Raw genomic sequence first — 144,179 nt, 5'->3', positions numbered from 1 at the left:
ACTGCTGCGTCCCTCTGCAAGACTCTCACAATATGGACTTTTCAGAGCCCGTCACATCTCTCTTCTGACCCATTTTGCCAAAGGAAAGGAAGTTGCCTAATAATTGCGCACCCCTTATATAGGGTGTTGATGTCATTACACCGCACCCCTCCTCATTACAGAGATGCACATCACCGGATTTACTGCATTGGTAGTTGGCTCTCAGCCTATACAGCCTGGAGTAGGACGACATGTATAACAAGTATCATGTGATCAATATACTCATCTGCCTAATAATTCTGCACACGGTGTATAAAGAAGGAGCGGATCGTCAGTGACAGAACGTTCCATCACTTCTTAATCTTTGTTTCGCTCTCGTTTCTCATGATTACCTTCGCCTGTCACTGTGATCTGAATCACATCAGTCTTTATTATTAGTTTTCTCTTCTTTTATATCGATTTATGATTTATTTCTTTGCTCATCTTTATTTGTGCGTCTCATTATTGCTCATGATGGCGGCAGCAAGAGGAAGATGAATTTCCAAAATTTCCAAATATAAAGTTTCTGTAACAATGAAACTTTTAAAACTTAGGAAAACAAACACCTTTCCACGTCTCTTATAGTTCGGATAATGACTGTTCTCTTCTGGTCGTTACACTCTCAGGCATGAAGAGGTGACATGTTATTGGGCTGCAGAGGCCAGGACTGGACATAACAGGGAGAGGTGACTTTACAATGAGTAATAATGGACAGAGGACCTGTGGGCGACCTTATATTACTACTTACCAATCACAGCCGTCTCCTTCCTTTATAAGATTCTGGAACTTGCTACTCAGCGCCGATTATAGCCTCAGCGTAGCTCCAGCGATTCTGGTCTTTGTGGTGATCCAGTTCGCGGTGATCTATAGTTGCTATTTTGCGCAGTGTGGATGTTCCCCTGTTGTGTGGTTATTTCCTTCTCTTTTCTTTATTCCCTGGTGCACATATGGTCTTTCCTCTGTGTTTTGAGTGCTGTGTGCACATTTTTTGGTCACCCTTGTCTATGTTGTTTCTGTGGGGCTTTGTTACTGTGTTTGTGGCCCACCCCTAGGGTGAAGGAGCAGGGAGTAAGATAAGGGCTCGGACAGGAGTCAGGGGGCTCAGACCTGGCTACCATCAAGCCTACCTCTGAGATAAGGGACAGCGCAGGGTCTCAGGTCTGAGGGTCAGCCTAGGGGCCCCTGCTCTGTCATTTCATACCTCATGTCAATTTGTGACTTACTGCAGTGAGTCTTGTACACGGAGTCATTTTCCTTTGCCCCCAGAGCTAATGTAACTGCTGATCGGACATTGTGTTCTCTCAGTATAAATCTTGCTGGTCTTCAGTTTAGATGAAATGTTTGGCCAATTTGCCAAGGACAACAGGTGACGGGTAATTCTGTTCTCTCAATCTGTCTTTGTTCCTTCCGTGCTCCAGGTCTCGCTCAGGCGACTCTGAAAAGGAGCAGATCTTGTTTGTGCCAATAGTGCAGCTTAGAGCCGGGGCGGAAGAGGGTGTCCTCTAAAAATCCGACCACAGATACCTTCCCGGACAGAGGAGAGACGCAGCATGGAGAAGCTCCTGCTGGCTTTGGTGGTGGCCACCATGGTCCATGCCAGACCGACAGCTCCCACCATTCCGGAAGCCAATCCCTTGGAGCTGGTAATGGAGGCCATCGAAGTCTACAATGGAGAATCCCATTCAGACGCCATGTTTAGGCTTTACAAGGATGAGTATCACTATGAAGAGGTGAGTAGATCCCACAGGATCCGGCCAGGGATCGGCTACAGATTTCATTCTACGGCATCACGTTATGTCCTTTCATCATCTGCCTATAACACAATGAAGCAGAAATCGGAGACGACCGTCATAAGAAACATGAGATCCCTCACTCACAGCTTCTCCTGGGGATTTCCTGGGTGAAGGCTTTCTAAGAATGGTGAAAGCTGTGTAACAGTTTCCAAAGATAAAGTCACAGTGTGTCATAGTTACATCGTTACATCGTTACATCGTTACATCGTTACATCGTTACATCGTTACATAGGTTGAAAAAAGACCTAGGTCCATCTAGCTCAATTCAGGGATTCCCTGGAAATGTGCTTAAAGGAATCCCAAAATCTTCAGTGTTTGTAAGATGAGCAGGTCTATGTTTTGTTAAAGTAGGACCCTCTTTCCTCTCAGGTAGATGTAGTGGATCGGCCGATTCTCAGTGTGACGCTTCAACAAACTAAGACAGACACGTCTGTAATTTGCTAAAATCACAAAAAAAACCCCATATATTTGTAAGAGAACATATTCTAACAAACATGTTATTGAAATAGCAGATGTTGTTTTTGTGAAAAGTTCTAGATAGAACATCAATTACATCATATTTATATAAGACAATATGGCTTCTCTAACAGTTTCCTATGTGTTCTGTATGTACAATACCTCTGCTTGCTGTCATTTAATGCCTCAATGACATTTTATATATACAGTGGAACCTTGGATTAAGAGTAACTTGGTTTGAGAGTGTTTGTAAGACAAGTAAAGCTTTTTAAAAATTTGTAACTTGGTTTACGAGCAATGATTTGCAATAAGAGCAAATCCTCACCGTGTACATTTCCGGTTCTGTCCTGTTATTGTACTCTGACCTGCTCTGGAGGTAATTTTCTGTACATATGCACTGTATACAGTATACCATTGCACAGTACAGTATATACTATACAGTATTTCTATCAATTTGTATTTTTGGATATAGTATTGTACTCTGTCGGCTAACCACTGCAGCACATTGCTTATACTGTATCTCTCGCACACCAACAATTCTATTGGAAGCTAAAGTGCAGTTTAATTTGTTTTATTTTTTTTTACTGTACAGTATTTTGTATTAGTGACTGTAATAATTTTATATGAATACAGGACATTATTTTGTATTACTGTAATAAGTTTGTATAAATACTGTAAATATTTTTGGGCTGTGGAATGAATTGTCTGCGTTTCAATTATTTACTATGGGAAAATTCGCTTTGATATAAGAATAACTTGGCTTAAGAGCGCACTCCCAGAACCAATTGTGTTCCACTGTATATATATATAATAATAATAATAATAATTTTATTCATTTATATAGCGCTATTAATTCCACAGCGCTTTACATACATTGGCAATACTGTCCCCATTGGGGCTCACAATCTAGAGTCCCTATCTGTATGTCTTTGGAGTGTGGGAGGAAACCAGAGAACCCGGAGGAAACCCACGCAAACACGGGGAGAACATACAAACTCCTTGCAGATAGTGTCCTTGGTGGGATTTGAACTCAGGACCCCAGCGCTGCAAGACTGCAGTGCTAACCACTGAGCCACCGTGCCGCATATATATATGGCAGACGTGGCCATTATATGGTTGGAGCCAGCTCAGTGCAGATGCCGGCTGTATCATACCGGCTGCCTGACTGCTGCACCACCTCTTAGATGCCGATGTCAATCTTCAGCGTCACTTTCACAACAGACTGAAATAGAGGAGTTTTGCTGATCACAGGTTTAACTAATAAAAAATGTAATGAAAAAAGTTTATATCCTCTTATACTGTATATATCTATATATATATATATATGTTTATTTATATATATATATATATATATATATATATATATATATATATATACACACACACACACACAGTATATATATATATATATTTTTTTTTTTATTATTCTTTTTTTTTACACAGTAAATAAATTTCCATATTTGATATCATCACGTCCATAACTGACCAAACAAGTAAAATCTAATATATATTCCATGCAGTGACCATGAAAAACTAACAATCATAGTAGCAGAATTGCTGTTTTTGTTGATGTTTTCCCAGAAGATCGGATGTATCTAATGGAGTCAATCAAATCTGCGTCTCGTCCTGTAAGAATCGCGTCCTCAGATAATTCTGTCAACTGAAAAGTAAAAAGCGTCACCTCCCGGAATATAGGGACATAAAACACTTTAGTGATTTTTAGTTACCGTTTTGTTGCCGTTTTTCCTGTTTTTTAGCGCATTAAATAGTAAAGTGAATGGTGCCATCAAAAACGACAACTCGTCCCACTAATCACAAGAAAAGGACATAATATTATTATTGGGGGAAACAAAAAACGAGTGCAAGCAGCGGGAGCCGATACAGGAGACATGTTGGAAAGATGTTTTTACGTTTCAATATACAAACTTTAAACTCGTGAATGGGACCCGTCACTTCCAATAACAATGTTATTTTATTATCTGCTAAAAATGGCGCCGTCCTCCTGAATCCAATCTTTTTCTTTTTGTTTTGCCTCCTTTCCAGCCCTGAGTTATTATCGCTTTATATTAATCTAGCCTTTTAGCCAATACGCATGGTCCTAAAGAACACACCCATTAAGAATTATTGATGACTACGCCCACTTGGCTAACAATACTAGATTTACATACAAGGAAGCAGAAAACAGAAAAGAGCCTGTCCCGGGGAGTTTTGCACAAACTTTTCCAACTGTAATTGCGGCGTCGGTCTCTGTTCAGATTGCAGATTCTTATACTTTACCAATAGTTTCTCTGGTGTCTAGGACTCGGGCATCGACCTGCTGTGTGTTGATTCATAAGCAGGCTATCAAGAGTTAATCTCTGCTGGTCTGCTTGCTCCTTTAATCACATGTTGTGGGGAGATCTATCACATCTGCTCCCCTCCTGTTTATGCTGAAGAAATCTTTCCACCCATGTCAGCTATAGTTTATTCTATATTGGTCTGTGAGGTGTGGTGTCCCAGACTCTCTGGTGAAAGTTGTGCCAATAGCTTGGTGTGTTTGTGGGCTTTACCCCTGTTGTTTTGTTGCTTCCTTCCTGCTCTTGTTTTCCTCCTAATCTCTTATTGTCTTTACCGCTGTGTGACAGAGTTTGGGTTTTCCCTTGTCTGCTTTAATCTGTGGTTTCATCACACTCCTGTCCTGTCCCTCCCTGGGGAGAGGGAATCAGATCAGGACTGGTCAGAAGCAGGGCCAGGAAGGAGACTCAGGCCTCTCCACCATCAGGAGTATCCCTGAGATTAGAATTAGTATAGGGTCCCTTAGCTTGAGACTCAGCTTAGGAGCCCCGGTTCCTCAGTATCCCATAGGAGCCAGAACAAAAAGAAAACATTAATGGATTCAGGAGAAACGCTGCATTTACACCAAGTAATAATATGCAGATTTATATCAACTTTAAATATAATATTATAATAGTGATGATACGGTGTCAGATGTTATTCAATTCTCTCACTTCTCATTTCAGGGCCCCGTGGGTCAAAAACAAGCAAATTTCACCATTAAAGAAACTGTTTGTCAAAAATCAAAAAATGAAACCCGTGAAATCTGCGAATTTAACCCCAAAGGGGTAAGACCCGGGGAATATTATACGCGGCGTCTATCCTTGTGTTAGTCTCATTTTATCCAAAATCATTGGGGGAAAAAAAACACTTTGCAAATATTATAAAAAAAATATTAATAATATTCCTGTATTTTATTCTTTGGTTATTTACAGCTGGAGAAGAGCTGTACGGCGCTACAGCGTGCGCAGGAGACATTTACGGTCATCTGCTCCACAGTCACCGAGGGGGTGAGTCCAGGAGATGTCTGATATTGATTTGTGAGGAAATGTTTCTTTTCTTGCTAAGTATGAGTTTGAAATCCTCATTCCTTGTCCTGGAAGAATACATTATACTAAGCCCCGCCCTCATCCGCTAGATGTCCCCGCCCCTGAGTAAAGAGGGCGGAAAAAGATATATGCAAATGACCCTACTGCAAACAGAGAGGAGGAATCCTTAAAGGGCCGGTACAACTTTATCCCTTTTGTGGCAGTGATTTTCCATTTTTTTTGCTTTTTTCCTCCACCTTCTTCCCGGAGCCACAACGTTCTTATTTTTGCATTCTCGTCTTATTTTTGTGTGACAAGTTGTAGTTTTTAATGACACCAGTCACCAGTCACACTGGCAAAAAATGTACAAAAAAACCTGGAAGGTGTAAAAATGGTGAAAACAAAGACGTTTCTGACATTGTTTTTTGGGATTTGTTGTTACATTGTTTATTGTTGTGTAAACAAGTTCTGAGATCGTAGGAAATAAAGCTTTTTAATATTTTAGTAGCTAAAAACAATCAGCAGCCCCTCCCCCTTATTCCAGATTTTAGCTGGCTTTTCTACATTTCTTATTTACTGTTTGTTTTTTGCTTTTGTTTCTTTTTGTAAAAAGACAAAGAAAACTCCTGAAAACCGAGAAGATGCCGCCGGCGTCCAGCCCGAGGATGAAGCCTCCTATGAGGACCAGGTCATAATCATGGATGACAATGAGAAGATATTGGTAAAAAAGGAAGATAAAGAGGAGAGAAGAGACGAGGATGCCGGCCTGGAATCAGCAGCAGAAAATGCCGATGAGAAATATCTCGTACCAAGATCCAGAAAGAAGACGCCGCACGCGGGACAGAGCCTAGGGAGGCTGGCGTGTCTGGAATGTTTCTTTGATATTTTCACATGAAAATAAATTGCCCAAATCTCAACCCAAATCAGTCACATTGTTATTAATGCATTAAGGTCAGGGGAAACGCGGGAAAACCCAAGAGGAGCCATAGTAGAAAGGAGACCAGGTGGCATCACAGAAAGGGGACCGGGGGGCATCATAGAAAGGGGACCGGGGGATAATCATAGAAAGGAGACCAGGGAGTAATCATAGAAAGGGGACCGGGAGGTAATCATAGAAAGGAGACCGGGGGTAATCACAGAAAAGGGACCGGGAGGTAATCCTAGAAAGGGGACCGGGGGGCATCATAGAAAGGGGACCAGGGGGCATCATAGAAAGGGGACCGGGGGGCATCATAGAAAGGAGACCGGGGAGTAATCATAGAAAGGGGACCGGGAGGTAATCCTAGAAAGGAGACCGGGGAGTAATCATAGAAAGGGGACCGGGAGGTAATCCTAGAAAGGAGACCGGGGAGTAATCATAGAAAGGGGACCGAGAGGTAATCCTAGAAAGGAGACCGGGGAGTAATCATAGAAAGGGGACCGAGAGGTAATCCTAGAAAGGTGAATGGGAGCATCATAGAAAGGTGACCAAGGGCAATCATAGAAAGGAGACTGGGGGTAATCATAGAAAGGGGACTGGGGGTAATCATAGAAAGGGGACCGGGGGGTAATCATAGAAAGGGGACCAGGAGCATCATAGAATGGAGACCGGGGGGTAATCATAGAAAGGGGACCGGAGGGTAATCATAGAAAGGGGACCTGAGGTAATCATAGAATGTGAGGACTCAGCTTCTGACCACTGTGTGGGGGGTGAACTGTTCTTAACTAGGCCAGAAATATGATTCCTTTGTTTGTTAAAGGCAACCTGTCACCAGGTTTTTCCCCTATAGACTGTGGCCACCACCAGTGAGACCTTATATACAGCATTCTAGAATACTGTATATAAGAGCACAGGCCGCTCTGTGTAACGTAAAAAACACCTTTATTATGCTCACCTAAGGGGTGAAAAAATCCTGGTGACAGATTCTTTAAATCAAGAGAAGCCATTGTCTCATGTCAGACTGATTAGAGTCCTATTGTCTGTAAATGTGGATTGTCTGTACTTGAGAATTGCTTTAGATAAATCACGTCTGAAGCCACCACTAGGGGACACTCCCTGTTTACAGAGATACATGATGAGATTTTGTCTGCAGCCACCACTAGGGGGAGCCCCCTGTATACAGAGATACATGATAAGATCCTGTCTGCAGTCACCACTAGGGGGAGCTCCCTGTATACAGAGATACATGATAAGATCCTGTCTGCAGCCACCACTAGGGGGCACTCCCTGTATACAGAGATACATGATGAGATTTTGTCTGCAGCCACCACTAGGGGGAGCCCCCTGTATACAGAGATACATGATAAGATCCTGTCTGCAGTCACCACTAGGGGGAGCTCCCTGTATACAGAGATACATGATAAGATCCTGTCTGCAGCCACCACTAGGGGGAGCTCCCTGTATACAGAGATACATGATAAGATCCTGTCTGCAGCCACCACTAGGGGGAGCTCCCTGTATACAGAGATACATGATAAGATCCTGTCTGCAGCCACCACTAGGGGGAGCCCCCTGTATACAGAGATACATGATAAGATCCTGTCTGCAGTCACCACTAGGGGGCACTCCCTGTATACAGAGATACATGATGAGATTTTGTCTGCAGCCACCACTAGGGGGAGCTCCCTGTATACAGAGATAAATGATAAGATCCTGTCTGCAGCCACCACTAGAGGGAGCTCCCTGTATACAGAGATACATGATAAGATCCTGTCTGCAGTCACCACTAGGGGGAGCTCCCTGTATACAGAGATACATGATAAGATCCTGTCTGCAGCCACCACTAGGAGGAGCTCCCTGTATACAGAGATACATGATAAGATCCTGTCTGCAGCCACCACTAGGGGGAGCTCCCTGTATACAGAGATACATGATAAGATCCTGTCTGCAGCCACCACTAGAGGGAGCTCCCTGTATACAGAGATACATGATAAGATCCTGTCTGCAGTCACCACTAGGGGGAGCTCCCTGTATACAGAGATACATGATAAGATCCTGTCTGCAGCCACCACTAGGGGGAGCTCCCTGTATACAGAGATACATGATAAGATCCTGTCTGCAGCCACCACTAGGGGGAGCTCCCTGTATACAGAGATACATGATAAGATCCTGTCTGCAGCCACCACTAGTGGGAGCTCCCTGTATACAGAGATACATGATAAGATCCTGTCTGCAGCCACCACTAGGGGGAGCTCCCTGTATACAGAGATACATGATAACATCCTGTCTGCAGTCACCACTAGGGGGAGCTCCCTGTATACAGAGATACATGATAAGATCCTGTCTGCAGTCACCACTAGGAGGAGCTCCCTGTATACAGAGATACATGATAAGATCCTGTCTGTAGCCACCACTAGGGGGAGCTCCCTGTATACAGAGATACATGATAAGATCCTGTCTGCAGTCACCACTAGGGGGAGCTCCCTGTATACAGAGATACATGATGAGATCCTGTCTGCAGTCACCACTAGGGGGAGCTCCCTGTATACAGAGATACATGATAAGATCCTGTCTGCAGTCACCACTAGGGGGAGCTCCCTGTATACAGAGATACATGATAAGATCCTGTCTGTAGCCACCACTAGGGGGAGCTCCCTGTATACAGAGATACATGATAAGATCCTGTCTGCAGTCACCACTAGGGGGAGCTCCCTGTATACAGAGATACATGATGAGATCCTGTCTGCAGCCACCACTAGGGGGAGCTCCCTGTATACAGAGATACATGATAAGATCCTGTCTGCAGTCACCACTAGGAGGAGCTCCCTGTATACAGAGATACATGATAACATCCTGACTGCAGTCACCACTAGGGGGAGCTCCCTGTATACAGAGATACATGATAACATCCTGTCTGCAGTCACCACTAGGGGGAGCTCCCTGTATACAGAGATACATGATAACATCCTATCTACAGCCACCACTAGGGGGAGCTCCCTGTATACAGAGACACATGATAAGATCCTGTCTGTAGTCACCAGTGGGGGGAGCTCCCTGTATACAGAGACACATGATAAGATCCTGTCTGTAGTCACCAGTGGGGGGATTATGATGGATCCTTTTATGTTTTGGGGGTTTCTGATGATATAAGAATAGTGATGAGCGAGCATGCTTGTAACTACTCGGTACTCGCACGAGTATCGCTGTACTCGGGCTGCTCGGCGGGGACCGAGTAATCTCGCGATACTCGTGCTGTACTCGTGGTCTTCATTTCTGCATGTTGGCGCTCTTTTGAGAGCCAGCCCTCATGCAGGGATTGGCTGGCAGACCACTGCAATGCCACAGCCCTGTTAGTTGTGGAATTGCAGTGATTGGCCGGCCTGCACAGCGTGACCGAGCCTTTATATAGGCCGGCGCGCTGTGCTCTGCTCACAGCTATTCTGACAGTGAGTGTAGGGAGAGTGTCGCTGATTCAGGGAAAGCTTTGCGGCCCTTTATAGCTTTTTCAGTTGCAGGGCTGCAAACAGTGTGACCAGAAGTCCTTCTCAGGACTATTCTAGTTGTATACAGGCAGGCAGGGTATAGCCAGGTCGGAGTACAGTAGCAGAGTCCTTCTCATGACTATTGTTGCTATATACAGGCAGGGTATAGCCAGGCCGGAATACAGGCTAGTGACCAGAAGAGTCCATGTCAGGACTATTGTACCAGTATACAGGCAGGCAGGCAGGCAGGCAGGGTATATATAGCCATTCCTAGTGGTGACCGTATACCAGCCTTCATCATATCTGGGGCTGGTGTACACAGTCTAAAACAGTCCAGATAGTGTCTGACTTGTCTGTAATTGTCGCTCCCCAAAAAAACCTGTTAGGTTCTTATTGCGTCCGTGCTTGGTTTTTAAAACCGCACGTGTGTGCCTGTTGGTGGCAGCGTACAGGTGCACTTGTGTGCAATTTCCACAAACTTTGATATAACGCACAAGTAGTGAATATACACGTCAGCACATCATTGCAAAATGCGCAAGGGCATTGGCAAGGAACAAGGAAGTGGACGTGATGGTGGTGCAGGCAGAGGCCGAGGTCGTGGGCAAGCTCTAATTTCGCCACAACAAAGGGCCACATCTAGTCGCTCGCACGTCCTGTCCCAAATTCTTGGGGACCGCAGCAGTACACCGCTCTTGAACCAAGACCAGTGTCAACAGGTTGTTAGTTGGATAGCGGATAATGCTTCCAGTCAGATTGGCACCACCACAAACACTCTGTCTTCCACACGGTCAAGTGTCAGTAGCCGTGATACTGCACCGCACATTTCTGAACCTGATCCTCCTTCCTACCACCAGGCTGAGTACACGTCCTCCTCGGACATTAATGATCCCACACTTGGACACTCGGAAGAGCTGTTCACGTTTCCATTCACACATTCTGGCCTCTCGCCAGCTCATGTTGAAGTGGGTCATGAGGAGATCGTATGTACAGATGGCCAAATATTTGAGCAGCCACGTTCTCACGAAGTTGGCAACGTGTCTCAACAAGTGGTGGACGATGATGAGACACAATTGTCAGGAAGTCAGGAGGAGGAGCAGGGTGCGGAAGAGGAAGACGACGTGGTGGATGATCCAGTAACTGACCCAACCTGGCAGGAGGATATGCAGAGCGAGGACAGCAGTGCACAGGGGGAGGGAGGCGTAGCATCACAACAGGCAGTAAGAAGCAGGGTGGTGGCCCCAGGCAGAAGTCAGGCAACCGTTCCCCGGAACAATACGACGACACAAGGTGCCTGTACAAATGTTAGGTCTTCCCGAGTCTGGCAGTTTTTTAAGTTGGATCCAGATGATTCTAAAAAGGCCATTTGCAACACCTGCCGTGCCAGCATCAGCAGGGGTACCAAAACTAGCAGCCTGACCACCACCAGCATGATCAGGCACATGTCAGCCAAGCACCCGACTTTGTGGGAAGTACAACAGAGTCGAGGAGCAGTGCTTGCTGATGTCACTGCTACGTCTTCGCTGGTTGTGCATGCGAGCCAATCCCCTGTCCATGCTGCCTGCGAACAAGCCTCCTCCGGCCCTGCACCTGCAGTTGCCCACTCAGAAAGAACACCATCATCAAGCACGTCCTTGTCCCAGCGCAGCGTTCAGTTATCCATTCAGCAAACCTTTGAACGCAGGCGCAAATACACTGCCAACACCCCACATGCCACAGTTCTAAATGCTAACATTTCGCGACTGCTTGCGCTGGAAATGTTGCCTTTTAGGCTGGTGGAGACAGAAGCATTCCGTGACCTGATGGCGGCAGCTGTCCCACGTTACTCGGTCCCCAGCCGCCACTATTTCTCCCGGTGTGCCGTCCCCGCGTTGCATAACCACGTGTCACAAAACATCACACGTGCCCTGAACAACGCTGTTTCACCCAAGGTCCACCTAACCACAGACACTTGGACAAGTGCTTGTGGGCAAGGCCGCTACATCTCGTTGACGGCACACTGGGTTAATATTGTGGAACCTGGGACCCAGTCTGAGCGAGGGACGGAACACGTCCTTCCCACACCAAGGTTTGCAGGCCCTACCTCAGTCAGTGTTTCACCCACACTCTACAGCTCCGGAATGTCATGCTCTTCAGCCTCCTCCTCCTCCTGCGCATCCTCATCCACTTTACCCTACACACCAGTCACAAGCTGGAAGCACTGCAGCACTGCCTCGGCGAAGCGGCAACAGGCTGTGCTGAAGCTAATCTGCATAGGTGACAAACCCCACAATGCAGAAGAGCTGTGGACAGCTCTGAAACAGCAGGCAGATCACTGGCTCACACCTCTGAACCTAAAGCCAGGAAAGGTCGTGTGTGACAATGGCCGGAACCTGGTGGCGGCTTTGAGGCGAGGCCAGCTGACACATGTTCCATGCGTGGCCCATGTGCTCAACCTCGTGGTTCAGCGGTTTATAAAGTCATACCCAGAGCTGTCTGATCTGCTGGTAAAAGTTCGCCGCCTGTCTGCACATTTTCGAAAGTCACCTACTGCTTCAGCCGGCCTTGCCGGCTTTCAGCGCCGTTTGCATCTTCCGGCTCACAGACTGGTGTGTGATGTCCCCACGCATTGGAATTCAACTCTGCACATGTTGGTCAGGATATGTGAGCAGAAGAGGGCAGTTGTTGAGTACCTGCATCACCTAAGCCGTCGGGAAATGGGTCAAACTCCACACATAACACCTGAGGAGTGGAGATGGATGTCAGACCTATGTACCATCCTCCAAAACTTTGAGGACTCCACCAAGATGGTGAGCGGCGATGACGCCATTATTAGCGTCACCATACCGCTACTCTGCCTTCTAAAACGGTCTCTGCTGAAAAACAACCATGATGCATTGCAGGCGGAGCGCGATGAGTTGCAGCAAGAAACAGTAGTGGGTGTGGGTGATAACACACAGCCCAGCCTCGTCTCATCACAACGTGCAGTGGAGGACTATGACGAGGAGGAGGATGAAGACATGGAGCAACTCTCTGGCCAAATTGAGGATATGACATGCACACCAGTCATATCCTCGGTTCAGCGTGGCTGGCCAGAGGACAGGGTAGATGATGAGGAGGAGGAGGAGGAGGACAGCATGTTCAGTCATCTTGTTGGTCAGGCTACTGAAGTCCTGGCTGTTAAGAGTCTGGCGCACATGGCTGACTTTATGGTAAGCTGCCTGTCTCGTGACCCTCGCGTTAAGAACATCTTGGCCGACAATCATTACTGGTTGGTAACACTGTTAGACCCACGCTACAAGGAGAACTTTTTGTCTCTTATTCCCGAGGCGGAGAGGTCAGGAAAAATGCAGCAGTTCCAGAAGGCCATAGTCACGGAAGTAGGCAAAGCATTCCCCTCACAAAACGCTAGTGGCATAGGTCAGGAATCAGTGGACAACCGAGGCGTACAGCCGAGAGGGGCACAAGTCCAATCCGCCAGAGGTAGGGGAACAGTCTTTAAGATGTGGGACAGTTTTCTCAGCCCCTCACGTACCACAGCCCCTGAGGTGCGGGGTAGTGCCACAAGAAATCCTAAGTTTGCCCAGATGCTCAAGGAGTACCTTGCAGATCGAACAACTGTACTCCGACATTCCTCTGTGCCTTACAATTATTGGGTATCCAAGCTGGACACGTGGCATGAATTGGCTCTCTACGCCTTGGAAGTCCTGGCCTGCCCTGCCGCTAGCGTTTTGTCACAGCGTGTTTTTAGTGCCGCAGGTGGAATCATTACAGATAAACGCACCCGCCTGTCAACTGAAAATGCTGACAGGCTGACTCTGATCAAGATGAACAAGGGTTGGATTGGGCCAGACTTCACCACACCACCAGCAAATGAGAGCGGAATTTAAAGTTTGCCATGTACCTCCACTCACCCATGGGTACACACTTCTGGACTTTGGATAATCGCTGGACTGCTCCTCCTTCTCCTCATGCGCCACCATGATGATGACCGTTACAAATTGCAATACTTAGGCCTTTGTTTCAGGTATACCCCCAGTGGTAAATTTTTTCGCCCATTCTTTGCAGAATGGACATTACAACGACAGGAGACCCGCTCCTTTGCAATGGGAACAATGTTTTGAGGCCCTCATGCACGTCTCTACCCAGGGACAACGTGGAGCCTCCCAATTTTTGGCTGCCCTGCCTAAGGGCTATACTATAATACACCCACTTCCTTCCAATGGGCACTTCAGGTTTACAGGCCCTCATGCACGTCTCTATGCAGGGGCATTGGTGAACCTCACAATTTTGGACTGCCCTGGCAAAGGAAAATACTACAAAGACTCACTTCCTCAAAATGGGCACATTAGACTCAAGAGGCCTTCATGTACGTCTCTTCTCAGGGACATCGGAGTGCCACACAATGTTTTCACGTAAAATCTTTCATGTATTAATCTCAAAAAGTAACATACACCAGCTCTATCTCACTATTGCGTATGTGCCCTTAACATTTCTGCCATGAAAAATCATTTTGGGGTCATTTTGGAAGGTTTTCTGGTGAGTCCGTAAAAATGGCGTAAAACTCGGACAAAATTGTTCACAGCTGTGACTTTTGAGTGATAAATGCTTCAAGGGGTCTTCCCCATGCTGTTGCCATGTCATTTGAGCACTCTTCTGAGACTTTTGTGACATTTTTAGGGTTTCTCCATGCTGCCGGGAGGTCATTTCACAAAAATACTCGGGTCTCCCATAGGATAACATTGGGCTCGTTGCTCGGGCCGAGTACACGAGTATCTTGGGAGGCTCGGCCCGAGCCTCGAGCACCCGAGCTTTTTAGTACTCGCTCATCACTATATAAGAACCTTTTTTTCTAGAAGTCCTTGGTTTAGTCATTGACGTGGTACATAGAAGTCTGATTATTGTTTTTATCTTGGGGTGCAGTTGTCGCCTCTTGTATGTGCCCGGTGTAGTGGGTGACATTAGCTGCAGCTAAGAATGTAAAGAATGTATCATCTTCTTGGCCAATAATAAGAAGGAAACTATAAGCATAGCGTCACTCACTGATCGTTCATCTGTCACATATTCTCGCAACTCCCATAACCACTTCTGATCTGACAGTGGGGAGATGAGGATGGTATATTTTATATAGATGGACATTTGGTAGCTACAGAGAGCAGTGTTTGGTCACCCGGTCACCCAGCTGCATCCTCCCTGCCGGCTTCTCCCCACTCTTTGTTTCCTATTTGTCTGTCCTATATACATATATATAATTGTAAATGATGTATTATATTTCTTTTTACTTAATTGTTATTAATATTTGAGGCTAAAAATCATTTTTACATTTGGATTTCATTAGAAGATTTGCACCATTTGACTCTTTGTTTCAAAACACATTGGTGATTTAATAATGAGTCAACTGAGAATCCTTCAGCGAGTTTCTTCTGAGGCCGGTGTCACACTTCCGTATGACTCGCACGAGGGCAGTATGAGAAAATCTCGCATTGGCCTCGAGCCAATGTTAATCAATGAGGCAGCTCCGATCTGCGTTTTTTTTCTCAGCTGAAATCAGATCGAGGAAAAAACTGCAGCATTGTGCGACTCCAAGAGTATCTCCCGCAAGAGTCTCCAATACAAGTCTATGGGTGCGAGAAAAAAATGGATGTCACACGGACGGCACACGGACTGCACACGGACCATCCTAGTGATGTCAGTTTTTATGGATACGATTCTATCATGTAGCAACACTGTAAATGAGTAATAGCTGCTGAGAAAAAAACGGACAGCACGCTGACCGCACACTGACAGTATAGTACACTGACCGCACGCTGACAGCAGTCTGACCGCACGCTGACCGCACACTGACACCACACTAACTGCACACTGACAGTACACTGACCGCACGCTGACCGAACGCTGACACCACACTAACTGCACACTGACAGTACACTGACCGCACGCTGACCGAACGCTGACACCACACTAACTGCACACTGACAGTACACTGACCGCACGCTGACAGCAGTCTGACCGCACGCTGACACCACGCTAACTGCACACTGACAGTACACTGACCGCACGCTGACAGCAGTCTGACCGCACGCTGACACCACGCTAACTGCATGCTGACCGCACACTGACCGCACGCTGACCGCATGATGACCGCACGCTGACACCACACTAACTGCACGCTGACTGCACACTGAGAGCACACTGACTGCACACTGACATCACACTGACCGCACACTGACAGTACACTGACCGCACGCTGACAGCAGTCTGACCGCACGCTGACCGCACACTGACCGAACGCTGACACCACACTAACTGCACGCTGACAGCACACTGACAGTACACTGACCGCACGCTGACAGCAGTCTGACCTCACGCTGACACCACGCTAACTGCATGCTGACAGCACACTGACCACACGCTGACCGCATGATGACCGCACGCTGACACCACACTAACTGCACACTGACCGCACGCTGACACCACACTGACTACACGCTGACCACACGCTGACAGCACACTGACAGCACACTGACAGCACACTGACTGCACACTGACCGCACGCTGACCGCACGCTGACACCACACTAACTGCACGCTGACCACACGCTGACAGCACACTGAGAGCACACTGACTGCACACTGACAGCACACTGACCACACACTGACTGCATACTGACCACACACTGACAGCACACTGATGACTAGTGAGAAAAATTCGTCCGACTCTCGCAAACGAGAATGGGACTGTTTTTTCATAGGTTCTTGTGAGTCCGGCCTAACTTGCGGGGTGCAGCTTTTATCAGTGTTTTTCAGCTCTCCGCGTCACTCTGTCCCCACAAAGCTCAGCTTTCATGTGCTCTGTAGAAGCTGAGAAAAGACAGATCAGAGGTAAAAACCCCCTGCCCTGAGGAGCTCACTGACCGCTCCTCATGGGGGCTGTGGTTTGTCCTGCTGCACCGGTGTGAGATCAGATTACCAAGGAGGATTAACTCTTTCTGTGACAACCTGGCTTTGCCAGGGCATCACAGACGCATGGCACAAAAATGCACCTGAGGCTATGTGCACATGTAGCAGATTTGCTGCTTTTTTCCTGATTTTTTTCTTGCAGATTTTAATCAATACTGCAAGGAAAAATCATCCCAAAGAAGTCTTTGAGAATCGTGACTTGCTGTGCACACGTTGCTTCTTTATTCCTTGCAGATTTTAGTGCTGATAAATGAAGCAGCGTCAATTGTTTCTTCTTTTTTCCTAGAGTTTTCCTTATCTCAATGGATAAAAAAAAAAAAGCATAAACGCGGCAAATAAGGCGATTTTTTTCAGCGTTTTTTTTCCTGCCGAGATGCAGTTTTATGTGCAGAAAAAAAATCTGCAACATATGCACAGAGCCAAAATGTTTTTCGGTGCGTTTTTCTGTCACAAGGTGCAGTTTTTGGAGCAGAAAATTGTATAAGTGTATCAGCTGTAGTCGATGCCCTAAGCAAGAAGTGCAGCACTTACAAGATCTTTTCTATGTAGCTTGTAAGCACTGCTCTGCAGCTTGTTTGATCACCTGCCTTTACTTGCAGCATGGGAGAGCCCACGATTCAGGGTCAGCAGCAAAGGATAGGTGATAACTTGCTGGTCAGTGGGGGGTGGACAACAAGCACTCACCAGACCAGTATAGAAAAGCTGTGGTGGTGACCACAAAAACGCAGCATGTCAATTATTTCTGCGTTTTCCACTGCGTTTTTCACTCATTGAATTCAATGAGATGTTAAAAACGCAATGAAAAACGCATATAGCCGCGTTTCTATGACTAAAAACGCAGCTATAAACGCAAGGGGTGGGCACTACAGTGACGTGTACAGGAAGAGGATTCCTTCTGTTGGTAAACACAGAAGCGTGAATCCTCCCGGTACCGCCACCGCCGCATCCACCTCCCGTCCTGTGCATGTCAGCTCCGTGCGGCGCCATGTCTGGGCGGGAGGTGGAGGCAGCGGCGAAAATCAAAGTGAACAGTAGAAAAAAAAAAAGTCATATATACTCACCTGTCTGCAGGGTCCCGGTGCCATGCCCGCTCCCAGCTCCTGCCGGTACCGCCGCTCTGGCTGTGTGCAGTCTCCCCGGGGCAGGACCTTGCTTGCAGGACCTGGCGGTGGATTGTTAAAAAATATACTCTTAAATATATTTTTCGTCAAATACGTAAAGGCCGCATGAAAGAAAGAACTTCCAAAGATGTAAAAAATAAATGTATTTTATCTATTTAAAAATGGTTGCCAGGGTTCAGTTACAGAAAGGAAAAAAATAATATACTTTGATAGCTTATGTAAAAAAGAGTTCATTTAGTCCATACTGAACAATGGGAAGTCTTTACCCATCTCTCTTTGGCTCCTGAACGGCAATGCAGGGGATGTCTTCTCTTAGCGTGTCTTCATCTTTGCAGCCTCGAGTCTTCTCACAGCAGGCAGTGTGGGGAGCCACCAGTAGCCCCCTCCATCGTGTATTATATACCAGCTGCTCAGCCCATATAGGGTGTTCTAGTGGAACATAGTTGAATATAGTTCCATATTACGTAACCTTCTGGAAGCCTCGGGAAGCTTCTGGAAGGATTTATATATATCCTTCCATGCTCAGCATATATATATTCAATATGGATATTTTAATACTTATTCCTTATAAAAACTTAATTAATAAATTATGCCCTCCAACATAAACAGAACTGTGGACTTGTATGTCTTACTATGAAATATTTGATAACTTGATGTATTAATTTCAATCATTTTACAATTCCCCCTTGAAGTGGGTGGAGCAACCCCGAAAATTAATTAATACATCATTAAAATAACAAATCTTCTTTCCTCATTTGGCAATAACGGATTAATATCAATAATAATGATGAATAATAATTAATTTGCATTATTCATGTTGTAAGTTCAATAATATAATATTGTGGATTCCTGTTATGACAGGCTGTGACCGATCAATCATATAAAAATGTATAAAACTATACTTCGCTAGACCTAAAAAGAAATGCAAAAAACCAAATCCGGTCACCATATGATGTCCTCTGAGCTGATGTCTTCTTATCTCCGATGTAATCCGGCATAAACACAGTCTCTTAGAAATAAATCCTTTGATAAAAATGAATGGTTACCAATTTATACAGTCCCATATTGCGTTTATCATTGTTAGATCAAAGTCCATAAACTTTATTTTTTATTGCAAAGTCCATAGCCAATGTTGATAAACCACAGTTCATGAATGTAGAAGAATAGCCAAAAGTCTTTGATGTCTGTGCAGTGTGATTTACACTAGTCACCTTTCATGCTGCCTGTTGTCAAATAACCCAGGAACAGATGTTAAGACGTTCTTGGTCAGCACGACAGGGGTTAACTTTAACACGTCATTGCTCTTTTTAGTAACTTTAGGGAGGTCTTAATGCTCAGACCATGTGTCATTGTCCATCTTGGAACCATAGGAGCACTATGTTTGAGATGCAAGCACGGTAAGTGTATTTTGCATGTTACACAGTCTTATTTGAGACGTTACCTTTTGGACCTTTTTGCAGAATCCCTTTTAACTTTAGGAAAAATATAAAGTCGTTTTATCTTCTATAATCTTGATTGAAGACTTCATTCCCTACCTAAATACCAAATATGGCAATAACTATCACTAATAAATGTCACAGCGTATCATAACTCTAATACTATAATACCATGTCATTATTATTATCGTAAAAGTATTGATATAATTGATACTCAGAATGATAAAATACTGCATAATGGTATAGACAATAGTATTTTCTTGTAATGACCTTTTTTATCATTGGTGCATTACCCTTCCAAACCCATAGGTGGCAATGTGTTGAATGTGACCAAAATATAATGTAAAATATGAAACAATATAATGTGTACCTATAACATGTATCATATTATAAATATGAAAGGCAACAATGTGGCTTATTAGTTAGATCATTTGTAAATTATAAACCAAAGCAAATAACCTTTTAGAAAAGACTGGATGATACCATCAAAACACAACAATACCCATTATAAATTATTATTGATTAAAAATATAATATATATTATTTGTAAATATAGGAAGGTAAACCTAGATGTACCTCGATCTTCCATCTTTATTACTCTAATTTAATTTATTTGATTTGTCTATTATTTATTAAATAACCTACTATAAGGAAATGTGTAACTATAAGTAATGCTTCATCCTTATTGTGTTAACATACTAATATAAAAATAATGTATTACTAGAAAGTAAACAATTGTATATATGATGAAGGAAGTATCTTTTCTTCCAAAAAAGTGGAACTTTTCCCTTTTAATATGATTCATATTTAATAAAGTAATATTCTTATATTAGATATTACTGAACTAAATATTGAAGTGTTTTCTCAATTGAGATATTTAAAATCTGAAGAAAAAATAAAAATTGTAGAATTTAGATTTTGATTAAAAATGTGAATATTAAATAATAATTAATATAAAAAATAGGAATAAAAAGAAAAATGAAAATCGGAATAAAAATAAAACTTGAAATAAAAATAAGGCCTTCTATGTATATAACACCTATGTCTTTAATAATACATAACCTTAATGTTACCAGATAACCTTAATGTAACCAATAAAAATAATTAAGTCATGTAACCTTGCAAATAATACACTTCTCTTAGTATATAAATGCATTCTGATATACTTTATATAAATGCATTATGATATACTTCAAATATACTTTTTTATTCCCAATTCTTCCTTTGTACTTGAAATATTAATTATTAAAGTATCCTGTAAACACATATATTTATCAAATATAAATGTGTATGATTGAGACCAAACCTCTCCCTTTCAATATCATGAAATATGATATTATAAAAATTAATATGTTTAGATTAAATTAAATTAAAATTTGTGTTGTATATCTTCAATACCATATTATAAATATCACTTCCATATTTGAAAAGAAAAATGATTTTCAATCTATGTACCAATAAAAGAAGTGACTAACACAAAAGATATAAGAAAATCAAAACGTTATAACCTTATTCTAGAATGTAACTCTTCAGAATAAACCCTTAATAAAAAATCCTAATATCTCTATACTAAAGAAATGTCTAAGAATAAGATATATATATATCCGGTATAAATTCCTTCATTTATACTTATGTACTATAACTTTTTATCTAATATTATACATACATATTATAACCTCGAAGTTAAAATAAAAATTCCCCTTTTTTTTTTTTTCTCACTCTGGATCCAAGTACTCTGACTTTAGCATTTGCAGCTGCTCAAACAATCAATCATTCATAGACACATCTATGCACACAAGACTGTAACATATACTTTCACATAAAAACATTGACGGACACAAATCCCTGTATTCCCAATTATTCTATGCACATTTCAAAGATTATGTTACTAATTTGAAGTACTTCTCGAAAAAAACAAATTCCAATGAATTACAGACTGTACATATGACCATGGAACAAACATTTATTTTTAGCTTTAGTACCAAGTCACATGCTTTGGTCACGTGCAAGGAACACCATTCCAAGACAGCAAGCAGTTTTATACCACTCCAAAGCTCAGATTACATTTCTAATAACTCTAAAGAAGATATATATTCATTAAAGAAACATTAAAGTAATAGTTCTCTGGCAATTGGTACCTGAGGAAATAATAATATTAATCGTGCTTTCGCGATTAATCTTACCCAATAAAATATATGTTACCTGATTGAGGACAAGAACATATGTAAAAATAAAAAGTTAATACTTCATCAATCTGCTTTACTGATAAATTCTGAGGGAAATAAAAGAATAAAATTATTATCATATTTATGATAAAAATGAAACACTTAAAATCCGTTACTTTCTCTTATTATTTTATTTTAAATATTATTATTCATATACAGAGATCAAATTATTATTTATAACATTAAACTTTCATTTGACTAAATGAAAATATGACCTTGATTTACTATCACTACTTTTAATATATATATATATATATATATATATATATATATATATATATATATATATATATATATATATGTATTGATTCACTGTATATGAATAAGCACATTTGTCAAACAATAACATTAATTTACCCAGAAATCCACTTTATTTAACTGAAGACCATACCTAATTTTTTCTTCAAAGATTCGATTTATTAGATTCCCTTTGAACTTATAGGAATCCCTGAACTTATGTAATTCAAGGCTTTCTCTTATATGAGAGAGAATGTCCCTCTCTGAAAAACCACCCAGCTGTTGCTGGCTATCAAATCCTATCCCAGGGAGAGGATCTCCACAAGACACCTGTTTCTGGTTTTCAAAGCTTTTACTCATCATTTGTCTGGGATCCTCAATCCAAGTGATCGATCCCGTCACTGGTGACAAGGGTTTTTCCTGTGGAAAAAGACTTTTAGATGACAGAAATTGGGGTGGATTGTATGGTTTGTAACACGTATGCATCTTCCTCCGAATTGCATATACCCTGTCACAAAAATATCTGGATCTGGGAGACACTGTTGGTTTTTCACGGAAACTCTCCCTTTTTCGTATTGGTTTTTCAGAATTAATTAATTTCTGTTTTGATTGACTTTGGCGATTTCTAACAAAATCGATAAATGTCGTACATTTGAATAGGGACTTTTTATTTAATGCCACTGCACAGGCGGCATTGTCAAGGAAATTAAATTTCTTGATGAATAAACGTATCATTCCATCCAATCTGACATTTGGAATAACCGCCCTATACAAACGTTCAAAAACGGACATAAATGAGAACGTACTCTCATTCTGTTCAATTTGTAATTCCTTCAACATCTCATAGTTTGGATCAGATTCATTCCTTGTACAGAATATGAGATTTTTCAGCCTTATGATATCGTTATCATTTGAACAATCAAATGTCTCATTGTCAGAAAACTTTTTCAAAACCAATTGTCTAAAGAAATGCTGAGGTAACCACATACGGAATAACTGATTCGTCTCACTATTGGTTAAGTTTAACTTCTCGATGGAACTTTCAAATATCTCTGAATTTCTGCAAACATGTATTTTAGGATTATATGCGGGAATTAATTTGCATATGTCCAATAAATTTTTTCTAAGTGTAATCCCTAACTTAGCCTGTTCTATTTTTAGAAACTGATCGTCGCCATTTTCTCTCTCCACGTGTCCTTCTCTGACGGCTTTCTGCCTGTGTCCCATTCTGGCTCCTCCCCCTTCTGGCTTCTCTACGTCCTTTCCTGCTTCTTTCTCAGTATCTTGAAAGGCACCTTGATTAGGTAACACGTGTCTGTCGCCATTATCAAAATTCTGATTTACAAAATTACAGTCTAAATCATCTGACTGATCATTTACAACATTACAGTCAGAATTCACAATATCACTGACTGACATTCCAAGTTCTAAGCAGTCTTTGGATTTCTCTGTCACTGACTCTCCTGACAATTCAGGTTGTCTATTTCCACCATTTTTACACTTTTCTACGATTAACCTGTGAAAATCATAGACTAAATGACAGACATTTCTGATTTTCTGTTTCTCTCTATTAAAAGACCTTACACATTCTATACGTGAATTCTCAAGTTCACACTCCCCATAAAAGCGTAACCAAATCTCTTCTACATTAGAAATATCTGGATAAGTGAACTGAAGTTTACTTTGCTTAACATATGAAGAAATAAAATCCATTTTCTTACCTGAAATGATCAGATGATCTGATGGATGATCCTGTAAAACTTGATTCACCTTGCTCAGCACGTCCAATACTTCTTATGGACTGACTTTATCTTTCTTGCTCAAAAATACGTCAAAAGTTAACTTCTGTAACTTTGTAAAGACTTTAAAGTTCATTAAAAAAAACATTCATGCAATCTTGACTTATACGTATTTCCTAGGTTCTGCGTGATTTTTTATAAATTGTCGATTCCTGATCCTTTGCAGGAGATACTGGACTTCGACCCCCCTTATGCAAAGTGAAGGAACAACAAAAACGTAAAAAATTACGAACGGGTGGCTCACCAAATGTTAAAAAATATACTCTTAAATATATTTTTCGTCAAATACGTAAAGCCGCATGAAAGAAAGAACTTCCAAAGATGTAAAAAATAAATGTATTTTATCTATTTAAAAATGGTTGCCAGGGTTCAGTTACAGAAAGGAAAAAAATAATATACTTTGATAGCTTATGTAAAAAAGAGTTCATTTAGTCCATACTGAACAATGGGAAGTCTTTACCCATCTCTCTTTGGCTCCTGAACGGCAATGCAGGGGATGTCTTCTCTTAGCGTGTCTTCATCTTTGCAGCCTCGAGTCTTCTCACAGCAGGCAGTGTGGGGAGCCACCAGTAGCCCCCTCCATCGTGTATTATATACCAGCTGCTCAGCCCATATAGGGTGTTCTAGTGGAACATAGTTGAATATAGTTCCATATTACGTAACCTTCTGGAAGCCTCGGGAAGCTTCTGGAAGGATTTATATATATCCTTCCATGCTCAGCATATATATATTCAATATGGATATTTTAATACTTATTCCTTATAAAAACTTAATTAATAAATTATGCCCTCCAACATAAACAGAACTGTGGACTTGTATGTCTTACTATGAAATATTTGATAACTTGATGTATTAATTTCAATCATTTTACATGGATCACCTGATGCAGTCACCTGACGCATCAGCTGATCGCGGTCTCGCCGGCTTTTTCGCGCCCGGCCGGCTATCAGCTGATCCTGCCATCAGGGCACTTCATCAGCTGATTACCGGCAGCTCCGGCAGCGATCGTATAGGATCAGACTCCTGTCCAATCGATCGCTGCAGGAGCTGCCGGTAATCAGCACAGCACATAAGTGAGTATTATTTTTTTTTTTTTTTCTACTGATGCATCAGCTGATTGTATAACCGGCTTTTATACAATCAGCTGATGTGTGATGTGATTCACATCCTTGAACCTGACATCATCTGATCGCTTTGCCTTCCAGCAAACCGATCAGATGATATTGGATCCGGATTGGACGGCGCGGGACCCTGACCCAGGATTACTGCGGAGGGGGGTTTATTTCAATAAAGATGGAGTCACTAATTGTGTTGTGTTTTATTTCTAATAAAAATATTTTTCTGTGTGTTGTGGTTTTTTTTTATCATTACTAGAAATTCATGGTGGCCATGTCTAATATTGGCGTGACACCATGAATTTCGGGCTTAGGGCTAGCTGATAATATACAGCTAGCCCTAACTCCATTATTACCTAGCTAGCCACCCGGCATCAGGGCAGCTAGAAGAGTTGGATACAGCGCCAGAAGATGGCGCTTCTATGAAAGCGCCATTTTCTGGGGTGGCTGCGGACTGCAATTCGCAGTGGGGGTGCCCAGAAAGCATGGGCACCCTGCACTGTGGATTCCAATCCCCAGCTGCCTAGTTGTACCCGGCTGGACTCAAAAATTAGGCGAAGCCCACGTCATTTTTTTTTTAAATTATTTCATGAAATAATTAAAAAAAAGGGCTTCTCTATATTTTTGGTTCCCAGCCGGGTACAAATAGGCAGCTGGGGGTTGGGGGCAGCCCGTACCTGCCTGCTGTACCCGGCTAGCATACAAAAATATGGCGAAGCCCACGTCATTTTTTTTTTCTTTTTGGGCAAAAAACTGCATACAGTCCTGGATGGAGGATGCTGAGACTTGTAGTTCTGCAGCTGCTGTCTGCTCTCCTGCATACACTAGTGAATGGAGGATGCTGAGACTTGTAGTTCTGCAGCTGCTGTCTGCTCTCCTGCATACACTAGTGAATGGAGGATGCTGAGACTTGTAGTTCTGCAGCTGCTGTCTGCTCTCCTGCATACACTAGTGAATGGAGGATGCTGGGCCTTGTAGTTCTGCAGCTGCTGTCTGCTCTCCTGCATACACCAGTGAATGGAGGATGCTGAGACTTGTAGTTCTGCAGCTGCTGTCTGCTCTCCTGCATACACCAGTGAATGGAGGATGCTGAGACTTGTAGTTCTGCAGCTGCTGTCTGCTCTCCTGCATACACTAGTGAATGGAGGATGCTGAGACTTGTAGTTCTGCAGCTGCTGTCTGCTCTCCTGCATACACTAGTGAATGGAGGATGCTGAGACTTGTAGTTCTGCAGCTGCTGTCTGCTCTCCTGCATACACTAGTGAATGGAGGATGCTGAGACTTGTAGTTCTGCAGCTGCTGTCTGCTCTCCTGCATACACTAGTGAATGGAGGATGCTGAGACTTGTAGTTCTGCAGCTGCTGTCTGCTCTCCTGCATACACTAGTGAATGGAGGATGCTGAGACTTGTAGTTCTGCAGCTGCTGTCTGCTCTCCTGCATACACTAGTGAATGGAGGATGCTGAGACTTGTAGTTCTGCAGCTGCTGTCTGCTCTCCTGCATATGTGAAGCCCCACAGGTGTTGTGTCGGTGCATTACCTTCAGGGACTCCACGTAGCTGGATCTCCGTCACTGGTAGGAAATCTTCTGTTTGATCGTGACGCCACTCTCAGTATTGCGGCCAGTAGGGACCGCCACTGCAGGTTGAGGGTCGCCTGGGGCTGATGGTATGTGCAGTTAGTTGGAATAGCCTCCTGAGAGTGAGGCAAGCCCCAGGGCCCGATGTAGGTGCGTAGTACCACAAGTCGCAGAATGACTCACACAGGCAGAACTGTCTTTCAAGGGCTTTACTCACATTTGATGGCAGGGTGAGTAGCCCGGGCGTAGCTGAGATGAACCAGGTGGGAACCAGGTATCCTTCAGGCTGACTTTATGAGGGTGACTACCAACTCGCCTTCCTTAGCCCTTGGTGGTTTGGGGTGACCCCGACTTTGAGTCCCTATGGGGGTCACCCAGGGAAGATGCTGCAGCCTCTCTCCCCTTCGTTTGCCGTGTGCTTGTCGCCTGGGCCAGATCACTCCAGCTTCTTGCCTCCTGTGAGCTATGGGCCCTAACTGTGGCTACGTGGCTGCGGCTTTTGTGGTGTTGTGGCGTGGGCTTGGAGAGCCCCACACCGGCAGGTTTAGCAAAAGAAAGCTGGATCTATCTCCGCTTCGGGATCTGCCGCCCGTTTGGGCCTGGTACTCTCTAGCAGTCTCCTTACTTCCCACTCCGTTGCTCTCTCTCTAGCTGAAGATGGATTTCGGGTAGCACTCCTAGTTGACCGTTCTTCCCCGTCGGTAGCCACTGCGCGGGCGCTGTTAGACAGCAACAGCCCCACAGGTCTGCTCCTCACTGAGCCCTATGGAGTTCTGCTCTAACTGACTCACTGCCCCTCCTCTCCTGTTCTTGCCTACGCCACCTAGCAACCAGACTCTCTTACCACACCCCTTGAGAGGAGATGGAGGCTTTTGGCCCCCTCCACTATTCCAGTGAAGGTCAAGGCTTTTCCCCCTCCTGGGATCCCCAGGGGTCCTCTCATGGGTACATGTGTGAGACCTGATCACTATGCGCCTGTGTACCACACCCCGGTCAGCCTTCTGGATTACCTGTATTGTACTGTCCCCAGCATGGGTGCAGTACTCAGTGGTGCCTGACCAGGTCAGGGGCGCCACATTCCCCCTTAGTTATCACCAGCACGTCCTCGGGCTGCAAGACAACATTTTAAAATGCATAAAACATTAAAACATGTAAAACATTTTTAAAAGCACCAGGTACCATACATCACCACCCTCCACCCACAAGTCCGTTAACCCACCCAAAACCCTTTCACGTTGGCCGCGGCTTCAGCCACTTCTGGCAGGATGTAGAGGCGGCTTTCATGGGCTGGTGGTTTCAGGGTATACCTGGCCTGGTGGATCCGCGCCTTCAGCCTCTTCTGGCAGGATGCAGAGGCGGCCTCCACAGTTGTTGCTGACCAGGTACCCTCTTTGTGGTGGAGAGCCAGGCCCCATAAACAGGCATGCTCTCTGGTCGCAGGCGAGCCAAGGCCCTATATACGGACGGGCTCCTCCTGGTTGCAGACGAGCCAAGCCCCTAAACAGGCTGACTCTGGTGGTGGTGGTGCCCTCTGGTGTAACTATTTACACTGCGAGAGTTTGTGGCTATAGCCAGTTCATAGCCTTAAGGTTTATGGTTTTTCTCACAATAGTTTTTGTGGGCACATTACTTGAACTTGAGAACGTTGCAAAACAAACTTTTTCAAAACTTTAACTGGTAACTTCTTTCTTTACTTTACTCCTCCATTTCACCAGGGCTTGGGCCTGTAGGGCTGCGGCACCTGTTGCTTTCTTGGCCTCTTTCTTCATCTGTTGTTGTCTCATCTGCAGGTTCCTTGTCTCTGCTTTCTCTATCTTCATCTGTTTCCTTTCCTGTATCTGTTTCTCTTTCCTGTAGCATGGGGTGGCTGTAAGGTTTGCTGGTACATAGTGCTACGTCAAGCGCGTACAGTCCTCTTTCGCCTTGATGCATGGTAAACTGTACTGAATCCCCCATCTTTAGGTTTCTGCCAGGGTGTCCTCTAGGCAGATGAGCGCTCACATCTCTTCGGTTGACAAATATCCCTTCCTTCACACCAGGTGCTACAATGAATCCATATCCACTTTTCAAATTGAAATCCTCCACTACTCCTCTGCAAAGGGGTCCTCTGACCTGGGCTTTGGCTCTTCTCAGGAACCTTTTTTCTTGTAGGTCTCTGGCTGTGACTTCTCTCTGCTCTGGAGACTGTGGTGCAGGGGACAGCGTTGTTCTGTTGCGACGCCTGGTCTTGCGGGCTGGGTTCTGCTGGGCTGTTACCTCAATGCCTGCAGGGCCCCAGGTGAGGTTTCTGGGCTGGTCTTCGTCAGCAGACGGTGTCAAGTCCTCCTCATCCCAACGGGAATAGGGTAACATCTCCGGCTCTGAGTATTGCTCCACTGCCGGTGGCTCCGGAGTCAGCTCCTCAGCTTCCTGGCCTCCTCTCCCCCTTAGTTCTTCTTGGCACTCCTTTGGTGGCAGTGCTGGGGATGGGCTTTCTTCAGCAGGCCCAGGCGGGGGACTCTTTGGCGTGGTTGCTGCAGGGGTTGCTGGAATCCTCTTGGGGGTATGCGGAGGGAGCATGTACCGGTCCACCAACCATTGTGGAAACTTGGCCTCCATGTCAGCCTTCAGCCGCCAGTATTCGGGGTCCTCCCCCAGCGTGGGCTTTCCAGCAGGGACCTCTTTGGACTGGGGAGCGGTGTCTGCTCTGGCCTTGCAGGCCGGGGTAAATGGTGATGCAATCTCTTGGCGGGCCGCGCCCTGTATGGCGGCGACCTGGTCTTGGCGGGCCGCGCCCGGCATGGCGGCGGCCTGGTCTTGGCGGGCCGCGCCCGGCATGGCGGCGGCCTGGTCTTGGCGGGCCGCGCCCTGTTTGGCAGCGGCCTGGTCTTGGCGGGCCGCGCCCGGCATGGCGGCGGCCTGGTCTTGGCGGGCCGCGCCCTGTTTGGCGGCGGCCTGGATCGGCGTCGTTGTCGCGATGGAATCGGTGCAGGCTGGGCTGGGCGTCGCTGCAGGGACCGGGTCTTGGTGGGCCGAGCAGGGCATCGCTGCGGCGGCCGGGGCTTGGCGGGCCGAGCAGGGCATCGCTGCGGCGGCCGGGGCTTGGCGGGCCGAGCAGGGCATCACTGCGGCGGCCGGGGCTTGGCGGGCCGAGCAGGGCATCGCTGCGGCGGCCGGGGCTTGGCGGGCCGAGCAGGGCATCGCTGCGGCGGCCTGGGCTTGGCGGGCCGCACCTGGCGTGGCTGCGGCCTGGCTCAGCGTCGCCGCACCGGGAGCCTCTTCAGGGACCGCGGGCGTGGCAGCAGGGGTCGGGGCATCCGGGCCGGCAGGGGTAATACTGGACTCACCCATCGGTGGCAGCATCGGGGTCTGAGTCGTCGCCGTCCGGTCTGGCACTCGTCGTGCGGTTCCCCTCTCATAGGCCTGAACCGCGGCAGCCATCTCCAGAAGTTCCATGCGTTCTTCTCGGATCTGCTCCACGACCCGGGTCTCCAGTCGGTCGCAGAACTGGGCCAGCTCCCGATACCACCAGGCAGCGGAGCCCGGTTCTGGGTTTCTGCGGTCAGACGCCATTTCTTCTGCGCCGTCTTCTGCACGATCTCCCAGCAGTGGACTCGCCGTTGCCTCTAGTAGCAAGCTGTTCAGTTTCCGCTCTGCCTCTTTCAGCAGCTCCTCTCCCAGCAGCAGGCTTCTGGCTCCCTTTCTGTCCCGACGTCTCTGGACGCTTCCGCTTTCTTCATCAGCGAGGTCAGAACTCTGCAGGGGATCTCTGGGTAGCCACACCTCTTCGTGGGCGGTAACTTCTTCCAGCGCGGGCTGCTGTTGTTTTTCAGCGCGCTTCTCATGGTGGCAATATGGCGGCGCTTCCAATTTTTCAAGCGGACCGCCCAGGCACATGGTCACCTGTCTGAACAGGTCTAGTCCTTATCCTGTTCGTGACGCCAGATGTTGTGAAGCCCCGCTAGTATGTGTCGGTGCATTACCTTCAGGGACTCCACGTAGCTGGATCTCCGTCACTGGTAGGAAATCTTCTGTTTGATCGTGACGCCACTCTCAGTATTGCGGCCAGTAGGGACCGCCACTGCAGGTTGAGGGTCGCCTGGGGCTGATGGTATGTGCAGTTAGTTGGAATAGCCTCCTGAGAGTGAGGCAAGCCCCAGGGCCCGATGTAGGTGCGTAGTACCACAAGTCGCAGAATGACTCACACAGGCAGAACTGTCTTTCAAGGGCTTTACTCACATTTGATGGCAGGGTGAGTAGCCCGGGCGTAGCTGAGATGAACCAGGTGGGAACCAGGTATCCTTCAGGCTGACTTTATGAGGGTGACTACCAACTCGCCTTCCTTAGCCCTTGGTGGTTTGGGGTGACCCCGACTTTGAGTCCCTATGGGGGTCACCCAGGGAAGATGCTGCAGCCTCTCTCCCCTTCGTTTGCCGTGTGCTTGTCGCCTGGGCCAGATCACTCCAGCTTCTTGCCTCCTGTGAGCTATGGGCCCTAACTGTGGCTACGTGGCTGCGGCTTTTGTGGTGTTGTGGCGTGGGCTTGGAGAGCCCCACACCGGCAGGTTTAGCAAAAGAAAGCTGGATCTATCTTCGCTTCGGGATCTGCCGCCCGGTTGGGCCTGGTACTCTCTAGCAGTCTCCTTACTTCCCACTCCGTTGCTCTCTCTCTAGCTGAAGATGGATTTCGGGTAGCACTCCTAGTTGACCGTTCTTCCCCGTCGGTAGCCACTGCGCGGGCGCTGTTAGACAGCAACAGCCCCACAGGTCTGCTCCTCACTGAGCCCTATGGAGTTCTGCTCTAACTGACTCACTGCCCCTCCTCTCCTGTTCTTGCCTACGCCACCTAGCAACCAGACTCTCTTACCACACCCCTTGAGAGGAGATGGAGGCTTTTGGCCCCCTCCACTATTCCAGTGAAGGTCAAGGCTTTTCCCCCTCCTGGGATCCCCAGGGGTCCTCTCATGGGTACATGTGTGAGAGCTGATCACTATGCGCCTGTGTACCACACCCCGGTCAGCCTTCTGGATTACCTGTATTGTACTGTCCCCAGCATGGGTGCAGTACTCAGTGGTGCCTGACCAGGTCAGGGGCGCCACACATACACTAGTGAATGGAGGATGCTGAGACTTGTAGTTCTGCAGCTGCTGTCTGCTCTCCTGCATACACTAGTGAATGGAGGATGCTGAGACTTGTAGTTCTGCAGCTGCTGTCTGCTCTCCTCCATACACTAGTGAATGGAGGATGCTGAGACTTGTAGTTCTGCAGCTGCTGTCTGCTCTCCTGCATACACTAGTGAATGGAGGATGCTGAGACTTGTAGTTCTGCAGCTGCTGTCTGCTCTCCTGCATACACTAGTTCTGCAGCTGTCTGCTCTCCTGCATACAATGAACATTTTGAAGAAGGAAATGACATCAGACCTTTTTTTTTTTTTTTTTCATCAACAATCTTTAATGGCATTGTGCACTGATTAAAAACGCAGTGAGCAAAAAAGCAGCAAAAAACGCACCAAATCGCGGCAAAAACGCATGCGTTTCTGCCGCGTTTTTTAGCCGCGGGTGCGTTTTTTAGACAAAAACGCACATAAAAACGCAGCGTGAAAAAAACGCCTAGTGCGCACATACCCTAACTCTGCAGCCAGCAATAGACGCTGCAGCTCAGAAGAGGCGCAAAACATTTAATGAGACCCAATTGAAAAATGATTCTTTTATTGAATAAATGCCGCCTGTAGCCGGGTCGTGTGAACGTCACAAATTAGATACATTGCAAACTGCTGGTAAAAAAGCAACTCTGCAAATTCCCTCTGAGATTAAGGCTAAGACCCCACTTTGCGTTTTCCTACTTGCATTTCTAAACGCACGTTTTGGGCTTAATTCATTTGACCAAAGTTGCCTTTTTCAGAAATTTAGCGCAGAGAACGCATGCGGATTTACCGCGTATTTGATGCGTTTCCAGCGCTTTTTACATGCTTTTTCACCTGCGTTTTGACAGATGCGTTTTGAACATCAGGACACTGCTAAATAAAGTTTAAACAGTCAAACGGAAAGAAAAAAGTGAAAAAAGAGGAACACATTTTTTAAATTAATAAAGAAAATAGATATATTTCATAAAATTATAGCGGTAATATAATATTTATTGCAAAAACAGCTATAAAATTATTATTTTTCTTAAAAGTAATTGTCGGACTGTGTGTGTGTAAAGGGACATATGAATCCATTATTTTAATGTCCAAAACGCATGTTTTCTGCACATAAAAAGCAGATAAAACGCAGGAATTTGCAGGAATCTTGGTTTTTGCCATTTCTCATTGACTTCAATGTTAGCAAAACGCACCCAAAATGGCAAAAACAACTGACATGCTCCTTCTTTGAACGCATGTTTTTTGCCACAAAATATGCAAATTAAACCCAGCGTTTAGAAACACAAAGTGCCGTCAGAAATCCTCATTTTCCATAGACTTTGCTGTGAAATCAAAACGCATGCATTTTGGCATGAAAAAGGTGCTTCTCAAAAGCACCTAAAACGCAGGTAAAAACGCAAAGTGCGGTCTTAGCCTTACCTGGCCTCACACATGGGGGGCAGAATGTATAGCGGGGTCAGTGATAGACCAGATCCCCCTCACCTTAAAGAGGCTGTCTAAAATTATAATCACCCCCCCCCCCGCCCAGGGGTCGTGCTCGGAATTACAGCGATAGCCACTGAAATGAATGCAGCCAAGGTGCAATACCACCATCATCCTGTGAGCAGGTGTGGCGCTGTCCCTACCTCTACTATTAGATCTGGACGGACACTGCTGCTTTTAGTTTGGAGACTTTAATCCTTGCTGTAATATCTCGTGTCCATTATCCGATCTGCTGCTGCTGAGCTTACGAGCAGAGCTGCAGTGCACAGCATGGAGGACGCCAGAGAGGATAACAGATTACCTCCAATTCTACACCGCTGTGTCCCGATGGAGTGAAGATGCAGTGTAAAGCATCAGCGAAGCACAGAGTAAAAAATTGAAGACTGACCCATCAGAGCCATGGGTCCCCAATTCCAGTCCTCGAGGGCCGCCAACAGTGCATGTTTTCAGGATTTCCTTAGTATTGCACATGTGATAATTTAATCACCTGCACAGTTGATGATTCCAACACCCATGCAATGCTAAGGAAATCCTGAAAACATGCCCTGTTGGCGGCCCTCGAGGACTGGAGTTGGGGAACCCTGCATCAGACAATGCCGCTGAGCTGGAGTCACCATAATAACTAATCAACTGGAGCGAAACTGCAGGGTAAAGCAGGGGGGAGAGTTAATGCAGCATCTGTATGGCGTCTTATATGCACATGTGAAATGACCCAGGAAATGACATCAGGCAGCACAGGAAGTTTTCCTGCAGGGGGAGGGGAACCTAGAGAAGACACTCACGCCTCTGCGGAATCCAGCAAGATGGCGCGCAGCATCAATGTGGAGCTGCTGATCCTCCTGGTCCACGACCGGCCTCACCTGTGGGACCCCCGAGACCCCAGATACCTGGACAGCAGATGGAGTGGGGCATCATGGATGCACATCTGCCGGCAGCTGTGTCCCCAGTATGACGCCCGCCCGCCGGAGGAGCAGCAGGCAATAAGTACGGGGCTCTGGCCTCTGTTCACATGCTGCTTTCTTGCTGCGTGCAGAACCTGATCTCCTGGCCGCACAATAAGAGCTGGGTTTGCTTTGTTTTTGGTGCAGATTGTGCAGCAATTGTTTACTTCTTGTGTAATAAACTCAGTGTCGTTCAGCAGAAACGTGCGGTTCTGGTTTTGCAGCATTTTTTCCCTTTTTCATGGCTTTCTATGGTTAAAAAATGAAGTTGTTGGGTTTTTGGGTTTTTTTTTTTTTAAAGTTCCAATTCCGTCAAGAAAAAAAGCAGCTGTGTGCAGAGACTCCTGAGATCTCAAGGCTTTGCTGATGCTGCAAAAAATGCATAAATCCTGTGCTTTAGTTTCCTGCACCAAACTACATAATTAGGCTCTGTTCACACGCTGCATCTTTTACTGCATTTTTTGGTGCATTTTTGAGGTCATAAAGATGCCTGCGTTTCCTTCCTCCAGCAAAGTCTGAGATTTCTGTTTTGCTGTCCGCACCGGGCACCTCTTTTTGGCTGCGTGTTTGGAGATGCAGCATGTGCGTTCTTTCTGCGTTTTTCCAGCGTTTTTGAGCCTTCCAGTCAATAGATTTGACTTTAAAGGAAAGAAAAAAAAATGCATTGGGCAAAATGCAATAAAAACTTTTCAAAAATCCATGCGTTTTTTAATGTGTTTTTCGGGGCCAAAAATGCTGCATCTTTGTGGGTAAGAAGAGATGTAGTGTGTGAACATAGCCTTACAATCTCCTCTGATTATTGCATTTTTTTTTTTATTTTTTTTTTCATGTGTTTTTGGTGCAGATGTGAAGCCGCGTTTCCCATCATACTGAAAACCTTGTGATTCTGCCTTTTAAAGTTTCTTTGTTTTCTGTGTTTTTGGGTTTTGTTTTTTTTTTGGCTCCATATAGAAACCGTTAGAGGAAAATAATAAAAAATATAGCCCCAGCTCCGCAGAGTCCAGCGTCGTATTTAAACGCTCAGTGGGCGCTGTTTTTATGGAATCCCAGCTGGCATCGCGCCCGGGGGTTAGTAATGGAGAGGCGCCTATCAGACCCCCCCCCCATTACTACCCCAGGAAGCAGAAATAAACTCACAAAAAAAAAAAAAATTATTTGAAAAAAGTCATAAACTGACACATAATTGTGGGAGCGTGACTGTGAGGGAACATATGCAGGAGTCACGGTGGCGCAGGAGTAGCGGTGGCGCAGAAGTAGCGGTGGCGCAGGACACTCCGGTGACGTCCGCCTGTACCATATTGTGTAGCCGCCATACTCTACCTTGCCTTAAAACAGACAATACATAGCATCAATATATCAGTCTTATACTCTCCTTGTATTTCCAGTGAGCGGTGCAATCAGACGCTGGCAGAGCTGCAGCAATCAGTATGTCCGCAAGCTCCGGCAGCGCAGCAGAAGTGTGCACGCAGTGCCAAGAAAGAGTCCGTATCTGTGTGGAGGAGGGCTGCACTTTCTAGACCCCGTTATGGACCTGTGAGTGCCGTCGCCCTGTTTCCATTGTTTAATGTGTTCCCTTTTTTGTAACGATTCTCCCGTTTTGATATTGCAGGCTGGAATCCAACACAGGAGAGACGGACAACAGCTCCGAGTCAGAGGTGATGGGTCCAGTTGGGTCGGAATTTGAGTCAGGCCCTGCCGAAGACCCCTATGAGGAGGAGCACGGCCGTAGCAGCAGCCCCACACTGCCCCTGAACACGTCCCCGCAAGCTTTCCCCGCCCCCCGGAGATCCCGGCGTTTGAGAGACCGCTCCATCACCACGATCAGGCGCGAGGTAGACAGACGATTCATGGACTACCTATCTCGCACTGTTGATGATGACGGGGAGGAGGCGTTTTGCCATAGCCTGGCCCGGTACATGCGGGATATACCCCGGCCGGTAAGGCTGCGGGCCAGGTCAGCCATCCAGATCATCATAGATTCGGCCACACCACCCAATGACCCCCAGATGGTATTTGAGTTTTTAGAAAGGTGGCAACTGTCATCTGAAAACCAACTCCGGCCAGAAGAACTTCTGCCACCGGCAACTCAACCGCCACCAACCTCCCAATCTGACCACAACACTATCACCACACACGGGGAGGGGACTCTACCAGGTGCAACAAGCAATGGCTAAGGTTTGGGGCAGGAAGCCTCCCTTACCATGTGCCTCCTTAGGTGCAGGCCTACAACCCTCGGCCAGCTCCCCAACCTCCACGGCTCCCCCCTTAGTCCAGATCCCCCTCCACATACTATAATTTGTAATTGTTTATGTTCGTAGGCAGAGCGCCCGATGTTTCTTTGTTAGGACGTTACCATGTGCCGGTATTATGGAGCAGTTGGTGGTGTAGGCAGTTTAGTTATAGCAATAAATTGGCTTTAGTGTCATCCGTGTCTTTGCTTGTGTTTTCTCTGTCCCAATCTAAGACAGAACACATTTTTGGTAGAAAGACGTTAGTAAGGGAACATAAGGCAAATCCACAGAAGAGTGTGGTCAGGGAGATCATCCCTCTGGTGTAACAACAACTCGCAAACCTTCCATGTACTCTAATGGGTGAAGGCTCATGGCGTCCAGGGACAGCGTGTGAGACCGGACCTGGATTGGGGCCGTGCCCTCCATCACCCACATAGATGCGGTGACCATGCATCCTCGGGAACTTATGTAGTATCTCAATGAAGGCATGGACACATATAGGGCGCCCATCAGTATCGTCCATTTTCCGCACAAAATGTTGAACGCACACGCCACCAATGACCGTGCCTGTGCCAGCCGGTAGATGAAGATGCGCCATCGCTGGCCCAGACCACCGGGGAAGGAGAGTTAGAAAGCGCTATCTCCAAACACAACAAAAGGAGCTGGATCACCACTGGAAGCCGGTACCGTGGTGGTGGGACCGGGTCATTATCCCGAAGCTGACAACCCATTATGGAAGAATTCTAGAATCCTCAATTCTTGTCCCTAGTCCCAACATCTACAATTACAAGCTTGTAGGTGTTGTCAGCCAAGATCGACAGCTCTACCGAAAAGTGATGTTTTTCACAGATTCTCAACTCGGATGCGTTTCCCATTCAGGGCACCAAAACAGTCTGGGAATTGGCGTCTTTGGTAAAATCCCCGGGCGATACGTTCCCGGTCTTGTTTGCATGGCACCGGCATAACATAGTCTTCCAGACCTGCTGCCGGTGTCATACCTGTTGGTGCAGCGTTAGGCCATCAGACATGCCCGAATGTCAGCAGCTTAGGATAATATCGTAGGGGATATCCCAACAATATGGACATGGGGCTTTGTGCAGTGGGTTTTTATAGGGTTAACTATAACAGACCCTTATGTTAATGGTGTATTTCAGGGCTGGGCAAAGTGTGGCTGGCGGGCCACATCCAGCTCTTTGGCTGTTCCAGTATGGCCCATAGACCGACACAGCCAAAGGGCTGAAAACAGTGGCCCACGTGCCGTACCATGGCCTCCGCAGCCACCCGTCTGCTGCCGCCCCACATCCTCAGGATACAGACAGCGGTGCACACACTGGTGGAGGACGATACCGCTGGCTCCGACTTCCACCAATCAGCCGGAGGCACAGCAGATGTGATGACGTCACATTATCACGAGTGCTGTGCGGAGCGTCAGTGCACGCCGGAGAAGAAGAAGAGCGCCGGGGGAACGGGAGCGAGGGGGGATGGGGTGTATTTTTTTTGTTTTTTTTCTCATGTATATAGGAGGCTACGGGGGGCTCACACTGTATATAGGAGGGATCATACTGTATGTAGGAGGCTACGGGGGGGTTCATACTGTATATAGGGCACTATGTTGGTGCTCATACTGTATATAGATGGACTATGTGGGGGCTCATAATGTATATAGAAGGCTGTATATACTGTAGAAAGAGTGATATGTGGGGTTCATCCTATATATAGGGGCTATGTGGAGGCTAATACTCTATATAGGGGCTGTATGGAGGCTCATACTGTATATAGGAGGCTGTGTGGAGGCTGATGTGTATATATGTGGTTATGTGGGGTCTCATATTGTATATAGAAGGCTATGTGAGAGCTCATACTGTATATAGGGGCTATGTGTGGGGGTCTCATGCTGTATATAGGAGGCTATGCAGGGGCTCATACTATATCTAGGAGGCTATGAGTTATAATGTATATAGTGGCTATGTGGGGGCTTATACTGTATATAGGGGGCTATATGGGGGCTCATACTGTATTTAGGGGGCTGTCAGGGATCATGCTGTATATAGGAGGCTATGTGGAGTCTTATTCTGTATATAGGGGGCTGTGGGGGCTCATACTGTATATAGGAGGCTATGTGGGGGACCATACTTTATATAGGAGGCTATATGGGAGCTCATACTGTATATAGGGTGCTATGTGAGAGCTCATACTGTATATAGGGGGCTGTGGGGGCTCATACTGTATATAGGGTGCTATGTGAGAGCTCATATTGTATATAGAAGGCTGTGTGAGGGCTTATACTTTATATAGGAGGCTATACTGTATATAGGGTGCTATGTGAGAGCTCATATTGTATATAGAAGGCTATACTGTATATAGGAAGCTATGTGAGGGCTTATACTGTATATAAAAGGCTATATGGCAGCTCATATACGTTGCATGTGGATAGCCTGTGAGAGAATATTCAGTCTCGCATAGCATGCGCTTTACACACTGAATACCATGCGGATTTCACTTGTTCCCCCTTTCTGGATGATAATTGCGCTGATTTTTATACGCTCGTGTGACCCCGACCTTCATTACCGTCTACCTCTGACTCCAATATACAATGCAGCTGATCTGGAGTCACTGATCTGACCAATCATAGCTGTTATTGGAGCAGTGCTGCAGTGTAAAGCAGGTGGTACAGATGTGTGTGTGGTACAGATGTGTGTGGTACAGATGTGTGTGTGGTACAGATGTGTGTGTGTGGTACAGATGTGTGTGTGTGTGGTACAGATGTGTGTGTGTGTGGTACAGATGTGTGTGTGTGTGGTACAGATGTGTGTGTGTGGTACAGATGTGTGTGTGTGTGGTACAGATGTGTGTGTGTGGTACAGATGTGTGTGTGTGGTACAGATGTGTGTGTGTGGTACAGATGTGTGTGTGTGTGTGGTACAGATGTGTGTGTGTGTGGTACAGATGTGTGTGTGTGTGTGTGGTACAGATGTGTGTGTGGTACAGATGTGTGTGTGTGTGGTACAGATGTGTGTGTGTGTGTGTGTGTGTGTGTGTGGTACAGATGTGTGTGTGTGTGTGGTATAGATGTGTGTGTGGTACAGATGTGTGTGTGTGTGTGTGGTATAGATGTGTGTGTGGTACAGATGTGTGTGTGTGTGTGGTACAGATGTGTGTGGTACAGATGTGTGTGTGTGTGTGTGTGGTACAGATGTGTGTGTGTGTGGTACAGATGTGTGTGTGTGTGGTACAGATGTGTGTGTACAGGTGTGTGTGTGTACAGGTGTGTGTGGTACAGGTGTGTGTGTGTGTGGTACAGGTGTGTGTGTGTGTGTTTGGTACAGGTGTGTGTGTGGTACAGGTGTGTGTGTGTGGTACAGATGTGTGTGTGTGTGTGGTACAGATGTGTGTGTGTGGTACAGGTGTGTGTGTGTGGTACAGATGTGTGTGTGGTACAGATGTGTGTGTGTGTGGTACAGATGTGTGTGTGTGTGTGGTACAGGTGTGTGTGTGTGGTACAGGTGTGTGTGTGTGGTACAGATGTGTGTGTGGTACAGATGTGTGTGTGTGGTACAGATGTGTGTGTGTGTGTGTGTGGTACAGATGTGTGTGTGTGTGTGTGGTACAGATGTGTGTGTGTGTGTGTGTGGTACAGATGTGTGTGTGTGGTACAGATGTGTGTGTGTGTGTGTGTGGTACAGATGTGTGTGTGTGTGTGTGTGGTACAGATGTGTGTGTGTGTGTGTGGTACAGATGTGTGTGTGTGGTACAGATGTGTGTGTGTGGTACAGATGTGTGTGTGTGTGGTACAGATGTGTGTGTGTGGTACAGATGTGTGTGTGTGTGGTACAGATGTGTGTGTGTGTGGTACAGATGTGTGTGGTACAGATGTGTGTGTGTGTGTGGTACATATGTGTGTGTGTGGTACAGATGTGTGTGGTACAGATGTGTGTGGTACAGATGTGTGTGTGTGTGGTACAGATGTGTGTGGTACAGATGTGTGTGTGTGTGTGGTACATATGTGTGTGTGTGGTACAGATGTGTGTGGTACAGATGTGTGTGGTACAGATGTGTGTTACACAGCGGTGGTGACTTGATGGCACCTTCCCTCCTCCTCAGGTGTCTCATCCTCGGTGTATTATAAGCGGAGGATGAAGACAAGGAAACGTCTCCTCACCTCCAGCATATTAATATTAATGGTGCACGTGGCCCGGAGGAAGCTCCTATGTGCTGGGCATCTGCAGAGCTCACTCCTGGCACACAGAGCTCTGCCACACGTGCGACAGCCGGTGTCTCTGCTGGGAACATGGCCGCCTGGCTCCTCTCCGCTGTGCTATTAGTGGCAGCCACATCACAAACCGCAGGACGCGCGATGCCACCGGGCGACTCTCAGCGAGCGGCGTACATCGCACAGGCCAGTGCCCTCTACAACGCTGAGTCCAGGGAAGATGTGGCCTATAAACTCCTGAGAGCCCCCCCTGAGGTGAGTGCCACCATTGAGGTCAGTACCCCTTAATGTGAGTACGTCTTAAGAGGTGAGTGCACTCACTGAGGTGAATGACCTTTTTAGGTGAGTACTCCCAAGGTCAGTGCCCTCTGAGGTGAGTGCTCTCACTGAGGTGAGTGCCCCTTTTGGGTGATTGCTCCTGAGGTCAGTGCCCCTGAAGTACTGAAGTGATTGCCCCCAGAGGTGAGTGACCTCCTGAAGTGAATGCCCCCCAGAGGTGAGTGCCCTCCTGAGGTGAGTGCCCCCTAAGGTGAATTTCTCCTCTGAGGTGAGTGCAACCCTAAGGTGAGTGCACCTCAGATGGGAGTGCTCCCCAGAGGCGAGTAACCTTCAGAGGTGAGTGCTTCCACTGAAGTGAGTGCCCCCTTAGGTCGGTGCCTCCGTGGAGCTTAGTTCCCCTAGAAGTGATTTCCCCCCACTGGGGCGAGTGGGATCTTGAGGTGAGTGCTTTCCCCTTAGAGGTGAGTGACCTCTGAAGTGAATACTCCCACTAACATGAGTGCCCCCTTGAGTTGTGTTTCCCCTGAGGTCAATGCCATCTTATGTGAGTGCTCTCTTAAAGTGAGTGCTCCCATTGAGGTGAGTGACCTCCTGAGGTAAGTGCTCCCTTGAGGTAAGTGCCCCCCCAGAGATGAATGTCCCCCCTGAGGTGGGTGTCCCCCCTTAGTTGAGTGCCTCCCAGAGGTGAATGCTCCCCAGAGGTGAGTGCGCTCCTGAGGTGAATGCTCCCACAGACGTGAGTGCACCCTTGAGATGAGTGTCCCCCCCTAAGGTGAGTGCCCTCCTGAGGTCAGTGCCCCCTGAGGTGACTGTCCCCCTAGGATGAGTGCCCACTTAGCTGAGTTCCCCCCCCAGAGGAGGGTGCTCTTACAAACTTAAGTTCCCCCTTGAGGTGAGTGCCCCCTGAGGTCAGTGCCTCCTGAGCTGAGTGCACCCAGTGATCAGTGACCCCCAGAGGTGAGTTTCTTGCTGAGGTGAGTTTCTTGCTGAGGTGAGTTTCTTGCTGAGGTGAGTGTCCCACTGAGGTGAGTTCTCCCTAGAGTTGAGTGCCCTCATAAGGTTAGTGCCCACTTAAGGTGAGTGCCATCCTGAGGTTAGTGTCCCTCTGAAGTCAGTGCCCCCAGAGGTGAGCACTTTTATAGGATGGTTATCAGTGATGTGCGTTTCCTCTGGATATATAGGGCTTTGTTCACATGTGGGGATGTTGCAGCATTTTTGCTGTATATTTTATGTGATGAATGTGGTGTGTAGAGCGCAGCAGCTTCCAGCACAGCACAGTCACTGACATTTCTTCCTTCTCATGCACACGCTGCAGTTTCTTCCTCCTATTTTAGTTCATCCTTTCATATGAATTGGGAAAACTGCAACAAAACCGCAACATGTGACTATATCCCTACAAAATGCTCCACACTCCTGGAGCTTTATAATGGTCGTCACCCCCTCCCTAAAAAAGCTGATGCCACAAAGATACAGAGGCAGCCGGGGATATATACACCGCTGCTGTAAATAAATAGACCGCCCGCACGTCACAAAATGATACAGAAATCCGTATGAGGCATAAGTAGCAGAGGCACTGCTGAAGCGAAGTATTGGGGTGCAGAGGAGCGCGGCAAGGAACATATCTGTGACCGCTCAGAACTAACTGACAATATTGGGGCTGTGCACGGGGGTAACCACAGGAAGGAGAATGCAAAATTAAGAGGAGATGGGCATTCTTAGGACAGTACTGTTTATCAGTGGGCACTCTGCTGTCAGTGCTGTTTATCAGTGAGCACTCTGCTGTCAGTACTGGTTATCAGTGGGCACTCTGCTGTCAGTACTGGTTATCAGTGAGCACTCTGCTGTCAGTACTGTTTATCAGTGAGCACTCTGCTGTCAGTACTGTTTATCAGTGGTCACTCTGCTGTCAGTACTGTTTATCAGTGGGCACTCTGCTGTCAGTACTGTTTATCAGTGGGCACTCTGCTGTCAGTACTGTTTATCAGTGGGCACTCTGCTGTCAGTACTGTTTATCAGTGAGCACTCTGCTGTCAGTACTGTTTATCAGTGGGCACTCTGCTGTCAGTACTGTTTATCAGTGGTCACTCTGCTGTCAGTACTGTTTATCAGTGGGCACTCTGCTGTCAGTACTGTTTATCAGTGGGCACTCTGCTGTCAGTACTGTTTATCAGTGGGCACTCTGCTGTCAGTACTGTTTATCAGTGGGCACTCTGCTGTCAGTACTGTTTATCAGTGGGCACTCTGCTGTCAGTACTGTTTATCAGTAGGCACTCTGCTGTCAGTACTGTTTATCAGTGGGCACTCTGCTGTCAGTACTGTTTATCAGTGGGCACTCTGCTGTCAGTACTGTTTATCAGTGGGCACTCTGCTGTCAGTGCTGTTTATCAGTGGTCACTCTGCTGTCAGTACTGTTTATCAGTGGTCACTCTGCTGTCAGTACTGTTTATCAGTGGGCCCTCTGCTGTCAGTACTGTTTATCAGTGGGCCCTCTGCTGTCAGTACTGTTTATCAGTGGGCCCTCTGCTGTCAGTGCTGTTTATCAGTGATCACTCTGCTGTCAGTACTGTTTATCAGTGAGCACTCTGCTGTCAGTACTGTTTATCAGTGGGCACTCTGCTGTTAGTACTATTTATCAGTGGGCACTCTGCTGTCAGTACTGTTTATCAGTGAGCACTCTGCTGTCAGTACTGGTTATCAGTGAGCACTCTGTTGGTGGTACTGTTTCAGTGAGCACTCTACTGTGAGTACTGTTTCAGTGAGCACTCTGCTGTCAGTACTGTTTCAGTGAGCACTCTGCTGTCAGTACTGTTTCAGTGAGCACTCTGCTGTCTGTACTGTTTCAGTGAGCACTCTGCTGTCTGTACTGTTTCAGTGAGCACTCTGCTGTCTGTACTGTTTCAGTGAGCACTCTGCTGTCTGTACTGTTTCAGTGAGCACTCTGCTGTCAGTACTGTTTATCAGTGAGCACTCTGCTGTCAGTACTGTTTATCAGTGTGCACTCTGCTGTCAGTACTGTTTATCAGTGTGCACTCTGCTGTCAGTACTGTTTATCAGTGAGCACTCTGCTGTCAGTACTGTTTCAGTGAGCACTCTGCTCTCAGTACTGTTTCAGTGAGCACTCTGCTCTCAGTACTGTTTCAGTGAGCACTCTGCTGTCAGTACTGTTTTAGTGAGCACTCTGCTGTCAGTACTGTTTCAGTGAGCACTCTGCTGTCAATACTGTTTCAGTGAGCACTCTGCTGTCAGTACTGTTTCAGTGAGCACTCTGCTGTCAGTACTGTTTCAGTGAGCACTCTGCTGTCAGTACTGTTTCAGTGAGCACTCTGCTGTCAGTACTGTTTCAGTGAGCACTCTGCTGTCAGTACTGTTTCAGTGAGCACTCTGCTGTCAATACTGTTTCAGTGAGCACTCTGCTGTCAATACTGTTTATCAGTGAGCACTCTGCTGTCAGTACTGTTTCAGTGAGCACTCTGCTGTCAGTACTGTTTCAGTGAGCACTCTGCTGTCAGTACTGTTTATCAGTATTACCTATAATGACAGTACTATGTGTGTAGACACGGGGCTCAGTGGGTGCTCTCGTCCACTGAAACCCGCCGCCTTTAGAAAGACAGCGTGGCTCAGGGCTCATCCCAACTGAACGCCGGCCTCCTTAACCGTGGGTGTAACACTACTCAGACAACACAGGGTGAGGGAACCACAATAATTAGACTTTGGGGATCCAATAAACAATTAACGGCACATAACACATAACCAGCAAAACCACAGAATGTAACCGGCAACAGAGTCTCCCCCCTTCCGCTGGCTCACCAGGGATTTAGAATGTCCGTGCCTCACAGGTTCCAGGGCTATTTACTCCAATCCAGCAGCACCCCGCTTTCGGCGGGCACCCACCGTGACTGGAATAACGCCAGATTTAGGAAGCTGGCTGAGGTCTGCAAAGTCTGTAACAGGTGACTGAACTGTCCCAACCTGAGTGTCCTCCTTATGTAGTCCTGGTATGATGTTACAATCCTGGCAGCCGGAGTCGAAATCCCTAGGCTGTGGATATGATCTTCAACCGGAACTGGAGTCTCTAGATTGAAGCCATAAGATATCCTGATCCTCTAGTCAGCTCCTTAGAGCTTAGACTGGATCCATTAGCATCCATCAACAACCACCTGGTGGCTTAAAGAAATTCCTTTTATAGCCACAGCCTTCCACTTGGATACACTGCGTCCTCATCGATTGGTTGGACAAGATCGCCTCTCCCATTGGATGAATCTCAAGCTGCATGGACAATGTTCATCCAAATGATGTCTACAGAAAGACTGAGGGTATACATGTAGTCTGGAAGTCACCGACTAGACAATGGCTACTAAGGTAATTACATTAGCAATACACAACTACAATACGATGATTACTGGAACAGTGTGGATAAACAATACGTCTGGCTTTCAGTCGCCAACACAATTACATGAGTCCACAAGAGTCTTGTAAAAACAATGAGGGACTTATCCCCCGTCTATAAACAATCTATCATCCTGTCTGGCTGAATGTTAAGAAACTTTTTAACCCATGAGAGTCCATGTCGTCACATTCCTCCCTCCCCCTTCTTAATATTAGCCAGACATGATAGGCTTCCGATCATCCTTCTCCTCTTGACGGCATTGTCCTTTTTAATGGTGAGGTCAGCAACGAAGGCTCGCATCTATACACCTCCCCCTGATTACCTCCCCCAAGTTGAGCAGCCATATTGCGGACAAGCACTAAGGTGGGGTCCATGAGTTGGGCTTCCGTACATTTCTTACTATCAATCTTTCCCCAGTCAATAGCCACAGTGTGGTTAGGCTTACTCACATTCGTTGCAGCTGAGAAGGAGGCTGAAGATTGAGGAGGAGGGTTCCCCTCGGATGGGTTGGTAGAAACATCTGCACAAGGATGGTGTTTGGCTTGGCTGCGGGTGATGGTGGTAACAAACTGGCTGGATAGTCCTTGTCCTAGGTCATTCTCCAAAATGACTGGTGTGAGCAGGTAATCCACAAGCCCCACTTTCACTTCCCTCTGAGTGGTATCCGAAACAACAGGCTTGGTGGGGCCATCTATGAACCCCACTTCAACTTCCTCCTGGCTAGTCCCCGAAACAACAGGTGTGGGGAGGCTGTCCATAAACTCCATATGGACCTCTTCCTGGTCAGACCCCAAAGTAACTAGTGTGGGGACGGTGTCCATAAGCTCCACATCAGCCTTGCTCTGGTCAGTCTCCACAATGACCGGTATGGGGAGGCTGTTCACAATCCCCACATCGATCACTTCCTGGTTGGTCCCCAAAATACCAGGTGTGGGGAGGCTATCCACAAGCTCCACCTCGACCTCTCCCTGGTCGGTCCTTAGGTCCAACTGCACAAATGCCAGAGGGACGTCTGAGCGCTGGCCCTCAGCCAAGAAGATGGATAATTGGGAATCTGGTAAAGGGTCTTCTGGGGAAACAATAGCTGGGCTTACCAGGGTAATGGAGGAACCAGTATCTCATAGTCCCTGGCTCCAGACGAGGTGAGCTGGCAGATGGGCTCCAAGCATGCGGCCTCGGTTTTGGAGACAATCTTTATCTATATGTCCATGGCGCCCACATGTATAACAGCGCCATAGATTGGGCGAGTCACCGTCCCTGTTTGTAGTCCTTTGTTTTGGTGCAGCTTCTGCTGGGTTGCGGGACCATCCTTCTCGACCGGCTGGTGCTAGCAGTACTGCAGCTGGAATCCCATAAACATATTCCAGAACCCAAGCCCTCTCTTCTCTTGAGGACCTAGGCCCCAATGCATCCAACAACGCTGTGGCTTGGGCCATTTCGGACAAGGTTGATTCCCGATTGTCACTAGATCCATGATGTGGCACGTAGTTTAAATCCTCTGGGTCAATATCGGCGGGATCCTCATCATCCTCTGCATCATTCTGGGCATCCCAATGGACTAATTTCTGGATCAAGTCCGACCGAGTCTCAGCGTTCCAGTAGATAATCCTTCGCCTCTGACACAGATCATGTAGCATCCATTTACTGCTGCGGTCGTAACGCCACTCTGGTCCTTTCCCATGGCTGAGCTGGTGGGGTTGGACATGGCAGCGTCCGAAACCTGAATGCCTCCCCTATGGCCTGCTGGGTATGCTTATGTGCCTCCCTGGTTGTTGAGCCATGGACGATGTCCACGAACACCAGTCTGCTGCAGCTCCCCTGGGTAAACCAGGCTGAGTAGTATCCCACCGCTGCCACCAATTGTGGAGACACGGGGCTCAGTGGGTGCTCTCGTCCACTAAAACCTGCCGCCTTTAGAAAGACAGCGTGGCTCAGGGCTCATCCCAACTGAACGCCGGCCTCCTTAACCGTGGGCGTAACACTACTCAGACAACACAGGGTGAGGGAACCACAATAATTAGACTTTATTGGATCCCCAAACAATTAACGGCACATAACACATAACCAGCAAAACCACAGAATGTAACAGGCAACAGAGTCTCACCCTTCCGCTGCTCACCAGGGATTTAGAATGTCCGTGCCTCAGAGGTTCCAGGGCTATTTACTCCAATCCAGCAGCACCCCGCTCTTAGCGGGCACCCACCGAGAAAGGAATAATGCCAGATTTAGGAAGCTGTGTGAGGTCTGCAAAGTCTGTAACAGGTGACTGAACTGTCCCAACCTGAGTGTCCTCCTTAGGTAGTCCTGGTATGATGTTACAATCCTGGCAGCCAGAGTCGAAATCCCTAGGCTGTGGATATGGTCTCCAACCGGAACCGGAGTCCCTAGATTGAAGCCATAAGATATCCTGATCCTCTAGTCAGCTCCTTAGAGCTTAGACTGGATCCATCAGCATCCATCAACAACCAACCTGGTGGCTTAAAGAAATCCCTTTTATAGCCACAGCCTTCCACTTGGAAACACTGCGTCCTCATCGATTGGTTGGACAAGATCGTCTCTCCCATTGGATGAATCTCAAGCTGCATGGACAATGTTCATCCAAATGATGTCTACAGAAAGACTGAGGGTATACATGTAGTCTGGAAGTCACCGACTAGACAATGGCTACTAAGGAAATTACATTAGCAATACAAAACTACAATACAATGATTACTGGAACAGTCTGGAGAAACAGTACGTCTGGCTTTCAGTCGCCAACACAATTACATGAGTCCACAAGAGTCTTGTAAAAACAATGAGGGACTTATCCCTCGTTTATAAACAATCTATCATCCTGTCTGGCTGAATGTTAAGAAACTTTAACCCATGAGAGTCCATGTCGTCACACTATGTATCAGTTTTTTTCAGTGAGCAGCTTTTAGGATAGTATTATCAGAAGGTACATTTACTGATTATCAGTGGGCACTCTATTTATTGACAGTACAGTTTATTGGTATGCACTCTACTAACAATACTGTTTTTCAGTTGGCACTCTACAGACGATACTGTTTCCCATGGGGTACTTCACTGATAGTACTGGTATTTAGTGGGAACTCACTTACGGGTACTGTTTATCAGTGGGAATTATTTGAACAGTATTGTTAATTGGAGAGCAATCTACTGATTTTCAGTTGCCACTCTATTGACAATATAGTTTAACCCTATATTGCCACTCTACTGTCCAGACTGTTTTTCAGTTGCAAAACTATAGACCATATTGTTTGTAGTCTACTGATGGTACTGTTTATCAGGATGCACTCTTCTAGCTACATGTTTATAAGTGGGCACTCTACTGAACAATTGTTTTCAGTGGGCACTTTAAGGACATTAGTATTTATCAGAGGATACATTTACTGATAGAGTGCCCACTGAAAAATAGTACTATTTATTGTCAGTGCATTTTATTAGTATGCACTCCAGTGATCACTCTAATTATACCACTGTTTATCAGTTGGCATTATATTGACAACACTGTTTCCCATTGGGCACTCTACTGACAGTGTTGTCTATCAGTTGGTACGCTACTGACAATACTGATTTCCAGTGGGAATTCTAAGAACAGTATTGTTAATCAGTGGGCACTCTACTGCTTTTCAGTAGCCACTCTATTGACAGTACGGTTTATCAATGGGTACTCTACTGAACAACAGCTTTTAAGTGGGAAACCTAAGGACAATATTGTTTATCAGGGAGTACTTTACTGTCTGTACTATTTACCAGTGAGCACTCTGCTGAAAGAACTGTTTTTCAGTGGGAACTGTATTGATAGTATTGTTTATAAGTGGGCACTCTACTGAACACATTCATTTTCAATGGCTACTGTAAGAACAGTACTGTTTTTATAAGTGGGCACTCTACTGGCAATACTGGTTTACAGTGCACTCTGTTGATAGTACTGTTTATAAGTGGGCACTCTACTGGAAATACTGTTTTCCAGTGCACACTCTATTAATAGTACTGTTTATAAGTGGGCACTCTACGGGCAATACGGTTTTTCAGTGCGCACTCTATTGATAGTACTGTCTATAGGTGGGCACTCTACTGGCAATACTGTTTATCAGTGCGCACTCTATTGACAGTACTGTCTATAGGTGGGAACTCTACTGAACAGTATTTTTTATTGGGCATAGTAAGGAGGGTTTATAAGAGGGCACTTTACTTGGCGTCTGATGGCCTCATTCTCCAGTAGACGATGCAGGAGAGCCGCAGTCACTACAGTAAGACCACACCAAGAATCTTTGGAGACGGAGACATTGTAAGGAGCGGTGAGGACGGATATTATGGGATGGAGTTGGCTGGTACAGAACGTCTCCATCAGATTTGAGCTGCCGCCAATAGGAAGTCCCAGAGCCGGATTTTGTGTTTTCTCTTGACTTAGGCAGATCAGCGTCTTTGGTTCGTTCCGTCAGTTTCTTCAGATATTGACAGGAGAAGATTTCCAGAAAAACATAAAATGACAGGAAGACATAAATCTTCCGATAACGAACAATCGTGTTTGTGTGGAGTGGCACGGACGTCCGGCTCGCCCACGACACCAGATTTGGATACTTCAGTTCCCGTCACCTGTGATACTTTTTTCCTTCTCAGATAATTTAGTAACATAACTTTTAATGAAGTATTAAAACTACAGAAAGTCTCGGGCAATGCCACAGAAAGTAGAGCGCTGTACCCGGCTTCTCCGGCGCCCCATGGAGTGGAGGTGAAGCAGGTGCGTCTCCGCTTATTCCGGAGCACTGGGTGCCCCGGGGTCAGATCCTCAGCAATTGGCAAGTCATTTTTAGGATGACCCCTTAATATAAATGTGTAGCGCCCCTGAGTATATCAGGGTGCCACAGGGAACTGCATCCTTTCCCTGGGGCGCAGGGCCTAGCCCCCACGGTTCCAGGTTCCCAACAAACGGTGTCACTCTCATCAGCACCACAAATCCCAACCACACCTCACATCATGACCTGCCAGACACACCAGTGGGTTGGTCTAGCTGGAAAAGGGCCACCCACCTAGGGGTCAGGCAGACTGGTGGGAGGGAAGGACAGCAGAACAGTGAGAGCCCTGAAAGAGTGAGGAGCTGGAGTGGTAGCTCCCGGGGAGCTAGACCAAGGTTGGGTCGCAGACGGTGGTCCGGGACCAGAGGAGTCGGGGTTCGGTAGCAGTGTCGTTGGAAAAGGGTTTGACGGACATAGTCTTGGAGGACTGTCGGCACCAGAAACCCAAAAGAACTGACCCGTACTGAGCACGGCGGGGCACAGGACCCTAGGTCAGGAACCGATTCAACGTCCTGATAATTAACCGGGGAGGGAGAGTACCTTCACGAACTTCCCTAAGAGCTCAGAGATTGAAGGCGTCAGCAAACCGCGGGGGATAGGGTTTACCAAACAAAGCAACCCACTGAAATCCCAAGTGCCAGCCCTCAAGAGCACAGCTACTCTATACATAGTGAGGGGGGGCCTAACAGCTTCACGCCAAGGGGCCACAACAGACAACTAAATTGTGCACAGAGGCAGGGTCCGGATCACTAAGTGACACCGGTGGGAGCGGACACCTGGACGGGCTCCTCACAGTGGCGGTATACAGAGACTTTGATTTACCTGCATTGTGTGTGTCTACTGTATAATCCTCATCCAACACCACGACTACCGCAGTGAGTACCCGGGTCCCTGCACTCCCAAGTAACCATCAAGCAACATCCCCCCATTCGGTACGTGCTAGGTCCGTGCCCGCATGTACCAGAGACACGGGCACACGTAAACCCTTTAAAATCAATGGGTTTATGCGCACGCACGTATGCAGCCATTGACCCGTGCCTCCGTGTGGAGCATACGTATGTCCGTGTGCTCCACACGGATGCATGTCCATTTTTCTCCGACATTTTTCACACGGCCCGCACCCGTACCACACGGATGTAGTGTGGATGCGGTCCCGTATGACACGCACCGGAGAAAACTCACGTTTAAGAGAAAAAAAAAAATCTTTACTCACCTTCTCCAGCCCTGCTGCCTCTGCCGCTGCTGTCACTTGCTGCCGACCGCCGCTCATTATGCTCATTTAATATTCACTTCACTGCGGCGGAAGCGGCAGCAGCAGCGGGGAGTCGGCTGGACTGGAGACCGAAGATCAACACCACGGACAGCGACGCCAGGGACAGGTGAGGAGAAAGTTCTCATTCTCCGTGTGTTATCACGGATAACACACGGAGAACATGCGTAGTGCCATAAACACGGCTCACGGATGGGAAAACGCACCTTTGACACGTCCGTGAAACACATGCGTGATTTTCACAGATGTGTGAATGGGGCCTTAAAGACATCATCACTTTCCCCATTGGGGCTCATAATCTAAAATCCCTATCAGATTGTCTTGGGAGTGTGGAGGACAGATAGGGAGAAGATACAACTCCTTGCAGATGTTTCCTTAGTAGTGGGAGGTGAACTCAAGACCCCAGCGCTGCAAAGCAACTGTGCCACGTACATCACCAAGCACAACGCTGGCACGGTACAAACACCCTCGCTATGCACAGAGTGGTGTGTGTGTGGCGCCCCTGAGGCTTCTGTCGCCAGAGAGGTACTGCACCTCAGCCAGAGGTGTGGTATCCCATCCTGAGTAAGTAGGAGGTCATCTACCGGTTCACAGACAAAACCTGCACACACCAATTGTCAGGTCACACACCGGGTCAGGGTTTAAGGCAGGTCCTCCATTAATGCTGAGAAGCAGCGACCACTATACCTGGTTATGGGGCCTTAAGTCCAATTCACTGTCCTGGAGGGGTGGAGCCTGGGGGGAGTGTGGGAGGAGTCAGTGGGGTAGGGAGGAGAACCGGTCAGGACCAGCCAGGTCTGGTCAGAGGGAGTTTTTCAGTCAGAGAAGTGACTGTTGATAGGAGTCCAGTCAGTCAGAAGGAGGAAGAGGCTGTGGTTCATGGTGAAGACTTTGGGGTCCGGCTAGACTCAAGTGACACCGAGAGAAGGGGTTCCAGAGTGCCACGGATGTGCGAGAGGCCTCCGTGGGCTTGTTCCACCAAGAGCATCGGGGTGGAGGAATCTGGCTGCAATAACGGGGACGGTCCCCAGGCAAAAGGAAGAGAGACATTTCTTTTAGCAATCCGACAGCCCGGGTGATTGCTGTAGGCACCCGAGGCCACAACCTGCCACCCATCACCTGCAAGGGAGGCTACAAAAGGACCACGGTCAGCCACCCTTTAGTTAGGGCTCAATGGCAGAGGCGCAGGACAGTCCAGTGAAGGTCAGCGCTAAAGAGACGGCCAGGAAAGGCACATTGAGGGGTGCACTGGTACTGACCCTTGACCTGTTCGAGATCGGCGGAGGCCCACAACAGAGAATCCTGGCACACCACGGGGAAACCGGTCAGCTGCAGTTTTGGAACAAACTCTGAGTAAAACATCTTGACTGAAAAGCCTAATGTCGTCTGCTTCTTCCTGCGCCCCATCCACTTCCATCATCCTTCCTGGGGCCTAGCTCCACCTGTGGGGAGCAGAAACACCTCAGCTGCCGCAACACCATCCCCAGGAGTCTCGTCCAGCAGCCGCGGCCCACATAGCCGCAAAACCACAGGTGGCGTCACAAACTTCATCTTATCCAAAAATACAACTCACATCATCATCCTCCCTTTATTATTGAGACACCGGCAGGGTCACGGAGCCGAGCATCGTCACCGCTGACATCCCCGGTCTAGTCCGGCCCGGATCTGAGTGCCCCTGGCTCTGGGGCGGGCGTGTCACACATGAGTCCGTGACGCCCTGATGATTGAGAGCCAAATACACTGGGAGAAATAAAGATCATTTCCACCCGGCAGTTGGGCTCTCAATGACTGCTGTGGGGCTCTTGATGCCAACAGTAGGGCTCTCGGTGCTGACAGTGGGGCTCTTGGTGCCAGCAATGGGGCTCTTGGTGCCAGCAATGGGGCTCTCGGTGGCGGCTTTGGGGCTTTTGGTGCCAGCAATGGTGCTCTTGATAGCCGGCTGTGGGGCTCTCGGTGTCAGCTGTGGAGCTCTCGGTACTGGCAGTGGGGCTCTGAATGCCAGCTGTTGGGCTCTCCTTGCCAGCTGTAGGGCTCTCAGTGCTAGCAGTGAGGCTCTTGGTGCCAGTAATGGACGTCTTGGTGACAGCAGTGGGACTCTCGATGCCAGCTGTGGGGCTCTCTGTGCCAGCTGTGGGGCTCTCTGTGCCAGCTGTGGGGCTCTCTGTGCCGGCTGTGGGGCTCTCAGTGCCAACAGTGGGGCTTTCGGTGCTGGCTGTGGGGCTCTCGGTGCCACCACTGGGCAGCGTCAGAACACTATTAATCTGCAGACTAGCCCCCATATCTGCAGATTAATAGCGTCTTTTATACCTGACAGATTCCCTTTAAGCTTTTCTGTCTCTACAAGCTTGCTGACTGTTTCCAGCTAGGAGACAATGACAGACCGTTATTAATCAGGCAGAGCCGTGGCCGTTGGATGTAAATACACCAGAGAGGGTGATTCATGGTGCAAAACTCAGGAATGAATCATTGCAACATGTCCGATGAGGGACGAATCTACGAAATAATGATTCTGATGACTTCAGAGGTTTCACAATCCGAGCTCGTCTTTGTCTTCTTGGTCACGGGACTGATCTTATAAAGAGTCCGGAAAAGATGAAAATCAATAGATGATTGTCTACATCTGCGCTCTCCGACCAGCAAAACCACAAGTCCCAGCATGTCCTGACAGCCGGCTCTGATCACATAGCGTCCAATCCCCGTCCAGAACCAACACAGGAATCAGTGGTCTGACAGTGTAATGCACGGATTCCTCCACAAAGAGGCGCTCTATGTATCTGCTCTGCTACCCAAACAGGAGAAAGAGCCGCAGCTCTCTTCTAACGTGCCGGGACATCTACTCTGGAGTGACAGCCACCATACAGGCAACTCATGGCGGCTGAGAAATGTTGGGAAATTCTTTGGATTGTAGCTGGTGAAGTTCTCGGCAGTGGTGGTGACTTGGTGGTGATAGGTTGGAGGAAATGATGGAGTCAAAGATCACAGTGAAGTACCTCAATCATCACATCAACTCACTTAACACCTCGGTCACTGACACAATCATCAGATCCACCATCAAAAGTCATCACCATGACCATCATCACTGCCATTAACTCCATTTTCTCAGATATCACTGATGTCACCATCAACTCTCTTACCATCATGATCTCCAACACCACTATGACCACTATGTACTCCATCATGACCACCTACTCTTCTCACAGTGGTTAGGGACCTCATGGAATCAAATGTAGCCATGGTGGTCTTCATGGTGATGATGACATTCATAATGGTCTTGGTGGTAATGGCATTCATGGGGGCATTGGTGGAAGTTCATAGTGGTCTTGATGGCGATGTCATTTGTGATAGTCTTGGTGCTGATGAAGTTCATGGTGATCTGTGGGGTTATGGTGTTTATGGTGGATTTGGTAGTAGCTCATAATGGTCTTGGTGGTGATGACATTCATGATGGTATTGGTAGTAATGGAGTTCATGGTGGTCTTGGTGGTTATGGCATTCAAGGTAGTTTTAGGGGTAGTTCATAATGGTTTGAGATGTGATAACGTTTATGGTGTTTTGGTGGTATTTCATACTACACTATGTGCAGAATTATTAGGCAAGTTGTATTTTAGAGGATTTTTTTTTATTATTGATGAACAACTATGTTCTCAATCAACCCAAAAGACTCATAAATATCAAAGCTTAATATTTTTGGCAGTTGGAGGGGTTCTTTAGATTTGGCTATCTTAGGAGGATTTCTGTTTGTGCAGGTGACTATTACTGTGCAGAATTATTAGGCAACTTCATGAAAACCAAATCTATTCCCATCTCACTTGTTTATTGTCACCAGGTAAACCAATATAACTACACAAAATTTAGAAATAAACATTTCTGACATGCAAAAACAAAACCCAAAAAATGAGTGCCCAATATCACCCTTTCTTTCTGATGACACTCAGCAGCCGACCATCCATAGGTTCTGTCATTGCTTGATCTGTTTACGATCCACGTTGCGTGCAGCAGCCACCACAGCCTCCAGACACCACAGCCTCCAGACACCACAGCCTCCAGACACCACAGCCTCCAGTCACCACAGCCTCCAACCACCTCAGCCTCCAGACACTGCTCCCAGAGGTGGACTGTTCACCCTCCCTGTAGATCTCACATTTTATGAGAGACCACAGGTTCTCTATGGGGTTCAGATCAGGTGAACAAGTGGGCCATGTCGTTATTTTTTCATCTTTTAGACCTTTACTGGCCAGCCACGCTGTGGAGTAGTTGGATGCATGTGATGGAGCATTGTCCTACATAAAAATCATGTTTTTCTTGAATGATACTGACTTCTTCCTTTACCACTGCTTGAAGAAGTTGTCTTCCAGAAACTGGCAGTAGGTCTGGGAGTTGGGCTTCCCTCCATCCTCAACCCGAAAAGGTCCTACAAGTTGCTCTTTGATGATCCCAGCCCATACCAGTGCCCACCTCCACCTTGCTGGCGTCTGAGTCGGAGTGGAGCTCTCTGCCCTTTACTGATCCAGCCTCGGGCCCATCCATCTGCCCATCAAGAGTCACTCTCATTTCATCAGTCCATAAAACCTTTGATAAATCAGTCTTCAGATATTTCTTGGCCCAGTCTTGAGGTTTTATCTTATGTTTCTTGGTCAGAGGTGGTGGTTTTTCAGCCTTCCTTACCTTGGCCATGTCCCTGAGTATGGCACACCTTGTGCTTTTTGATACTCCAGTAACGTTGCAGCTGTGAAATATGGACAAACTGGTGGCAAATGGCATCTTGGCAGATTCACGCTTGATTTTCCTCAATTCATGGGCAGTTATTTTGCGCCTTTTTTGCCCAGCACGCTTCTTGCGACCCTGTTGGCTATTTCCCATGAAACACTTGATTGTTCGGTGATCACGCTTCAAAAGTTTGGCAATTTCAAGACTGCTGCATCCCTCTGCAAGACATCTCACAATATGGACTTTTCAGAGCCCGTCACATCTCTCTTCTGACCCATTTTGTCAAAGGAAAGGAAGTTGCCTAATAATGAAGCACCCCTTATATAGGGTGTTGATGTCATTACACCGCACCCCTCCTCATTACAGAGATGCACATCACCTGATTTACTTCATTGGTAGTTGGCTCTCAGCCTATACAGCTTGGAGTAGGACGACATGTATAACAAGTGTCATGTGATCACAATACTCATCTGCCTAATAATTCTGCACACGGTGTAGTCTTGGTGCGGATGACATTCATGGTGGTCTTTGTGGTGATGACATTCATAGTGGTCTTGGTGGTGATGACATGACGCATCTATAAGGGATAAGCAGGTTATCCTGTAAAACACCCCCCCCCCGTACCATATCTACCTAAATGAAGACGAGAACCACGACTTTATTGCAGGAATGGCCACAGTTTTATTTTACCGTATATATGTATACCAAACTTGTGGCCCAACATGCCACTCAATTGTTAAACTTAACCTTATACATATATATACCCGTATAACCAGAAACACCGATAGATCCGTCCGAGAGGCAAACCATCATTCCTAACTCCCCGGCCGTAACCTCCAAACCGGCCCAGAGGACCACCTCGGCCGTGACCACCCGGCCCGAGGTGAGGGGTAACAACGTTCCATCGTTAATTACCCCTACCCAGAACCTGCGGGACCTCCGCCCACAAGTTCCCATCCACTCCGAAGCCACTCCCCTTGAGCGACTTCGTACCAACAAGCCGACTGTCGGTACTCCCAACCTCTCAGACGGACCTATCACCCCGCTGTGACAACAATAAATTAGCAACTCAACCTTGTATTCTCCTTTATTCCTCTTTTTTTTTTTTTTTTTTTTTTAAAGTTCTTTTTTTTTTTTTTTTTGAAAAACCATCACCTTTTCACCTTTTTATTTTTTTTTTTTTTTTTTTTATCTTTTTTTTTTTTTGAACATATACATATAATTATATATCAGGGCGGGCGGGTGGGACACAAAGATCAATCGACGAAAGGGGAGGTAAACAGCACACCCCCCTCTCTTATACCTCTCCCAACACCCCACCCCTTCCTTGCTCCCCCCCAATCCCCTTACAGCTCCCTACTACCAATCCTGTACTCCCACACATCCCCCATCCCATGCAAACCTATTAACCCTTTCCTAACCTTGCACCCTCCCGATCGTCATGGGGTCCATTCACCCCTATGGGGCTCACTGCCCTTCTTGACGCATCTATAAGGGATAAGCAGGTTATCCTGTAAAACACACCCCCCGTACCATATCTACCTAAATAAAGACGAGAACCACGACTTTATTGCAGGAATGGCCACAGTTTTATTTTACCGTATATATGTATACCAAACTTGTGGCCCAACATGCCACTCAATTGTTAAACTTAACCTTATACATATATATACCCGTATAACCAGAAACACCGATAGATCCGTCCGAGAGGCAAACCATCATTCCTAACCCCCCGGCCGTAACCTCCAAACCGGCCCAGAGGACCACCTCGGCCGTGACCACCCGGCCCGAGGTGAGGGGTAACAACGTTCCATCGTTAATTACCCCTACCCAGAACCTGCGGGACCTCCGCCCACAAGTTCCCATCCACTCCGAAGCCACTCCCCTTGAGCGACTTCGTACCAACAAGCCGACTGTCGGTACTCCCAACCTCTCAGACGGACCTATCACCCCGCCACAGGCCGGCCAAGTGACACCCTTACTTGGCCCGGGCCCCCCACACCCCCAGTGCTTGCTCTAGGCCATCCCTCAAACCCAACATCCATAAATCCAGACCCACATCAGTCAGGTGAACCCCATCTCTCCTTAGATACTGCTCCGTGGACTCCTCCAATTCTCTATGCCGCACCACCAACCCACCATTTCTCGCCACAAACCTGCCAATAGCCCGGTTCAGCTTGCTCCGAGCCCTATTAATACGGTCCACCGACCTCCCAAAACGCCACTGCGTCCGAGCTATAATGTCCGACCAAACGATAACTATGCCCGGGAACGCCCTCCACAAATGTAACAGGTCCAGCTTTATATCCCTTTTCAATTCCCTCGCCGACCTTACTCCCAAATCGTTCCCTCCCACATGCAAAATTAACACATCAGGGACACGATCCATACGGCTATAATAAGCCACCTCAGGGCGCACCCTACCCCAGGTCATGCCCCGAATTCCAACTGCAACTGTGCCACGTACATCACCAAGCACAACGCTGGCACGGTACAAACACCCTCGCTATGCACAGAGTGGTGTGTGTGTGGCGCCCCTGAGGCTTCTGTCGCCAGAGAGGTACTGCACCTCAGCCAGAGGTGTGGTATCCCATCCTGAGTAAGTAGGAGGTCATCTACCGGTTCACAGACAAAACCTGCACACACCAATTGTCAGGTCACACACCGGGTCAGGGTTTAAGGCAGGTCCTCCATTAATGCTGAGAAGCAGCGACCACTATACCTGGTTATGGGGCCTTAAGTCCAATTCACTGTCCTGGAGGGGTGGAGCCTGGGGGGAGTGTGGGAGGAGTCAGTGGGGTAGGGAGGAGAACCGGTCAGGACCAGCCAGGTCTGGTCAGAGGGAGTTTTTCAGTCAGAGAAGTGACTGTTGATAGGAGTCCAGTCAGTCAGAAGGAGGAAGAGGCTGTGGTTCATGGTGAAGACTTTGGGGTCCGGCTAGACTCAAGTGACACCGAGAGAAGGGGTTCCAGAGTGCCACGGATGTGCGAGAGGCCTCCGTGGGCTTGTTCCACCAAGAGCATCGGGGTGGAGGAATCTGGCTGCAATAACGGGGACGGTCCCCAGGCAAAAGGAAGAGAGACATTTCTTTTAGCAATCCGACAGCCCGGGTGATTGCTGTAGGCACCCGAGGCCACAACCTGCCACCCATCACCTGCAAGGGAGGCTACAAAAGGACCACGGTCAGCCACCCTTTAGTTAGGGCTCAATGGCAGAGGCGCAGGACAGTCCAGTGAAGGTCAGCGCTAAAGAGACGGCCAGGAAAGGCACATTGAGGGGTGCACTGGTACTGACCCTTGACCTGTTCGAGATCGGCGGAGGCCCACAACAGAGAATCCTGGCACACCACGGGGAAACCGGTCAGCTGCAGTTTTGGAACAAACTCTGAGTAAAACATCTTGACTGAAAAGCCTAATGTCGTCTGCTTCTTCCTGCGCCCCATCCACTTCCATCATCCTTCCTGGGGCCTAGCTCCACCTGTGGGGAGCAGAAACACCTCAGCTGCCGCAACACCATCCCCAGGAGTCTCGTCCAGCAGCCGCGGCCCACATAGCCGCAAAACCACAGGTGGCGTCACAAACTTCATCTTATCCAAAAATACAACTCACATCATCATCCTCCCTTTATTATTGAGACACCGGCAGGGTCACGGAGCCGAGCATCGTCACCGCTGACATCCCCGGTCTAGTCCGGCCCGGATCTGAGTGCCCCTGGCTCTGGGGCGGGCGTGTCACACATGAGTCCGTGACGCCCTGATGATTGAGAGCCAAATACACTGGGAGAAATAAAGATCATTTCCACCCGGCAGTTGGGCTCTCAATGACTGCTGTGGGGCTCTTGATGCCAACAGTAGGGCTCTCGGTGCTGACAGTGGGGCTCTTGGTGCCAGCAATGGGGCTCTTGGTGCCAGCAATGGGGCTCTCGGTGGCGGCTTTGGGGCTTTTGGTGCCAGCAATGGTGCTCTTGATAGCCGGCTGTGGGGCTCTCGGTGTCAGCTGTGGAGCTCTCGGTACTGGCAGTGGGGCTCTGAATGCCAGCTGTTGGGCTCTCCTTGCCAGCTGTAGGGCTCTCAGTGCTAGCAGTGAGGCTCTTGGTGCCAGTAATGGACGTCTTGGTGACAGCAGTGGGACTCTCGATGCCAGCTGTGGGGCTCTCTGTGCCAGCTGTGGGGCTCTCTGTGCCAGCTGTGGGGCTCTCTGTGCCGGCTGTGGGGCTCTCAGTGCCAACAGTGGGGCTTTCGGTGCTGGCTGTGGGGCTCTCGGTGCCACCACTGGGCAGCGTCAGAACACTATTAATCTGCAGACTAGCCCCCATATCTGCAGATTAATAGCGTCTTTTATACCTGACAGATTCCCTTTAAGCTTTTCTGTCTCTACAAGCTTGCTGACTGTTTCCAGCTAGGAGACAATGACAGACCGTTATTAATCAGGCAGAGCCGTGGCCGTTGGATGTAAATACACCAGAGAGGGTGATTCATGGTGCAAAACTCAGGAATGAATCATTGCAACATGTCCGATGAGGGACGAATCTACGAAATAATGATTCTGATGACTTCAGAGGTTTCACAATCCGAGCTCGTCTTTGTCTTCTTGGTCACGGGACTGATCTTATAAAGAGTCCGGAAAAGATGAAAATCAATAGATGATTGTCTACATCTGCGCTCTCCGACCAGCAAAACCACAAGTCCCAGCATGTCCTGACAGCCGGCTCTGATCACATAGCGTCCAATCCCCGTCCAGAACCAACACAGGAATCAGTGGTCTGACAGTGTAATGCACGGATTCCTCCACAAAGAGGCGCTCTATGTATCTGCTCTGCTACCCAAACAGGAGAAAGAGCCGCAGCTCTCTTCTGACGTGCCGGGACATCTACTCTGGAGTGACAGCCACCATACAGGCAACTCATGGCGGCTGAGAAATGTTGGGAAATTCTTTGGATTGTAGCTGGTGAAGTTCTCGGCAGTGGTGGTGACTTGGTGGTGATAGGTTGGAGGAAATGATGGAGTCAAAGATCACAGTGAAGTACCTCAATCATCACATCAACTCACTTAACACCTCGGTCACTGACACAATCATCAGATCCACCATCAAAAGTCATCACCATGACCATCATCACTGCCATTAACTCCATTTTCTCAGATATCACTGATGTCACCATCAACTCTCTTACCATCATGATCTCCAACACCACTATGACCACTATGTACTCCATCATGACCACCTACTCTTCTCACAGTGGTTAGGGACCTCATGGAATCAAATGTAGCCATGGTGGTCTTAATGGTGATGGTCTTCATGGTGATGATGACATTCATAATGGTCTTGGTGGTAATGGCATTCATGGGGGCATTGGTGGAAGTTCATAGTGGTCTTGATGGCGATGTCATTTGTGATAGTCTTGGTGCTGATGAAGTTCATGGTGATCTGTGGGGTTATGGTGTTTATGGTGGATTTGGTAGTAGCTCATAATGGTCTTGGTGGTGATGACATTCATGATGGTATTGGTAGTAATGGAGTTCATGGTGGTCTTGGTGGTTATGGCATTCAAGGTAGTTTTAGGGGTAGTTCATAATGGTTTGAGATGTGATAACGTTTATGGTGTTTTGGTGGTATTTCATACTACACTATGTGCAGAATTATTAGGCAAGTTGTATTTTAGAGGATTTTTTTTTATTATTGATGAACAACTATGTTCTCAATCAACCCAAAAGACTCATAAATATCAAAGCTTAATATTTTTGGCAGTTGGAGGGGTTCTTTAGATTTGGCTATCTTAGGAGGATTTCTGTTTGTGCAGGTGACTATTACTGTGCAGAATTATTAGGCAACTTCATGAAAACCAAATCTATTCCCATCTCACTTGTTTATTGTCACCAGGTAAACCAATATAACTACACAAAATTTAGAAATAAACATTTCTGACATGCAAAAACAAAACCCAAAAAATGAGTGCCCAATATCACCCTTTCTTTCTGATGACACTCAGCAGCCGACCATCCATAGGTTCTGTCATTGCTTGATCTGTTTACGATCCACGTTGCGTGCAGCAGCCACCACAGCCTCCAGACACCACAGCCTCCAGACACCACAGCCTCCAGACACCACAGCCTCCAGTCACCACAGCCTCCAACCACCTCAGCCTCCAGACACTGCTCCCAGAGGTGGACTGTTCACCCTCCCTGTAGATCTCACATTTTATGAGAGACCACAGGTTCTCTATGGGGTTCAGATCAGGTGAACAAGTGGGCCATGTCGTTATTTTTTCATCTTTTAGACCTTTACTGGCCAGCCACGCTGTGGAGTAGTTGGATGCATGTGATGGAGCATTGTCCTACATAAAAATCATGTTTTTCTTGAATGATACTGACTTCTTCCTTTACCACTGCTTGAAGAAGTTGTCTTCCAGAAACTGGCAGTAGGTCTGGGAGTTGGGCTTCCCTCCATCCTCAACCCGAAAAGGTCCTACAAGTTGCTCTTTGATGATCCCAGCCCATACCAGTGCCCACCTCCACCTTGCTGGCGTCTGAGTCGGAGTGGAGCTCTCTGCCCTTTACTGATCCAGCCTCGGGCCCATCCATCTGCCCATCAAGAGTCACTCTCATTTCATCAGTCCATAAAACCTTTGATAAATCAGTCTTCAGATATTTCTTGGCCCAGTCTTGAGGTTTTATCTTATGTTTCTTGGTCAGAGGTGGTGGTTTTTCAGCCTTCCTTACCTTGGCCATGTCCCTGAGTATGGCACACCTTGTGCTTTTTGATACTCCAGTAACGTTGCAGCTGTGAAATATGGACAAACTGGTGGCAAATGGCATCTTGGCAGATTCACGCTTGATTTTCCTCAATTCATGGGCAGTTATTTTGCGCCTTTTTTGCCCAGCACGCTTCTTGCGACCCTGTTGGCTATTTCCCATGAAACACTTGATTGTTCGGTGATCACGCTTCAAAAGTTTGGCAATTTCAAGACTGCTGCATCCCTCTGCAAGACATCTCACAATATGGACTTTTCAGAGCCCGTCACATCTCTCTTCTGACCCATTTTGTCAAAGGAAAGGAAGTTGCCTAATAATGAAGCACCCCTTATATAGGGTGTTGATGTCATTACACCGCACCCCTCCTCATTACAGAGATGCACATCACCTGATTTACTTCATTGGTAGTTGGCTCTCAGCCTATACAGCTTGGAGTAGGACGACATGTATAACAAGTGTCATGTGATCACAATACTCATCTGCCTAATAATTCTGCACACGGTGTAGTCTTGGTGCGGATGACATTCATGGTGGTCTTTGTGGTGATGACATTCATAGTGGTCTTGGTGGTGATGACATGACGCATCTATAAGGGATAAGCAGGTTATCCTGTAAAACACCCCCCCCCCCGTACCATATCTACCTAAATGAAGACGAGAACCACGACTTTATTGCAGGAATGGCCACAGTTTTATTTTACCGTATATATGTATACCAAACTTGTGGCCCAACATGCCACTCAATTGTTAAACTTAACCTTATACATATATATACCCGTATAACCAGAAACACCGATAGATCCGTCCGAGAGGCAAACCATCATTCCTAACTCCCCGGCCGTAACCTCCAAACCGGCCCAGAGGACCACCTCGGCCGTGACCACCCGGCCCGAGGTGAGGGGTAACAACGTTCCATCGTTAATTACCCCTACCCAGAACCTGCGGGACCTCCGCCCACAAGTTCCCATCCACTCCGAAGCCACTCCTCTTGAGCGACTTCGTACCAACAAGCCGACTGTCGGTACTCCCAACCTCTCAGACGGACCTATCACCCCGCTGTGACAACAATAAATTAGCAACTCAACCTTGTATTCTCCTTTATTCCTCTTTTTTTTTTTTTTTTTTTTTTAAAGTTCTTTTTTTTTTTTTTTTTGAAAAACCATCACCTTTTCACCTTTTTATTTTTTTTTTTTTTTATCTTTTTTTTTTTTGAACATATACATATAATTATATATCAGGGCGGGCGGGTGGGACACAAAGATCAATCGACGAAAGGGGAGGTAAACAGCACACCCCCCTCTCTTATACCTCTCCCAACACCCCACCCCTTCCTTGCTCCCCCCCAATCCCCTTACAGCTCCCTACTACCAATCCTGTACTCCCACACATCCCCCATCCCATGCAAACCTATTAACCCTTTCCTAACCTTGCACCCTCCCGATCGTCATGGGGTCCATTCACCCCTATGGGGCTCACTGCCCTTCTTGACGCATCTATAAGGGATAAGCAGGTTATCCTGTAAAACACACCCCCCGTACCATATCTACCTAAATAAAGACGAGAACCACGACTTTATTGCAGGAATGGCCACAGTTTTATTTTACCGTATATATGTATACCAAACTTGTGGCCCAACATGCCACTCAATTGTTAAACTTAACCTTATACATATATATACCCGTATAACCAGAAACACCGATAGATCCGTCCGAGAGGCAAACCATCATTCCTAACCCCCCGGCCGTAACCTCCAAACCGGCCCAGAGGACCACCTCGGCCGTGACCACCCGGCCCGAGGTGAGGGGTAACAACGTTCCATCGTTAATTACCCCTACCCAGAACCTGCGGGACCTCCGCCCACAAGTTCCCATCCACTCCGAAGCCACTCCCCTTGAGCGACTTCGTACCAACAAGCCGACTGTCGGTACTCCCAACCTCTCAGACGGACCTATCACCCCGCCACAGGCCGGCCAAGTGACACCCTTACTTGGCCCGGGCCCCCCACACCCCCAGTGCTTGCTCTAGGCCATCCCTCAAACCCAACATCCATAAATCCAGACCCACATCAGTCAGGTGAACCCCATCTCTCCTTAGATACTGCTCCGTGGACTCCTCCAATTCTCTATGCCGCACCACCAACCCACCATTTCTCGCCACAAACCTGCCAATAGCCCGGTTCAGCTTGCTCCGAGCCCTATTAATACGGTCCACCGACCTCCCAAAACGCCACTGCGTCCGAGCTATAATGTCCGACCAAACGATAACTATGCCCGGGAACGCCCTCCACAAATGTAACAGGTCCAGCTTTATATCCCTTTTCAATTCCCTCGCCGACCTTACTCCCAAATCGTTCCCTCCCACATGCAAAATTAACACATCAGGGACACGATCCATACGGCTATAATAAGCCACCTCAGGGCGCACCCTACCCCAGGTCATGCCCCGAATTCCGAGCCACTTTACTCGAGCTTCCGACACCGACACTCCGAGCTGCCGACCGTCACGCCGCACATCCGCCCGCAACGCTCCCCAATACACATAGGAGTGCCCGAGGATCCACACAAGGCATGGACCTATAAAATACAAAGACCACGAATAAAAACAGCAACAGCACAAGAAATTGCCCACAAACCGGCATCTAACACCAACCTTGAATCCCCCACCCCTGACCATCACCTGACCAAGTGAGGCCTAATGTACAAACGGAACCTGGAAGACTCCCACCTCCCAATCCGCCGGATACAATCCTCACTCAAGCCCCACCTGGCGGCCTCCGTTGCCGCCCCAATCCGGAAGGAGTGAGACCCGTACTCACGTGGCTCCTCCCCCACCCTTGCTAGAGCCATCTTCAGCACCGCATTGAATTGATACCGCGACAAAGCCAATCCGTCCGTATGTCTAAGAAAAACACCAGGGTAACCGCCGCGCACCTTTAAAAACTCTGACACATGTAACACTGGGCACAACTGGTGCCCCGGTAAAGCGTACAACACTACTAAGCGCCCCCGGCCCCTCTGATCCGTCTTAGAAAAACGAAGCCGACATTCCACTCTATCCTCCCCCAGCATCACATCACCCAACAGCAAACCACCCATCGCTTGCTTAGTCAGGCTGACCAATTCGCCAATACGAAAGGCCCCAAAAAACGCCAGTACAAAAGCTACCGAGAACAACACCCGCTCATAAGGAGACGAACACAACTCCCCTAAACACCCCACCAAACGCACCAACAATGGCAATGACACCGGCCGCCTACAGTCACGCGACTGAGCCCCTTTTCGAAAACCCTTCATCGCCTGTCGCACCAGAAAATCCTTAGTCGCGTCCCGAACCCCTTGCATCTGGAACAAAAAGGCCAACGCCGCCAACTTGCAACCAATCACCGAAACAGACCTGCCTTCCGAAAAATCCCCACTTATTAACATCAGTACCCCCAACACTCGACCCTGGTAACCCGACTCCATGAACTCCCTACTTTCCAACTTTGCCCATTCCTGCCACACCGCCTGATATCGGCACCAAGTAGCCTCAGACACCGATCTCCGAATTCCCTCAAAAGCTACACCGATGCCAGGTCCCACAGCCAGTTCGGGCAAGGTTCCCCCTCCGCGTCCGCTTCCGGCACCAGCTTCCTGAACCTGCAAAACTGAAACCGTGATAGCGCATCAGCCACCTCGTTGCGAATCCCAGGCACATGCCGAGCCACCACGCAAATGTTTAACTCCAAACAACGCAACACTAGATGCCTTAAATACCCCACAACCGGCGGGGATTTTGCCGACAGTGCGTTGATGGAATGCACCACCTCCATGTTTTCACAATGCATGCAAACCCTTCTTCCAGCAAAAACAGGGCCCCACAACTCCACCGCCACAATAATGGGAAACAATTCCAACAGCGCCAAATTCCTCACCAAACCTGCTTCCACCCACCGCCGCGGCCACTTTCCCACGCACCAGCGCGTTTGAAAAATTGCTCCAAAACCTGTCGCCCCAGCCGCATCCGTGTACAATTCCAGCTGGCTATTGGACACCGCCTCGCTCATCCAAAGGGTCCGACCGTTGTACCGGTCCAAGAACTCCTCCCACACCAACAAATCCCCTTTCATCATTTTTGTCACTCTGACAAAGTGATTTGGAGCTTTTACCCCTGCGGTTGCGCTCGCCAGTCTCCTATTAAATATCCGCCCCATCGGCATAATGCGACAAGCGAAATTCAATTTTCCGAGCACTGACTGCAACTCGCGCAACCGCACCTTCTTGGCCTGAGACAAAAACCGCACCGACGCCTTCAAATCCAACAGCTTTCCCTCCGGCAACCGGCATTCCATTGCCAGTGTATCAATTTCGATACCTAAGAAACATAATACCGTCACCGGCCCTTCTGTTTTGTCTTTTGCCAACGGAATACCCAGGCTCCGCGCGATCCGCTCTAACGTAAACAACAACAAGGAGCAAACCGAAGAGCCCGCCGGACCCACGCAAAAGAAGTCATCCAAATAGTGAATCACCGAATGGACTCCTGCCACCTCCTTGACTACCCATTCCACAAACGTACTGAATGCCTCAAAATAAGCACACGAAATGGAACAGCCCATCGGCAGGCAACGATCCACATAGTATTCACCATCCCACATACACCCTAAGAGATGAAAGCTCTCTGGATGCACCGGGAGTAAACGAAAAGCTGCTTCCACATCCGCCTTTGCCATCAGGGCCCCCCGCCCCGCTACCCTTACCAGCTCCAAGGCCCTATCGAACGATACATAACATACCGCCGACAATTCCGGTGATATCCCATCATTCACCGACAATCCCGCCGGATAAGATAAATGATGAATGAGCCGAAATTTGTTCGGCTCCTTCTTAGGTACCACCCCAAGGGGGGAAATCCGTAAATTAGAGAATGGCGGGTCCTGGAATGGGCCCGCCATCCTCCCCAACTCCACCTCCTTCTGCAGCTTTTCCTTCACCACCGCCGGATGTTCTTTTGCGGACCGCAAGTTTCCCGGGCGAAACACCGGCGCCTCAGATTCAAACGGAATCCGAAAGCCCTCTGTAAAACCACGTTCCAACAACTCCGCCGCCCGCACATCCGGGTATCTACTTAAATAGGGAAGCATCGCCTCTACCCTCACTGGCGTCCTCCCTTTTTCCAGACCCCTCCCCCGCCTTTCCTTTGCCTTTCTTGAAGCACCTGGCCAGAGGGTGGGACCCTCCACATCCGGAACACTCGTGTCTGAACCGACAAGAGGCCCCGAACTTACACTGTCCCTCGTTATACTGCCAACAAGCTCCCTTTTTCTGTCCAGCCGAGGACCCGCCACTCGCACCCGGGCTCCCGGCACCCCCTCGAAAGGGCTGAGCCGGCGCCGTCATTAACCGCATCCACAAAGAAATATCCTTGTGGCCCCACTGGACTCCCGGCCGCAGAGCCTTCCGCTGCCGGAACTGCTCATCATATCTCAACCACCCCAAACCGCCGTATACTCTATACGCTTCCCCTATCGCGTCCATATATCCAAATAGGGCGGAACAATGCTCCGGCTCCTTTTCCCCGATCACACTGGCTAAGATAGCAAAGGCCTGCAACCAATTGGTAAACGTCCTCGGGATCAACCTATATCGCCGTTTTTCCTCATCCTCCTTCTCCTTTTTTGTATCACTAGGTTTCACCTTATCCAAATTAAACTTTTCCAAGGGAAGCAGGGAAAAAAATTCCACATACTCCCCCTTCCAAATCTTTTCCCTCACCTCCTTTTTCAAATGAACCCCTAACTGCCCTTCAAAGCACACATAAATTTCACTCCGTGCCCTATCATCCAAACGCACTACCTCATCCTCCTTTTCTTTTTCCTTTTCCGCCTCCTTACTCGCACCCACGGAAGCCGCCCCACCAGCCTCCTGTCCCGTACCTGCCGCCGAGGTCGTGTCCCCCGCAGCAACATCGCGCACCGGCGCTTCTGTCCGCACCACCTCCGTGGGGCCCACCCACGCCCCCACCGGAGCCCCAGGCCCAGTCCGACTAACCCGTTCCGCAGACAACCCCTGCAACACCCCCAAAAGCTGCCCCAAAACTCCGGACCCGGTAAACCAGACTGCCCGACCGCACTCGCCCCCAGCGCAACGCGTCCCGCGACGGAACCCCCGCCCTCGCCCGCGCTACCCACAGCATGTAACATTTCTGTTGTCTGCTCACCAGGCTGCCGTTGAGCCGACGCCGGAACAGCCGTGCCACGATCTTCCAGCTGCCGCTCCGTCCGACCTGCCGCTGCTCCTTCTTCCTCGCTGGAGTCTGATGCGCTGCCGAAATCCTCAGGGGGGACCAGCGAGGGGACAGCCCGCACCTGGCGGCCGTCAACCCCCACGGTCACCGCACCCCGCTCGTCCGGGCGACTCCTGCTTGACCTCTTCCTTTTCTCCCGCCGTGGCGCCCTGCCGCCGTCTCTTCCCGCTGTAATCGTGATATCCTGCTGCGCCGCCCCTTCTCCTGTCGTCCTCAGTGGGCTCCCTCCCTGCCGACTGCCGGAAGGCCGTGCCGAGCTTGCTCCTCGCCGGGACCCACCCCCAGCACGCTCCTCGCCGGGGGGGACCGTGACTACCGATCTCCTCTGTGCCTGCGGGCCACCGTACCCCTCCTCCGATCTCCTGACCTCGCCGCTCACATCCGCTCCCATCCCCCGTCCTGTTGCTCTCCCCTGCGGCCTGCAGGGAGTCTCCTCCGGCAATCCGGCACGCCGAGCGCCACCCCCAGCCGGCACATCACTGGGGGCTGCCGTCATCCATGCTCCGGTCTGGTGCTGCGCAGGCCGCGGACCGGAAGTGGGCCTCGCAGAGGCTCCGCCCACCCCCGACCCACGGGATCTCCGTCGCGGATTCCTCCCGGTGGCCGGCTGCTCCCCTAGGTTAGTTGGAGGGCTCCGCCGCTGCTCCGGAGGGTCCCCGCAGGGGCTCCTTGATCTGATTCTCCCCCTCCAGCTGGGGGAGTAGCGCTCCGGCGGTCGCGCCCGCCGAGCACGTAGCCACGGCCCGGGCGCTGGAACAGCAGGCGGCGCCGCTCCAGCCCCACAGACCGCTGCCAGCTGCTGCCTCAGGGCATCCACTCCCATGACCTCGGATGCCCCCCGCACCATCTCCAGGAGTTCAGCAAGGGCAGCCATGGCAGGAAGCAGCAGCAGCACTACGTCCTGGGACACAAAGATCAATCGACGAAAGGGGAGGTAAACAGCACACCCCCCTCTCTTATACCTCTCCCAACACCCCACCCCTTCCTTGCTCCCCCCCAATCCCCTTACAGCTCCCTACTACCAATCCTGTACTCCCACACATCCCCCATCCCATGCAAACCTATTAACCCTTTCCTAACCTTGCACCCTCCCGATCGTCATGGGGTCCATTCACCCCTATGGGGCTCACTGCCTTTCTTTCATAGGGGTCTTGGTGGTGATGACATTGATAGTGGTCCTGGGGGTGAGGACATTCATGGTGGTCTTAGTGGTCTTGGAGGTGATGACATTCATAGTGGTCTTAGGGGTAATTCATAGTGGTATTAGTGTTTAGTGATTGGATAGCGGGGTCATGGTGGTCATAGTTATAAGTGACTTGATGAATGTGATGGTGTTAATAGTGGTCATGGTGATTATAGATTGGATGGAGTAGTCATGGTGGTGATAGTTTTGAGTTAATGGTTGTGATATTGATAATGTGGTCTTGGTGGTGGGGAAGAATACGGTGGTCTTGTTATTGATGGAGATCATGATGGTTTTGGTGGTTTTAGACTGGTTGTACTGATTATGGTAGTGATAGTAATAAGTGAGATCATAATGTTGGTGGAAATAGTGGTCATGGAAGTGATGGTAGAAATGGAGTTGATGGACGTTTCAATGATGTTGGAGCTGATTTTTGTCCTGGTGATGATCGTTATGATTCAGCTGATGATTGGGGTTGATGGTCATCATGGTAACAAAGTTAACAATAAAGCTGATGGCGGTTACGATATTTGGAGTTGATTTTGGTGATGGTGGTGATGATAACGGAGATGAGGATCATGATGGTGGTAATACTGTGGATGATGATGGAGTATATGAAGTTCATTGAGGTCACGGTGGTGATAGATTGAATGGATTTGTGACCATGGTGTCACTGGTTATGCTGGAGTTGGTTATCATGTTGATGGTTATGAGGGTGATGGAAGTTACTGTCGTGTTGATAGCAGAGTATAGGGCGATGACTGTGCTCATAGTGGGGATGATAACAATAACATAAAGACCCCTCTACGGGAACTTCTAGATCTGAAGAACGTGTGGAGGCCTTGAACTCTATGATTGTGGCTTGGAGGATCTCCATTTCTCATTGACAGTCTTCCATTATGGATTCTTGTGTCATGCCCCATTCTTCTACATCATGATTGCTCATTAGATGGAGGTCAATGGTGGGAGATGTCAACAGCTGCTCTTTGAGAAGAACTTCAAGCACTTTGCTAATTGGCACATGACATTTATGTTCTGGTGCAGAAGAAATGTGGCATCTTTTGGTCGGATCTGGGTTTGGTGGATGCCCAATTATTAAGTTCTTTGAAGCCCATTTCATGGACAACCTTGCTTGGAAAAAATATTCCCACCGGCTTGTTCCAATCCCTTCTATCCATGAAGAGGAGGGGAGGACTTTCCTTTTCCACTTGGCCAATTTTTTACACACTCGCAGCTCTTCTCAAGAGGACAGTTCTGCACAACCCCCTGAAGCAAAAGGCTAAGGGCCAAACAAGACTTGGCCCCATTTTTCTAGGGCCACATGGGTGTCATGACTTGTTCTGATCTTGGGATCATTTTTCCAGAACTTTGCTTTTGCATCCTTCACTCTTGGAGTTCTCTACTCTTTTTCTGGCATTAGGCCGCTTTCCAAGGATTTTTCGAACCCATTTTATAGAATGGATCCAAATCACTGGTAACTACTGATGGATCCTTGGAGAGCGCCAAAACTTTCAACATATTTTACCCTTAATATTTCCATTGGAAGAGGCTGTGTCGGACTGGGGTTTCCTGAGCTCGAGGAGGAGATCTTTTGGCCGCCCCCTCTATATACGCAGCTCCTACAATCGTATAGTCACGGTGATAATGGTAACTTCTCTGATTAATGCACCGCGTGCAGGGTTCTCAGCGGTGACGGCAACGTTGTGGTAAAGTTAAGATTTCCTGTTGAGACATTTTTTCTTGTTAAACTAATAATAAGAAGCATCATATTGGATATTGTGCAATTACACAGTATAAAAACCCGGGTGCTGCGTACACGATACGGCAGACTGGACACAGACAGGGGGACAGGGCAGGCTGAGATACTCTCAAAGGAGGGTGAAGGTTTAGATACATCCAAGAGATTGTACAGAGGGAAGAATAACAGTCTTAGCTGAGATACAATCCAACTGCTGGGGAAACGGAGGGGCCGTGCCGGCTTAGATACACCACAGCCATCGCACGGCGTGGAGCAGCAGAGGTCATAGTCTGAGCTGCAGGAATATACTGGAGGAGAATGGAGCTGTGTCTGCAGCTGAGCCTGATCCTGCAGGTGGCAGCCATGATGTATTCTGCCCCCCGCATCAGCCCCCCGCATCAGCGCCCCACAGCAGCCCCCCACAGCAGCCCCCCGCAGCAGCGCCCAGTGGACGAGGCACTAGATGTATACAATAAGGAGCTGGGCTCTGCTGGATTCCTGTTTGGGATCCTCCAGGTATGTACATGTACAACTATATATATATATTATATATATATGTCTAACGTCTCCTCTCCTTCTATATATTGAGATCAGTGTGATGTCCGGGAACGGTCACTATGGATTCTTTGGATGAAATGTATTGTCAAGGTTGGGAATTTTGGGGAAACCTCAAATGGGGTTTCTCAGGGTCACAGAGATGGATTTCAAATCAATCTGTGCAGATATATGTATGAGGAAAAATGACCACACAGAGACGTGTCTCTATCCGGGAGAAGCTCAATGCTCTTCTAACCCGTATATTGTCAAACAATCACAGTTATACAATTCAACATTTGACTTTAAAGCGAGAACAAGGAGTAAGAGATAAAGCCCCAGCTTCACATCCCAGCTGCTGAGAACCAACATGTTATGGATACAAACAGTGTGTTATGAATACTTCTTTGTTCATTGTACATTTTGACTTATCCATCTTGGTTAACACATTCCTGAGTGCACATTTTAAAATCATATTATGGCATCTATGCGATTGTCATACAGATAACTATGCAACGGCATCTATACTATACTCACACAGATGATCTTATTACATCTGGACAAACGGCCTACAGCCCAGGCCTTACCCTCACATTAGCTCTTATCTGTAAAAGTATAGAAAGTATCATATATACATGACTACTATATACTGCACTGTGCAGGTTTTAGACAGGTGAGAATATACTGCAGAGTAACAGACTTACTAAAATAGACGTATTAATGCTTTATCTGTATTAATACATAAAATGTAAAGTGACTGAACAAGAGAGAAATGCAAATCCCCTCAGTATTCAGTGACCGCCCGTCTCCTCCATCCTCAGTATTCAGTGACCGCTCGTCTCCTCCATCCTCAGTATTCAGTGACCGCTCGTCTCCTCCATCCTCAGTATTCAGTGACCGCTCGTCTCCTCCATCCTCAGTATTCAGTGACCGCACGTCTCCTCCGTCCTCAGTATTCAGTGACCGCTCGTCTCCTCCGTCCTCAGTATTCAGTGACCGCTCGTCTCCTCCATCCTCAGTATTCAGTGACCGCTCGTCTCCTCCATCCTCAGTATTCAGTGACCGCACGTCTCCTCCATGCTCAGTATTCAGTGACTGCCCGTCTCCTCCATCTTCAGTATTCAGTGACCGCCTGTCTCCTCCGTCCTCAGTATCCAGTGACCACCCGTCGCCTCTCTAACTTCTTTGTTACTTGTGCACAGGTTTTGGAGTAGTTTTGCAGGAGGGTGTCCCAAATATCTTGGAGAACTGACCCCTGATCTTCTGTGCATGAGGCTTGAGCGCAATGGCGTAACTAGAATTCGATGGGCCCAGTGCAAAATCTGGACTTGGCACCCCAACCCCCTCTGGGTACAGGATAATTATGATGACACTTTGCTCTTTCCCCCAGCACCCAGCTTTCCCATACTCTGATATCCCTCTTTCCCCCAGCACCCAGCTTTCCATGTTCTGATATCCATTTTGTCCTCAGCACCCAGCTTTCTAATGCTTTGCTATATATCTTTTCCTAAGCACCCAGCTTGTCCTTGATATCATAGCATAGGAAAGCTGGGTGCTGAGAGAAAAATCTATAGCAAAACATGGGAAAGTTGAGTACTGAGAGAAAGATGTATAGCAGAGCATGGAAAAGCTGGGTGCTGAGGACAAGATGGGTATCAGAATATAGGAAAGCTGGGTGCTGAGGGATATGGATATCAGAGCATGGGAAATCTGGGTGCTTAGGACAAGATGGATATCAGAATATAGGAAAGCTGGGTGCTGAGGGATATGGATATCAGAGCATGGGAAATCTGGGTGCTTAAGACAAGATGGATATCAGAATATAGGAAAGCTGGGTGCTGAGGGATATGGATATCAGAGCATGGGAAATCTGGGTGCTGAGGACAAGATGGGTATCAGAATATAGGAAAGCTGGGTGCTGAAGGATATCAGAGCATGGGAAAGCTGGGTGCTGAAGGATATCAGAGCATGGGAAAGCTGGGTGCTGAATTAAAGATGTATACCAGGGCATAGGAAAGCTGGGTGCTGAGGGAAAGAGCCTCATTACCTCAGCACCCAGCTTTTCCATCCCATACTTGTACCTTTGTCCCCCATCCTGGTATATAGCCCCATCCATGGAGACACCCAGGCTAGGGCTAGTAGATCCAGGAGAAACAAAATGCAGTGAACATAGGCATGAATAAATGAATTAGTATATTCCACCATATAGTATTATGTAGCCCCCATATAGTAGTATACAGCCTTTACATTCCACCATATAGCAGTATGCAGCCCCCATATATATAATCAGATACATCCGATACATCAAGAAGGCTTAAATATGGAAACTCCCAACAATGTAGAAAATCAGAAAAACTGAGTCATATTCCAAAATTCAATTTAAAAAGTACAATTTTATTGAATACAAAATTTGATAAAATCAACAAACAGTAAGGGGGGAAAAGGGTAAGGTGCAATGAGTAGGAACAGCAGAATTACTGCGGGGGGATCCCCACACTGACTGGTGTTTAGCTTACTAGGTTGTACCGGTTTGGCTGACCCAGGCGTTGGTAACACCATGCAAGCACCTTTTCTACATTATGTGGGATATACTCTGTGCCTGTAAATTATACATTCGGCACGTCCTATACCCCTTAAAACATTTGTGCTCACAAACTACTGTACCCGCGGTAATTCTGCTGTTCATTCTCATTGCACCTTACCTTTTCCCCCCTTACTGTGTGTTGATTTTATCAAATTTTGTATTCAATAAAATTGTACTTTTTAAATTGAATTTCGGAATATGACTCAGTTTTTCTGTTTTTCTGCAGCCCCCATATAGTAGTATACAGCCCTTATATTCCACCATATAGTATTATGTAGCCCCCATATAGTAGTATACAGCCTTTATATTCAACCATATAGCAGTATGTAGCCCCCATATAGTAGTATACAGCCTTTATATTCAACCATATAGCAGTATGCAGCCCCTATATAGTAGTATACAGCCCTTATATTCCACCATATAGCAGTATGCAGCCCCCATATAGTAGTATACAGCCCTTATATTCCACCATATAGCAGTATGCAGCCCCCATATAGTAGTATACAGCCCTTATATTCCACCATATAGCAGTATGCATCCCCCATATAGTAGTATACAGCCTTTATATTCAACCATATACCAGTATGCAGCCCCCATATAGTAGTATGCAATGCTCTGCTCCCTCTGACCCGCCAGGACCGGGGTATAAATGATGATTATGAGACATTGATGTATTTCATTTTTCCTCAGGATAAGTCCCGTGACAGCGAGAATATAACATTCATCATCAAGGAGACGGTTTGCTCCAAATCAGCAAGAAAAGAACAAAGCTGTCCCTTTAAGACAGACGGGGTGAGTGGGAATCCGCAGCTCCGGCACTGGTAATGCCGGCAGAGTCACCATAGATGTTAGCGGCAATTCTGACGTTTTGTCTTGCAGGTTGTGAAGATCTGCACAGCGTCACTACCCGGGCAAGAAGGAAGACGTCTGGATGTCAGCTGCCACAACATGGACGCCTCGGTATGTCTCCTGCCTTCCCAGGCTTCTGATTATTGCAAATGCATGAGTAACTGAGGAGCAAGGGATCAATAGTGATCACGTGAGGTCAAGGGATCTAAAGAGATCATCTGACATAGAGGAAATCAAAAGTGATCAGCTGAGGTAATAATCAATAGTGATCAGCTGAGCTAGAGGAGATCAATAGTGATCAGATGAGGTGGAGGAGATCAATACTGATCAGGTGAGGTGGAGGAGATCAATAGTGATCAGCTGAGATTTAGGAGATCAATAGTGATTAGCTGAGGTGTAGGGGATCAAAAGTCATAAGCTTATGTGGAGGAGATCAATAGTGATCAGCTGAAGTGGAGGAGATCAATATAGTGAGATGCTGATGTGGAGGGGATCAATAGTGATAAGCTGAAATGTAGGAGATCAATAGTGATCAGCTGAGATGGAGGAGATCAATAGTGATCAGCTGGGGTAATGATCAATACTGATCAGCTGAGGTGGAGGAAATCAATAGTGATCAGCTGAGGTAAAGATCAATAATGACCAACTGAGATGGAGGATATCAATAGTGATAAGCTGAAATTTAGGAGATCAATAGTGATCAGCTGAGATGGAGGCGATCAATAGTGATTAGCTGAGGTGAAGGAGATCGATAGTGATCATCTGAGATAGAGGAGATCAATAGTGACCAGTTGAGGTTAAGGAGATCAATAGTGATCAGCTGAGGTGAAGGGGATCAATAGTGATCAGCTGAGGTGTGGAGGATCATAAGTGACGAGTTAAGATGTAGAGGATCGATAGTATCTGAGGAATGATACAATCTGAATTATTAGCTCTAATCACTGACTTATCATCTCAGATCACTGACCTATTATCTCAGATCACTGACCTATTATCTCAGATCACTGACTTATTATCTCAGATCACTGACTTATTATCACAGATCACTGACTTATTATCACAGATCACTGACTTATCTCAGATCACTGACTTATCATCTCAGATCACTGACTTATCATCTCAGATCACTGACTTATTATCTCAGATCACTGACCTATTATCTCAGATCACTGACTTATCATCTCAGATCACTGACTTATTATCTCAGATCACTGACTTATTATCTCAGATCACTGACTTATTATCTCAGATCACTGACTTATTATCTCAGATCACTGACCTATTATCTCAGATCACTGACTTATCATCTCAGATCACTGACTTATTATCTCAGATCACTGACTTATCATCTCAGATCACTGACCTATTATCTCAGATCACTGACTTATCTCAGATCACTGACTTATTATCTCAGATCACTGACTTATTATCTCAGATCACTGACTTATCATCTCAGATCACTGACTTATTATCTCAGATCACTGACTTATCATCTCAGATCACTGACCTATTATCTCAGATCACTGACTTATCATCTCAGATCACTGACTTATTATCTCAGATCACTGACTGATCATCTCAGATCACTGACTTATTATCTCAGATCACTGACTTATTATCTCAGATCACTGACTTATTATCTCAGATCACTGACTTATCATCTCAGATCACTGACTTATTATCTCAGATTACTGACTTATCATCTCAGATCACTGACTTATTATCTCAGATCACTGACTTATTATCTCAGATCACTGACTTATTATCTCAGATCACTGACTTATTATCTCAGATCACCCACTTATTATCTCAGATCACCCACTTATTATCTCAGATCACTGACTTATCATCTCAGATCACTGACTTATCATCTCAGATCACTGACTTATTATCTCAGATCACTGACTTATTATCTCAGATCACTGACTTATTATCTCAGATCACTGACTTATTATCTCAGATCACTGACTTATTATCTCAGATCACTGACTTATCATCTCAGATCACTGACTTATTATCTCAGATCACTGACTTATTATCTCAGATCACTGACTTATTATCTCAGATCACCCACTTATTATCTCAGATCACCCACTTATTATCTCAGATCACTGACTTATCATCTCAGATCACTGACTTATCATCTCAGATCACTGACTTATTATCTCAGATCACTGACTTATTATCTCAGATCACTGACTTATTATCTCAGATCACTGACTTATTATCTCAGATCACTGACTTATTATCTCAGATCACTGACTTATTATCTCAGATCACTGACTTATCATCTCAGATCACTGACTTATCATCTCAGATCACTGACTTATTATCTCTGATCACTGACTTATTATCTCAGATCACTGACTTATTATCTCAGATCACTGACTTATCATCTCAGATCACTGACTTATCATCTCAGATCACTGACTTATTATCTCAGATCACTGACTTATTATCTCTGATCACTGACTTATTATCTCTGATCACTGACTTATCATCTCTGATCACTGACTTATCATCTCAGATCACTGACATTATCTCTGATCACTGACTTATTATCTCAGATCACTGACTTATTATCTCAGATTACTGACTTCTTATCTCTGATCACTGACTTATTATCTCTGATCACTGACTTATCATCTCAGATCACTGACATTATCTCTGATCACTGACTTATTATCTCAGATCACTGACTTATTATCTCAGATCACTGACTTATTATCTCAGATCACTGACTTATCATCTCAGATCACTGACATTATCTCTGATCACTGACTTATTATCTCAGATCACTGACTTGCTATCTCCTCCCTCAATAAGGATACACCTTACAAGATGTCAGACACAACCTCTTGTCCTTCCTTCACAGGTTGAAGCTTTGCAGAGTGGAGAAAACAAGTCAAGCTCTAAGGCTCATCACATTTTAAAGCTTTTAAAAAGCGGAAAGAAGAAAGTGGAGACGAATTTCCGTCAGTTTGATAAGCAGAGCGTTGTGGGCAGCCACGCCGTGTCCTCCTGCGTCGCCTGCATCTTTGAGATGCTCAATCAAAATAGGAACATAAATGTCTCAGGTCAATAATGTCGTCCGGACATCGACCGAAGTCACCGGAGTCCGAGCGGAGAAAGACCATCACGTAATAGGAACTACAACTCCCAGCATGTACTGACAGCCGCCGCAGCGAGATGAGGGCAGGAGCGTCGTGTATTCACTCTGATACTTAATAGTTGTAACTGTGATTATGTTTGGGATAAATGGAGCTTTGTCTTTTGACGGTGTCTCAAGGAGGTAGTCAATAAAGTTTATTCATGAGATCTCTGCTTGCTGTCAGTGAATGAAAAGACTCACTGTTTATAAAGGAGTCTGAAAACCAACCTCAGTCCTGCTTCTGTTACAATGTATCAGCGCAGATAAAAGGGATCAGCTGCTACTGAGCAGGAAGCGCAGGAAACAAACAGGTAGAGGGAGTATTGTATCCTGTGCGAGGAGAAATTCATAAAAGGAGGGAAGAAGAGAGAAAGGAAGGGAAAATGGAAGAAAAGAAAGGGAGAGATGGAGGGAGGAGGGAAGGAAAGAGGTGAGGGAGGGAGGAAGATAGAAGAAACGGAGGGAATCAGGAAGGAGGGAAAGGAAGGGATGGAGGGACGAGGGAAGGAAAGAGGTGAGGGAGGGAGGAAGATAGAAGAAACGGAGGGAATCAGGAAGGAGAAAAAGGAAGGGATGGAGGGACGAGGGAAGGAAAGAGGTGAGGAAGATAGAAGAAACGGAGGGAATCAGGAAGGAGAGAAAGGGAGGGAAGAAGGAAGGAGAAAGGAAGAATGAATAAAGGAATGAAGGAAAGAAGGGAGGAAGAACAAGTGAAGGATGTAAGGAAGGAATGAAAGAAGTAAGGGAGGAAAAAGGAAGGAAGTGAGAAAGGAAGAGAGAAAGCAAGGAAAGAGGAAGGAAGGGAAGGAGGAAGAAAGAAACAAAGGATGGAAGGAATAGAGGGAAGAAGGAAGGAGAAAAGAAGGAAGGGAGAAAGGAAGGAAGGAGGAAAAAAGGAAGGGAAAATGGAAGGAGAGGGAGGAGGGAAGGAAAGAATTGAGGGATGAAGGAGGATAGAAGAAGTGGAGGGAATCAGGAAGGAGAGAAGGGATGAAAGAATAATGGAGGAAGGGTGAAAGGAAAGAACGAGGAAGGGAGGGAAGAAGGAAGGAAGGGGAAAGGATGAATAAAGAAATGAAGGAGGGAAGGGAGGAAGGACAAGTGAAGGATGTAAGGAAGGAATGAAAGGAGTAAGGGAGGAGAAAGGAAGAGAGAAAGAGGGAAGAAGGAAGGGAAGGAGGAAGGCAGTAGAAGGAAAAAGGAAGGGAGAAAGGAAGGAAGAGAGAAATGAGGGAAGAAGGAAGGAAGGAGGGAAGAAGGAAGGAAGGAGAAAGGAAGGATGAAAAGAGAAAGTGAGGGAAAATTAATGAGGGAGAGACAAATATGAAAGGAAAGGAAGGACAAAAAGAAATGTGGGTAAAAAAAGAGAAGGATGAAAAGAGAAAATAATAACGAAGAGGACAAAAAGAGAGAAAGGAAAGAAGAAAAGAGAATGAATGGTAGAAAAAAGAAAGAGAGGGAAGAAGGATGACAAGAGAAAGGGAAAGAACTAAAAAAAAGTGTAAAGAAAGAAAGTAGAAAAAGAAAAAAAAAAGGATGAAAAATGTGTGAGGAAAAAGTAAAATCAAAAAGGAAAAAAAGATATAGAAGTAAACGTGTAATAGAAGATGTGAAGGAAGGAAATGTCTCACAAGGTTCATGTAGTATAGAATATATCACAGCTATGCTGCCGATCATTGCTGCTGAGGTCAGTGACTGGCTGCAGCGGTCCTGTGATATCGGCAGCGCTGGACCCCGCGAGCACCAGCCCCATTTGTTATTTTCCACATGTGGGGAGAAAAAATCATGGAACATAGGAGACGACACAAAGAAGGGTTAAAATAAGAGAAGATGGCGGCGAGACATGACCGGATCCCATAAAGGATTACTTCTGCAAGTGTCCGCTCCGTCCTGAGACGCCTCCGCCTCCGTCACCTCCGCCCTCAGAAATATGCGCCGGCCCCGAGTGTTTACTGAGCGCACACTTCAGATGCGGAGTGCTCGTACCTCAGCCAGGTGATACCGGGTGATACCATGGACGGCTGCCTGCGGTGTCTGCTCCTCTGCGGCCCCCTCTTCTCCGTCACAGCCGCCCCCGTCCGTCCTCACACACACACGGATGACATCCTCCGCCTCAGTAACACATTCTGGCCTCAGGATTTCCTATTCAAGCTCCTGAAGACTGAAGATGGCGCCGCCGGGCCGGTGAGGGATCTACTGGGGTCTTCATGTGGGGGGTATCGCCAGTCTGACGTCATCGGGGGAGATCCAGGATCTGTCACGTCATTCTGCATCTGATGACGAGTTCTGCTATTCCCCATTATACTTTCCATGTCGATTCCTCAAGATCTCCGCTTGCTGTCAGTGAAGGGAATGTCTCAGCGGTTCTGATAACGTGAGCGTCCATCACACGAACGCAGGATAAATGCCCTGGAGGTAACACTGAAGGCTCCACTGACTGACAGCAAGTTGAAGGCTCCACTGACTGACTGCAAGCTGAAGGCTCCACTGACTGACAGCAAGCTGAAGGCTCCACTGACTAACAGCAAGCTGAAGGCTCCACTGACTGACTGCAAGCTGAAGGCTCCACTGACTGACTGCAAGCTGAAGGCTCCACTGACTAACAGCAAGCTGAAGGCTCCACTGACTGACAGCAAGTTGAAGGCTCCACTGACTGACTGCAAGCTGAAGGCTCCACTGACTAACAGCAAGCTGAAGGCTCCACTGACTGACAGCAAGCTGAAGGCTCCACTGACTGACACCAAGCTGAAGGCTCCACTGACTGACTGCAAGCTGAAGGCTCCACTGACTGACAGCAAGCTGAAGGCTCCACTGACTGACTGCAAGCTGAAGGCTCCACTGACTGACAGCAAGCTGAAGGCTCCACTGACTGACAGCAAGCTGAAGGCTCCACTGACTGACTGCAAGCTGAAGGCTCCACTGACTAACAGCAAGCTGAAGGCTCCACTGACTGACTGCAAGCTGAAGGCTCCACTGACTGACTGCAAGCTGAAGGCTCCACTGACTGACAGCAAGCTGAAGGCTCCACTGACTGACTGCAAGCTGAAGGCTCCACTGACTGACAGCAAGCTGAAGGCTCCACTGACTGACATCAAGCTGAAGGCTCCACTGGCTGACAGCAAGCTGAAGGCTCCACTGACTAACAGCAAGCTGAAGGCTCCACTGACTGACTGCAAGCTGAAGGCTCCACTGACTGACAGCAAGCTGAAGGCTCAACTGACTGACATCAAGCTGAAGGCTCCACTGACTGACAGCAAGCTGAAGGCTCCACTGACTGACAGCAAGCTGAAGGCTCCACTGACTAACAGCAAGCTGAAGGCTCCACTGACTAACAGCAAGCTGAAGGCTCCACTGACTGACTGCAAGCTGAAGGCTCCACTGACTGACTGCAAGCTGCAGGCTCCACTGACTAACAGCAAGCTGAAGGCTCCACTGACTGACAGCAAGCTGAAGGCTCCACTGACTGACTGCAAGCTGAAGGCTCCACTGACTGACAGCAAGCTGAAGGCTCAACTGACTGACATCAAGCTTAAGGCTCCACTGACTGACAGCAAGCTGAAGGCTCCACTGACTGACTACAAGCTGAAGGCTCCACTGACTGACTGCAAGCTGAAGGCTCCACTGACTGAATGCAAGCTGAAGGCTCCACTGACTGACAGCAAGCTGAAGGCTCCACTGACTGACTGCAAGCTGCAGGCTCCACTGACTGACTGCAAGTTGAAGGCTCCACTGACTGACTGCAAGCTGAAGGCTCCACTGACTGACTGCAAGCTGAAGGCTCCACTGACTGACTGCAAGCTGAAGGCTCCACTGACTGACAGCAAGCTGAAGGCTCAACTGACTGACATCAAGCTGAAGGCTCCACTGACTGACTGCAAGCTGAAGGCTCCACTGACTGACTGCAAGCTGAAGGCTCCACTGACTGACTGCAAGCTGAAGGCTCCACTGACTGACTGCAAGCTGAAGGCTCCACTGACTGACAGCAAGCTGAAGGCTCCACTGACTGACTGCAAGCTGAAGGCTCCACTGACTGACAGCAAGCTGAAGGCTCCACTGACTGACAGCAAGCTGAAGGCTCCACTGACTGACTGCAAGCTGAAGGCTCCACTGACTAACAGCAAGCTGAAGGCTCCACTGACTGACTGCAAGCTGAAGGCTCCACTGACTGACTGCAAGCTGAAGGCTCCACTGACTGACAGCAAGCTGAAGGCTCCACTGACTGACTGCAAGCTGAAGGCTCCACTGACTGACAGCAAGCTGAAGGCTCCACTGACTGACATCAAGCTGAAGGCTCCACTGGCTGACAGCAAGCTGAAGGCTCCACTGACTAACAGCAAGCTGAAGGCTCCACTGACTGACTGCAAGCTGAAGGCTCCACTGACTGACAGCAAGCTGAAGGCTCAACTGACTGACATCAAGCTGAAGGCTCCACTGACTGACAGCAAGCTGAAGGCTCCACTGACTGACAGCAAGCTGAAGGCTCCACTGACTAACAGCAAGCTGAAGGCTCCACTGACTAACAGCAAGCTGAAGGCTCCACTGACTGACTGCAAGCTGAAGGCTCCACTGACTGACTGCAAGCTGCAGGCTCCACTGACTAACAGCAAGCTGAAGGCTCCACTGACTGACAGCAAGCTGAAGGCTCCACTGACTGACTGCAAGCTGAAGGCTCCACTGACTGACAGCAAGCTGAAGGCTCAACTGACTGACATCAAGCTTAAGGCTCCACTGACTGACAGCAAGCTGAAGGCTCCACTGACTGACTACAAGCTGAAGGCTCCACTGACTGACTGCAAGCTGAAGGCTCCACTGACTGAATGCAAGCTGAAGGCTCCACTGACTGACAGCAAGCTGAAGGCTCCACTGACTGACTGCAAGCTGCAGGCTCCACTGACTGACTGCAAGTTGAAGGCTCCACTGACTGACTGCAAGCTGAAGGCTCCACTGACTGACTGCAAGCTGAAGGCTCCACTGACTGACTGCAAGCTGAAGGCTCCACTGACTGACAGCAAGCTGAAGGCTCAACTGACTGACATCAAGCTGAAGGCTCCACTGACTGACTGCAAGCTGAAGGCTCCACTGACTGACTGCAAGCTGAAGGCTCCACTGACTGACTGCAAGCTGAAGGCTCCACTGACTGACTGCAAGCTGAAGGCTCCACTGACTGACAGCAAGCTGAAGGCTCCACTGACTGACTGCAAGCTGAAGGCTCCACTGACTGACTGCAAGCTGAAGGCTCCACTGACTGACTGCAAGCTGAAGGCTCCACTGACTGACTGCAAGCTGAAGGCTCCACTGACTGACTGTAAGCTGAAGGCTCCACTGACTGACAGCAAGCTGAAGGCTCCACTGACTGACTGCAAGTTGAAGGCTCCACTGACTGACTGCAAGCTGAAGGCTCCACTGACTGACAGCAAGCTGAAGGCTCCACTGACTGACTGCAAGCTGAAGGCTCCACTGACTGACTGCAAGCTGAAGGCTCCACTGACTGACAGCAAGCTGAAGGCTCCACTGACTGACTGCAAGCTGAAGGCTCCACTGACTGACAGCAAGCTGAAGGCTCCACTGACTGACAGCAAGCTGAAGGCTCCACTGACTGACTGCAAGCTGAAGGCTCCACTGACTGACTGCAAGCTGAAGGCTCCACTGACTGACTGCAAGCTGAAGGCTCCACTGACTGACTGCAAGCTGAAGGCTCCACTGACTGACAGCAAGCTGAAGGCTCCACTGACTGACTGCAAGCTGAAGGCTCCACTGACTGACTGCAAGCTGAAGGCTCCACTGACTGACAGCAAGCTGAAGGCTCCACTGACTGACTGCAAGCTGAAGGCTCCACTGACTGACAGCTAGCTGAAGGCTCCACTGACTGACTGCAAGCTGAAGGCTCCACTGACTGACTGCAAGCGGAAGGCTCCACTGACTGACAGCAAGCTGAAGGCTCCACTGACTGACTGCAAGCTGAAGGCTCCACTGACTGACTGCAAGCTGAAGGCTCCACTGACTGACAGCAAGCTGAAGGCTCCACTGACTGACTGCAAGCTGAAGGCTCCACTGACTGACTGCAAGCTGAAGGCTCCACTGACTGACAGCAAGCTGAAGGCTCCACTGACTGACTGCAAGCGGAAGGCTCCACTGACTGACAGCAAGCTGAAGGCTCCACTGACTGACAGCAAGCTGAAGGCTCCACTGACTGACTGCAAGCTGAAGGCTCCACTGACTGACAGCAAGCTGAAGGCTCCACTGACTGACTGCAAGCTGAAGGCTCCACTGACTGACAGCAAGCTGAAGGCTCCACTGACTGACTGCAAGCTGAAGGCTCCACTGACTGACTGCAAGCTGAAGGCTCCACTGACTGACAGCAAGCTGAAGGCTCCACTGACTGACTGCAAGCGGAAGGCTCCACTGACTGACAGCAAGCTGAAGGCTCCACTGACTGACAGCAAGCTGAAGGCTCCACTGACTGACTGCAAGCTGAAGGCTCCACTGACTGACAGCAAGCTGAAGGCTCCACTGACTGACTGCAAGCTGAAGGCTCCACTGACTGACAGCAAGCTGAAGGCTCCACTGACTGACTGCAAGCGGAAGGCTCCACTGACTGACAGCAAGCTGAAGGCTCCACTGACTGACAGCAAGCTGAAGGCTCCACTGACTGACTGCAAGCTGAAGGCTCCACTGACTGACAGCAAGCTGAAGGCTCCACTGACTGACTGCAAGCTGAAGGCTCCACTGACTGACAGCAAGCTGAAGGCTCCACTGACTGACTGCAAGCTGAAGGCTCCACTGACTGACAGCAAGCTGAGATCTAAACATATAAAGAATCAAGCAGAACATATATAAAACGTGCTGTGGACTCAGGATCGGGGGTTTTAGCCGCCATTTGTCACTTTCTCGGTTTCTGACAATTTCTTTCTTACATTTTTTCAGGAAATCTCCACGGGAAGGAAAGTTCTGAAATTCTCCATCAAAGAGACGACGTGTGCCACCTCCGACAACCAGGATCCCGCAGAGTGTGACTACAAACCTGACGGGGTCAGTGCCACTATAGGAGACTATACCGACTGAGCAGAGGATGGGAGTGATAGTCCAGAGCCAGGGGATCACATAGAGGGACACAGAGCAGGTGGGGGAAAGATCCAGAAGACATCTAGAATATGGGGAGGTCAAGAAAAGATCTAGAGCAGCTAAAGAAAAGATCCAGAAGAGATAAAGGGGGGGGGGCACAAGAAGAGAGCTAGAATTAGAGGAGGAATCAAGAGCAGTTCTAGACCAGACGACGAAAAGATCCAGAGTAGATCTAAGAAATAGAGGGCTGGTCGGTGAGAGATCTAGAATATATTGGACCGATCGATAAGAAATCTACAATATAGCCAAGAGATCTAGAACTGAAGGTAAAAAGAAAAAAGATCCAAGAGGGGATCGAGAAGATATCTAGACTATAGAGGGGGAATCGAGGAGCGATCTAGAATTGGGGGGTGACAAGAGATCTAGAATATATATATATATATATATATGCAGGAGATCCAGAAGTCTAGAGCAGATGGGAAAAAAATCAGAGGAGATCTATGATATGGAGGAGAAATCAAGAAGAGATCTAGAGCCGATAAAGACAAGATCCAGAAGAGATCTATCTTATAGCGAGGGAATTAAGAAGAGATCTAGAGCAGCTGGAGAAAAGATCCAGATGATATCTAGAATATAGAGGAGCGTGGACATGAAATCTAGAATTTAGAGGGGAAATCAAGAAGAGAACTAGAGCAGAGGGAGAAGAGATCCAGCAGAGATCTAAAATATAGAGAGGGATGAGGGAGAGATCTAGAATATATATAGTGGGTAAACCTAGAAGATATGTAGAGCTGATATGGGACATAGGCTATGTGCCCACAGGCGCTCGTACCTGCGGATATATTCGCAGGTACGGCCGCATGTTTCCCGCAGCTGCTCGCCGGCAGCCGCAGCTATTTTTAGCAGCGAGTTTCCAGCGGAATAGCTGCAGGAAACATGCGGAGTTTCACGCGATTTACCTGCGGACGTCCCGGCCTCTATCTCCATAGCGGAGGACCGGGATCTCCGCAAGTAAATCCGCATGAATAATTGACATGCAGTTAGGTGCGGCTGCGGGATCTCCGCAGCATGTTCGGCAGCTGCACTTTCCGCAGCGTGGACACAGACACTCCCCATGTCCCATAGGATAACATGGGGAGTGCCTGTACATGCTAGAACCTGCGGATTTATCTGGAGTTTCCAGAGTTTTCCGCGGCAAACTCCGCAGCAAAAAGCTCCCGCGGGCACATAGCCATATAGAGCACATATAGAAGAGACACAATATATAGAGTAGATGAAGAAGAGATATATAGTATAAAGAGCAGATATAGATGAGCTATAGATAAAAAGCAGATATGGAATAGAGAGACCTCAGCTGTAGAATGATACAGCTCCTATAGAGCCGACATATACAGACCAGGTATATGAGCCCCAGACCGCAGCTGTAGAATGATACAGCCCCTATACAGCCGACATGTACAGACCAGGTATATGAGCCCCAGACCGCAGCTGTATACTGATACAGCCCCTATACAGCCGACATGTACAGACCAGGTATATGAGCCCCAGACCTCAGCCGTAGAATGATACAGCCCCTATACAGCCGACATGTACAGACCAGGTATATGAGCCCCAGACCTCAGCCGTAGAATGATACAGCCCCTATACAGCCGACATGTACAGACCAGGTATATGAGCCCCAGACCGCAGCTGTATACTGATACAGCCCCTATACAGCCGACATGTACAGACCAGGTATATGAGCCCCAGACCTGAGCCGTAGAATGATACAGCCCCTATACAGCCGACATGTACAGACCAGGTATATGAGCCCCAGACCGCAGCTGTATACTGATACAGCCCCTATACAGCCGACATGTACAGACCAGGTATATGAGCCCCAGACCTCAGCCGTAGAATGATACAGCCCCTATACAGCCGACATGTACAGACCAGGTATATGAGCCCCAGACCGCAGCTGTATACTGATACAGCCCCTATACAGCCGACATGTACAGACCAGGTATATGAGCCCCAGACCTCAGCCGTAGAATGATACAGCCCCTATACAGCCGACATGTACAGACCAGGTATATGAGCCCCAGACCGCAGCTGTATACTGATACAGCCCCTATACAGCCGACATATACAGACCAGGTATATGAGCCCCAGACCTCAGCCGTAGAATGATACAGCCCCTATACAGCCGACATGTACAGACCAGGTATATGAGCCCCAGACCGCAGCTGTATACTGATACAGCCCCTATACAGCCGACATGTACAGACCAGGTATATGAGCCCCAGACCGCAGCTGTATACTGATACAGCCCCTATACAGCCGACATATACAGACCAGGTATATGAGCCCCAGACCGCAGCTGTATACTGAAACAGCCCCTATACAGCCGACATATACAGACCAGGTATATGAGCCCCAGACCTCAGCCGTAGAATGATACAGCCCCTATACAGCCGACATGTACAGACCAGGTATATGAGCCCCAGACCGCAGCTGTATCGTATCCCCTGACACTACTGCGTGTATCTCATCATGTGCAGGTGGTGATGGCGTGTGTGGCCGATATTATTACCGATCAGCACAAGAACAAGATCACATGGCAATGTATGGACGAAAGCTACAGACAGAAGGAAGAGGTAAAAGCAGGCGCAGCATGGTGGACGAGGCCCGTCATATACAGCACACATGGAGGATTACACAGAGAGAAAAGGATTATGTCCAGTGTCACAAGTAGGAATGTGTCCAACACAAGGAAGACATAAAACACCGCAACCGCATGAAAAGAATCATACACATACATACACATACATACACATACATACATACACGTACATACACATACATACACATACATACACATACATACACGTACATGCACAGACGCACAGGTACATAGAGTATATACACACATACACATACATGGACAGACGCACAGGTACATAGAGTATATACACACATACATACACATACATTGACAGACACACAGGTACATACAGTATATACACATACATGGACAGACACACAGGTACATAGAGTATATACACACATACATACACATACATGGACAGACACACAGGTACATACAGTATATGCACATACATGGACAGACGCACAGGTACATAGAGTATATACACACATACATACACATACATTGACAGACACACAGGTACATACAGTATATACACATACATGGACAGACACACAGGTACATAGAGTATATACACACATACATACACATACATTGACAGACACACAGGTACATACAGTATATACACATACATGGACAGACACACAGGTACATAGAGTATATACACACATACATACACATACATGGACAGACGCACAGGTACATAGAGTATATACACACATACATACACATACATTGACAGACACACAGGTACATACAGTATATACACATACATGGACATACATGGACAGACACACGGGTACATACAGTATATACACACATACATACACATACATGGACAGACGCACAGGTACATACAGTATATACACACATACATACACATACATGGACAGACACACAGGTACATAGAGTATATATACACATACATACACATACATGGACAGACGCACAGGAACATACAGTATATGCACACATACATATACATACATGGACAGACGCACAGGTACATACAGTATATACACACATACATACACATACATGGACAGACGTACAGGTACATAGAGTATATACACACATACATACACATATATGGACAGACACACAGGTACATACAGTATATACACACATACATACACATACATGGACAGACACAGGTACATACAGTATATACACACATACATACACATACATGGACAGACACACAGGTACATACAGTATATACACACATACATACACATACATGGACAGACACAGGTACATACAGTATATACACACATACATACACATACATGGACAGACACACAGGTACATACAGTATATACACACATACATACACATACATGGACAGACACACAGGTACATACAGTATATACACACATACATACACATACATGGACAGACACACGGGTACATACAGTATATACACACATACATACACATACATGGACAGATGCACAGGTACATAGAGTATATACACACATACATACACATATATGGACAGACACACGGGTACATACAGTATATACACACATACATACACATACATGGACAGATGCACAGGAACATACAGTATATACACACATACATACACGGACAGACACACGGGTACATACAGTATATACACACATACATACACATACATGGACAGATGCACAGGTACATAGAGTATATACACACATACATATACATACATGGACAGACACACGGGTACATACAGTATATACACACATTCATACACATACATGGACAGACACACAGGTACATACAGTATATACACACATACATACACGGACAGACACACGGGTACATACAGTATATACACACATACATACACATACATGGACAGATGCACAGGTACATAGAGTATATACACACATACATATACATACATGGACAGATGCACAGGTACATATAGTATATGCACACATTCATACACATACATGGACAGACACACAGGTACATAGAGTATATACACACATACATACACATACATGGACAGACACACAGGTACATAGAGTATATACACACATACATACACATACATGGACAGACGCACAGGAACATACAGTATATACAGATACATACATGGACAGACACACAGGTACATACAGTATACACACATACACATACATGGACAGACACACAGGTACATACAGTATATACACATACATACACATACATGGACAGACGCACAGGTACATATATACATACATACATGGACAGACACACAGGTACATACAGTATATACACACATACATACACATACATGGACAGACGCACAGGTACATACAGTATATACACACGTACATACGCATACATGTACAGACGCACAGGTACATACAGTATATACACATACATATGTGACGCCCCAGGGGCTGTGGGGTACTCGGTCGCGGGCGTGCGGTGCGCAGTGGGAACAGTCGCGGCCGTGGCCCGGTTTCATGGTCCTTGGGGTGTCGGCCCTCAGAAAAATGGATGAAAAATATATATAAAAGGGAAAATAAAAATAAAAGATTTCTTGATTGCGCTACTTGCGGTGTGCAGCCAGCTTATTGAAGCCGCCGCTGCAGAGTCCTGCTGGGTTGGTGGAGTGGTGCAGCTTAGGTGTTTTGGGCCCTCCACAAGCAGGGCAGACCCCAGCGGTGAATGATGGGGGTTGTAGTGGGGAACCGTCTGTGTGAGTGCACGGGGCAATAAGGGAACAGTCCACACCGGTATTGCAGTTTCAAATTGCCTTGTTTTACTTGGTTTTACTGCTTGGACCCGCTGGTGCTGGTTACAGGTGTTCCCGTTCCCCTTGTTCTCCCTGCCAGCTGTGACCTGGGTTGGCTGTCCTCCATGCACACTTGTTGTTGATGGGCTCCCGTGGCCTAGAGCTGCTTGGGAGTCCCTTCTCTTCAGTCTTGGTCCTATTGCAGACAGCCTGGACTATTTATGGGGTTCAGTCCCCGGTCCCCTCTTTGCTGCTGATGCTTCAGGCTCTTAGGGTAGGCGATGGACCCTGGAGATCTCCTCACCCAGCAGAGTTAACAGTTGACCATAAAATGTCCCGCTGTCCTGGGGTCTGCACCCCGCCTTGTGCTGAGTCCCGTGAGCCTTGGTTCCAGACTTCCACAGGCCCTCCGTGGTACCTGGAGTCTTAGGCCTAAGCCACACGTCGAGAAAATCGGTGCGAGTAGAGTGTGATAAAACATCGCATTCCCCTCGGACCAATTCTAGCCTGTGTCAGCACACATGAGCGATTGTTTTCTCAGCCCTAATCGGACCGAGAAAACAATCGCAGCATGCTGCGGGTGTAATGCGAGACTCTTTCTCTCGCACCCATTCAAGTGAATGGGGCGAGAGAAAAATCGCACTGCACTCGCGGTACACCGGTGTACCGTGCGTGCAGAGCGAGAATGGTAATAGCCGGTAACGGAGGAGAGAGGGAGATAAATCCCTCCCACCCCTCCTGAGAGCCGGCCCGCCCCCCGCAGCTGAGGTCCGCACGCACAGACACTAAAGAATGTATGTCTGGAACACCAATGGTGTGAACAGGGTGCAAGACTCAAAAATATACAACTAAACAATAGGATAAAGAGTTGCACACCAGTCACAATGTATAGGGGAATAATGAAAAGCATAACTGCTATGGGAATACTAGACTGAAAAATACAATGGACTATGTGAAATAAGTAAAAAATATGAAAATGGTATCTGCATAACTGCTATGAATAATAGGAATGAGAGATATTTAGCAATTGTATTGATCAATGCAAAGGAGCCCCAAAACCACGCCAATGTAATCTCTAGTTAGTATGCACTTTTTGCCTGAGAACCCTGCCCCACCCATAGCCATGTGTTTTATTTCACACATATATAGCTTGGTCCTTTGCTTCCCATACAGAGCAAGTTTTTAACTGCAGGTGAGGTTTCACACAGGTTAGGGACCCCAAAAATAGAGATTACCTTGGCGTTTGGTTTTGGGGCTCCTTTGCATTGATCAATACAATGGCTAAATATCTCTCATTCCTATTATTCATAGCAGTTATGCAGATACCATTTTCATATTTTTCACCTATTTCACATAGTCCATTGTATTTTTCAGTCTAGTATTCCTATAGCAGTTATGCTTTTCATTATTCCCCTATACATTGTGACTGGTGTGCAACTCTTTATCCTATTGTTTCTCACGCACAGTCAGACCGCAGACGCAGGGATGCTAGCATGACACTCGGCTCCTGCTGTGCTGCCAGTGTGAGCCGAGTGTCATGCGAGCATCGCACTAGTGCCCCGTGTGGCCCCGGCCTTACACTTCCACAGGTAACTCACGGTGCCTGGAGTCCTGGTTCCGTACTCCACAGTCCCTCACCCCTGTCACAGCTCTCCGGTGTTACTGCAGGTCTTGTTACACCTGTTCTTTCTGTACTTTCACTCTCAACTCCTTCTCTGTCCTCACACACTTCACTTCACTGACTACTTCCTTTGACTAAACACTTCTTCCCGCCAACTTCCCAACTGACTACTGGCCCCTCCCCCTCGCTGGGTCTCTCCTTACAGATTGGGTGGCTACTATCCAATCAGTGCCCATCCCTTTTACCTGTTGCTAGGCAGTCTCCCACTCTGGTTGGGGTTGTGTATGTGGTCTGAGGGTGCTGGTGCGTTGACTGGCACGGATATTCCGGGGTTTGGGGTTCCACTGGTTACATTTGTGGCACCTGGTACCTCAGGGGTGCTGCACATACACATACATGGACAGACGCACAGGTACATACAGTATATACACATTGTCATGTAAAACTGTTGAAGGATCCTCACCCCCCTCCTCTTTGCCATCAGCCACAGATCGTCATGACGATTATCTGATCGGCCTGAAAGTTTAGGTATTTATGGCTTTGGGTGATAGTACAGCCACAGCAAAGGGATACAGAGAAAGACATCCCTTTGTTCTATTGGAGGGAAAAACTTCCAAAACAGTTTTTAAGCGCTACGTTAATGCTAGAAAAATGAAAAGCATATTGCCAGAATCCCTCTGTCGTGCAGAACCCAGCGCACCATTTCGCTTGACGGGGAGATCGCCAGTATCACGACAAATTAGTATTGGCCAATAACATCGTACTAGAGGCGTCGTGTTTGGTGTCTATGTAAATGTAAAATCGAGATATAAAATCTGACGCTAATATCTTTCACCTGAGTGGCCCAGGGGCAAAGATATGTGGAAAGCTAGAATTAAGAAACTTTGGGAAAATCTCAGCACAGCCCACAAGATTGTAAAATGATGTCACAGAGGAAGGGGGGCTAGCTAGGGCATAAGAGACATCTCCTTTCTGGGGGGAGTCGGTCAGTATTGGAAGGCATCCTAAGAGGTGATGCTGGCTGTCTCTACCACCTTCTTCCTTGGAGACTTCCCTCCCTAAGTTCGGACGTCACTTCTATAGCATGAGTTTAGTAAGTTCCACGTTTATACCTTTTATTTTTAATGTAACTGTCTATACTGTATTTGTATTGTTCCCTTTTGTAAATTCTTGTATATTTTTTTAAACACTGCCTATTTTCGGATTAAATATATACAATTTAATAGTTTCTTTCATCATGCTTTATATACGACTCCAAAAACCCGAAGGGCCTTATGCTATCTGAAACTGGTCCCCAGCTATCCCGGAAAAGCTGGGTCGTGGCAGCGTAATTTGTTATTGCATAAAATTATTGGAGTGCTATCATTAAGGGTACCGAGGTCTATATTTATATATTCTATTAGCGGAAATCGGTGATATATACATTTACCCTTGCTGTGAGACCTCCAATATTTGGCATTATCAGCTCAGCAGCCTCATTTTATGCATTGTCCTGCAGTACCAAAAGTGGCCTGCAGACAAGGGGGGTGCTAGAGAGTAGTCGTGTGTAACAAATCAGCGAACAGCTGCGGGATTTTCTGAGTGACTTCCCCGGCTGTTCATGACACACATACATGCACATACATGGACAGACGCACAGGTACATACAGTATATACACATACATGGACAGACGCACAGGTACATACAGTATATACATACACATACATGGACAGATGTACAGGTACATACAGTATATACACACATACATACACATACATGGACAGACGCACAGGTGCATACAATATATACACAAATACATACACATACTGTAAGTACTGAACTTGTCACCAATTTTCTAAGTAAATATATTTCTAGAGCTGCTATTGACATGAATTTCTCCCCAGATGTTGGTAGCAATCCATCCAATCCACACAGGCAAAGAAATCAAACCAGAGATGTCTATAAATTAAGTTATATGTAATAATGAGAAATGATACAGGGAAAAGTATTGAACACATTCAGAAAGAGAGGGGCAAATGCCTGGAAAGTCCTGACACCCGCTGAAATCTATCAGTAATTAGAAATCAATCCTGTCACTAAGTGAAAAATAATATTAGCTGGGTCACTTGATGCCTATAAAAAGCTGTCTCATGACCAAGGAGCCACACAACACAAAAAACATCTCATGATGAGTAAAATCAGTAAGCTGTCTCAAGACCTTCACAATCTTATTGTTTGAAAACATACAGACGAATTTCTAAGCTACTGAAGGCTACAGTAAGCAATGTTGGGGTCATAATCTAAGTGGGAGAAACATAATTTCACCATAAATTGGCCACGATCAGGTGCTCCTAACAAGATGTCAGACAGAATAGTGAAATTAATTATCAGAAGAGTTGTCCAAGAGCCAAGAACCACCTGTGTAGATCTATAGAAAGACCTGGAATCAGCAGGTGCAATGGTTTCACAGAAAACAATAAGTAATGCACCCTCCCTCCATGGCCTGTATGCACGCTCCTGTATGCACGCTCCTGTATGCATGCTCTTGTATGCAAGACTCCATCACTGGACAAAAATCAGGATCAACATATGCTGCAAAACATTTAGATAAAGGCCACTTTACACACAGAGATAAATCTTTGGCAGATCTGTGGTTGCAGTGAAATTGTGGACATATTGTTCCATTTGTACACAGCCACAAACCTGCCACTGATTGTCCACAATTTCACTGCAACCACAGATCTGCTGCAGATTTATCTCTGAGTGTAAAGTGGCCTTAAGTCTGTGAAATACTGGAGAATATAGTCTGGTCCAATGAGACCAAAACTGAACTCTCTGGAGGCCATAATACACACCATGTTTGGAGGCCAAAAGTCAAATCACTCCAAAAACCCCAACAGTGAAGTGTGGAGGTGGAAACATTATGGTGTGCGGCTGGTTTTCAGCAGACGGCACTGGCAAACGTCATATAATTGAAGGAAGGCTGAAAGAACAAATGTACGGAGATGTTCCTGATAAAAATCTGCAGCCATCTACCAGGATCATGAAGATGAAATGAGGGAGGACATTTCAGCAAAACAAGGATCCCAAACACACGGCTAAGGAGAGAGAGAATAAATCTGCTATAATGGCCGAGGCGATCACTGGAGCTGAATCCAATAGCAAATGTATCGAATGAACTAAAGCTCAGAGATCATAGAAGGAGCCGGGACCTGCAGGATGTGAGGAGTGTGTGTGTAAGAATGGGCCAAAATCCACCCGAGCAATGCAGGCGACTAGTGTCTCCATACAGGATGTGAGGAGTGTGTGCGGAAGAATGGCCCAAATCCACCTGAGCAATGCAGGCGACTAGTGTCTCCATACAGAATGTGAGGAGTGTGTGTGGAAGAATGGGCCAAAATCTACCTGAGCAAAGCAGGTGACTAGTGTCTCCATACAGGATGTGAGGAGTGTGTGCGGAAGAATGGGCCAAAATCCACCCGAGCAATGCAGGTGACTAATGTCTCCATACAGGATGTGAGGAGAGTGTGCGGAAGAATGGGCCAAAATCCACCTGAGCAATGCAGGCGACTAGTGTCTCCATACAGGATGTGAGGAGAGTGTGCGGAAGAATGGGCCAAAATCCACCCGAGCAATGCAGGCGACTAGTGTCTCCATACAGGATGTGAGGAGTGTCTGCAGAAGAATGGGCTAAAATCCACCTGAGCAATGCAGGCGACTAATGTCTCCATACAGGATGTGAGGAGTGTGTGCGGAAGAATGGCCAAAATCCACCTGAGCAATGCAGGCGACTAGTGTCTCCATACAGAATGTGAGGAGTGTGTGCGGAAGAATGGGCCAAAATCCACCTGAGCAATGCAGGTGACTAGTGTCTCCATACAGGATGTGAGGAGTGTGTGCAGAAGAATGGACCAAAATCCACCTGAGCAAAGCAGGTGACTAGTGTCTCCATACAGGATGTGAGGAGTGTGTGCAGAAGAATGGGCTAAAATCCACCTGAGCAATGCAGGCGACTAGTGTCTCCATACAGGATGTGAGGAGTGTGTGCAGAAGAATGGACTAAAAGCCACCTGAGCAATGCAGGTGACTAGTGTCTCCATACAGGATGTGAGGAGTGTGTGCAGAAGAATGGGCTAAAATCCACCTGAGCAATGCAGGTGACTAATGTCTCCATACAGGATGTGAGGAGTGTGTGCGGAAGAATGGCCAAAATCCACCTGAGCAATGCAGGCGACTAGTGTCTCCATACAGGATGTGAGGAGTGTGTGCGGAAGAATGGGCCAAAATCCACCCGAGCAATGCAGACAACTAGTGTCTCCATACAGGATGTGAGGAGTGTGTGCGGAAGAATGGGCCAAAATCCACCTGAGCAATGCAGACAACTAGTGTCTCCATACAGGATGTGAGGAGTGTGTGCGGAAGAATGGGCCAAAATCCACCTGAGCAATGCAGACAACTAGTGTCTCCATACAGGATGTGAGGAGTGTGTGCGGAAGAATGGGCCAAAATCCACCCGAGCAATGCAGACAACTAGTGTCTCCATACAGGATGTGAGGAGTGTGTGCGGAAGAATGGGCCAAAATCCACCTGAGCAATGCAGACAACTAGTGTCTCCATACAGGATGTGAGGAGTGTGTGTGGAAGAATGGGCCAAAATCCACCCGAGCAATGCAGACAACTAGTGTCTCCATACAGGATGTGAGGAGTGTGTGCGGAAGAATGGGCCAAAATCCACCTGAGCAATGCAGACAACTAGTGTCTCCATACAGGATGTGAGGAGTGTGTGCAGAAGAATGGGCCAAATCCACCTGAGCAATGCAGGAGACTAGTGTCTCCATACAGGATGTGAGGAGTGTGTGCAGAAGAATGGGCCAAAATCCACCTGAGCAATGCAGGTGACTAGTGTCTCCATACAGGATGTGAGGAGTGTGTGCGGAAGAATGGGCCAAAATCCACCCGAGCAATGCAGGTGACTAGTGTCTCCATACAGGATGTGAGGAGTGTGTGCGGAAGAATGGGCCAAAATCCACCCGAGCAATGCAGGCGACTAGTGTCTCCATACAGGATGTGAGGAGTGTGTGCGGAAGAATGGGCCAAATCCACCTGAGCAATGCAGGTGACTAGTGTCTCCATACAGGATGTGAGGAGTGTGCGGAGGAAGAATGGGCCAAAATCCACCTGAGCAATGCAGGCGACTAGTGTCTCCATACAGGATGTGAGGAGTGTGTGCGGAAGAATGGGCCAAAATCCACCCGAGCAATGCAGGCGACTAGTGTCTCCATACAGGATGTGAGGAGTGTGTGCGGAAGAATGGGCCAAAATCCACCTGAGCAATGCAGGTGACTAGTGTCTCCATACAGGATGTGAGGAGTGTGTGGGGAAGAATGGACCAAAATCCACCTGAGCAATGCAGGCGACTAGTGTCTCCATACAGGATGTGAGGAGTGTATGTGGAAGAATGGGCCAAAATCCACCTGAGCAATGCAGGCGACTAGTGTCTCCATACAGGATGTGAGGAGTGTGTGCGGAAGAATGGCCAAAATCCACCCGAGCAATGCAGGTGACTAGTGTCTCCATACAGGATGTGAGGAGTGTGTGCGGAAGAATGGGCCAAAATCCACCCGAGCAATGCAGGCGACTAGTGTCTCCATACAGGATGTGAGGAGTGTGTGCGGAAGAATGGGCCAAAATCCACCTGAGCAATGCAGACAACTAGTGTCTCCATACAGGATGTGAGGAGTGTGTGCAGAAGAATGGGCCAAAATCCACCTGAGCAATGCAGGTGACTAGTGTCTCCATACAGGATGTGAGGAGTGTGTGTGTAAGAATGGGCCAAAATCCACCTGAGCAATGCAGGCGACTAGTGTCTCCATACAGGATGTGAGGAGTGTGTGCGGAAGAATGGCCCAAATCCACCTGAGCAATGCAGGCGACTAGTGTCTCCATACAGAATGTGAGGAGTGTGTGTGGAAGAATGGGCCAAAATCCACCTGAGCAAAGCAGGTGACTAGTGTCTCCATACAGGATGTGAGGAGTGTGTGCGGAAGAATGGGCCAAAATCCACCCGAGCAATGCAGGTGACTAATGTCTCCATACAGGATGTGAGGAGAGTGTGCGGAAGAATGGGCCAAAATCCACCTGAGCAATGCAGGCGACTAGTGTCTCCATACAGGATGTGAGGAGAGTGTGCGGAAGAATGGGCCAAAATCCACCCGAGCAATGCAGGCGACTAGTGTCTCCATACAGGATGTGAGGAGTGTGTGCAGAAGAATGGGCTAAAATCCACCTGAGCAATGCAGGCGACTAATGTCTCCATACAGGATGTGAGGAGTGTGTGCGGAAGAATGGCCAAAATCCACCTGAGCAATGCAGGCGACTAGTGTCTCCATACAGAATGTGAGGAGTGTGTGTGCAGAAGAATGGACCAAAATCCACCTGAGCAAAGCAGGTGACTAGTGTCTCCATACAGGATGTGAGGAGTGTGTGCAAAAGAATGGGCTAAAATCCACCTGAGCAATGCAGGCGACTAGTGTCTCCATACAGGATGTGAGGAGTGTGTGCAGAAGAATGGACAAAAAGCCACCTGAGCAATGCAGGTGACTAGTGTCTCCATACAGGATGTGAGGAGTGTGTGCAGAAGAATGGGCTAAAATCCACCTGAGCAATGCAGGTGACTAATGTCTCCATACAGGATGTGAGGAGTGTGTGCGGAAGAATGGCCAAAATCCACCTGAGCAATGCAGGCGACTAGTGTCTCCATACAGGATGTGAGGAGTGTGTGCGGAAGAATGGGCCAAAATCCACCCGAGCAATGCAGACAACTAGTGTCTCCATACAGGATGTGAGGAGTGTGTGCGGAAGAATGGGCCAAAATCCACCTGAGCAATGCAGACAACTAGTGTCTCCATACAGGATGTGAGGAGTGTGTGCGGAAGAATGGGCCAAAATCCACCTGAGCAATGCAGACAACTAGTGTCTCCATACAGGATGTGAGGAGTGTGTGCGGAAGAATGGGCCAAAATCCACCCGAGCAATGCAGACAACTAGTGTCTCCATACAGGATGTGAGGAGTGTGTGTGGAAGAATGGGCCAAAATCCACCCGAGCAATGCAGACAACTAGTGTCTCCATACAGGATGTGAGGAGTGTGTGCGGAAGAATGGGCCAAAATCCACCTGAGCAATGCAGACAACTAGTGTCTCCATACAGGATGTGAGGAGTGTGTGCAGAAGAATGGGCCAAATCCACCTGAGCAATGCAGGTGACTAGTGTCTCCATACAGGATGTGAGGAGTGTGTGCAGAAGAATGGGCCAAAATCCACCTGAGCAATGCAGGTGACTAGTGTCTCCATACAGGATTTGAGGAGTGTGTGCGGAAGAATGGGCCAAAATCCACCCGAGCAATGCAGGTGACTAGTGTCTCCATACAGGATGTGAGGAGTGTGTGCGGAAGAATGGGCCAAAATCCACCCGAGCAATGCAGGCGACTAGTGTCTCCATACAGGATGTGAGGAGTGTGTGCGGAAGAATGGGCCAAATCCACCTGAGCAATGCAGGTGACTAGTGTCTCCATACAGGATGTGAGGAGTGTGCGGAGGAAGAATGGGCCAAAATCCACCTGAGCAATGCAGGCGACTAGTGTCTCCATACAGGATGTGAGGAGTGTGTGCGGAAGAATGGGCCAAAATCCACCCGAGCAATGCAGGCGACTAGTGTCTCCATACAGGATGTGAGGAGTGTGTGCGGAAGAATGGGCCAAAATCCACCTGAGCAATGCAGGTGACTAGTGTCTCCATACAGGATGTGAGGAGTGTGTGGGGAAGAATGGACCAAAATCCACCTGAGCAATGCAGGCGACTAGTGTCTCCATACAGGATGTGAGGAGTGTATGTGGAAGAATGGGCCAAAATCCACCTGAGCAATGCAGGCGACTAGTGTCTCCATACAGGATGTGAGGAGTGTGTGCGGAAGAATGGCCAAAATCCACCCGAGCAACGCAGGTGACTAGTGTCTCCATACAGGATGTGAGGAGTGTGTGCGGAAGAATGGGCCAAAATCCACCCGAGCAATGCAGGCGACTAGTGTCTCCATACAGGATGTGAGGAGTGTGTGCGGAAGAATGGGCCAAAATCCACCTGAGCAATGCAGACAACTAGTGTCTCCATACAGGATGTGAGGAGTGTGTGCAGAAGAATGGGCCAAAATCCACCTGAGCAATGCAGGTGACTAGTGTCTCCATACAGGATGTGAGGAGTGTGTGCGGAAGAATGGGCCAAAATCCACCTGAGCAATGCAGGCGACTAGTGTCTCCATACAGGATGTGAGGAGTGTGTGCGGAAGAATGGGCCAAATCCACCTGAGCAATGCAGGCGACTAGTGTCTCCATACAGGATGTGAGGAGTGTGTGCGGAAGAATGGGCCAAAATCCACCCGAGCAATGCAGGTGACTAGTGTCTCCATACAGGATGTGAGGAGTGTGTGCGGAAGAATGGGCCAAATCCACCTGAGCAATGCAGGCGACTAGTGTCTCCATACAGGATGTGAGGAGTGTGTGCGGAAGAATGGGCCAAATCCACCTGAGCAATGCAGGTGATTAGTGTCTCCGTACAGGATGTGAGGAGTGTGTGCGGAAGAATGGGCCAAAATCCACCCGAGCAATGCAGGCGACTAGTGTCTCCGTACAGGATGTGAGGAGTGTGTGCGGAAGAATGGCCAAAATACACCTGAGCAATGCAGGCGACTAGTGTCTCCATACAGGATGTGAGGAGTGTGCGGAAGAATGGGCCAAATCCACCTGAGCAATGCAGGCGACTAGTGTCTCCATACAGGATGTGAGGAGTGTGTGCGGAAGAATGGGCCAAAATCCACCCAAGCAATGCAGACAACTAGTGTCTCCATACAGGATGTGAGGAGTGTGTGTGGAAGAATGGGCCAAAATCCACCCGAGCAATGCAGGCGACTAGTGTCTCCATACAGGATGTGAGGAGTGTGTGCGGAAGAATGGGCCAAAATCCACCTGAGCAATGCAGGCGACCAGTGTCTCCATACAGGATGTGAGGAGTGTGTGCGGAAGAATGGGCCAAAATCCACCTGAGCAATGCAGGCGACTAGTGTCTCCATACAGGATGTGAGGAGTGTGTGCGGAAGAATGGGCAAAAATCCACCTGAGCAATGCAGGTGACTAGTGTCTCCATACAGGATGTGAGGAGTGTGCGGAGGAAGAATGGGCCAAAATCCACCTGAGCAATGCAGGTGACAAGTGTCTCCATACAGGATGTGAGGAGTGTGTGCGGAAGAATGGGCCAAAATCCACCCGAGCAATGCAGGTGACTAGTGTCTCCATACAGGATGTGAGGAGTGTGTAAGAATGGGCCAAAATCCACCTGAGCAATGCAGGCGACTAGTGTGTCCATACAGGATGTGAGGAGTGTGTGAGGAAGAATGGGCCAAAATCCACCCGAGCAATGCAAGAGACTAGTGTCTCCATACAGGATGTGAGGAGTGTGTGCGGAAGAGGGGCCAAATCCACCTGAGCAATGCAGGTGACTAGTGTCTCCATACAGGATGTGAGGAGTGTGTGCGGAAGAATGGGCCAAATCCACCTGAGCAATGCAGGCGACCAGTGTCTCCATACAGGATGTGAGGAGTGTGCGGAGGAAGAATGGGCCAAAATCCACCTGAGCAATGCAGGTGACAAGTGTCTCCATACAGGATGTGAGGAGTGTGTGCGGAAGAATGGGCCAAAATCCACCTGAGCAATGCAGGTGACTAGTGTCTCCATACAGGATGTGAGGAGTGTGTGCAGAAGAATGGGCCAAAATCCACCTGAGCAATGCAGGCGACTAGTGTCTCCATACAGGATGTGAGGAGTGTGCGGAGGAAGAATGGGCCAAAATTTACCTGAGCAATGCAGGTGACTAGTGTCTCCATACAGGATGTGAGGAGTGTGTGCGGAAGAATGGGCCTAAATCCACCTGAGCAATGCAGGCGACTAGTGTCTCCATACAGGATGTGAGGAGTGTGTGCGGAAGAATGGGCCAAATCCACCTGAGCAATGCAGACGACTAGTGTCTCCATACAGGATGTGAGGAGTGTGTGTGCAGAAGAATGGACCAAAATCCACCTGAGCAATGCAGGTGACTAGTGTCTCCATACAGGATGTGAGGAGTGTGTGCCAAAGAATGGGCCTAAATCCACCTGAGCAATGCAGGCGACTAGTGTCTCCATACAGGATGTGAGGAGTGTGTGCGGAAGAATGGGCCAAATCCACCTGAGCAATGCAGACGACTAGTGTCTCCATACAGGATGTGAGGAGTGTGTGTGCAGAAGAATGGACCAAAATCCACCTGAGCAATGCAGGTGACTAGTGTCTCCATACAGGATGTGAGGAGTGTGTGTGGAAGAATGGGCCAAAATCCACCTGAGCAATGCAGGTGACTAGTGTCTCCATACAGGATGTGAGGAGTGTGTGCGGAAGAATGGGCCTAAATCCACCTGAGCAATGCAGGTGACTAGTGTCTCCATACAGGATGTGAGGAGTGTGTGCGGAAGAATGGGCCTAAATCCACCTGAGCAATGCAGGCGACTAGTGTCTCCATACAGGATGTGAGGAGTGTGTGCAGAAGAATGGGCCAAAATCCACCTGAGCAATGCAGGTGACTAGTGTCTCCATACAGGATGTGAGGAGTGTGTGCGGAAGAATGGGCCTAAATCCACCTGAGCAATGCAGGTGACTAGTGTCTCCATACAGGATGTGAGGAGTGTGTGGAAAACTGGGCCAAAATCCACCTGAGCAATGCAGGCGACTAGTGTCTCCATACAGGATGTGAGGAGTGTGTGCGGAGGAAGAATGGGCCAAAATCCACCTGAGCAATGCAGGTGACTAGTGTCTCCATACAGGATGTGAGGAGTGTGTGCGGAAGAATGGGCCAAAATCCACCTGAGCAATGCAGGTGACTAGTGTCTCCATACAGGATGTGAGGAGTGTGTGCGGAAGAATGGGCCAAAATCCACCTGAGCAATGCAGGCGACTAGTGTCTCCATACAGGATGTGAGGAGTGTGTGCGGAAGAATGGGCCAGAATCCACCTGAGCAATGCAGGCGACTAGTGTCTCCATACAGGATGTGAGGAGTGTGTGCGGAAGAATGGGCCAGAATCCACCTGAGCAATGCAGGCGACTAGTGTCTCCATACAGGATGTGAGGAGTGTGTGCGGAAGAATGGGCCAAAATCCACCTGAGCAATGCAGGTGACTAGTGTCTCCATACAGGATGTGAGGAGTGTGTGCGGAAGAATGGGCCAAAATCCACCTGAGCAATGCAGGTGACTAGTGTCTCCATACAGGATGTGAGGAGTGTGTGCGGAAGAATGGACCAAAATCCACCTGAGCAACGCAGGTGACTAGTGTCTCCATACAGGATGTGGGGAGTGTGTGTGGAAGAATGGGCCAAAATCCACCAGAGCAATGCAGGTGACTAGTGTCTTTATGCAGAATGTGAGGAGTGTGTGCGGAAGAATGGGCCTAAATCCACCTGAGCAATGCTGGTGACTAGTGTCTCCATACAGGATGTGAGGAGTGTGTGCGGAAGAATGGGCCAAAATCCACCTGAGCAATGCAGGTGACTAGTGTCTCCATACAGGATGTGAGGAGTGTGTGCGGAAGAATGGGCCAAAATCCACCTGAGCAATGCAGGCGACTAGTGTCTCCATACAGGATGTGAGGAGTGTGTGCGGAAGAATGGGCCAAAATCCACCTGAGCAATGCAGGTGACTAGTGTCTCCATACAGGATGTGAGGAGTGTGTGCGGAAGAAAGGGCCAAAATCCACCCGAGCAATGCAGGTGATTAGTGTCTCCGTACAGGATGTGAGGAGTGTGTGCGGAAGAATGGGCCAAAATCCACCTGAGCAATGCAGGTGACTAGTGTCTCCATACAGGATGTGAGGAGTGTGTGCGGAAGAATGGGCCTAAATCCACCTGAGCAATGCAGGCGACTAGTGTCTCCATACAGGATGTGAGGAGTGTGTGCGGAAGAATGGGCCAAAATCCACCTGAGCAATGCAGGCGACTAGTGTCTCCATACAGGATGTGAGGAGTGTGTGCGGAAGAATGGGCCAAAATCCACCTGAGCAATGCAGGTGACTAGTGTCTCCATACAGGATGTGAGGAGTGTGTGCGGAAGAAAGGGCCAAAATCCACCCGAGCAATGCAGGTGACTAGTGTCTCCGTACAGGAGCCGGGACCTGCAGGAGTATATATATATACCACACTTACACACATGTACAGTGATATTCACACTTTAAAGCAAAACTTTAGCAAGACTTCTGTTTTGAGGACTTTTATGGGTGTCTGGTGAGTGAAGGAGCCGCAGTGAAGCGCTTGCAGCTTTACATGTGACTGGAGGATGACACATTTGTACATTTAGTCGCTGTTATGTCATCTTCTGCCCTCTTCTTGTATTCCTGCGCAGGGGAACTGCGTACCGCTCTGCAGTTCCCTCTGTTCTTGTTACTTTGTTTCCTGAGCCTCAGACATGATACAATGTAACAAGTGCTGCGGTGCGCAGAGAGAATGAGCCGGCGCAGGTCCCGGAGCGCAGGGGCAGGAATGCTCAGCGCCCAGGGCCAGGCTGCTCCGTCACAGCTGGAGAGGAGCTACCCAGGGGGGAAGCTCAGGGACATTCTTCAAAAAATCCACCTCCTCCCGCCTCTGCCCTGTGAGCGTCCTCTAGTGGCACAAAGATCTATAGCATCCACCTTGTGTTTCATGAATGGCTCAATGGATGCAGTGACCTGACATGTCTACAAAGACCCCTGCTCCCAAATGATGACATAAGCACCAGGAATGGTAGTGGGGGAGGAGGGGGCTGGGGGGTCGGATACAGATGTTACACTGGGCCCAGGAATGGTAGTGGGGGAGGGGGGGCTGGGGGGTCGGATACAGATGTTACACTGGGCCCAGGAATGGTAGTGGGGGAGGAGGGGGCTGGGGGGTCGGATACAGATGTTACACTGGGCCCAGGAATGGTAGTGGGGGAGGAGGGGGCTGGGGGGTCGGATACAGATGTTACACTGGGCCCAGGAATGGTAGTGGGGGAGGAGGGGGCTGGGGGGTCGGATACAGATGTTACACTGGGCCCAGGAATGGTAGTGGGGGAGGGGGGGCTGGGGGGTCGGATACAGATGTTACACTGGGCCCAGGAATGTAGTGGGGGGAGGAGGGGGCTGGAGGGTTGGATACAGATGTTACATTGGACCCAGGAATGGTAGTGGGGGGGAGGGGGCTGGGGGGGTTGGCTACAGATGTTACACTGGACCCAGGAATGGTAGTGGGGGTGGGGGGGGAATGGGGGGGTTGGCTACAGATGTTACACTGGGCCCAGGAATGGTAGTGGGGGTGGGGGGGGGGCTGGAGGGTCGGATACAGATGTTACACTGGACCCAGGAATGGTAGTGGGGGGAGGAGGGGGCTGGGGGGGTCGAATGCAGATGTTACACTGGACCCAGGAATGGTTGTGGGGGGAGGAGGAGGCTGGGGGGGTCGAATGCAGATGTTACACTGGACCCAGGAATGGTTGTGGGGGGAGGAGGAGGCTGGGGGGGTTGGATGCAGATGTTACACTGGACCCCGGAATTACACAGTGGCCATGCTTTGGGAATAATGAATGTACAGTTTTGTTTCCATTCTTCAGTTTATTATTAGACATTTGCACTTTATCCGGGTACATTTTGTGTGTATTTTCTTATTTTGCAGCGCGCTGAGACGGACGAGACGCAGATTTCTGACACCTCCCAGGACCCTGCAACGCTCCATAATCCGCAATGTCTGGGTTGTATCTTCAGCCTCCTCCCGGACCCCGGGTCGCCCCCTCGCCCCCCCGGGTGACCGGAGCCCCCCTGTGCCTGTATCTGTGAGACCCTCACCTCTGCATGGCGTTCTATACAGCGCATCGCCTGTGTAATGTTCTCCATGTTTGTGAATCCCTCACTTCTATTAATGGCTCTGCTTGCTGTCAGTGAATGGGAACATAGCGCTGAATGTGCAGGACCGGATTCTGATTTCTGGATCGTCAGCTCGGGGTCAGGTCTTGTCTTCTCTACACGAGCGGTCACCAGAATACGAGGGATCGGGGGAAACCTTTATTGAATAAAGTGAGTGAAGCTTCCTGATGTCATTGTACGTCTTTTATAATTAACATTATGTCACTGACACTTGTATAATAATAACCCCCCAAAAGACAAGCAGCGGCTCCAAAAGGGGCATCCGCCATCAGAATGGTCAGATGTAATAATAGCCTTCCCCTGTAGTGGGCGCTACACCCCAGAAACTGCCCCCAACAGTATCATAACAGAGAGAAGTGTAGAAATCGGGTTTCTGAAAGCCGCGCCAATGATCACAACCAGGATATCAGATTAATGTGACTTTATTGCAGCATCGGTCTACGCGTTTCAGGAGCTCTGCCCCATGCCACCAAAGGCGAAAGAGTAAAGAAGTTTACGCCGTCTCCAATGGTCAGATGTGGCTGATGGCCTCTGATTTCAGGACGGAAGACGGAGCAAAAGAAGAAGAAAGCAGAGGGGGCATTTGGGTCCTTAAACTTCTTTACTCTTTCGCCTTTGGTGGCATGGGGCAGAGCTCCTGAAACGCGTAGACCGATGCTGCAATAAAGTCACATTAATCTGATATCCTGGTTGTGATCATTGGCGCGGCTTTCAGAAACCCGATTTCTACACTTCTCTCTGTTATCAGCCGCTTGGGTTGCCGCTGCCGGGGTCCACGTCTGCATTTGATTATAGTAGTTGTGACTTTCACAACTACATCTGGTGAGTAATATTGCTCCCCCTACCCCTGCCCTGTACCTATAAGGGTAAGACCCTATTGCGCTTAATTTCCACAGCTCCTGTGTTTATTGCTATCCCCAACAGTATCAGACACTTGCACAGTCTTTACATGTTTGTGGGGGTCCCTGGATGTTTTGGGGGGTTTCCAATGTTTGAAAAGAGGCTCCAGATATTTTGGGGTCCCAGGATGTGTGCTGTGCTCAGTATCTCCAGACGTTTCCTGGGGTCTTAGGATGTGTTACAATGTGTTCGGTCTGGACAATTCTCCAGGAGCTCAGCTGCTGCACAGACGTCTCCTGTCCTTACACCTTGTTACAATGTATCGGTGCAGGTAGCAGCATCAGTCTGGACAATCCTCCGGGAGCTCAGCAGCTGCACAGACGTCTCCTGTCCTTACACCTTGTTACAATGTATCAGTGCATATAGCCAGCATCAGTCTGGACAATCCTCCGGGAGCTCAGCAGCTGCACAGACGTCTCCTGTCCTTACACCTTGTTACAATGTATCAGTGGATATAGCCAGCATCAGTCTGGACAATCCTCCGGAGCTCAGCAGCTGCACAGACGTCTCCTGTCCTTACACCTTGTTACAATGTATCAGTGCATATAGCCAGCATCAGTCTGGACAATCCTCCGGGAGCTCAGCAGCTGCACAGACGTCTCCTGTCCTTACATCTTGTTACAATGTATCAGTGCATATAGCAGCATCAGTCTGGACAATCCTCCGGAGCTCAGCAGCTGCACAGATGTGTCCTGTCCTTACACCTTGTTACAATGTATCAGTGCATATAGCCAGCATCAGTCTGGACAATCCTCCGGGAGCTCAGCAGCTGCACAGACGTCTCCTGTCCTTACACCTTGTTACAATGTATCAGTGCATATAGCAGCATCAGTCTGGACAATCCTCCGGGAGCTCAGCAGCTGCACAGATGTCTCCTGTCCTTACACCTTGTTACAATGTATCAGTGCATATAGCAGCATCAGTCTGGACAATCCTCCAGGAGCTCAGCATTTGCACAGAGGTCTCCTGTCCTTACACCTTGTTACAATGTATCAGTGCATATAGCAGCATCAGTCTGGACAATCCTCCAGGAGCTCAGCAGCTGCACAGATGTCTCCTGTCCTTACACCTTGTTACAATGTATCAGTGCAGATAGCAGCATCAGTCAGGACAATCCTCCGGGAGCTCAGCAGCTGCACAGACGTCTCCTGTCCTTACACCTTGTTACAATGTATCAGTGCAGATAGCAGCATCAGTCAGGACAATCCTCCAGGAGCTCAGCAGCTGCACAGACGTCTCCTGTCCTTACACCTTGTTACAATGTATCAGTGCAGATAGCAGCATCAGTCAGGACAATCCTCCGGGAGCTCAGCAGCTGCACAGATGTCTCCTGTCCTGACACTTTGTTACAATGTATCAGTGCATATAGCCAGAATCAGTCTGGACAATCCTCCGGGAGCTCAGCAGCTGCACAGATGTCTCCTGTCCTTACACCTTGTTACAATGTATCAGTGCATATAGCAGCATCAGTCTGGACAATCCTCCGGGAGCTCAGCAGCTGCACAGATGTCTCCTGTCCTTACACCTTGTTACAATGTATCAGTGCATATAGCCAGCATCAGTCTGGACAATCCTCCGGGAGCTCAGCAGCTGCACAGATGTCTCCTGTCCTTACACCTTGTTACAATGTATCAGTGCAGGTAGCAGCATCAGTCTGGACAATCCTCCGGGAGCTCAGCAGCTGCACAGACGTCTCCTGTCCTTACACCTTGTTACAATGTATCAATGCATATAGCAGCATCAGTCTGGACAATCCTCCGAGAGCTCAGCAGCTGCACAGACGTCTCCGGTCCTTACACCTTGTTACAATGTATCAGTGCATATAGCAGCATCAGTCTGGACAATCCTCCGGGAGCTCAGCAGCTGCACAGACGTCTCCTGTCCTTACACCTTGTTACAATGTATCAGTGCATATAGCAGCATCAGTCTGGACAATCCTCCGGGAGCTCAGCAGCTGCACAGATGTGTCCTGTCCTTACACCTTGTTACAATGTATCAGTGCATATATCCAGCATCAGTCTGGACAATCCTCCGGGAGCTCAGCAGCTGCACAGATGTCTCCTGTCCTTACACCTTGTTACAATGTATCAGTGCAGGTAGCAAGCATCAGTCTGGACAATCCTCCGGGAGCTCAGCAGTTGCACAGATGTCTCCTGTCCTTACACCTTGTTACAATGTATCAGTGCATATAGCCAGCATCAGTCTGGACAATCCTCCGGGAGCTCAGCAGCTGCGCAGATGGCTCCTGTCCTTACACCTTGTTACAATGTATCAGTGCAGGTAGCAGCATCAGTCTGGACAATCCTCCGGGAGCTCAGCAGCTGCACAGACGTCTCCTGTCCTTACACTTTGTTACAATGTATCAGTGCAGGTAGCAGCATCAGTCTGGACAATCCTCCAGGAGCTCAGCAGCTGCACAGATGTCTCCTGTCCTGACACTTTGTTACAATGTATCAGTGCAGGTAGCAGCATCAGTCTGGATAATCCTCCAGGAGCTCAGCAGCTGCACAGATGTCTCCTGTTCTTACACCTTGTTACAATGTATCAGTGCAGGTAGCAGCATCAGTCTGGACAATCCTCCGGGAGCTCAGCAGCTGCACAGACGTCTCCTGTTCTTACACTTTGTTACAATGTATCAGTGCATATAGCCAGCATCAGTCTGGACAATCCTCCAGGAGCTCAGCAGCTGCACAGATGTCTCCTGTTCTTACACTTTGTTACAATGTATCAGTGCAGGTAGCAGCATCAGTCTGGACAATCCTCCAGGAGCTCAGCAGCTGCACAGACGTCTCCTGTCCTTACATCTTGTTACAATGTATCAGTGCAGGTAACAGCATCAGTCTGGACAATCCTCCGGGAGCTCCGCAGCTGCACAGACGTCTCCTGTCCTTACACGTTGTTACAATGTATCAGTGCATATATCAGCATCAGTCTGGACAATCCTCCGGGAGCTCAGCAGCTGCACAGATGTCTCCTGTCCTTACACCTTGTTACAATGTATCAGTGCAGGTAGCAGCATCAGTCTGGACAATCCTCCAGGAGCTCAGCAGCTGCACAGATGTCTCCTGTCCTTACACCTTGTTACAATGTATCAGTGCAGCTAGCAGCATCAGTCTGGACAATCCTCCGGGAGCTCAGCAGCTGCACAGATGTCTCCTGTCCTTACACCTTGTTACAATGTATCAGTGCATATAGCAGCATCAGTCTGGACAATCCTCCGGGAGCTCAGCAGCTGCACAGATGTCTCCTGTCCTGACACTTTGTTACAATGTATCAGTGCATATAGCAGCATCAGTCTGGACAATCCTCCAGGAGCTCAGCAGCTGCACAGATGTCTCCTGTCCTGACACTTTGTTACAATGTATCAGTGCAGCTAGCAGCATCAGTCTGGACAATCCTCCGGGAGCTCAGCAGCTGCACAGACGTCTCCTGTTCTTACACTTTGTTACAATGTATCAGTGCAGCTAGCAGCATCAGTCTGGACAATCCTCTGGGAGCTCAGCAGCTGCACAGATGTCTCCTGTCTTGACACTTCGTTACAATGTATCAGTGCAGGTAACGTATCCAGAGTCCTGGGTCATTTTCCTGTCTTCTTTCATGAATGCCTGGACAGGGGGTCTGCGCAGAGTTTGCCGGACTCAGGGGACGGCGACTCCAGACTCCATAAATGCTGTCTTCCCGTTGGTCTCATGGACAGATCCGTCTGTAGGTATCTAGGAAGACTTCTATGTGGTACTGATACAATCCTGTGCAGGGTCCTCCTGATCCGCGGACACATCCAATGCTGTAATATAGATTCCATTACACCTTGCGATCCATTCTCACAGATCAGATACAGTCCCCACATATTATGGGTAGCAATAATATCCCTAGGGCCAGGGTCACACGAGCGTATGAAGCGAGCGAGGGCAATCTGATAAACATCTCGCTTCACTCGGCCTACATCTGCAGAAATTCTCCAGCACTGACCATGGAGAAGCTAAAGGCGAGTAATAGTGACAATCTTCAAATCAGAACTCATGAAAGATCCACACTTCAGAGATTTATTGAATGATGCTGAGGCAGATGCATGGTCTCCTTTCACTATGGTTGTACATGAGGCAGATGCATGGTCTCCTTTCACTATGGTTGTACATGAGGCAGATGCATGGTCTCCTTTCACTATGGTTGTACATGAGGCAGATGCATGGTCTCTTTTCACTATGGTTGTACATGAGGCAGATGCATGGTCTCCTTTCACTATGGTTGTACATGAGGCAGATGCATGGTCTCCTTTCACTATGGTTGTACATGAGGCAGATGCATGGTCTCTTTTCACTATGGTTGTACATGAGGCAGATGCATGGTCTCCTTTCACTATGGTTGTACATGAGGCAGACACTTAGGCGGGCTTTGCACATTACGACATCGCAAGCCGATGCTGCGATGCCGAGCGCGATAGTCCCCGCCCCCGTCGTAGGTACGATATCTTGTGATAGCTGGCGTAGCGAAAATTATCGCTACGCCAGCTTCACATGCACTCACCTGCCCTGCGACCGTCGCTCTGGCCGGTGACCAGCTTCCTTCCTAAGGGGGCAGGTCGTGCGGCGTCATAGCGACGTCACACGGCAGGCGGCCAATAGCGGCGGAGGGGCGGAGATGAGCAGGATGTAAACATCCCGCCCACCTTCTTCCTTCTCATTGCAGCCGGGACGCAGGTAGGAGATGTTCCTCACTCCTGCGACTTTACACACACCGATGTGTGCAGCCGCAGGAACGAGGAACAACATCGCACCTGTCTCTGCATCGGCATTATGGAAATGTCGGAGAATACACCGATGATACGATAACGACGCTTTTGCGCTCGTTCATCGTATCAAAAAGGTTTTACACACTACAACATCGCAAGTGACGTCGGATGTGCGTCACTTTCGATTTGACCCCACCGACATCGCACCTGCGATGTCATAGTGTGCAAAGCCGCCCATAGTCTCATTTCACTATGGTTGTACATGAGGCAGATGCATGGTCTCCTTTCACTATGGCTGTACATGATGCAGATGCATGGTCTCCTTTCACTATGGTTGTACATGAGGCAGATGCATGGTCTCTTTTCACTATGGTTGTACATGAGGCAGATGCATGGTCTCTTTTCACTATGGTTGTATATGAGGCTGACACATAGTCTCCTTTCACTATGGTTGTACATGAGGCAGATGCATGGTCTCCTTTCACTATGGCTGTACATGAGGCAGATGCATGGTCTCCTTTCACTATGGTTGTACATGAGGCAGATGCATGGTCTCCTTTCACTATGGTTGTACATGAGGCAGATGCATGGTCTCTTTTCACTATGGTTGTATATGAGGCTGACACATAGTCTCCTTTCACTATGGTTGCACATGAGGCAGATGCATGGTCTCCTTTCACTATGGTTGTACATGAGGCAGATGCATGGTCTCCTTTCACTATGGTTGTACATGAGGCAGATGCATGGTCTCTTTTCACTATGGTTGTATATGAGGCTGACACATAGTCTCCTTTCACTTTGGTTGTACATGAGGCAGACACATAGTCTCCTTTCACTATGGTTGTACATGAGGCAGACACATAGTCTCCTTTCACTATGGTTGTACATGAGGCAGACACATAGTCTCCTTTCACTATGGTTGCACATGAGGCAGATACATGGTCTCCTTTCACTATGGTTGTACATGAGGCAGATACATGGTCTCCTTTCACTATGGTTGTACATGAGGGAGATGCATGGTCTCCTTTCACTATGGTTGTACATGAGGCAGACACTAAAGGGGGCTTTACACGCTACGATATCGTTAATGTTTTATCGTCGGGGTCACGTCGTTAGTGATACACATCCGGCGTCATTAACGATATCGCAGCATGTGACACTTACCAGCGACCTTAAGCGACCTCAAAAATGGTGAAAATCGTTCACCATGGAGAGGTCGTCCCAAACTCAAAAATCGGTAAGGGTTGTTTTTCGTTGTGGTTCGTCGCTCATGCGGCAGCATACATCGCTATGTGTGACACCGCAGGAGCGAGGAACGTCTCCTTACCTGCCGCCGGCCCCAATGCGGAAGGAAGGAGGTGGGCGGGATGTTACGTCCTGCTCATTTCCGCCCCTCCCCTTTGATTGGCCGGCCGCTTAGTGACGTTGCGGTGACGTCGCTGTGATGCCGAACGTCCCTCCCCCTTGAAGGAGGGATTGTTCGGCAGTCACAGCAACGACGCCAACCAGGTAAGTACGTGTGACGCTGCCGTAGCGATAATGTTCGCTATGGCAGTGATCAAAAACAATCGCATGCGCGATGGGGGCGAGTACTTACACGCTCAAATTGCTAGCGATATCGCTACCGTGTAAAGCCCCCTATAGTCTCCTTTCACTATGGTTGTACATGAGGCAGACACATAGTTTCCTTTCACTATGGTTGTACATGAGGCAGATGCATGGTCTCCTTTCACTTTGGCTGTACATGAGGGAGACACACAGTGTCATTTCACTATGGCTGTACATGAGGCAGATGCATGGTCTCCTTTCACTGTGGTTGTTAAGTGAGACAGACACATGGTCTCCTTTCACTATGGTTGTACATGAGGCAGGCACATGGTCTCCTTTCACTATGATTGTACATGAGGCAGGCACATGGTCTCCTTTCACTATGGTTGTACATGAGGCAGACACATGGTCTCCTTTCACTTTGGTTGTACGAGGCAGACATATGGTCTCCTTTTACTGTGGTTGTACATGAGGCAGATGCATGGTCTCCTTTCATTATGGTTGTACATGGAGCAGATGCATGGTCTCCTTTCACTATGGCTGTACATGAGGGAGACACACAGTGTAATTTCATTGTGGTTGTTCATGAGGCAGACGCATTGTCTCCTTTCATTGTGGTTATACATAAGACAGACACATGGTCTCCTTTCACTATGGTTGTACATGAGGCAGGCACATGGTCTCCTTTCAGTTTGGTTGTACGAGGCAGAAATATGGTCTCCTTTTACTGTGGTTGTACATGAGGCAGATGCATGGTCTCCTCTCACTAAGATTGTACACGAGGCAGATGCATGGTCTACTTTCACTATGGTTGTACATGAGGCAGACGCATGGTCTCCTTTCACTAAGGTTGTACATGAGGCAGACGCATGGTCTCCTTTCACTGTGGTTGTACATGAGACAGACGCATGGTCTCCTTTCACTATGGCTGTACATGAGGCTAACACATGGTCTCCTTTGACTATGGTTGTACATGAGGCAGGCACATGGTCTCCTTTCACTATGGTTGTACATGAGGTTAGATGCATGGTCTTTCACTATGGTTGTACATGAGACAGATGCATGGTCTTATTTCACTATGGTTGTACATGAGGTTGATGCATGGTCTCCTTTCACTATGGTTGTACATGAGGTTGATGCATGGTCTCCTTTCACTATGGTTGTACATGAGGCAGATGCATGGTCTCCTTGCAATATGGTTGTACATGAGGAAGGTAAACGGTCTCCTTTCACTATGGTTGTACATGAGGCAGATGCATGGTTTTCTTTCACTATGGCTGTACATGAGGAAGACATACAGTCTCCTTTCACTACAGTTGTACAGAATTTTCTTCAGAACTATACACATTACACCATTGGATTACATCAAAACTTTGAGGATTTCTCTTTAGTTAATAAATTGGTGAATGAGTGCATGTGGGGGAGTCTTTATTCAAATAAACTATTTTTTCCTGTGTGTGTGTTTTTTATCTCTACACTTGCTGAATTAGTAATGGGAGTGTCTGATGGACACCTCTCCATACTATCCCCTCGGCTTTTTTCCAGCTGTCAATTCACAGCTGACATCAACCCCAAAACTATTGCCCTGATTGCCACCGCACCAGGAAGAGTCGGGCAAAGTGCCAGAGTTGGAGCATCTAATGGATGCATCATTTATGGGGTGGCTGCGTGCTGCTATTTTTAGGCTAGGAAGAGCCAAATAAACATGAACCTTCCAACTATCATAATACTAGCCCCTAGCTCCTAACGCCTTTCTTTTAAATTATTTATTCCCTATCCACATTTATTTGTAGGACACTTATCCTGCTCTTGCCCCTGTGACGACATGGACTCTCATGGGTTAAAGTTTCTTAACATTCAGCCAGACTATTGTTCTTATGTGTGCTAAGTCATGTTTGCTTAGCTATTGTATCTGCAGACTCTTCCAGTAATCATTGTATTGTAGTTGTGTATTGCTAATGTGATTACCTTAGTAGCCATTGTCTAGTTGTAGACTTGCAGGCTCCATATGTATACCCTCAGTCTTTCTGTAGACATCATTTGGATGAACATTGTCCATGCAGCTTGAGATTCATCCAATGGGAGAGGCGCTCTTGTCCAACCAATCGATGAGGACGCAGTGTATCTAAGTGGAAGGCCATGGCTATAAAAAGGGACTTCTTTAAGCCACCAGGTTGTTGATGGATGCTGATGGATCCAGTCTAAGCTCTTTGGAGCTGACTAGAGGATCAAGATATCTTATGGCTTCAATCTACGGACTCCGATGCCGGTTGGAGACCATATCCACAGCCTAGGGATTTCGACTCCGGCTGCCAGGATTGTATCATCATACCAGGACTACCTAAGGAGGACACTCAGGTTGGGACAGTTCAGTCACCTGTTACAGACTTTGCAGACCTCAGACAGCTTCCTAAATCTGGCATTATTCCTTTCTCGGTGGGTGCCCGCCAAAAGCGGGGTGCTGCTGGACTGGAGTAAATAGCCCTGGAAGCTCTGAGGCATGGACATTCTAAATCCCTGGTGAGCCAGCGGAAGGGGGAGACTCTGTTGCCTGTTACATTTGTGTGTTTTGCCGGTTATGTGTTATGTGCCGTTAATTGTTTGGGGATCCAATAAAGTCTAATTATTGTGGTTCCCTCACCCTGTGTTGTCTGAGTAGTGTTACGCCCATGGTTAAGGAGGCCGGCATTCAGTTGGGATGAGCCCTGAGCCACTCTGTCTTTCTAAAGGCGGCGGGTTTTAGTGGACGAGACCACCCACTGAGCCCCGTGTCTCCACAGCCCCTATTTTGCTTCCTTTTGCAGCCTCCTAGTCCTTAGTATGACCATTTTTTAGGCATTTTACAGCACCAATGTTCGGCTCCCCATTGACTAATGTGGGGCTTGGGATCAAGTTTGGGTCAAGTCCAGGTGAAATCTGAACTTTTAACTAAAGTCAGGCCGAACCCGGAGAACCTGAACTTCCTCAGGTCCCCTCACCCCTAATAATAATAATAATAATAATAATTTTATTCATTGGTGCTTGTGTGGCACCCTGGACTATGCAGGTAGCCACAGACAGAACACCCCACCCGCCCCCGGACAGTTACATTAGTCAGACACAAAACCCTTGTTGCCTCCCTCCAGGGGCTGATGTCCACACCAGGTGGGGCGGAGCCAGGCGGTTGGCCCCACCCACCGAGGAGTTCACAGGCCTGGAGGCGGGAAAAGTGACAGTTTAGTCTTGGAGGTGAAAGAGAGAGGATTAAACACTTGGGGTGTCTGGGTCGAAGCCCAGGCACTGACAGCAAGGTTGGCATACGGTGGTGGCCGTCTGCAGGAGTGGTGGTCAACACGGAACCGTCGGACCGGGGTCGGGCGGTGGCCCACTGGTACCGAACCGGGGAGCGAAGTGAAGCTAGCACACACAGGCAGGGCCATCGGACCCCGACGAGGTTTGGAGCCGCCGTTAACAGTCAAATCCGAGAGTGACAGGAACCCCAGGGGTTTCCTAACTACCCAAGTCCCGTCAGAAGGCAACCGTCCACACCGTGAGGGTATACAGCTACCGCCTAAGGCTAGAGACCCAAGGGCCAGCGCCTGCGGGCAAAACAAGCTCCTCCGGCATCCATACACCGGGGAGCGGACTACCGTTGGGAACCCATCGTAGTCAAGACAGTACAAAGGTGCAGGGAGAGACAGCCACCATCACCTGTCCGGGGAGAGACACTGCAGCCGGCTGCGGGACCCGTCCATCCAGCCGTTTGGTTTACCAGAGACTTTGTGCATCTCTTGCTGAGTAAGTACATCCGTGCCATCCGGCACCGCGACGCGCTGCCCCAGCAACCCTGCACCTCACCGACCCTGCCTCCCCGTCACACCAACGGGCCCCGGGACCACCAACCCCTACCCACGGAGGGGGAAAACAACATCCCAGCTGCTCCCTACCATCGCTCCCGGGATCCCTGTCACCAGCAGCGGTGGTGCCCACCTTCACCACAACCCGTGGGTGGCGTCACGGACTAAATCCCCAAACAAACCACCCCCTTTTCATTCACGGGCGAGGAGTGCCGCTCGAGTCCCCGGGTCCGGCCCACCGCTCAAGCCACAGAGCAGCAGCAGCACCGGACCCGAGCGTGGCGAGCGCGTCCCCTCCGCCCGTGACACTTGTATTAAAATTTGGGATTTTTATTAGATGATACATTCTAGAGAATCAACAGAAGATAAGAGCAACTAAGTGAAAATGAGACAACATGGCCGACCGTTGCTCCAGAGCCGAAGATCTTCTTGGAAGATGCTTGAGATGCTCTCCTGCTATTTTAAGTTCTCCAGTCTATTCTTAATACTTAATTCGTTGGCTAGGGTTCATTATGAAGACACTTTTGGGATTCTCCAGTGTCGCTTGGACTTTCCCTTAAGTACCAATCTATTACTATTACCAGTCAAGGAAGGAACGCTGAACATATGCAAATGTCAACCTGTCCGGGCAGGTCTCCTAAACTGAGCTGAAGTCACCAGTATCACAGCTTCATGGTTAATACTCTCTGTAGTCATCAACCCCGGGAGAAATTGTGTTCAGATTAAGCAGAATCGCAGAGTCTGTGCGGCCTCTGATATGTGAGGCCTTTATTCAGGGGGTGATGATCTCCCCTCGGCCGCCATTTCTAGATCGCTTTGTGAGGAAGCCATTATTACTGATGGAGACCTCAGCCGACTGGAGAAACTATATTATTGTGGTAAGAGGCCTGCACTTTAATGAAAGGGAGAACCAATCTCACACAGGAAAAGATACCACCTTGGCAGGTCCCTCTCGATAACCCAGACCTGAGTAAGTGACTCCAGTCTGCGCTTAAAATGTTCTTCAATCCAATGGGCGTAACCGAACTAAGAGTCCAAATTATGCCAGAGACTGACAGGAAAAGTAATAAAAGCTGAAAAACTATAATAAAATAGGAAGAGGAATCAAGGACAGGCAATATATATAGGACAAGAGGTAGAAAATGAGATGAGGCTAAAAGAAGAGAAGGTCTACTAGAGGCCAAGAGAAGGAATCTAGGACAACAGAGAGAAGGTCCAGTGTACGTCAGAAGAAAGAACCTAGGACAAAAGAAGGATTCAGACCAGGTCAGAAGAACGTCTAAAGGCTTCAAAAGGACCAGACCAGGTCACGTCAAGAGACAAGATGGAAGATCTAAGCTAGGACAATGCATCTAGGACAAAGAGGACAATGTATCTAGGACAAAGAGGACAATGCATCTAGGACAAAGAGGACAATGTATCTAGGACAAAGAGGACAATGCATCTAGGACAAAGAGGACAAGGTATCTAGGACAAACAGGACAATGTATCTAGGACAAAGAGGACAATGCATCTAGGACAAAGAGGACAATGCATCTAGCACAAATAGGACAATGTATCTAGGACAAACAGGACAATGCACCTAGGACAAAGAGGACAATGTGTCTAGGACAAACAGGACAATGTATCTAGGACAAAGAGGACAATGCATCTAAGACAAACAGGACAATGTGTCTAGGACAAAGAGGACAATGCATCTAGGACAAAGAGGACAATGCATCTAGGACAAAGAGGACAATGCATCTAGGGCGAACAGGACAATGCATCTAGGACAAACAGGACAATGCATCTAGGGCGAACAGGACAATGCATCTAGGACAAAGAGGACAATGTATCTAGAACAAACAGGACAATGCATCTAGGACAAAGAGGACAATGCATCTAGGACAAAGAGGACAATTCATCTAGGACAAAGAGGACAATGCATCTAGGGCGAACAGGACAATGCATCTAGGGCGAACAGGACAATGCATCTAGGACAAAGAGGACAATGTATCTAAGACAAAGAGGACAATGCATCTAGGACAAAGAGGACAATGTATCTAGGACAAACAGGACAATGCATCTAGGACAAATAGGACAATGTATCTAGGACAAACAGGACAATGTATCTAGGACAAACAGGACAATGCATCTAGGACAAACAGGACAATGTATCTAGGACAAAGAGGACAATGCATCTAGGACAAAGAGGATAATGCATCTAGGACAAAGAGGACAATGCATCTAGGACAAAGAGGACAATGTATCTAGGACAAACAGGACAATGCATCTAGGACAAACAGGACAATGCATCTAGGACAAACAGGACAATGCATCTAGGACAAAGAGGACAATGCATCTAGGATAAATAGGACAATGTATCTAGGACAAACAGGACAATGTATCTAGGACAAACAGGACAATGTATCTAGGACAAAGAGGACAATGCATCTCGGACAAACAGGACAATGTATCTAGGACAAAGAGGATAATGCATCTAGGACAAAGAGGACAATGCATCTAGGACAAAGAGGACAATGCATCTAGGACAAATAGGACAATGTATCTAGGACAAACAGGACAATGCATCTAGGACAAAGAGGACAATGCATCTAGGACAAAGAGGACAATGCATCTAGGACAAAGCGGACAATGCATCTAGGACAAATAGGACAATGTATCTAGGACAAACAGGACAATGTATCTAGGACAAAGAGGACAATGCATCTAGGACAAAGAGGACAATGTATCTAGGACAAATAGGACAATGTATCTAGGACAAACAGGACATTGCATCTAGGACAAATAGGACAATGCATCTAGGACAACCAGGACAATGTATCTAGGACAAACAGGACAATGCATCTAGGACAAAGATGACAATGCATCTAGGACAAACAGGACAATGTATCTAGGACAAACAGGACAATGTATTTAGGACAAACAGGACAATGTATCTAGGACAACCAGGACAATGCATCTAGGACAAATAGGACAATGTATCTAGAACAAAGAGGACAATGTATCTAGGACAAACAGGACAATGTATCTAGAACAAAGAGGACAATGCATCTAGGACAAACAGGACAATGCATCTAGCACAAAGAGGACAATGTATCTAGAACAAAGAGGACAATGCATCTAGGACAAGGAGGACAATGCATCTAGCACAAAGAGGACAATGTATCTAGAACAAAGAGGACAATGCATCTAGGACAAGGAGGACAATGCATCTAGGACAAACAGGACAATGCATCTAGGACAAAGAGGACAATGCATCTAGCACAAAGAGGACAATGCATCTAGGACAAACAGGACAATGCATCTAGCACAAAGAGGACAATGTATCTAGAACAAAGAGGACAATGCATCTAGGACAAAGAGGACAATGCATCTAGCACAAAGAGGACAATGTATCTAGAACAAAGAGGACAATGCATCTAGGACAAGGAGGACAATGCATCTAGCACAAAGAGGACAATGTATCTAGAACAAAGAGGACAATGCATCTAGGACAAACAGGACAATGCATCTAGCACAAAGAGGACAATGTATCTAGAACAAAGAGGACAATGCATCTAGGACAAAGAGGACAATGCATCTAGCACAAAGAGGACAATGTATCTAGAACAAAGAGGACAATGCATCTAGGACAAGGAGGACAATGCATCTAGGACAAACAGGACAATGCATCTAGGACAAAGAGGACAATGCATCTAGCACAAAGAGGACAATGCATCTAGGACAAACAGGACAATGCATCTAGAACAAAGAGGACAATGCATCTAGCACAAACAGGACAATGCATCTAGGACAAACAGGACAATGCATCTAGGACAAACAGGACAATGCATCTAGCACAAACAGGACAATATATCTAGGACAACCAGGACAATGCATCTAGGACAAAGAGGACAATGCATCTAGGACAAAGAGGACAATGCATCTAGGACAAAGAGGACAATGCATCTAGGACAAAGAGGACAATGCATCTAGCACAAAGAGGACAATGTATCTAGAACAAAGAGGACAATGTATCTAGGACAAACAGGACAATGTATCTAGAACAAAGAGGACAATGCATCTAGGACAAACAGGACAATGCATCTAGCACAAAGAGGACAATGTATCTAGAACAAAGAGGACAATGCATCTAGGACAAGGAGGACAATGCATCTAGCACAAAGAGGACAATGTATCTAGAACAAAGAGGACAATGCATCTAGGACAAGGAGGACAATGCATCTAGGACAAACAGGACAATGCATCTAGGACAAAGAGGACAATGCATCTAGCACAAAGAGGACAATGCATCTAGGACAAACAGGACAATGCATCTAGCACAAAGAGGACAATGTATCTAGAACAAAGAGGACAATGCATCTAGGACAAAGAGGACAATGCATCTAGCACAAAGAGGACAATGTATCTAGAACAAAGAGGACAATGCATCTAGGACAAGGAGGACAATGCATCTAGCACAAAGAGGACAATGTATCTAGAACAAAGAGGACAATGCATCTAGGACAAACAGGACAATGCATCTAGCACAAAGAGGACAATGTATCTAGAACAAAGAGGACAATGCATCTAGGACAAAGAGGACAATGCATCTAGCACAAAGAGGACAATGTATCTAGAACAAAGAGGACAATGCATCTAGGACAAGGAGGACAATGCATCTAGGACAAACAGGACAATGCATCTAGGACAAAGAGGACAATGCATCTAGCACAAAGAGGACAATGCATCTAGGACAAACAGGACAATGCATCTAGAACAAAGAGGACAATGCATCTAGCACAAACAGGACAATGCATCTAGGACAAACAGGACAATGCATCTAGGACAAACAGGACAATGCATCTAGCACAAACAGGACAATGTATCTAGGACAACCAGGACAATGCATCTAGGACAAAGAGGACAATGCATCTAGGACAAAGAGGACAATGCATCTAGGACAAGGAGGACAATGCATCTAGGACAAAGAGGACAATGCATCTAGCACAAAGAGGACAATGTATCTAGAACAAAGAGGACAATGCATCTAGCACAAAGAGGACAATGTATCTAGAACAAAGAGGACAATGCATCTAGGACAAGGAGGACAATGCATCTAGGACAAACAGGACAATGCATCTAGGACAAAGAGGACAATGCATCTAGCACAAAGAGGACAATGCATCTAGGACAAACAGGACAATGCATCTAGCACAAAGAGGACAATGTATCTAGAACAAAGAGGACAATGCATCTAGGACAAAGAGGACAATGCATCTAGCACAAAGAGGACAATGTATCTAGAACAAAGAGGACAATGCATCTAGGACAAGGAGGACAATGCATCTAGCACAAAGAGGACAATGTATCTAGAACAAAGAGGACAATGCATCTAGGACAAACAGGACAATGCATCTAGCACAAAGAGGACAATGTATCTAGAACAAAGAGGACAATGCATCTAGGACAAAGAGGACAATGCATCTAGCACAAAGAGGACAATGTATCTAGAACAAAGAGGACAATGCATCTAGGACAAGGAGGACAATGCATCTAGGACAAACAGGACAATGCATCTAGGACAAAGAGGACAATGCATCTAGCACAAAGAGGACAATGCATCTAGGACAAACAGGACAATGCATCTAGAACAAAGAGGACAATGCATCTAGCACAAACAGGACAATGCATCTAGGACAAAGAAGAAAATGCATCTAGGACAAACAGGACAATGCATCTAGGACAACCAGGACAATGCATCTAGGACAAAGAGGACAATGCATCTAGGACAAACAGGACAATGCATCTAGGACAACCAGGACAATGTATCTAGGACAAACAGGACAATGCATCTAGGACAACCAGGACAATGTATCTAGGACAAACAGGACAATGCATCTAGGACAAAGAGGACAATGCATCTAGGACAAAGAGGACAATGCATGTAGGACAACCAGAACAATGTATCTAGGACAAACAGGACAATGCATCTAGGACAAAGAGAACAATGCATCTAGGACAAAGAGGACAATGCATCTAGGACAAATAGGACAATGTATCTAGGACAAACAGGACAATGCATCTAGGACAAAGAGGACAATGCATCTAGGACAACCAGGACAATGTATCTAGGACAAAGAGGACAATGCATCTAGGACAACCAGGACAATGTATCTAGGACAAACAGGACAATGCATCTAGGACAACCAGGACAATGTATCTAGGACAAACAGGACAATGCATCTAGGACAACCAGGACAATGTATCTAGGACAAACAGGACAATGCATCTAGGACAACCAGGACAATGTATCTAGGACAAACAGGACAATGCATCTAGGACAAAGAAGACAATGTATCTAGGACAAAGAGGACAATGCATCTAGGACAAACAGGACAATGTATCTAGGACAAAGAGGACAATGCATCTCGGACAAACAGGACAATGTATCTAGGACAAAGAGGATAATGCATCTAGGACAAAGAGGACAATGCATCTAGGACAAAGAGAACAATGCATCTAGGACAAAGAGGATAATGCATCTAGGACAAAGAGGACAATGCATCTAGGACAACCAGGACAATGTATCTAGGACAAAGAGGACAATGCATCTAGGACAACCAGGACAATGTATCTAGGACAAACAGGACAATGCATCTAGGACAACCAGGACAATGTATCTAGGACAAACAGGACAATGCATCTAGGACAACCAGGACAATGTATCTAGGACAAACAGGACAATGTATCTAGGACAAAGAGGACAATGCATCTCGGACAAACAGGACAATGTATCTAGGACAAAGAGGATAATGCATCTAGGACAAAGAGGACAATGCATCTAGGACAAAGAGGACAATGCATCTAGGACAAAGAGGATAATGCATCTAGGACAAAGAGGACAATGCATCTAGGACAAAGAGGACAATGCATCTAGGACAAACAGGACAATGTATCTAGGACAAAAAAGACATTGCATCTAGGACAAATAGGACAATGCATCTAGGACAACCAGGACAATGTATCTAGGACAAACAGGACAATGCATCTAGGACAAAGAGGACAATGCATCTAGGACAAACAGGACAATGCATCTAGGACAACCAGGACAATGTATCTAGGACAAACAGGACAATGCATCTAGGACAAAGAAGACAATGTATCTAGGACAAAGAGGACAATGCATCTAGGACAATGTATCTAGGACAAAGAGGACAATGCATCTCGGACAAACAGGACAATGTATCTAGGACAAAGAGGATAATGCATCTAGGACAAAGAGGACAATGCATCTAGGACAAAGAGGACAATGCATCTAGGACAAAGAGGATAATGCATCTAGGACAAAGAGGACAATGCATCTAGGACAAAGAGGACAATGCATCTAGGACAAAGAGGACAATGCATCTAGGACAAAGAGGATAATGCATCTAGGACAACCAGGACAATGTATCTAGGACAAAAAGGACAATGTATCTAGCACAAAAAGGACATTGCATCTAGGACAAATAGGACAATGCATCTAGGACAACCAGGACAATGTATCTAGGACAAACAGGACAATGCATCTAGGACAAAGAGGACAATGCATCTAGGACAAACAGGACAATGTATCTAGGACAAACAGGACAATGTATCTAGGACAACCAGGACAATGCATCTAGGACAAAGAGGACAATGCATCTAGGACAAACAGGACAATGTATCTAGGACAAACAGGACAATGCATCTAGGACAAATAGGACAATGCATCTAGGACAAAGAGGACAATGCATCTAGGACAAAGAGGACAATGCATCTAGGACAAAGAGGACAATGCATCTAGGACAAAGAGGACAATGCATCTAGGACAAAGAGGACAATGCATCTAGGACAAACAGGACAATGTATCTAGGACAAAGAGGACAATGCATCTAGGATAAACAGGACAATGTATCTAGGACAAAGAGGACAATGCATCTAGGACAAAGAGGACAATGCATCTAGGACAAAGAGGACAATGCATCTAGGACAAACAGGACAATGCATCTAGGACAAAGAGGACAATGTATCTAGGACAAAGAGGATAATGCATCTAGGTCAAAGAGGATAATGCATCTAGGACAAAGAGGACAATGCATCTAGGACAACCAGGACAATGTATCTAGGACAAAGAGGACAATGCATCTAGGACAACCAGGACAATGTATCTAGGACAAACAGGACAATGCATCTAGGACAACCAGGACAATGTATCTAGGACAAAGAGGACAATGCATCTCGGACAAACAGGACAATGTATCTAGGACAAAGAGGATAATGCATCTAGGACAAAGAGGACAATGCATCTAGGACAAAGAGGACAATGCATCTAGGACAAAGAGGATAATGCATCTAGGACAAAGAGGACAATGCATCTAGGACAAAGAGGACAATGCATCTAGGACAAACAGGACAATGCATCTAGGACAAACAGGACAATGTATCTATGACAAAAAGGACATTGCATCTAGGACAAATAGGACAATGCATCTAGGACAACCAGGACAATGTATCTAGGACAAACAGGACAATGCATCTAGGACAAAGAGGACAATGCATCTAGGACAAACAGGACAATGCATCTAGGACAACCAGGACAATGTATCTAGGACAAACAGGACAATGCATCTAGGACAAAGAAGACAATGTATCTAGGACAAAGAGGACAATGCATCTAGGACAATGTATCTAGGACAAAGAGGACAATGCATCTCGGACAAACAGGACAATGTATCTAGGACAAAGAGGATAATGCATCTAGGACAAAGAGGACAATGCATCTAGGACAAAGAGGATAATGCATCTAGGACAAAGAGGACAATGCATCTAGGACAAAGAGGACAATGCATCTAGGACAAACAGGACAATGTATCTAGGACAAAAAGGACATTGCATCTAGGACAAATAGGACAATGCATCTAGGACAACCAGGACAATGTATCTAGGACAAACAGGACAATGCATCTAGGACAAACAGGACAATGCATCTAGGACAAAGAGGACAATGCATCTAGGACAAACAGGACAATGTATCTAGGACAAACAGGACAATATATCTAGGACAACCAGGACAATGCATCTAGGACAAAGAGGACAATGCATCTAGAACAAAGAGGACAATGCATCTAGGACAAACAGGACAATGCATCTAGGACAAATAGGACAATGCATCTAGGACAAATAGGACAATGCATCTAGGACAAAGAGGACAATGCATCTAGGACAAAAAGGACAATGCATCTAGGACAAAGAGGACAATGCATCTAGGACAAAGAGGACAATGCATCTAGGACAAAGAGGACAATGCATCTAGGACAAAGAGGACAATGCATCTAGGACAAACAGGACTATGTATCTAGGACAAAGAGGACAATGCATCTAGGATAAACAGGACAATGTATCTAGGACAAAGAGGACAATGCATCTAGGACAAAGAGGACAATGCATCTAGGACAAAGAGGACAATGCATCTAGGACAAAAAGGACAATGCATCTAGGACAAAGAGGACAATGCATCTAGGACAAAGAGGACAATGCATCTAGGACAAAGAGGACAATGCATCTAGGACAAAGAGGACAATGCATCTAGGACAAACAGGACAATGTATCTAGGACAAAGAGGACAATGCATCTAGGATAAACAGGACAATGTATCTAGGACAAAGAGGACAATGCATCTAGGACAAAGAGGACAATGCATCTAGGACAAAGAGGACAATGCATCTAGGACAAACAGGACAATGCATCTAGGACAAAGAGGACAATGCATCTCGGACAAACAGGACAATGTATCTAGGACAAAGAGGATAATGCATCTAGGACAAAGAGGATAATGCATCTAGGACAAAGAGGACAATGCATCTAGGACAACCAGGACAATGTATCTAGGACAAAGAGGACAATGCATCTAGGACAACCAGGACAATGTATCTAGGACAAACAGGACAATGCATCTAGGACAACCAGGACAATGTATCTAGGACAAACAGGACAATGCATCTAGGACAACCAGGACAATGTATCTAGGACAAACAGGACAATGTATCTAGGACAAAGAGGACAATGCATCTCGGACAAACAGGACAATGTATCTAGGACAAAGAGGATAATGCATCTAGGACAAAGAGGACAATGCATCTAGGACAAAGAGGACAATGCATCTAGGACAAAGAGGATAATGCATCTAGGACAAAGAGGACAATGCATCTAGGACAAAGAGGACAATGCATCTAGGACAAACAGGACAATGTATCTAGGACAAAAAGGACATTGCATCTAGGACAAATAGGACAATGCATCTAGGACAACCAGGACAATGTATCTAGGACAAACAGGACAATGCATCTAGGACAAACAGGACAATGCATCTAGGACAAACAGGACAATGTATCTAGGACAAACAGGACAATGTATCTAGGACAAACAGGACAATGCATCTAGGACAAAGAGGACAATGCATCTAGGACAAAGAAGACAATGCATCTAGGACAAAGAGGATAATGCATCTAGGACAAACAGGACAATGTATCTAGGACAAAGAGGACAATGTATCTAAGACAAAGAGGACAATGCATCTAGGACAAAGAGGACAATGCATCTAGGACAAAGAGGATAATGCATCTAGGACAAAGAGGACAATGCATCTAGGACAAAGAGGACAATGCATCTAGGACAAACAGGACAATGTATCTAGGACAAAAAGGACATTGCATCTAGGACAAATAGGACAATGCATCTAGGACAACCAGGACAATGTATCTAGGACAAACAGGACAATGCATCTAGGACAAAGAGGACAATGCATCTAGGACAAACAGGACAATGTATGTAGGACAAACAGGACAATGTATCTAGGACAACCAGGACAATGCATCTAGGACAAAGAGGACAATGCATCTAGAACAAAGAGGACAATGCATCTAGGACAAATAGGACAATGCATCTAGGATAAACAGGACAATGTATCTAGGACAAAGAGGACAATGCATCTAGGACAAAGAGGACACTGCATCTAGGACAAAGAGGACAATGCATCTAGGACAAAGAGGACAATGCATCTAGGACAAAGAGGACAATGCATCTAGGACAAAGATGACAATGCATCTAGGACAACCAGGACAATGCATCTAGGACAAAGAGGACAATGCATCTAGGACAAAGAGGACAATGCATCTAGGACAAAGAGGACAATGCATCTAGGACAAAGAGGACAATGCATCTAGGACAAAGAGGACAATGCATCTAGGACAACCAGGACAATGCATCTAGGACAAAGAGGACAATGCATCTAGGACAAAGAGGACAATGCATCTCGGACAAACAGGACAATGTATCTAGGACAAAGAGGATAATGCATCTAGGACAAAGAGGACAATGCATCTAGGACAAAGAGGACAATGCATCTAGGACAAAGAGGACAATGCATCTAGGATAAACAGGACAATGTATCTAGGACAAAGAGGACAATGCATCTAGGACAAAGAGGACAATGCATCTAGGACAAAGAGGACAATGCATCTAGGACAAAGAGGACAATGCATCTAGGACAAAGAGGACAATGCATCTAGGACAAAGAGGACAATGCATCTAGGACAACCAGGACAATGCATCTAGGACAAAGAGGACAATGCATCTAGGACAAAGAGGACAATGCATCTAGGACAAAGAGGACAATGCATCTAGGACAACCAGGACAATGTATCTAGGACAACTAGGACAATGCATCTAGGACAAAGAGGACAATGCATCTAGGACAAACAGGACAATGCATCTAGGACAAACAGGACAATTTATTTAGGCCAATGAATTTAGGACAATCAGCCACAAATTCCACTCTTGGCTTAGAGCAATGGTTCTGTCACAACAAAACGTCCAGATCAGGTTAGAAGAAAGATTTTAGGACACAGGTTCAGCGGCCCAGACCAAGGAGAACACACAGAAGCTCTGCTCTAGGTTAGGAAAAGCAAAAAGACAACAGAAGATCCAAATGAGGTTAGGAGAAGCTTTGAAGGACACCAGTCTGAAGGTGTTGTCCATATCTTGTGTCTCTCCTCCATATTACAATCCCCAGGTAGAGGACACACAATCATACACTCTCATTAGCGAGAACGCCCTTGAATTCCTTGCACTATTCCTGAGGTGACTACACACATGAGGTGGTCTTCTCCTCTGTAGTTGGACTTTGATAGGTCTCATCGGTTTGGTCTTAGGAGAAAGCTGCCACCAGTGGAGTTTGGCAGCAGGTTAGGCCCCATTGAGAACACATGTGCGTGGGTTGAGCTGGGGTGTATGTGACTGGTGAAGTCTGGGAAGATGGCGCCTCTTACCGAAGCCTCAGGTTCTCTCTTACTTGGCTGTGAACTTTCTTGCTTCAATGAGGAAACGTTCCTGACCAGGATAGGCCAGAAGAACCCAAAAGTAACACTTATGCCTGAACAATGCTGTGTCCAGTGCTGCCCCCTACAGCATCATTCACTTCAAGTCTACGATAGAGATTTGTAGCTCTGGATCAGAGAATCCTAAAGATACATTGTAATGAATTCTAGAGGAGCTTGGACCTCATCCAGATCACGTCTGAGTGATTATACCCGATACGTATCTTACGGATGAATCCATTCATTACAATACAGTATAGTGACGTGTTGTAATTGGTGTTTTATAAATATTCCCGGATTAAAAAAAAAACCCCAAACGTTAAACCATTTCCTTGTGACTGACGGCTCCCAAAAATAAATTATGTAGATTGGAGGACGCAGCAAATAAATACATGAGAGCTTCTGAGAATTCACCCAGAGTCAATCCAGCAAGAGGACGAGAAGCAGAAACTAAAACAGGAACAGCCTCCAACCAACTGAAACCGGAGCGTCCAAGAAAAAGGGAAAAATAACCGGTGAGTGCAAATCCTACACTACTGATATCTACACCGAGCTGCACAAGGGAGAGGCACAGGGGTCCTAGAGACCAAGGAGACCCTCATACCACATAACCAGAGCTGCACTCACTATTCTGCTGCTGCAGTCACTGTGTACATACATTATATTACTGATCCCGAGTTACCTGCTGTATTATCCTCCAGAGCTGCACTCACTATTCTGCTGGTGGCGTCACTGTGTACATACATTACTGATCAGGAGTTACATCCTGTATTATACTCTAGAGCTGCACTCCCTATTCTGCTGGTGCAGTCACTGTGTACATACATTACATTACTGATCCTGAGTTATCTCCTGTATTATACTCCAGAGCTGCACTCACTATTCTGCTGGTACAGTCACTGTGTACATACATTACATTACTGATCCTGAGTTACCTGCTGTATTATCATCCAGAGCTGCACTCACTATTCTGCTGGTGGAGTCATTGTTTACATACATTACTGATCCTTAGTTACCTCCTGTATTATACTCCAGAGCTGCACTCACAATTCTGCTGGAGCAGTCCCTGTGTACATACATTACATTACTGATCCTGAGTTACCTCCTGTATTATACTTCAGAGCTGCACTCACTATTCTGCTGGCGCAGTCACTGTGTACATACATTACATTACTGATCCTGAGCTACCTCCTGTATTATACTCCAGAGCTGCACTCACTATTCTGCTGGTGCAGTCACTGTGTACATATATTACATTACTGATCCTGAGTTTCCTCTGTATTATACTCCAGAGCTGCACTCACTATTCTGCTGGTGCAGTCACTGTGTACATACATTACATTACTGATCCTGAGCTACCTCCTGTATTATACTCCAGAGCTGCACTCACTATTCTGCTGGTGCAGTCACTGTGCACATACATTACATTACTGATCCTGAGTTACCTCCTGTATTATACTCCGGAGCTGCACTCACTATTCTGCTGGTGCAGTCACTATGTACATACATTACATTACTGATCCTGAGTTACCTCCTGTATTATACTCCAGAGCTGCACTCACTATTCTGCTGGTGCAGTCACTGTGTACATACATTACGTTACTGATCCTGAGTTACCTCCTGTATTATACTCCAGAGCTGCACTCACTATTCTGCTGGTGCAGTCACTGTGTACATACATTACATTACTGATCCGGAGTTACCTCCTGTATTATACTCCAGAGCTGCACTCACTATTCTGCTGGTGCAGTCACTGTGTACATACATTACTGATCCTGAGTTACCTCCTGTATTATACTCCAGAGCTGCACTCACTATTCTGCTGGTGCAGTCACTGTGTACATACATTACGTTACTGATCCTGAGTTACCTCCTGTATTATACTCCAGAGCTGCACTCACTATTCTGCTGGTGCAGTCACTGTGTACATACATTACATTACTGATCCGGAGTTACCTCCTGTATTATACTCCAGAGCTGCACTCACTATTCTGCTGGTGCAGTCACTGTGTACATACATTACTGATCCTGAGTTACCTCCTGTATTATACTCCAGAGCTGCACTCACTATTCTGCTGGTGCAGTCACTGTGTACATACATTACGTTACTGATCCTGAGTTACCTCCTGTATTATACTCCAGAGCTGCACTCACTATTCTGCTGGTGCAGTCACTGTGTACATACATTACATTACTGATCCGGAGTTACCTCCTGTATTATACTCCAGAGCTGCACTCACTATTCTGCTGGTGCAGTCACTGTGTACATACATTACTGATCCTGAGTTACCTCCTGTATTATACTCCAGAGCTGCACTCACTATTCTGCTGGTGCAGTCACTGTGTACATACATTACGTTACTGATCCTGAGTTACCTCCTGTATTATACTCCAGAGCTGCACTCACTATTCTGCTGGTGCAGTCACTGTGTACATACATTACATTACTGATCCGGAGTTACCTCCTGTATTATACTCCAGAGCTGTACTCACTGTTCTGCTGCTGCAGTCACTGTTATCAGTGCCCTATATCTCCTATATCTCCGGCCCCCATGGTCGCTGCTGTGTGACTTGTCTCATCAGCAGTTTGATCCTGTTTCCTCCTCCATTATTTGGGGGTTGCTGGGTCTTGTAGTGCACTCGGATTGTGACCTGTGGCTTTTTTTCTGCTTTTATACAAATAAGTGTGAGCAGGATTCAGTCATTTGCTTTCCCCTCCTCACCTATAAATTATCGCGCTGAATGTATCAAAAAAGAAAAACTTACAAAATGTTTCCAAAGTTCCTGATTTTAATCAATTTTCCATCCACAAAATGGAAAAAGAAGTCATCAAAAACCCCTGTATCTCCAGATGGTCCCCATAAAGTGACAGCGCGACCCCCTAAACTAAAGAGCTAATGGGGGTGCAAAATCTGGGGGAAAAAAACTAGTTATCAAATGAAAAAATCAAACATGAAAAAGGTAATAAAATCTTTCCTGACGCTGAGCAGTGACCCTGAGCCGTCTTCTCTACAGGGCCGATATGTCTGGAGGATACGAGAGAATCGTCCGATCTGAAGAAGGCAAGAAACCGACTCAAGACGAGGATCATGGAAAGTCGTCCACCCCCCGCAGCCGTCAGCCGGGGTCTCCCGGTCACTACTACAGGGAAACAGCAGAGTCTCCAAAATATCTGTATTATTTATCACTGATAGAGAAGAAGCCGCCATCAGATGAGCGAGGCGCTGGCGCTACTACTGCGGCGGGCGGCATCGGATATGTGGGTAGAATGCTGTGCAGATATAATCCTTATGGCTGCCGATGAAGGAGACACAGAGAACCATCACCGACGGTTGGGGGCTATGAGGTCAGAGTGAGGGGTTATGGTGGTTGGGGGCTCTGAGGTCAGGGTCAGGGGTCTTTGTTCTGGTGGTTGGGGGCTCTGAAGTCAGAGTTAGGGGTCTCTGTTCTGGTGTTTGGGAGGCTCTGAGGTCAGTGTCAAGGGTCTTTGCTATGGTGGTTGGGGGCTCTGAGGTCAGGGTCAGGTGTCTCTGCTCTGGTTGGGGGCTCTGAGGTCAGGGTCAGGGGTCTCTGCTCTGGTTGGGGGGCTCTGAGGTCAGGGTCAGGGGTCTCTGCTCTGGTTGGGGGACTCTGAGGTCAGGGTCAGAGGTCTCTGCTCTGGTTGGGGGGCTCTGAGGTCAGGGGTCTCTGCTCTGGTTGGGGGGCTCTGAGGTCAGGGGTCTCTGGTCTGGTTGGGGGGCTCTGAGGTCAGAGGTCTCTGCTCTGGTTGGGGGCTCTGAGGTCAGGGTTAGGGGTCTCTGCTCTGGTTGAGGGCTCTGAGGTCAGCGGTCTCTGCTCTGGTTGGGGGGCTCTGAGGTCAGGGTCAGGGGTCTCTGCTCTGGATGGGGGGCTCTGAGGTCAGGGTCAGGGGTCTCTGCTCTGGTTGGGGGGCTCTGAGGTCAGGGTCAGGGGTCTCTGCTCTGGATGGGGGGCTCTGAGGTCAGGGTCAGGGGTCTCTGCTCTGGTTGGGGGGCTCTGAGGTCAGGGTCAGGGGTCTCTGCTCTGGTTGGGGGGCTCTGAGGTCAGGGTCAGGGGTCTCTGCTCTGGTTGAGGGCTCTGAGGTCAGGGGTCTCTGCTCTGGTTGGGGGGCTCTGAGGTCAGGGTCAGGGGTCTCTGCTCTGGTTGGGGGGCTCTGAGGTCAGGGTCAGGGGTCTCTGCTCTGGTTGGGGGGCTCTGAGGTCAGGGTCAGGGGTCTCTGCTCTGGTTGGGGGCTCTGAGGTCAGGGTCAGAGGTCTCTGCTCTCGTTGGGGGCTCTGAGGTCAGGGGTCTCTGCTCTGGTTGGGGGGCTCTGAGGTCAGGGTCAGGGGTCTCTGCTCTGGTTGGGGGGCTATGAGGTCAGGGTCAGGGGTCTCTGCTCTGTTTGGGGGGCTATGAGGTCAGGGTCAGGTGTCTCTGCTCTGGTTGGAGGCTCTGAGGTCAGGGTCAGAGGTCTCTGCTCTGGTTGGGGGCTCTGAGGTCAGGGTTAGGGGTCTCTGCTCTGGTTGAGGGCTCTGAGGTCAGGGGTCTCTGCTCTGGTTGGGGGGCTCTGAGGTCAGGGTCAGGGGTCTCTGCTCTGGTTGGGGGGCTCTGAGGTCAGGGTCAGGGGTCTCTGCTCTGGTTGGGGGCTCTGAGGTCAGGGTCAGGGGTCTCTGCTCTGGTTGGGGGCTATGAGGTCAGGGTCAGTGGTCTCTGCTCTGGTTGGGGGGCTCTGAGGTCAGGGTCAGGTGTCTCTGCTCTGGTTGGGGGGCTCTGAGGTCAGGGTCAGGTTTCTCTGCTCTGGTTGGGGGCTCTGAGGTCAGGGTCAGGGGTCTCTGCTCTGGTTAGGGGCTATGAGGTCAGGGTCAGGGGTCTCTGCTCTGGTTGGGGGCTATGAGGTCAGGGTCAGTGGTCTCTGCTCTGGTTGGGGGCTATGAGGTCAGGGTCAGTGGTCTCTGCTCTGGTTGGGGGGCTCTGAGGTCAGGGTCAGGGGTCTCTGCTCTGGTTGGGGGGCTCTGAGGTCAGGGTCAGTGGTCTCTGCTCTGGTTGGGGGGCTCTGAGGTCAGGGTCAGGGGTCTCTGCTCTGGTTGGGGGGCTCTGAGGTCAGGGTCAGGGGTCTCTGCTCTGGTTGGGGGCTATGAGGTCAGGGTCAGTGGTCTCTGCTCTGGTTGGGGGGCTCTGAGGTCAGGGTCAGGGGTCTCTGCTCTGGTTGGGGGGCTCTGAGGTCAGGGTCAGGGGTCTCTGCTCTGGTTGGGGGCTCTGAGGTCAGGGTCAGGTTTCTCTGCTCTGGTTGGGGGCTCTGAGGTCAGGGTCAGGGGTCTCTGCTCTGGTTGGGGGCTATGAGGTCAGGGTCAGTGGTCTCTGCTCTGGTTGGGGGGCTCTGAGGTCAGGGTCAGTGGTCTCTGCTCTGGTTGGGGGCTATGAGGTCAGGGTCAGTGGTCTCTGCTCTGGTTGGGGGGCTCTGAGGTCAGGGTCAGGGGTCTCTGCTCTGGTTGGGGGGCTCTGAGGTCAGGGTCAGTGGTCTCTGCTCTGGTTGGGGGGCTCTGAGGTCAGGGTCAGGGGTCTCTGCTCTGGTTGGGGGGCTCTGAGGTCAGGGTCAGGGGTCTCTGCTCTGGTTGGGGGCTATGAGGTCAGGGTCAGTGGTCTCTGCTCTGGTTGGGGGGCTCTGAGGTCAGGGTCAGTGGTCTCTGCTCTGGTTGGGGGGCTCTGAGGTCAGGGTCAGTGGTCTCTGCTCTGGTTGGGGGGCTCTGAGGTCAGGGTCAGGGGTCTCTGCTCTGGTTGGGGGGCTCTGAGGTCAGGGTCAGGGGTCTCTGCTCTGGTTGGGGGCTCTGAGGTCAGGGTCTGGGGTCTCCTGTACTTGCTAACCTGTTTCTATCATAATAATCCTTTCTTGCGGTGATGGCATTTATAGTGACCCTGATCGGCCCTGCTGGGCTTGTGGAGTGGATCCAGCAGGAATGTGGCACCGGATGCGGATGTAACAAGAGCCAAATAAACACTCCAGAGACACAAACTGTGCTCCACATTCACCTGTGTGCAGCTGCATGACACAAATAGTGGAGAATCCACCGGGTAAAGCCCACGCGTGGCGGCAGAGACCACGGGACAATCTACATGGACAGAACTGACTGCACAATCTGGCGACCGCGTGGAAAGGGACAACGCTCCGCAGAAGACAAAGTGTGAACGGTGCAGATTATCAGGACTTTGTATCTTTGATGATTATTGAACCTCTCCAGGGCAAAGAATTAATAAAGCTGAAGTGTAATAATGTAGCAGAGCGGATTGTGGTGTGTTCAGAAATATCTCTGTGCGGAAATATAATGTAACCGCACGAGAAGACGACATTCCCCATCTGTTACATGAGAAGAAACCAACTGCTCAATGTACAAAACACATAGTGACATACAGAACCTCGAAAAAGTATTCATTCCCTGCCGCTCTTCCACTTACACCCACAAACTGACATGTCTGTTATTGGGATTTTACGTGACACCAACACTAAGTACAAGAACGTGTGACAGGTAAAGGAAATGATAAAAATCTGAAAATTGTGAGGTGCATTTATATTCAACCCCCAGAGTCAGTACTTTGTAGGATCACTTTTATCTGTCTTGCGTTTGAATTCACCCCCCTCCCCAGAGCCAGTACTTTGTAGGACCACCTTTTTGTGCTTTGCATTTGTATTCAGCCCCCACCCCCTGGAGTCAGTACTTTGTAGGACCACGTTTCTATGTCTTGCATTTGTATTGGGGGTCTCTCCAGCTTTGCTCATCTAGAGGTGACATTTTCCTCTTCTTCTCTCGCTCAGTGAGGTTGGATGGAGACGTCCGTGATCAGTGAGGTTGGATGGAGACGTCTGTGATCAGTGAGATTGGATGGAGACGTCTGTGATCAGTGAGATTGGATGGAGACGTCTGTGATCGGTGATTTTCACGTCTTGTCACAGATTCTCGGTGGATTTGGGTCTGGACTGTGATTCGGCCGCTCACACACAGGAATTAGCTCTGATCTTAACCCTCCGTTGTGGCTCTGCAGGATGTTGAGGGTCGTCCTGCTGGAAGGTGAACCTACCCCCGGTCTCAGATCTTCTGCAGCCTCTTAGCTCCATCTATCTTCCTATCACCTCTGACCAGCTTCCTTGCCCCTGCTGAAGAAAAGCCTCCCCACAGCAGGATGCTGCCTCCATCATGTGTGACAGTGGGGATGGTGTTTTCAGGGTGATGCGCAGGGTTAGTTTTCTGCCACACACAGCATTTTGCAGTTAGCTCAGTTCTCCTTTATGCTTCTTGACCAGAGCCCCTTCCTCCACTGTTCTCTGTGTCTCCTACATTGGACTTCTTATGGCTCCTTGCTTTCAGAAATGGCTTCTTGTATCTTCCATAAAGGGCAGATTTGTGGGGTATATAACTAATAGTTGTCCTGTACATAGATTCTACCCCCTGAGCTGTGATCTCTATGGCTCCTCCAGTGACTATGGGCCTCTCGGCTCCTCTCTCATTAGCGCTCTCTTTCTTCGGATGTCAGTTACTTTGGCGGCCATGTCTTGGTCTTGTAGATTTGCAATTGTGCCATACTCTGTCCATTTTTGGATGATGGATTAAACAGTGCTCCATGAGAAGTTCAGAGCTTGTGCTATTATTTTATTACCTAACCCTGCTTTACTCCTCTTTATCCCTGACCTTTCTGGTGGGTTCCTTGATTTTCATGATGCTCTTTGGTCTCCAATGTTCTCACACAAACCTCTGAGGCCTCCACAGAACACTTGTAGTTATACTGAGAAGACATTACACCCAGGTGGAGGCAATGTACTAATTATTTGACTTCTGGGGGCGATTGGTCACTCAGGATTTTATTTAGGTGATCAGACTACGGGGGGCTGAATACAAATGCACCTCACATTTTTCAAACTAATACATATAAACTATTTAGAAAATCATATACACGTCACAAATACTTGTACTTAGCATTGGTATCAAAAAAAATCTCAGTAATAAAATATGTAAGTTTGTGGGTGTAATGGGAAAAATGTGCAAAAGTTAACAGGGTATGAATACTTTTTCAAGGCACTGTATATAGTAATGAAGCCCTCCTTCTCAGTAACTCCCACAACCTCAGACACTGCATAGATAGGGGACTATTCTCCATCACCATATATCTCTCATATTAGAGGGGCCACAAGTTCTCAGGAGGGTTTAGGTCCGGTGAGGACGGGGCCGGGTCATTATTGTCCATCTTTAGCCGTTAGGGAGCTGAGGGAGCAGAAGTGTGTGACCCTCTGAGAATGGCCATTGTCAGTGTTGGTGAGGAGTGGTGCGATGTGACCGCTATAGGCCACACATGTTATCTGGGACCTGAGAGTAGGTCTGCAGTGTTACACCTCGGCCTCTGAGGCCCTCACAGGGGACAACCAGGCCTCCCAGGATCGCTGACCGGACTGTTGTGAGGAGATACAGGAGTATGAAGTGCAAGGAAAAGGAGCTGTAACTGAGAAGTGCCTGCGCCCAGCAATGAGCTGTACGGGAAGCCTCGGCTACTGTCTGGTGGATATAGTTGTCTCACGTTGAAGTTCAGTAAAAGATGTATTTTTGGACTTTGGTGTCTCTTAATTTGTTGTGAACCATCTGGTCCTGGCCTACCATATCCAATGGCAACAAGCAGCTTGCAGAGCCGTATCACCCTGGTAACGACCACGGCATAGGCACACACCTAGTCAGGACACACATGCTCATGTAACGTGGCAAGGCGTGGGAGACGAGAGCCTCAATCACGGCTACCGCCAACTTGCTCATTCCAGGCCTGGAAGACTTGGTGCCGTCCTTACGTAGAGGGGTGGCTGAGAGCACGGGTGCGCCATCGTAGTAGTCGTGGGCGAGGGGTTTCATCTGCATCATCTCAGCAGTCCTCTCTCTTTGGCCTAGGGATGAGTTGCAGGGTTCCTGGTGGAGTGTGTGGACTTTGTGTGTGAGCCATACCTGTGCTTCGCCTTCGGCCCTCGTGCAGGCCAGCATTTTCCCACCAGGGATGTGTAGATTCTGGTTTCTTTTTCACCGGTCTTTTACTAACACTTCCGCACAGTATCTCGGTCACTCCATCCCTGGGGGCACAACGCCTGAACATTGTAGGTACGGAATATTCAACTTCAAAGCCCACTGTCTGATACTGTGACTGCTCCATGGCTCCTGGCACTACTGCTGTGTTTTGAACGTCCTCTTCACTATTGGACACCACAGTTCCACTCAATAAAATCATAGAGTCCCACGCGGCCATGTTCACATCCCACCCTCAGGGACCCGATACTTTTAACGATTTTGAAAGCCATCAGACAAGGCTCGTCTACTGGTGATTGTGTGTCAACCGGTGTGCCCAAGTCTATGCCAAACCTCTGCTCTTGGACTAGTACCGCTGGAGTCAGGGACTACCTCGGAATCTTCTCAGGAGTTTGGGCCTGGTACTCACTACTAGAGTCCTTCCCTGGGGTGACCCTGAGGGACTGGTCTGATTAGGAATGCCACCCACACCGTTTTTCTATGGCCTAAGGTACCTGACTGGCTTACACACTTCTCCTTCTTGCTATACTTCCCACAAATACAGTTTTCTACTGTCTAAGGCTAGTTTCACACTTGCGTTGTTTTCCTTCAGTTGCAATACGCCGTTTTGGAAAACAGTGGAATCTGTTAACGGATTCCGCTGCTTCCCATAGACTTGTATGGACGACAGATTGCGAGTGATGGACCTGCGTTGCTTCCACTGGCCGACGCTGCGTTGCTTCCGCCGGGCGGAAGGAACGCAGCATGTAACATCCTTAGGATTTCGCTGTGCATGCTCTCTTTGGCTCCCTGCACACGTAACCAGGGTACACATCGGCTTACTAAGCAAAGCGCTTTGCCTAGTTACCCGATATTTACCCTGGCTACGTGTGCAAGGAGCCAGCGCTAAGCAGTGTACGCTGGAAACCGAGGTAAATATCGGGTAACCAAGCAAAGTGCTTTGCTTAGTTACCCGATATTTACCCTGGCTACGTGTGCAGGGAGCCCGACACTTCCCCGCTCAGCTCCACCCCCTCCCACACTCCGCGTGTACACACACACTCACCTGTCCCCAGCCATGCAGTCCCCGCGGCACTGACGTCCTCAGCGCCATGGCCCCGCTCGGCTCCACCCACAACGCAATCCGCCCCCCTCACACATTCTCGGCGGCCGAACGATCAGCTGATCACCCGGCGACCAGCTGCTGTGAGCGATCAGCTGATCACCTGGCGACCGGCTGCTGTGAGCGATCAGCTGATCACCCGGCGGACGGCTGCTGTGAGCGATCAGCTGATCACTCGGCGACCGGCTGCTGTGAGCGATCAGCTGATCACCCGGTGACCGGCTGCTGTGAGCGATCAGCTGATCACCCGGCGACCGGCTGCTGTGAGCGATCAGCTGATCACTTAGCGGCCAGCTGCTGTGAGCGATCAGCTGATCACCCGGCGACCGGCTGCTGTGAGCGATCAGCTGATCACACGGCGACCGGCTGCTGTGAGCGATCAGCTGATCACCCGGCAGCCGGCTGCTGTGAGCGATCAGCTGATCACCCGGCGACTGGCTGCTGTGAGCGATCAGCTGATCACCCGGCGACTGGCTGCTGTGAGCGATCAGCTGATCACCCGGCGACCGGCTGCTGTGAGCGATCAGCTGATCACTTAGCGGCCGGCTGCTGTGAGCGATCAGCTGATCACCCGGCGACCGGCTGCTGTGAGCGATCAGCTGATCACCCGGCGACCGGCTGCTGTGAGCGATCAGCTGATCACACGGCGACCGGCTGCTGTGAGCGATCAGCTGATCACCCGGCAGCCGGCTGCTGTGAGCGATCAGCTGATCACCCGGCGACCGGTTGCTGTGAGCGATCAGCTGATCACCCGGCGACTGGCTGCTGTGAGCGATCAGCTGATCACCCGGCGACCGGCTGCGTGATCAGCTGATCATTCACAATAGTCTGCTGTTGGTAAAACTGTAAAAAAAAAAAAAAAAAAGCAGATTCCGTTGTTTTGTACGATCCGTAGCATCCGTTGTGCCACTATATGCAACGCATCCGTTGCATCTGTCACACAATGCAATGCAACGGATGCCGTTCAACACAAGTGTTAAACTAGCCTAATTCTTTCTGATTAAAACTTGGCTGGAGTCAGGCTGTGTCCTGCAGCTGGCTCCACCTACTATGGGCTTCCTGCAGAGCTTAACTGTTCACTACCTACGCTCTCCCTGTCGCTAGGCAATGCCTAACCTCTTTATCAAGAAGCAGTACCTCGATCCGGCCGCTAGATGGCCACAGTCTAGACAGGAACACAATATACACATAAACACAAATCACATCATTATACTATAACATCGGCCAGTGTCTTCAGGGAGGGGCACACGGGCCTAGCTGCCTCTTACACTTGCATCAACTGAAAATTTCATAATGAAAGTTGTATTATTAACCTCACTTTCATGTTATGGGTTAAAAATTGTGCACAACCCAAGAAGGACGCAGATCAGCCCTGATGAGCATGGCAGGATTGCAAAGAGAAAGCCGCTGCTCTCCAAAAAGAACACGTCTGCCGTCTGCAGGTCACCTGGACGAGCCAGAGGCTACCGGAACCATGCAGATAGATGGGACCAAATGGAGCTTTGTGGTTTAACCTCCTTTGGACCGGGCAATTTTTCATTTTTGAGCTTTTGATTTTTTTCCTCCCCTTCTTCTATGAGCCATAACTTTTCCATTTTTGATCTTGCTGTATGGGGCATTGTTTTTTACAAGATGTGTTGTACTTTTGAATGACACCATTCATTTTATCATTTGATGTAATGGTCAGAAGGAAAAAAAAAATCAAAGTGTGCCGGAATAGTAAAAAAAAGTTAAATTCTGCAAATATTTTGTTTTTATTATTATTTATGCTGCTGTTAGAGGCAGATGAGGGCTGGATGATTCAGCCTTCATCTGCATCGTAAGATGCGGGCTCGGCGCGTGAGCATCAAAGGCAGGGACACGACTCACGTTATTAGACATAAAGAACTTAAAGATGACTTTTCCCAAGTTTGCGCAGGTTGAACTGCACATCATGGAATAGCGGCTGCAGCGCTGAATATTATGTCCACCTTATTTTTTACCTTCTCTTCTATAGATATTATGTAGATTTTCACTCATAAAGATGTGATTATAATTTATGTTAAAACCAAGGGGGTGCTTTACCACTGATTTATCTCTGGGGTTGTCTACTATAATCTTGACCAATCATGGGCAGGCAGCAACATACAGTAGAAAAAATAACACGCCCCCACAATAGGTTAGAGCAGGTTGCTCAGTGTGAGACATGTAATGACAGACAGTCACCTTGAGTCTGAGCCACGAGCAGAAATGCTAGCAGTTCCAGCCTCGGCTTCTATCACAGAGATTATTAATGGTCATCCGAGGAAGGCTCTGGCACTGAATGTAGTTGTGCAAATCATCAGGATCCACTGCTGGCAGTTCCTGTGTAATCATCGACCAATAACATTCCTGGTGTGCTTGATGGAGACAAGCCCTGAGACTCTGCAGCCACGGGAGACAAGTCTGGAGATGCTGCAGCCACAGGAAACAAGTACGGAATTAAGGCAGCCATGGGAGACAAGTCCGAAGATCCTGCAGCCACGGGAACAAGTCTGGAGATGCTGCAGCCACAGGAAACAAGTACGGAATTAAGGCAGCCATGGGAGACAAGTCCGAAGATCCTGCAGCCACGGGAACAAGTCCAGAGATCCTGCAGCCATGGAGAGTACAAGGTCTTACAGCAAACATAGCCCTTATGATCCTCCAGATGAGGGATACCACAACTGTAGCACGACTCTTGGACTTTTTCCAACATGAAGCGTTGGTTATGTCGGTCTTATTGTTGTGTTTTATTAGAGATTTGCTTGCTTATCAGTTTAAGGTCACTTTTCTATACACAATTGGAAGGGGGAAGGGGTTGAAACAGCCTCTCATATTAGTTGTCCTCCATGGACTCTAATTTAAACATTCCTGCAGTAGGATTCATTGTAGTGCATCTGCTGGGGGCCTGTCCATCTATTGTTCCCCTCTGCAGGGGGCCTTCCTGATACTGCCTGGAGACTGCCCTCCTTCATACTTGGATGTATATAAAAGAAATGTTTTAGCAGCTGTATATCACATTCCACCTTCTAAAACATTTGTTTTATTGTTTTATGTACCTCCAAATATGCAGGAGGATAGTCTCTGGCCAGTTTGCAGGATTGTGTATCAGGGAGGCCCCTTACAGAGGGGAACAATAGATGCACAACCCACCACCAGATGCAGGACAATGAATCCTACTGCAGGAATGATTAAATTAGAGTCTATAGATGCCATCTAATATGACACACTATTACAACCCCTTCCCCCTTCCAATTGTGTACAGAAAAGTAACCTTAAACTGATAAGCAAGCAAATCTCTAATTAAAGAACAACAATAAGACCAAAGTTTCCAACCCTCCATGCTGGAAAAAGTCCAATAGTCTTTAGTTCATAGCCAGCTCCTCCCACTTTCCTTTTTCCCTTCCACCTTCCTTTTCTTCCTTTCCAACCTACAATCTTTCCCTTACCCTCATCTTCTAGTTCATCCTCTTGCTTTTATTTCTTTAATTCTTTTGTTCTCTTTCTTTCTTTCTTTCTTTCTTTCTTTCTCTCTCTGTTTTTTCCTTTCTTTTCTTCATTCTTGTTTCCTACTATCATTTCTCCTTACTTCCTTTATATATTCCATCCTTCTCACTTCTCTTTTTTTTTCTTCCCACCAGCCTTCCCTATTCTTTCTTCCTTCCT

General features: G+C 47.7%; 3 protein-coding genes across 4 annotated transcripts; all 3 read left to right on the top strand.

The window, feature by feature from the left end:
• Positions 1-1,568: 1,568 nt before the first annotated feature.
• LOC142244647 (uncharacterized) lies at positions 1,569-6,510 on the top strand. Its single transcript, XM_075316910.1, has 4 exons — positions 1,569-1,748; positions 5,267-5,368; positions 5,516-5,590; positions 6,222-6,510. The coding sequence occupies exons 1-4, from the start codon at positions 1,569-1,571 to the stop codon at positions 6,501-6,503; spliced, it is 639 nt and encodes a 212-aa protein (XP_075173025.1). The 3' UTR covers positions 6,504-6,510.
• A 33,969-nt stretch (positions 6,511-40,479) lies between these two features.
• Positions 40,480-79,114, top strand: LOC142244646 (cathelicidin-1-like). Of its 2 annotated transcripts, none has more exons than XM_075316908.1 (4): positions 40,480-40,692; positions 75,644-75,745; positions 75,833-75,913; positions 78,678-79,114. In XM_075316908.1, the coding sequence occupies exons 1-4, from the start codon at positions 40,516-40,518 to the stop codon at positions 78,885-78,887; spliced, it is 570 nt and encodes a 189-aa protein (XP_075173023.1). In that variant the 5' UTR covers positions 40,480-40,515; the 3' UTR covers positions 78,888-79,114. The 2 variants fall into 2 exon arrangements, with proteins under 2 accessions (XP_075173023.1, XP_075173022.1); XM_075316907.1 differs by lacking the exon at positions 40,480-40,692 and adding an exon at positions 71,934-72,351.
• A 1,589-nt stretch (positions 79,115-80,703) lies between these two features.
• Positions 80,704-107,142, top strand: LOC142244644 (protegrin-5-like). Its single transcript, XM_075316906.1, has 4 exons — positions 80,704-81,137; positions 85,878-85,982; positions 88,556-88,651; positions 106,727-107,142. The coding sequence occupies exons 1-4, from the start codon at positions 80,967-80,969 to the stop codon at positions 106,856-106,858; spliced, it is 504 nt and encodes a 167-aa protein (XP_075173021.1). The 5' UTR covers positions 80,704-80,966; the 3' UTR covers positions 106,859-107,142.
• The last annotated feature ends 37,037 nt before the right edge of the window (positions 107,143-144,179 follow it).

This window comes from Anomaloglossus baeobatrachus, chromosome 6, assembly GCF_048569485.1.
Source record: "Anomaloglossus baeobatrachus isolate aAnoBae1 chromosome 6, aAnoBae1.hap1, whole genome shotgun sequence".
NCBI lineage: Eukaryota > Metazoa > Chordata > Amphibia > Anura > Aromobatidae > Anomaloglossus > Anomaloglossus baeobatrachus.
The sequence above is the reverse complement of the archived record's forward strand: the minus strand, read 5'-3'. Positions and strand labels throughout refer to the sequence as shown.

Excerpts from the sequence above, each read along its gene's own strand:
- LOC142244647 (XM_075316910.1), top strand. The coding sequence starts at position 1,569 with ATGGAGAAGCTCCTGCTGGCTTTGGTGGTGGCCACCATGGTCCATGCC. Across the intron at positions 5,369-5,515 it reads GCGAATTTAACCCCAAAGGG|CTGGAGAAGAGCTGTACGGC; the intron begins GTAAGACCCGGG and ends GGTTATTTACAG. Across the intron at positions 5,591-6,221 it reads GCTCCACAGTCACCGAGGGG|ACAAAGAAAACTCCTGAAAA; the intron begins GTGAGTCCAGGA and ends TTTTGTAAAAAG.
- LOC142244646 (XM_075316907.1), top strand. The coding sequence starts at position 72,154 with ATGGAGCTGTGTCTGCAGCTGAGCCTGATCCTGCAGGTGGCAGCCATG. Across the intron at positions 75,746-75,832 it reads GTCCCTTTAAGACAGACGGG|GTTGTGAAGATCTGCACAGC; the intron begins GTGAGTGGGAAT and ends TTTGTCTTGCAG. Across the intron at positions 75,914-78,677 it reads GCCACAACATGGACGCCTCG|GTTGAAGCTTTGCAGAGTGG; the intron begins GTATGTCTCCTG and ends CTTCCTTCACAG.
- LOC142244644 (XM_075316906.1), top strand. The coding sequence starts at position 80,967 with ATGGACGGCTGCCTGCGGTGTCTGCTCCTCTGCGGCCCCCTCTTCTCC. Across the intron at positions 85,983-88,555 it reads GTGACTACAAACCTGACGGG|GTGGTGATGGCGTGTGTGGC; the intron begins GTCAGTGCCACT and ends CATCATGTGCAG. Across the intron at positions 88,652-106,726 it reads GCTACAGACAGAAGGAAGAG|CGCGCTGAGACGGACGAGAC; the intron begins GTAAAAGCAGGC and ends CTTATTTTGCAG.